The 144,179-nt window shown below is 37.6% G+C and overlaps 4 protein-coding genes across 6 annotated transcripts; 1 reads left to right on the top strand and 3 right to left on the bottom strand.

The window, feature by feature from the left end:
• Window positions 1-41,982: 41,982 nt before the first annotated feature.
• On the bottom strand, window positions 41,983-42,796 carry LOC141390759 (uncharacterized). The gene is made up of 2 exons (XM_073963719.1): window positions 42,519-42,796; window positions 41,983-42,392 (listed from the first exon to the last, which is right to left on the bottom strand). The coding sequence occupies exons 1-2, from the start codon at window positions 42,747-42,749 to the stop codon at window positions 42,069-42,071; spliced, it is 555 nt and encodes a 184-aa protein (XP_073819820.1). The 5' UTR covers window positions 42,750-42,796; the 3' UTR covers window positions 41,983-42,068.
• Window positions 42,797-46,929: 4,133 nt separating this feature from the next.
• LOC141404733 (protein TAPT1 homolog) lies at window positions 46,930-52,407 on the bottom strand. 3 transcript variants are annotated; one of them, XM_073988409.1, is made up of 4 exons: window positions 52,312-52,407; window positions 51,946-52,243; window positions 51,239-51,834; window positions 46,930-48,913 (listed from the first exon to the last, which is right to left on the bottom strand). In XM_073988409.1, the coding sequence occupies exons 2-4, from the start codon at window positions 52,154-52,156 to the stop codon at window positions 47,501-47,503; spliced, it is 2,220 nt and encodes a 739-aa protein (XP_073844510.1). In that variant the 5' UTR covers window positions 52,157-52,243; window positions 52,312-52,407; the 3' UTR covers window positions 46,930-47,500. The 3 variants fall into 3 exon arrangements, with proteins under 3 accessions (XP_073844510.1, XP_073844521.1, XP_073844499.1); XM_073988420.1 differs by having other exon boundaries at window positions 52,308-52,343; XM_073988398.1 differs by having other exon boundaries at window positions 52,304-52,338.
• A 6,398-nt stretch (window positions 52,408-58,805) lies between these two features.
• On the top strand, window positions 58,806-116,402 carry LOC141404718 (peroxisomal N(1)-acetyl-spermine/spermidine oxidase). Its single transcript, XM_073988373.1, has 6 exons — window positions 58,806-58,873; window positions 59,034-59,970; window positions 103,579-103,984; window positions 104,048-104,873; window positions 106,396-106,516; window positions 114,946-116,402. Exons 2-6 carry the CDS (start codon window positions 59,722-59,724, stop codon window positions 115,126-115,128), a joined length of 1,785 nt encoding a protein of 594 aa, XP_073844474.1. The 5' UTR covers window positions 58,806-58,873; window positions 59,034-59,721; the 3' UTR covers window positions 115,129-116,402.
• Window positions 116,403-129,483: 13,081 nt separating this feature from the next.
• On the bottom strand, window positions 129,484-143,933 carry Jhbp3 (Juvenile hormone binding protein 3). The gene is made up of 5 exons (XM_073988386.1): window positions 143,426-143,933; window positions 134,187-134,298; window positions 133,748-133,985; window positions 130,149-130,282; window positions 129,484-130,077 (listed from the first exon to the last, which is right to left on the bottom strand). The coding sequence occupies exons 2-5, from the start codon at window positions 134,266-134,268 to the stop codon at window positions 129,776-129,778; spliced, it is 756 nt and encodes a 251-aa protein (XP_073844487.1). The 5' UTR covers window positions 134,269-134,298; window positions 143,426-143,933; the 3' UTR covers window positions 129,484-129,775.
• Between the last annotated feature and the right edge of the window lie 246 nt (window positions 143,934-144,179).

Raw genomic sequence — 144,179 nt, 5'->3', positions numbered from 1 at the left:
TGTGTGTGCCAATTTAAAGTCAATTAAAAAGCAACTATATTCAACACCCACGCACAAGTGTATACGATGAGATAGAGCCAATTTTTCAGACAACTGCAAAAAAACTGTGACAAACTTTTGAAACTATGTGTTTCAATAGAAGTTTCAAGGGATAGGGTGTTAATTTACTACATACAGTAAATTTGCGGCGAAAATGAACAATCTGTCTGGCTCCCCAAAGTATGCAACACGTTAAATACTGAATGGGTGTGTTGTATGAAGGTGGCTATCAGGGATGGAAACTTGAGTAAAATAGTACGCATCTCTTCCGACACTACTTCAATCAGAAATGTACAACGCAAAATGTTAAAATACAGTCGGATCTCGATTATCCGTTATAGGTCCCGACTATAACGGATAATCGAGGTCCGACTGTATTTTAACATTTTGCGTTGTACTTTTCTGATTGAAGTAGTGTCGGATAATCGATTTTCCCGGATAATGGAGTCAATGTTTTTATGTAGTAAAATTATTCCTTTGGTGCCAATTGTCTCATATTATGCATTTCGTCTTTTTAGTTACTCTATTTTTGTTTTGTTTGATTAATCAAATTAATGGGAAGGTACGTTTTTACGCCCTATATTTAGAGCCAAATACATATATGATATTACGGAAAGTCAACAGAAGATGGCTAAAACATTCGAAATGCATTACATCGATTTTTTTTCCTGGAAGCTTTTTATCCCCTGAAGTAGACTACCCGCTATTATACTTATACTAGCCTAGCCTTTTACTAGAGGTACCTAAGGGAAATGGCCAATATGGTTAATTTTGGAACTGGATCTAATTTTGAGAGTCATTGCCCTCGAAATTTTCGTTTATCGACATCAATTAAACTTTCAAAACAATCCTGGAACTGCACTTAAACGAAAATATTAAACTTTTTGTGCGAGAGGTGTAGGAGGGAGTTGTCCGAAAAGTACATCTACGAACTTTATATCACTTTGAGGCAAATATTACGATGTCCTAAGGTTGGAAAAATGTCAGTCACAACTATCGATAGTTATCGTGCCCATCAACCATTATGTCCTAGCATGGACTTGATCAGGAAAAACATTATATCAATGTAAACAAAACTACAAATTTAAAAATGATCCTCATACAGTCCTTAAATTGCACTTAAGTGATAATTTTGAACTTTTGTGAAGGAAATACCTGAAGACGTTGTACGATATAGACCTTCGTTGAACTTGATATACGCTGGAAAGAAATTTTACTATGTGTAAAGTTTATGTCAAATCGGATAACCCATTTGTAAATTGCCGTGCTCATTTTTCATTATAGTAGCTTCCGCCAGCTTTTTCAGAGTTCTTGGTCCATTTAAACAATCTTAAACTGTACTTTTGCGAACAGTTTTGAGTTAAAGGTAGGCGAAGGATTGGCCATATTTTTTGTGAGGGAAATACAGAAAGACCTTGTCCGATATATGGAGACCTTCATAGAACTTGAAGAAGAAATAAATTTTACTATGTGCAAAGTTTAGGTCAAATCGGATAACCCATTTGTAAATTATCGTGCTCATTTTTCATTATTCCGCCAGCAGGTTTAGAGCTTTTGATCCATTTAAAGGATCTGAAACTGTACTTTTGCGAACAATTTTGAGTTAAAGGTAGGCGAAGGATTGGCCATATATAGCCCATATTCCAAACTTATATATATCCGAAATAGATATTAGGATGTGCAAATTTGGAACCAAATCGATTACTACCTCCGAGTGTTATCGTACGCACCATGTTGGCAAAAATTTTTGAACTTTTGTGGGAGAAGTACGAGAAGGAGTGGACCTGCTTGGTCCATCTTCAAACTCGATCTAAGTTTGATAAACAAAAATTAAGAAGTGAAGTTGAAGAGTTGTCATGCGCACCAGCCAGGCCGAGGAACATTTTTGATCATATCAAATTGCATATGCATAGCCTCGGTTTTCTAAAGCCTGAGAGTATAAAAATGATCTTCCAAATTCATGGCATCGGCAGATACCTTTTTATAAGGGCTACAATGAAACTTAGACCTATGTATGCCTACAAATTTTAGTAAGCACACCTTGGCACAATAGCTAGCAAGCGCTTTCCTCGCTGAATATGTGAGATCGATTCCCAGGCTAGACAACGCCAAACATTTACAGTTGCGGTCAACGTTCACATTTTTAGGGTTTTTTTTAGGCTTTCACGATTTTGCTTGGAAACGGCAAGTCCTATCGAAATTGTACTAAAGAAGATAATGTAGAGGATTTTCACATCTACAACATTTTCTTTAGTTCCATTTCGATAAGGCTTGCCGTTTCCAAGCAAAATCTTGAAGACCTAAAAAAAACCTGAAAGCGTAAACTTTGACTGCGATTTATTTGAAAACCCCTCCGGCGATATTTTCTTGTTTTTGGATTTTTCTCATCTTTTGAACATTGCTGGACATTGCTGTTTCAGAATTCGCAAAAAAATCCCAGGTGTAAGCAGTTTTCATTAAAAGTTAGTTAAGGCGCACCGTGCATGACATTGTTTTATAAAGAGGCACAAAAATGGTAAAACCTAGTGTAGTAGTTTGTGCAAGGATGTATATATATGTATGTTACTTGTTATTCCTATTGTTATTTCTATTCGATTGCTACCCAATCTTATATACACTACTTTGGATATTATTATATATGCGTTAGCCTACTATAATTTATTTCAATGTATACATTCTAAAATATGTCAAATGAAAACAAATAAATATTCAGTTTTGTAATATTGGTTAAAAGGAACAGACGTGTTCACATTATTACGGCTACAACATTTTCTTCAGTCCCATTACGATAGAACTTGCGGATCCAAGCAAAATCGTGAAAATCTAGAAAAACCCTAAAAGTGTGAACGACGATGCTCATCACGATCATTTGCTAATCCCGTTGTCACTGCCGGGAAGTTTGGTCTCACTTCGGGTATTCGACCTGGAGGTATATGTCGAGTGTTAGGAACGTCCGTTCTGCTACCCGAATATCAAAAGGGTTAGGCAGATCTCTGAAGCGGTGATTATTAAACTCTCTGAAACTCGGCTAAATAGCTTTCGCATGAGTTTAGGGGGTCTTCTGATGGAAACAATTATGGGGAGATGTTATGATCCAGGTGACGTGGTTTATCAGACCAGGTGACATGATGGTTATATCTGGCGAACTGTGACACTCTCCGCTAATTCTGGTAAAGGCGTCCTCATTGACCGTGCAAAACGTAGACCTATCTATCTGCTCAGCCAGCGCTAAACCCCTTTGGTCGTTTCCTAATACAACAAATCCACTATTTAATCGATCTTACCTCGGAGTCCATTGCAATTAAATTGCAAAAATAATGCATTGTCAGGGATTGATACAGCAACGGCTTGTGTTAAGTGCTGCGTGTGCGGCTGCTGCTGCTGCTGCGGGAACTGCGGGGGCAGTCTCTTATTTTGACGACGACGACTCACTGGGGGCTGTGTTCATGCAGCATGGAGCAACTCCTGGATTTTCCTCCGACCCGCACGAACCAAAAGAATCCGAAGCAGACATTCCGGGATTTGCTGCTCCCAACCAAGGATTCGGAGTCGGAGTCGAGCAATTTTGCTGGAGTCGGAGTCGAAAAAATAACTCGAATGTGGAACAAGAACAGTTTTTTAAATCATTATTTATTTTATAAGAAAAGAAAAGAAACGGAAAGAAAAGAAAAGAAAAGAAAAGAAGAGAAAAGAAAAGATAAGAAGAGAAAAGAAGAGAAAAGAAAAGAAAAGAAAAAAGAAAAGAAAAGAAAAGAAAAGAAAAGAAAAGAAAAGAAAAGAAAAGAAAAGAAAAGAAAAGAAAAGAAAAGAAAAGAAAAGAAAAGAAAAGAAAAGAAAAGAAAAGAAAAGAAAAGAAAAGAAAAGAAAAGAAAAGAAAAGAAAAGAAAAGAAAAGAAAAGAAAAGAAAAGAAAAGAAAAGAAAACATATATGCAAACGGTTTATAATACTAAGTTAAAGGACGATTCACAGGATATTTACTATCCTCTGAAGTGTAGTCTATCCATCCCTATTTTGTTGATCCAATTGATTTTTTACATTTTTGCAAACAAAAGTAAAGTTCTATGACCATCGAATTAAGATTCGACCTTTATATTGGTATTCTCATCTTGTTTTTCTGAGATGTCATCCTTGTCTTCTATTAAAGACATTGTGGTCTCTATGGGAATTCTTACTGAATACCCTGTGACACAAAATGGAAGTCAAGATCTGGGGGGTGGAAAAATTCCTTTTCGGAATGAAAGCCCCAATTGAGAACCCCAAATGATCCCATAGCAGAAATTTCTGAGTTATGACATAATGCACTTTTTTTGGAATTGACCTCCATCATTCATTGAGAAAATAGCTTTATATCTCTGTTTGGAGATATTGTTTCATTATTTTTAGATGACATATTTTCAGTTAAATAGAATGATGAACCTTTCTGTCGAATATGCTTTCCTTCTAGTTCAGTTCCTTCCATGTCCTTTTTGTTATTGAACTCAAAAAGTAAAACAAAATGAAATTTTCTAAAAAAATGTTCCACCGAAAATTATATGTGAAACCTTATCCAAGAAATCGATATTGTCACGTTTTCATTGTCCTTACCAGTTTTGCACGTTACTTTCTCAAAAAAAAAAACATATGATCATGTATTTCGATCAATTTCGCATAATCTATTAACTATATATGAAATTCGAATTGTTACGCTTCAGAATTAGGGTATCATAAATTTGTTGTTGGTCAACGACAGATTCATCCCGCCATAACTCAGAAGTTTGACAAACGGCGAATCTTTCTTCTATGATTCATTATATTATAGATGTAGACATTCAAATAACCGGATCTGTCCACCAGAGTTTTCATGAGAAAGGAACAGGTAAAAGTGATAGAGGGAAATGAAAACATGACAATATCGATTTCTTGTCCTAGTGGACCGACCCTACATAAAATTTAGCTAGCAACATTTTGTAGAATACTTTCATGCACGAAATCTCATCGTGTGTTAATTTTTCAGTTCCAGAAAACATCCATCTGCCTACGTGCTGGGTGGTGTACACAACATATCTCAAATATTTCAATAAAATTACACTGTGTCTCATTTTTTCAGTCATGATTTATTAATCATACTCTGACACCGCATCGTGATAGAAGACAAAAAATAAGAAGACACGTGTCCCGGCGATTTTTCCTATCACTTTAACGTTCGCGGTTATGGGCCCACAATGGCCTGAGGCATTGATGTCAAAAGGGATCATATTGTGGGGTGCATATCTTCTAAATCGCTGAGAACTTGGGTTTATTCGTGGAAGAAGAGTTGTAGCTCTCGTCTCAGAGAATAATAATTGTCTTCAAGGTCAAAATCGTCAAGGACAAATTACCCATATAATTTTTTCTCGGATTTTGGGCTACAGATATCAAACCGATTAGAATTAAAGCAAACAACCACCTACAAAAATGTACCTTAGGTCTCAATAAACAACTTTCTAGAACATACGAACTCTGTGTATTTTTGCTACATTAATGTGGTTAATTCGTTTCTTGAATTTTCAAAGGTTTAGTATCTATGGAACAGAAACTAATAAAAGAGGATAAAAATCGCAATGTTATTGCTGATTTGGCCATTAAGAACCGTTTCTACAGAGTTCGTATGTTCTAGAAAGTTGTTTATTGAGACCTAAGGTATATTTTTATAGGCGGTTCTTTGCTTCAAGTCTGATCGGTTTGATATCTGTAGCCTAAAATCCGAGAAGATGATGTTGACCTTGAAGATGATGTTGAATAGATTTTATTTGTTCAAAATTATTATTCTCCAAGACGAGAGCTACAACTTTTCTACCACGGGTAATCCCAAATTCTCAGCGAATTAGAAGACATGAGCCCCACAATATGATCCCATTTGGCATCAATGCCTCAGGCCTTTGTGGGCCCATAACCGCGAAAGTGGAGGTGATAGGGAAAATCGACGGGACACGTGTCTTCTTATTTTTGGTCTTCTAATACGGTGACGTAGGGGATGGAAGATACCAAGCAACGGTCCTGACCGGTTTTAACATGGCAAAGCCCAGGATTTATCTTGGTCCCTCTTTCATCTCAAGTAGACACCGACCTCCCCGTGGTGTCACCTGGGGAACTGCCTTTAACACCCGTTAAAGGTAGTGAGCTAACATGTGCCACACATACATAAGAACGTTAAAAACTTGGGTTTGGACGTCGGGTTAGTAACCCTCCCCTAGAAAAAACAGCCTACTATGAAAAAACGAAAGAAAAGAAAAACAAACCCCTCTAAAGTTGACGAACCCCGCAAACGTTTTAAGGACCATGATCTGCGAAATTGCACCTGGAATGTTTGCACTCTTTATAGAGAAGGTGCAGTCTTCGCATTGGCAGACGTACTTGAAAAGTACAAGGCCGATATTACTGCCATACAGGAAATACGATGGATTGGGAAAGGCGTCACAACAACACGTAAAGGTAACGCACTGTATTATAGCTGCCATGACGTAAAGCATGAGTTTGGTTGTGGATTCGTAGTTAGTCGGAGACTAAAACATCTGGTATCCAGCTTCACCCCAGTGAATGAAAGACTTGCTGCAATTCGAATAAAAGCTAAATTCTTCAACATCAGCTTTATTTGCGCTCATGCTCCCACTGAAGAAAAGGACGAACAGACCAAAGATATATTTTACGAGCGCTTAGAAGAAACATATGAGCGTTGCCCTGCCCATGACATTAAAATCATTCTAGGCGATTTTAATGCCAAAATTGGAAAGGAGAATATCTTTGGCCCAACAGTCGGGAAATTCAGTCTCCACAGTGAAACATCTGACAATGATATGAGCTGATAGACATTGCAGCTGCAAAAAACATGGTAGTTAGCAGTACCAGATTTAATCATCTCGATATTCATAAGGGCACCTGACTGTCTCCAGATCAGAAAACAAGAAACCAAATTGATCATGTTGTGATAGACGGAAGACATTTATCGAGCGTGTTGGATGTACGATCGTTCCGAGGCGCAAACATTGATTCGGACCACTACCTTGTTGCAGCAAAGGTACGCACCCGCTTAAACGTAGCATACAAAGTACGAACAGACACAACACGAAAGTTAGACATCGGTAAGCTGCAATCACAACAGATAGCCACAGCATATTCCACTCAACTAGCCCAATTGCTTAATCAACGCACTCCTCATCCCGATAACATATCAGCGCAATGGCAAAGCATTGCCCACTCCATGCAAACAGCCGCAAAATCCATACTTGGATACCAGAGACCTCCACCAATTAATTCATGGTATGATGAGGAGTGTCGTGCTGCCACCGAAGAGAAAAATGCGGCATATAAGGCTACTTTACAATCCGTAGCAACGCGTATCGCACGAGATAGATACAGGGAGAAAAGGAGAGAGGAGAAACGTCTTTTCCGCAGGAAAAAGAGAGAGATGGAAAAGCGGGAGTGTAAAAAAATCGAGATGTACAGGAGCCAGAATGAAGTCCGAAAATTCTACCAAAGAGTCAAGCATCAAACTGATGGCTTTGGTACAGGCACATCCTCCTGTAGAGACCAGCAAGGTAATTTGGTAACTGATATAGATAGTGTACTCAGGATATGGAAAGAACATTTTTCAAATCTGTTGGTATCCAATAGCAGCGAAGACGACGAATATACCACAGTCCCAATCCCAGAAGATGGTATTGAATGTATACCGCCCAGCCAAGATGAGGTAAAGACAGCAATAAATCTGCTGAAGAATAATAAGGCAGCAGGGGCCGATGGCTTACCAGCCGAGCTGTTCAAAACCGGAGGCGACACGCTGATAAGGTGTATTCATCAGCTAGTTAGCACCATCTGGCAGGAAGAACGAGTACCCGACCATTGGAACCTGAGTATCCTGTGCCCCGTCCACAAGAAGGGAGATAAGACTGTATGCTCTAACTGTAGGGGCATAAGTCTATTCCCTATTGCCTACAAGATCGTGTCAGGGATATTGTGCGAACGACTAAAGCCTATGGTCAACGAGATAATTGGACCATACCAATGCGGCTTTAGACCTGGCAAGTCCACCATTGACCAGATATTTACCCTGCGGCAAATCCTGGAGAAGACCCAAGAGATGCAGATCGACACCTACCACCTTTTTGTCGATTATAAAGCAGCCTTCGACAGCCCGCTGCGTTCAAAGGTATTCCAAGCCATGTCTGAATTTGGTATTCCCGCAAAGCTCATCCGGCTTTGTAAAATGACTTTAACTGACACGAGGTCCTCAGTTAAAATAGGAAAGAACCTCACCGAAGAGTTTGGTACCAAAAGAGGTTTCAGACATCGTGTGACCTCTTCAACATCCTGCTAGAAAAGGTTATACGAGAGGCAAACGTCAAAAGAAGTGGCACAATCTACACCAATAGTCACATGTTACTTGCTTATGCTGATGATATAGACATCATGGGCCGATCAGTAAAAGAAGTAACTGATACCTTTATAAAGGTCGAAGGAGAATCTGCTAAAGTGGGTCTGGCGGTAAACGGTGAGAAGACCAAGTTGATGGTGTCGACGCGCAATGCGTCCATTGAGCTCGGACTGACTGTGGAAGTTGGTTCCTATAATATTGAGGTAGTAAAAGACTTCGTCTACCTCGGCACCTCCGTAAACACAACAAACGACATCAGTTGTGAAATAAAAAGAAGAATTGTATTGGCCAACAGATGCTACTTTGGTTTAAGTAAGCAGTTTAAAAACAAAGCCACATCTCGTCAAACAAAAATAACGCTCTACAAAACACTGATACTACCCGTGCTGATGTATGGCTCCGAAGCCTGGGTACTTGCGCAAGCAGACATGGCAGTGCTTGGTGTGTTTGAGAGAAAAATTCTTCGAAAGATCTACGGACCAATCTGCGTTGACGGTGAATATCGACGTCGCATGAACCACGAGCTGTATCTGCTATACAACGGCATCAATATAGTTAAACGTGTCGAGATGCAGCGATTGCGTTGGCTAGGCCATATCATAAGAATGAGCGATGATGAACCCGCTAGAAAGGCGTATGAATACATGCCACATGGTGGTGCACGCAGAATTGGCAGGACAAGGAATAGATGGCGCAAACAAGTGGATGGTGAGATGAAAAGGCGCGGTATTCCAGAGTGCAAAGCAACAAATAGAGAGAAATGGAGATCTCTTCTTAGTTCGGCCTATAGAACAAATGTTCTGTAATGGGCCAGCTAAGTAAGTAAGTAAGTAATACGCTGCGGTGTCAGAATAGGGTTAATAATTTTCGTGTTGCATAGTGTTATCCACTCCACACTAAAAATCAAAATGTGAGCGCTGAATTTTAGTTTAAGGGGTGATCCCTACTTATAAATTTCAAAAAAAAATAAAAAGCATAGAATATGTGGCCAAATAAGTCGATCGGAACAATATTGCCTTAGTATGAGCGTAGGATGGGAACATTTTATTTTATTTTGTATTCAGTGTGTTTTTTCTCGAAATCGGCCTCAAAACTTCGTAATATTTTTCTCTTTCAGATTGAAAATGCAGATGTATTTATTTCTGGAGGGAAGAAAATGCTGGATTTACTGCTGTTTTGGATAGAAAAATATTTCGTGGATTTCGAAATATTTTCCTCTCGGTTGCAGTTATGGCAGGAATAGGAAGAAAATAAATAAAAGAAGGGCGTAAAAGTAATTTGGAAAGAACAGTAGTGGTTCTTTATTAAGTTATTCAAATTTGGAGATTTGAATAACAGCGCTTACCGATTGAACAACACTTATGGTCAAAATATAGGAAAAGTTAAAAACTTGTGCACATTTTTTTAATTTTTAGTGTTATAGGAATTCACTCTCGGAGTTGGAGTTGTGAAAAAAAAAACTCGTACCGAGTCGAAGTCGAGCCAAAAATACCTCGACACCGAAACCCAACACAGAAAAACGATACAAATACAAACATGTGTACATTGAGGTGGCATCCGCTGGCCGGAACAAGTGTGTTGTTTGGTTCCAGGTCAATCCGGTATCGAAGATCCTGCCGGCGTAGGATTGAAAAATGTTATGTTTTTATACCCTCAGTCTTTAGGCTAGAAAGGGTATATACACTTTGATACGACCATTATGGTTGACGAAATGGTTGGACGAAATTTTAGTTTCAGACAATTTGGAGTCGATTTCGCCATGTCCCTCCGTCTGTCTGTCTAGCTGCCTGGTGCGCACGATAACTCTTGAACAGATCAACCAATTCGAACCAAATTTTGGGTATCGTAATATTTTGTCCAAACTTAGTCCCGGTCCACTTCTTCGGGTACATCCCCCACAGAAGTTCAAAATTTTTCTGCAAAATGGTGTAAACGATAACTCTCGAAAGGAGCAATCGATTTGGTACAAACCTTTCACATTGTATTATTCTTTCTAGATATAGATCGGGTTCGAATATGGACTATATCGGTCCACTCCTTCAGGTACCTCCCACACAAAATTCGGATAAAGTGAAGTTTAAGAGCTCCTCTCGGATCGTTTTGAAATTTTTTTCAGTAAGCTATCCTTGCGGCTCCCTTTACGACGCACACTGGTCCGAAATCCAATTTTTGTGGCCAAAACTATTTGTACGCTCCTTTTTATTAATATTTAGTTTTATTTATAATTACTGTCACAAAATATTAATTCAGAATTATTTTCATCCTGAATTTCCAAAAAACCATTGAGGTCTAAACTAAAACTTTGACCTATGTTTATCATTTTTGGTGCGAAGGGTTCATATCTTTTAAGAAATCAAAATGCAAAATTACAGCTAAATCGGCTTAAAAATATGGCTAAAATTATCAAATTACCTTAAATTGGGGGTTCCCTTATATGGGGGCTATACCCCAACGTGGACCTATGTCGACAATTTTTGGTTGAAATATTCTCTGGGCTCTCAAAATAAAAATACTAAATTTTCAGGCAAATCGGTTCAAAATTGTGTTTCTTAGAATTAATTTTGTACCAGCCGAATATGAAATATTTCGGAATTTGATGTAGCCTAAAAAAATTGTAAATCATTTATCGCAACGAATCGTATCTTGAAATAATTTTTTTATTAAAGTATACACATCAAAATATTTTTGATTTTATTCTAACATCGACCACTAGCGATCAAAATTATTTCGGTCCATAACAATTTTACCATTGAAACAAAATGTAAGAATTTAAGAGTGTTCCAGAAATATGTTGATAGCTTTGTTCTTAGACCGAATTTTTCTTCTGTTCTTTTTGGAAAATGATTCTATTTACATTCTTCTCCATATTTGAGTTTTACCTTTACACTTTTACTTATTGCGATTTTATAATCCACAAATTATCACAAAATACTGCGCACTCAACTCGATTAATAACACAGTAAACAAATCTCTACTTTGACTCCTTCTCGTCTAACGGTAAATGCAAATTTGGAATAAACAATCATTGTGTTTGTTGTTTTGGAGTGTTTACTTCAATATTGCGAAGAAAAAAACTCAAAAGAAGAATGTCAAAAAATTGACTTTTGGCCAAAGAATTCACGTTTGCGACCAATGTGCAAATTTGTACAATTTTTTTCATGCGCAAGTCCATACTTCCTGAGATATTGGCCTAAAAGCTCCAAGAAACCCTGACGGCAACAACCAAAATGACAAATCCGCAAAATAATTCTCGCAGGGAGTTTCATATTGTGCAGACTTTGCACATCGTATTATTTCATCCAATCATGTATCAGGTCCGAATATGGATTGTACCGGTCCACTCCTTCGGGTGTGGTTTGACAGCTCCTCTCGGATCGTTTTGATTTTTTTCAGTAAGTTTTCCTTGCGGCTCCCTTTACGACGGTACAATTTTTTCTTGCGCAAGTCTATACTTCGTGAGATGTTGGCCTAAAAGCTCTAAGAAAACTTGGCGGCACCAACCAAAATGTCAAATCCGCAAGATAATTCTCGCAGGGAGTTTCTGATTAGTGCAGACTTTGCACATCGTATTATTTCAACCCGTCACGTATCAGGTTGGAATATAGTCCATATCGGTCCACGCCTTCGGGTACCTCCCTAGGTATATCTCCATCAGCACCGCTGACTGATACTTTCGTACTGGTTTTACCTATTGTTTCATCCCGAACTCAGACATTCAGAGTGTGAGCCTTACAAACCGATCATATGGCAAAAAATAATTTTTCTTCTTCCATGTTTTCATTACTCATTCCATCGATGCGCTTCCACCATCGCTAACTAGAATACATAACAGGCAGTGCCACAGATCTTGATTTGTTCAAAAAATGTATTTCACTAAAAACCCTATACCCAAGAAAAATCCACTCTATTTTCATACAAGTCCACAAAATTCCAAAGAAGTTATCCAAAATCAGAGAAAATAAGTGGTATTTAATAGGATGAGTAGAAAAATGTACATGCCATCACACACCCAAATGCCAGGTCATGTATGGGTATGCGGATAAATACTGCTGCAGCCCAAAAACCATTCATCAGCCTCATAGATACAAACCTGCAGACAACAAATACACACGGTCGTCGGTCGTCGGTGAGACACAAGAACAGGGAGATCCAACATCATACGAGGCATATTTTATTTACAATGACCTTGAAATGAAGCCGAACCATGATGCAGATGTTGTTGATAGTGGTAATGGTTGGATGGTAGAATGGATACGAACGCTTGAATGATACAACCAACCCCAGTAAATTCACGTTGGGTAAGGAACAACAATTCCATTCATAAAAATCTCTAAGGAATTTTGTCAGGGGCATGCGCAGTACACATTTTCGCATTGTTTCGAAATTCGAATTTACCCCTAATTGCGTAAATTACGGATATTCTCTGGATCTCACATACAATGAGAAAAACTCACAGAGAGCGGATGCAATTTACAACAAGGCCAAATTTGAAATTTCATTCATAAAAATCGGGGTATACGCCGATTGATGTCCTTTTCAGTTGCATGTCAAGAGCAGGGGTTATGGACCCATAAACGAAAGGCAACCCAACAAAATACGAGTATATGTATGTGTGTACCTGAAACTCAAATACCCATTCCCTTTGCAAATTCCTTCCATTCAACCAGTAAAAATGTTACCGAACAAATTTTCATTCATGAAAATAAGTGGAGTGGAGAACAGCAAAGTTCATTTTTTATTACATTCTATACGGTGAATGAGATAAAATCTTCGCTAGACTTGGCTCATACCCACACGTTTGCCTTTCATAGACAAAGTGGTATGCATTTAGGGTAGTCTACTTAACCAGTTATGGGGGTACGGAAATGAGCTAGACATATACTTTGGGAGGTGGCAGTTTCCTTCTTTTTGAGTTGGACTTTTCGACCACGAATAATATTTTTTGGTCGGTTAATACAATTTGTTTTCTATCAACTTTTGGAAGAAGATTCAAAGATTGAAAAATCAACGCTTATGACTTATTGATGGATGATGGTTGGAAATTTTTTTTTGAAAAATCCACACTTATGACTAATGTATGGATGTTGGTTGGAAAAATTATTCTTTGAAAAATCCACACTTATGACTTATGGATGGATGTTTGTTGGAAAACTACTCTTTGAAAAATCTACGCTTATGACTTATGGATGTATGTTGGTTGGAAAAATATTCTTTGAAAAATCTACGCTTATGGATATTGGTTGAAAAAATATTCTTTGAAAAATCAACGCTTATGGATGTTGGTGGGAAAAATATTCTTTGAAAAATCCACGCTTATGGCTTATGGTTGGAAAAAATATTCTTTGAAAAATCTACGCTTATTACTTATGGATGTATGTTGGTTGGAAAAATATTCTTTGAAAAATCTACGCTTATGGATATTGGTTGAAAAAATATTCTTTGAAAAATCAACGCTTATGGATGTTGGTGGGAAAAATATTCTTTGAAAAATCCACGCTTATGGCTTATGGTTGGAAAAAATATTCTTTGAAAAATCTACGCTTATTACTTATGGATGTATGTTGGTTGGAAAAATATTCTTTGAAAAATCTACGCTTATGGATATTGGTTGAAAAAATATTCTTTGAAAAATCAACGCTATGGATGTTGGTGGGAAAAATATTCTTTGAAAAATCCACGGTTATGACTTATGGATGTTGTTTAAAAATATTCTTTCAAAAATCCACACTTATAAGCAACACCCAGCTTAAAAATATTCTTCTTAAAAATGTTTTCTTTGGAATTGCTACCAAAATCAATAATGAAGTGGCAACACTGTTTTTTGGTTTGTTTTTTATTTCCAGTACAATTATGGCTGTTGCTCTTTTTTAAAGTAATTTCCGCTTCCCTTTTATTGTGCTGTACTTTTATTATGTGTCTACCTATCTCCGAACATTTACTGCTTGTGTAACTTTTACATTTATTATGGCTGGCGCCAAATAGTTTCTTTTTCTGAATGATTCACCCACACTCAAGTACAGCCAAAGCATAGAACTTGTCTTCATGGGAAATTCCGCAGATTTTCATATTCACCTTTTGCCTTCATCTTGGACTGTGCAAAATGTCAAGGTCGTCAAGTATCTACGATTATTGCAAACCATGTGGCTGGGTTTTTTTATGAATGAATTTTTTTCTGATTTGACATTTGAGTGTATGTGCTCTTCTTCGTCTACTCTCCATTCCTTCTGCCACATTCATGCACAAGCAGAGCAAAAGAATAAACAAACGAAAAAACCATCCAGTCAAGTGTAGAATATTTTTCAATTAGTATCATTTAAATTTCTAGGAATTTTACAGACATCACCAACCAACACACATAGACGACATGCTTTAGGAGTATTCCCTGCCAACATTTGCTATCTGTTTATTGTCCAATGAGTCACTTCAATTAGATTGCACAAACGAATGCGATAGTCGCATTCTTATCCAAAAAGATCATGCTCTCGGGAAGAACTGTTCCGCTCATTAGATACTTTTTTGAGTGTCTAATTGGACACTTCAGAAAGTTATTAAAACGATAATATCGGTGGAGCAATGGTAAGCATGCTCGCTTTGCAATCTGAATGCCCGGGTTCGATTCCCAGGCCAGTCGACATTTTTTTAATGACAAATCTGTTTTTTAACTATAAAACATTAATATAGCTAAAAACTTGATAAAAATAATAATAAATAAAAAAGAACAAAATTTTATGTTGATTTTCTTTTTAACTTAATTTAATTCCTTTTTATTTTATGTTTTGTTTTATTGTTGTTGTTGTGTCGTTAATCCTTTGTTTGGGTTATTTTTGACTTTTTGGTTTTTTATTATTTAATTTAATTCATTATATTTTTATAATTGTTTCAGGAATTGTCGCTTATATTAATTTTGTCATTTGAAAAATGTGATGTCGCCTGACCTGGTAATCGAACCCCGGACATTCAGATTGCAAAGCGAGCATGCTTACCATTGCACCACCTGCGTATATTACCATCTGTGTACAAATGTCTTATTTGTTCAACTTACAACAATTCTAAAAATAAATGTAAGCTGTCTAATTTGTATCCAAATAAAGGATGGAAAATAGATATGTCTATCTAATTTCCATCCTTCATTGGGATATAAATGAGATAGCTTACATTTATTTTTAGATACACCCAGCAAAAATACTCATTACAAATTGGCCTACTTTCTCATTATTTTAACACGGGCATGTCATAGGGAGTAAGTACTTATTTTTTGGCCACTAAAAAGTAGATAAATAAGTAGTTACTCCCTGGTTACTTCAAGTCGTAACTACTTATTTAAGTACTTTTTCATTTACTTTTATGTGCCAAAAAAGAAGTACTTACTCCCTATGACATGCCCGTGTTAAAATAATGAGAAAGTAGGTCAATTTGTAATGAGTATTTTTGCTGGGCATATGTTATTGTTGTTATTTGTCTATCGTATTCTTTTCTAAATGGTGACTGGATACGATACAAATGGGATAACAATGCCATTGTTATTGTATATTAGACAAATGTCGCATTTTTACAGAAAATTAGACACCAAAAAGATCCTCATTTATAAAATTAGATAAAACTAACTTCCAATTGCTGGCAGGGTTCTGAGAAAGGATAAACAATTGCGAATGAGTTGAAGAATTTTAAGAACTGAAGGCAAAAAAACTGAGAGCTTTTTTACCTTTGACAGGAATTTTTTTGTTAATCATCAAATGTCGTGTCATGTTACAAAGGCAAAGGTTTGCACCAGCTGAGAGTTAGGAGATTAATTATGTAATTGCATGGCGATACAAACACATACGCATGCAAACAAAAGAAATGTATTGAAAAGTTTTGAATAAAGAAGGAATAATTTCAACGGTTATCAATATACAGATCCAAGGTATTTTTAAGGATAATATTTTTAACCAGCCCCAAGACATAAGCGTGGATTTTTCGACGAATATTTTTCCCAACAACATCCACTCATAAGTCATAAGCGAGGATTTTTCAAAGAATATTTTCCAACCAACATCCAACCATAAGTCATAACCGTGGATTTTTCAAAGAATATTTTTCCAACCAACATCCATCCATAAGTCATAAGCTTGGATTTTTCAAAGAACGTTTTTCCCTCAAACATCCATAAGTTATAAGCGTGGATTTTTCAAAGAATGTTTTTCCCTCAAACATCCATAAGTTATAAGCGTGGATTTTTACAAGAATATTTTTCCAACCAAAATCCACCCATAAGTCATGAGCGTGGATTTTTCAAAGAATATTTTTCCAACCAACGTACATCCACAAGTCATAAGCGTAGATTTTTCAAAGAATATTTTTCCAACCAACGTACATCCACAAGTCATAAGCGTAGATTTTTCAAAGAATATTTTTTCCCACCTACAACCATAAGCCAAAAGCTTGGATTTTTCAAAGAATATTTTACCAACCAACATCCATCCATAAGCCATAAGAGTGGATTTTTCAAAGAATATTTTACCAACCAACATCCAAACATAAGTCATAACCGTGGATTTTTCAAAGAATATTTTACCAACCAACATCCATCCATAAGTCATAAGCGTGGATTTTTCAAAGAATATTTTTCCCAACAACAGCCATCCATAAGTCATAAGCGTGGATTTTGCATAGAATTTTTTTCCAACCAACATTCATAAGTCATAAGCGTGGATTTTTCAAAGAATATTTTTCCCACCAACTTCCATCCATAAGTTATAAGCGTGGATTTTTATAAGAATATTTTTCCCACCAATTTCCATCCATAAGTTATGAGCGTGGATTTTTATAAGAATATTTTTCCCACCAACTTCCATCCATAAGTTATAAGCGTGGATTTTTATAAGAATATTTTTCCCACCAACTTCCATCCATAAGTTATAAGCGTGGATTTTTATAAGTATATTTTTCCCACCAACTTCCATCCATAAGTTATAAGCGTGGATTTTGCATAGAATTTTTTCCAACCAACATCCATCCATAAGTCATAAGCGTGGATTTTTCAAATAATATTTTTCCAACCAACATCCACACATATGTCATAAGTGTGGATTTTTAAAGAATATTTTTCCAACCAACATCCATACATAAGTCATAAGCGTGGATTTTGCATAGAATATTTTTCCAACCAACTTCCATCCATAAGTTATAAGCGTGGATTTTTACAAGAATATTTTTCCAACCAAAATCCACCCATAAGTCATGAGCGTGGATTTTTCAAAGAATATTTTTCCAACCAACGTACATCCACAAGTCATAAGCGTAGATTTTTCAAAGAATATTTTTCCAACCAACGTACATCCACAAGTCATAAGCGTAGATTTTTCAAAGAATATTTTTTCCCACCTACAACCATAAGCCAAAAGCTTGGATTTTTCAAAGAATATTTTACCAACCAACATCCATCCATAAGCCATAAGAGTGGATTTTTCAAAGAATATTTTACCAACCAACATCCAAACATAAGTCATAACCGTGGATTTTTCAAAGAATATTTTACCAACCAACATCCATCCATAAGTCATAAGCGTGGATTTTTCAAAGAATATTTTTCCCAACAACAGCCATCCATAAGTCATAAGCGTGGATTTTGCATAGAATTTTTTTCCAACCAACATTCATAAGTCATAAGCGTGGATTTTTCAAAGAATATTTTTCCCACCAACTTCCATCCATAAGTTATAAGCGTGGATTTTTATAAGAATATTTTTCCCACCAATTTCCATCCATAAGTTATGAGCGTGGATTTTTATAAGAATATTTTTCCCACCAACTTCCATCCATAAGTTATAAGCGTGGATTTTTATAAGAATATTTTTCCCACCAACTTCCATCCATAAGTTATAAGCGTGGATTTTTATAAGTATATTTTTCCCACCAACTTCCATCCATAAGTTATAAGCGTGGATTTTGCATAGAATTTTTTCCAACCAACATCCATCCATAAGTCATAAGCGTGGATTTTTCAAATAATATTTTTCCAACCAACATCCACACATATGTCATAAGTGTGGATTTTTAAAGAATATTTTTCCAACCAACATCCATACATAAGTCATAAGCGTGGATTTTGCATAGAATATTTTTCCAACCAACTTCCATCCATAAGTTATAAGCGTGGATTTTTATAAGAATATTTTTCCCACCAACTTCCATCCATAAGTTATAAGCGTGGATTTTTATAAGAATATTTTTCCCACCAACTTCCATCCATAAGTTATAAGCGTGGATTTTTATAAGAATATTTTTCCCACCAACTTCCATCCATAAGTTATAAGCGTGGATTTTTATAAGAATATTTTTCCAACCAACTTCCATCCATAAGTTATAAGAGTGGATTTTTATAAGAATATTTTTCCCACCAACTTCCATCCATAAGTTATAAGCGTAGATTTTTATAAGAATATTTTTCCCACCAACTTCCATCCATAAGTTATAAGCGTGGATTTTTATAAGAATATTTTTCCCACCAACTTCCATCCATAAGTTATAAGCGTGGATTTTTATAAGAATATTTTTCCCACCAACTTCCATCCATAAGTTATAAGTGTGGATTTTTATAAGAATATTTTTCCCACCAACTTCCATCCATAAGTTATAAGCGTGGATTTTTATAAGAATATTTTTCCCACCAACTTCCATCCATAAGTTATAAGCGTGGATTTTTATAAGAATATTTTTCCCACCAACTTCCATCCATAAGTTATAAGCGTGGATTTTTATAAGAATATTTTTCCCACCAACTTCCATCCATAAGTTATAAGCGTGGATTTTTATAAGAATATTTTTCCCACCAACTTCCATCCATAAGTTATAAGCGTGGATTTTTATAAGAATATTTTTCCCACCAACTTCCATCCATAAGTTATAAGCGTGGATTTTTATAAGAATATTTTTCCCACCAACTTCCATCCATAAGTTATAAGCGTGGATTTTTATAAGAATATTTTTCCCACCAACTTCCATCCATAAGTTATAAGCGTGGATTTTTATAAGAATATTTTTCCCACCAACTTCCATCCATAAGTTATAAGCGTGGATTTTTATAAGAATATTTTTCCCACCAACTTCCATCCATAAGTTATAAGCGTGGATTTTTATAAGAATATTTTTCCCACCAACTTCCATCCATAAGTTATAAGCGTGGATTTTTATAAGAATATTTTTCCCACCAACTTCCATCCATAAGTTATAAGCGTGGATTTTTATAAGAATATTTTTCCCACCAACTTCCATCCATAAGTTATAAGCGTGGATTTTTATAAGAATATTTTTCCCACCAACTTCCATCCATAAGTTATAAGCGTGGATTTTTATAAGAATATTTTTCCCACCAACTTCCATCCATAAGTTATAAGCGTGGATTTTTATAAGAATATTTTTCCCACCAACTTCCATCCATAAGTTATAAGCGTGGATTTTTATAAGAATATTTTTCCCACCAACTTCCATCCATAAGTTATAAGCGTGGATTTTTATAAGAATATTTTTCCCACCAACTTCCATCCATAAGTTATAAGCGTGGATTTTTATAAGAATATTTTTCCCACCAACTTCCATCCATAAGTTATAAGCGTGGATTTTTATAAGAATATTTTTCCCACCAACTTCCATCCATAAGTTATAAGCGTGGATTTTTATAAGAATATTTTTCCCACCAACTTCCATCCATAAGTTATAAGCGTGGATTTTTATAAGAATATTTTTCCCACCAACTTCCATCCATAAGTTATAAGCGTGGATTTTTATAAGAATATTTTTCCACCAACTTCCATCCATAAGTTATAAGCGTGGATTTTTATAAGAATATTTTTCCCACCAACTTCCATCCATAAGTTATAAGCGTGGATTTTTATAAGAATATTTTTCCCACCAACTTCCATCCATAAGTTATAAGCGTGGATTTTTATAAGAATATTTTTCCCACCAACTTCCATCCATAAGTTATAAGCGTGGATTTTTATAAGAATATTTTTCCCACCAACTTCCATCCATAAGTTATAAGCGTGGATTTTTATTAGAATATTTTTCCCACCAACTTCCATCCATAAGTTATAAGCGTGGATTTTTATAAGAATATTTTTCCCACCAACTTCCATCCATAAGTTATAAGCGTGGATTTTTATAAGAATATTTTTCCCACCAACTTCCATCCATAAGTTATAAGCGTGGATTTTTATAAGAATATTTTTCCCACCAACTTCCATCCATAAGTTATAAGCGTGGATTTTTATTAGAATATTTTTCCCACCAACTTCCATCCATAAGTTATAAGCGTGGATTTTTATAAGAATATTTTTCCCACCAACTTCCATCCATAAGTTATAAGCGTGGATTTTTATAAGAATATTTTTCCCACCAACTTCCATCCATAAGTTATAAGCGTGGATTTTTATAAGAATATTTTTCCCACCAACTTCCATCCATAAGTTATAAGCGTGGATTTTTATAAGAATATTTTTCCCACCAACTTCCATCCATAAGTTATAAGCGTGGATTTTTATAAGAATATTTTTCCCACCAACTTCCATCCATAAGTTATAAGCGTGGATTTTTATAAGAATATTTTTCCCACCAACTTCCATCCATAAGTTATAAGCGTGGATTTTTATTAGAATATTTTTCCCACCAACTTCCATCCATAAGTTATAAGCGTGGATTTTTATAAGAATATTTTTCCCACCAACTTCCATCCATAAGTTATAAGCGTGGATTTTTATAAGAATATTTTTCCCACCAACTTCCATCCATAAGTTATAAGCGTGGATTTTTATTAGAATATTTTTCCCACCAACTTCCATCCATAAGTTATAAGCGTGGATTTTTATAAGAATATTTTTCCCACCAACTTCCATCCATAAGTTATAAGCGTGGATTTTTATAAGAATATTTTTCCCACCAACTTCCATCCATAAGTTATAAGCGTGGATTTTTATAAGAATATTTTTCCCACCAACTTCCATCCATAAGTTATAAGCGGGGATTTTTATAAGAATATTTTTCCCACCAACATTCATAAGTCATAAGCGTGGATTTTTCATAAAACATAAGCGTGAATTTTTCAAAGAATATTTGTCCCACCAACATCCATCCATTTCAATATGATGCAGAATTTTACCCATTGAATAATTTGATTCAACACTAAATTCTTTTAAATTTGCAATTTTCACTAATCCCCCTGTTGTAAATTGCCCGTATATGTATGTATGTGTATCAATTGCATGAAATAAATTTACTAGTTAAATGGTCTTTTAGTTGTTATTGTTTGTTTTGTTTTGTCTTCCTCATTTGTATGCGTGCGATAGTTTTTAAACACTACAATACCCACACAAGCGCGGGAATAAAATTCATTCATAAAATCTGAAAACATAGATGGAAATATCAAAACCACACACACACATACAACCAACTTCCTACGTGGCGATGTACTTTCTGCGTAGTCGTATAATGCATTTGCATGGGATTGTGTGCACGTGTGTGTGAGCGTTGCACCATTTTCACTACTTTTGCCAATTTTTGTGCAATAAATTACGATAAATGTCACACAGGGCTGGCTACGTGAAAGTTAAAAAAAACACCCAATAGCAAGCAGCAGCAAGTGGCATCAGGCAGGGTTTCAGTTCGGTGATATCACAACTTTAAGGGCACTACGAAGCCATATCACTCAGAGAACATGGTGAAAAGTACAATCAATGGCGAATGTCATTGGTGGCGAATGGGTGATGACATGGATCATACGTTAGTGGACTCAATGGCAAATATCATTGGTGGCGTATGAGCGATGTCATAGATCATACGTTAGTGGACTCAATGCATATTCAGTCTATAGGTCCGATTGTCGAGCTTAGGCCTTTTCTAGACGCTACCAGATTTAGGGAATTAAATCTTTATAATAAAGGAGTCTATATACACGACCAGAATGAAGACTTAATAGACGAAGAGCTGAGTTCTTTATAGAAGAGCTACATCGTGACTTTATGGACGAGACTACTCGTGGGTCTTTGTATGGATGACATACCTAAACGAACTGAGGGTAATCTTTATTGAGGATCTTATTGCATTTTTTACAACGAACTAAAGATACTCTTTATGAAGAATCTTAGTGGAATTTTTATATAAGAACCGCAAGAAGTTTTTATAAAAGAATAAGCAAAATGTACATACCAATGGACACACCTAAAATGCCAACCTACTGGCGTAATCGTCCTGCATAACAATAAAGGTTACCAACAATTAGCAACATTGAAAAGTCGTTGCAGCATAAAATAATTTTAATTGTGGAACATAAATATTGTTCTATTTCTAAGAATGATACCATGAATCGGAAATCTCCACTACCATTTATCTCCATCCATTCATGTTGGTTGGCAGTGTAAGTGAACTGATGCTTTTTAAAATGTGTGTGGGATTACATTAAATAAGTACGGAAACTACTATTGAAGTCTTTGTATTAAGGCCTTTCCGCCTAAGGTATAGATAGGGAAACAAGTAAAAAACTATAGTCGGAAGGGGGTGACCATGCGATACTCCCCACAAATATTTTGGAACCTAGCTTGAGGCGAATAAAAATTTATTTTTTTTAAGTATCAGTCGGCTTTGCCGACAGGTATATACCCTCAGCATGTGTGAATTGAAACTTTCATATACGGACAGGTCGAATACCGGATACACGACCAAAATCCTTTTCCCTAAAAACTATTTTGTGGTCCTATTTGAACGTATGAACTTGCAGACATAAATATTTGCTCTGTTCCTTTACGTACCTGAGGTTACCATTTCTTACCATTTTTAACCTGTAAAGTGTTCCCTTACTTTTAATAGCATACAATTTATATGATAGCATTTTACCACTTTTACCATTTTCTGCCACTGTTACCATTTTTAAAAGTAAAGGAACAGACCAATTGATTTGGATTAAAACTCAAAAGCATTGCGGCGGAGGTACCTGAAGGAATGGACCTAAATAGTCCTTTTTGGAAGTAGATCTTATTTTGGGAGTTGTTCGTTTCCTTCGATAGGTATCGCTTCCACCAGTCATTTCTGTTGGTCACCGTATAATTTAGAGCTTTTGGACCCTTTTGTCAGGAAGCATGGACTTCCCAGCGAAAAACATAATATCGCTTTAAACAGGACCACAAGGTGTAGTTTCGGTAATAATTTCCAAGGATCCTTAACAGACCCTAAACACAATGTTGAAATTTTGTGGGGGTGGTATTCTAAACAGTTGATCAATATGCCCCAATTCCGAACTTAAATTAATTTCGAATTTAAAGAGTACATTTTAGCCACAATTTTTGAACTCTTGTGGCGAAGGAGGTTTGAAAGTTGTTATTCGCACCAGCCGGTACACATTGTGACCGAAAATCGGAGGATATCGTTATATGGGGACTATATAAAGACGAGGGCCAGTACCGACAAATTTATGCTGGAAAGTTGTATGCCCCCAACGAAGACTAAATACCTAATTTCAACCATTTCGGTGGGATATTGCAGCCAACATTTTCAAAATACCGATAATTTGGAGGTGCAATTCTACGGGGGTTATATGAAGACGTGGAGCAATGCCGAAGAATTTCATTTAGAATTGTATACCCTCAATTGTATACCCCCAACGAAAACTAAATACCAAATCAACCATCTCGATGGTATATTGAGGCCACAATCTTCTAAATACATACCAAAAAATCGGGAGGTACCGTTCTATGGGGCTATATGACGATGAGGACCTATACCGACAAATTTCAGGTGTAAAGTTGTATACCCCCAACGAAGACTAAATACCAATCATAAGAAAGCTGATTGACCAGGTTTCAGAGAGTTAGCCAATCACCGCTTCAGAAAACTGCCCAATCCTTCTGATGTTCGGGTAGCGGAAATGACGTTCCGAGACATAATCACTGCTGCATTCGCTCGCTATATACCTGCCGCTCGAATACCCGCAGTAAGGCCCGAAGTAAAACTTCCCAGCAGAGGCGACGGAATTAGCAAATGAGCGTGATGAGCTTCGTCGGGCCAACCCCAGTGACTCTGGGAGCTGATACTGGATGTTAACAGGCTGGTCGGCAAGCATAAGCGGAACAAGTGGTTAAATCATCTGAAGGGTTGCAACATTGGAGCCGGTTTAAGTGAATTGTGGGCAACGGTTAAGTCACTCTCGAACCCCAGAAAGAAGAAATATAGGAACTTAGTCACGTTGGGCCACGTTACGCTTTCTGATCTGAAGACATGCGTAAGTTATTTTAATCGACAGTTTGTTGAACACCCCAGGAGTGACTGGGCGAAAAGAAGAGAAGTACGACGCATTAGACCTCTTCCTGCCATGGATGAACCACCACAATTTACACTGGATGATGTTGCGAATGCCATCAGGAACGCTAAATCATCCAAAGCGTTAGGCCCTGATGGAATCTCCATGCTAATGCTGAAACAGCTGGATGAGCCGGGAGTGAAGTATTTCACTAAAGTTCTCAACCTGTCGCTAGCCACCCTCATTGTTCCCGAAGTCTGGAAAATGGGCAGGGTGGTCCCGCTACTGAAGCCAGGCATGGATGCCAGCAAAAGTGAATCTACAGGCCGAATTCGCTTTTGTCGCCTGTAGCAAAGACTCTTGAGGCCTTAGTCCTCCCCAGCGTTAGAAATAGTTATCTAGTTGCCGATCATCAGCATGGATTCCGTAAGCAACACAGCACGACAACAGCGCTGCACGCCATCTCCACATATATTTGTCGAGGACTCAACCAGAAAAGGCCGTATGATAGAGCGGTGATGGTGGCGCTTGATTTATCAAAAGCCTTTGATACTGTCAGGCACTCCACGCTGTTTGAGGACATTGAGCAGACAACCCTCCGGCCAAGTCTGAAACGTTGGATAATCAATTATATGTGTGGACGCCAGTCGTACGTGGAATTTAGAAACAATAAGTCCAAACCCCGTAGAGTGAAACAGGGAGTTAGTTCCCCAAGGTGGGGTGATATCTCCGGAACAGTTTAACCTCTATCTTTCCTGTATTCCGCCCCCTCCAGACGGCATTGAGATCGTAACGTATGCGGATAATTGTACGATCCTGGCGTTAGGAATCTACCTTGATGACATATGTGATCTTACCACCTTTTTCCACGCGAGGAATATGCAGATATCCGCCACAAAATCTACGGTCACTCTGTTCACCACATGGACGGCACAGTATAGAAGAGAGTTGAATGTCGTGGTCGATGGTAGCAGTATTCCCCAAAATTCTAGGGGTCACATTCGACACCACGTTCACGTCATCCGCGCATGCGGCAGCTATCTGCGAAAAACTGAAATGCAGAAACAAGGTCCTCAAGTCCCTCGCCGACAGCACTTAGGGCGCAGATAAAGAAACCTGTGGTAAGCTATGCGGCGCCGGTCTGGGCACAAATTTAGTTGATTCGCATTGGAAAGAGATACAAATTTGTCAGAATGCCGCCCTGAGAACATCAAAAGGGCGCCTCCTCAAGTCTTCAGTGGACCATCTACATGAGGAGTCAGAGATTCTTCCAGTACAGCAGCACAATGAGATGCTTTCGTTGCAGTACTTGCTTGTGTGTTACCGTGAGAGCCATCCCAATCACCATCTGCTGGCTAGGCCCGACACACCCAGGAATATCAGACAATAAAGGAGATAACCCCTAGATCAACAGGCATATCTGACAGGTTTGAATAGCATTCACACGGACGAAGTCGCTAAGGCCATAAACATATGCAGTGAGATTAAAGTTCTCGTAGTACATCCTCCATTTATCGCAGCTGAGGAGCATCAGCTGCAACGACAAACCACAGTAGTTTTGGCTCAACTACGCCCAGGATATTGCAGTCGCTTAAATTCCTATTGGGCAAGTATCGATAACACCATGCACCATGCACCCGCACGCCACACTGCACCTATTCAAGTGCCCTGCCAAACCTACTCATCTAACTCCAGTGGATCTGTGGTTACATCCCATCGAAGCAGCCACTTTCCTGGAACTGGAGATATATCCAGATCAGGTATTTTCAAATGTTTATGATGGGCAAAACGATGGTAAATCTCTGCGGTCTTTTCCAGGATTTGCCACAAACAGAAATTCGGTGAACGGTGGATTTGCCAGGTCTAAAGCCGTATTAATATGGCCCATTTATTTCAGTTTCCGAACACACAAGGAGCAGACACTGGTCTTAAGACACACAGTCGTATCACCCTTCTTATAGACGAGACATAGGATGCTCACATTCTAAACATTGGGTATGAGTTCCTCCTACCAGATGATGCGCGTGTCGCCACCAATCTTGGATAACTCGGTTGGTACACATCGGCTCAGCCGGTTTATTGCGGTATTTACCTCATTTTGGTCGGGCGGATTAAATCCGTGGTAAATTCGTCATCTTCTATAGTATTGTATACCAACAGTTTGAAAAATTGGTTGGTTTGGCAGAAGGTTGTCAGAGATTGGATGGTGTGTTCACACATGATTCGCAGTCTCCGTCCAGGCCGTGAGCATAGGACAGCGACATAATAAATGCTTGATTGTTTAAAGCACTATACCTTTTATATAACTCATGGGTGGCGTTGATCACACATCTGGAACATATTTTAAGGATTGCGGCGGTGCAGAAAACTAAGGTCAAGAACAATTGCAGCTAACAACGTTGTAATGGTTACAACGTACTGAGGTATGATCGCACCAGAAGTAGAGGTGGGGATTAGCTTATGTAGCAGGTATATCCCTCTGGTCGTTTCCAAGTACCGAATGCCACAACTCATGATGAACATTTAAGTCCCCTAAGACCGACGGTTATGACCTTCCAAAAGCGGGCTGTATACGTTCGGAAACGACCAGATGGATACAGTGCTAGCTGGGCAGATTGATAGGTCTATGTTTTGCACGGTCAATTAGGACGCCCCTACCAGAATAAGCGGAGAGTGCCACAGTGCGCCAGACATATACATCGTGTAACCTGGTCTGACAAATAATGTCAACTGGCAGGCAACCCGTCGTTTCTCTTGAATCAGAACATCTCCCCATAATTGTCTCCATCAGCAGACCACCCTATTTCATCATCTTTGAAACCGACACTTTCATCAATCATAGGAAGACTAAATGGCCTAGTTTCAGAGAGTTCAAGGCGATGGAAAAATATTCTACATGAGGAGACAAAAAATTATTTCTGTGCAACAACACTCGGATTATAATCACCATAAGGTGGATAGGACACCCCTACCAGACATGTCAGGAGGGATCTGCATTATCTAGAAAAGAGGTCCGTCCACCCGACACACTTTACAACAGACTAACAAATCGTTTATTTTTGTAAGAAATATAATTTGTTTTTAAATACTAAATTGGGCCCTTTTCAATTGGCCTGAGCATTTCCAACACCCAACTATTTGCACATGTTCTTGGTGTAGGTGTATGCAAATTAACAATGAATGTCATATTAATTGCACATTATTGTTGTTGTATTGCTGCTGCTGACCACTGATATTGTCGCTGTTTGTCGCTAATCCATGCGGAAACAACACATTTTAATTGATTTATAATTTGTAGCGGGTGTTTACTTAAAGTGATTATAATTTGGGAGTTACGGGATATTTTTTGTCTGTTTACATTTTCATGTGGGTATCTGGAAGTCACGTTCGCTAAGGGCAATTTAAATATAATTTAATAAATTGTTATAGCACTATTTAAATTAAATTTATAAATTATGGTTAATTAATTCCGCCATGTGAATTGGGGGGAGGCCAATAAATAAGTAGGACAAATTTTAATTGGCTATATCGCTTTGAAAGAACATTACATATTTAGGATTATGCCAGCAAAACAAGAAAATGGTAACGAACAGATTCTGGGATCTGTCAAAAGGATGATTAGAATCATGGCAAAGAATTTGACCCCCTGTATAAATTAACATGAGGTTAATTAGAACGATAATATAAGAGTAAGTCACATGCAATAAAAAATTATATGAAGACTTGGTTTGGTTTAAGGACGCGCAGCTGCCTTGACTGGCAACCGCTCCACCTGGAGACCTTGAGGTCCATTGTGATCATCCTGAATATTGTGTATGGTGGTTAATTGTTATTGCTGGGATGGTGATGATGTGCATATAGGTTGGATAATAGAGTGATGGAGAAATGGTTTGGTTATTGCATTGTGGTTATTGTAGTGGCAGTTGATGACAGTGAATAACGGGTGTGCAGCTGCTGGGATTGTGATGATGGCTGCAGTTGTGGTGGCGGTTGTATATGACTATTGCTTAGAGTATATGATGTGGTTTGATGTGGTTAGAAAGCGGGTATGTGATGAGAAAGTTCCGTTTATCCTCGTGTGGGGTGCAGCAGATAGATTTGATTAGATGTGTTTGCCAAGATTAGATTTTTGGCAAATTAGTATATGTAGTATGGGATCTATGTCAGAGAAGAAATTCAGAGTATTTATCTCATATCTACCAAAGAAACGATATCTCCTCGTGAAAAGCGAGGGGCACCTACACAGTAGATGTTCGACCGTTTCTATTTCCTCTGGATCTTCACATAGTCTACAGTAGTCGACGCTACTGTTGTCCTATCTTGAAGTTAGGGATGGCGTGATCAAATTTCGTTAGGTGTTTTGTCATGTAGGTATGTATAGTTTGTCAAGAAAGAATTCATTTCGCTATAACTCAGAAGTCCTTCCGGGTTCATCACATTACATTCATCGACATTCATCGCCAAAAAGAATTGTTCGCCACCCAGCCTTTGATCTACATATTTGCGCATACTGATATTTTTCCTTAAAACGGTTTAATAAAACGGTTTTTTTGTTCTAGAACTGCAACTAGCAAATTTTTCATAAGCCAATTAATTTAATTTGATTGACAACTCTTTAAGCTTTTTAATGGTATAAATATAAGTTTAATCGGTTACTTAAAACTGGTTCAAATATCGGTTTTAATGTCGGAATATCCGGTTCAAAAACTGAGATAACCGGATCTATCCTCCAAGAAAATTTGTTATTAACGTTTTCATCATTACAAGAGCTATTTGTGGTAAATATTTCAGAAGCACTCCAGATGTCTACATGAGCAATAACCAATTGTTATGTCTACATACCTATACATAACCAATAACGAATATACAGAAAAACAAAACATAGTTTAATTCTGAACCAAGTCCGAATAAATATCAAAAATGACAATGAAAATGGGACAAAATCGATTAGTTGTCAAAGAGAAGCGTACCTAAAATCTTCTGAGCAACATCTGTAGAATCTTTGGATGCTGAAAAGTCTCATCTTGTGGTACTTCCACTACGGTTTAAGAAATAAAGGACGAAAAGGACATGAAAGGCATTGAGTTAGAAGAATGAAATGTTCTACAAAAAGATTCGCCAATAGATTTGACTGAAGATATGTCACCTCAAAACGAAGCTACAACAACGCCAAACAGAGATATGGAGCTATTTTCCCAAGTATTATAAAGAAAAAATCAAAAATTTCATCGCGCGATATCTCAGAAACTTGACCTATGGCGAAAATTTCCTTTTGGGTTCTTAGTATACTCATCAAGGGCTTTCGTCTCCGAAAGGAATTTTCCACCCCCAGACTTTGAGTTCCATTTTGTGTCACAGTGTAATACGTCCCACAGTGGTTTTTATACCTAACTTATTTAGTGAAAAAAGGAAGTTGGTTCCATGTTGAGATTTACTAGGCCAGATTGCATTGGATATCCAGCAACCAGGTTCCATTTGCCATATATGGCCTGCTTTCTCAAGAAAGACACAATGAAGTTTCCGAATGTAGTAGCACATTGGTGGTCTGATAGATGACTCTATTGGTAAGTCAGTCAACTGAGAGCCACCCAGTGCTAGTTCATCCGCCACTTCGTTTCCCGTTATATCACTATGTCCTAGAACCCAACAAAGAGCAACGATATCGCGTACATCAAGTAGAGCGTTTTGCAGTCGAGGATCTCTTTTGAATTTATGGTCCATGACTTGAGGGCTGCTTGACTATCGACATATATAGTCACGGGTCCTTCAAGACTGCACTCAAGTCCTTTGACCAACTCCACTGCTTTCCTGATGGCAAGAATCTTCGCCTGAAAGACGCTGCAATTATCATTGAATTTGAAGGATTTTTTAATTGGTGAATTCTCGCAGTAGACCCCGGCTCCTGTAAAATCCTCCATCTCGGAACCGTCTGTATAGATACCCAGACAGTCAAGAGGAGGTTTGCCACGTTGCCAAGTTGAGTAAGGTGGGTATGTAATCGCTGATGTGATTAAGTCCACTAAACTCAAGTAGTTCATTAAATGGCAACTCCGTCTAGGTTTGGTAGCTGAAATTCGGGAAGTTTGCGCTTCTTGGTGTAAAGTACGAGTTCCGTCTTAGCTGGATGCACCCCAAGTCCATTGGCGCCCACCCAACTAGACAGATGCACTAAAGCAAGTTGCATCTGGTCTGATAGGGTAGGCAAGAACTTGACAACATCGTCACATAAGCTACCAAATGGTTGAAGTTCACAAGTATTTCATTTATTAGCAGGAGCCAAAGAAGGGGTGAGAGGACTTCTCCCTGTGGCGTACACCTGCAAACGGTTTCCCCCACGGAACTCTCTCCTAGATGGGAGTTGATGATTCTGCTTTCAGCATCTCAGCAACCCGCCTAACAAGGATAAAGGAAATTCCTGCGTTATTGAGCGAATTATGGATGGATTCAAGCCTCACATTGTTGAAAGCCCCCTCTATGTCGAGGAAGGCTGCAAGTGCTAAGCTCGAGCCCTCCATATTTCTCTCAATATATCCAACCACCTCGTGTAAGGCAGCATCTACTGACTTGCCTTTGATATAGGCATGTTGCGATTTGCTTATTATCGTGGGGTCTAATTGAGACCTAATTTCGTGGTCAAGTAATCTTTCTAGAGTTTTAAGGAGAAAGGAAGACAGTCTAAAGGCTTGGGTACATAAGTTGCCTCGTTGCCTGGCTTCCTTGCCTTACCTTATTTCTGGAATAATAAAAATAAATGAATAAAGAAAAAAAGGGCAACTTAGTTCGAAATTGGCTAGGCCTTCTTTATTCTTTTATTTTGATTATTTTTTTTTCGTTCGTTCCCACGCCTCTAAATTAAAAATAGTTTCTGCTCATTAGCTGTGTTCTACTGTTACGCAGAGGGAGTTGTAGATATACAGTGGCGCCATATAATTAAGAACGACATCATATTAAAAAGTATTTGACTTGCTACGTTCCAAATATTTGAATATTTATATGGAACAAGATTGGAAAATAAAGTACAGGGTAAGCACTTTCAAATAAAGCCAAAACATGTTTTAATTCTCCCTCGTTTATAAGAAGATACCACGATTTATTAAAATAGTCATATATCGACCTGGCCACATAATTAAGAACGATATAAGTAAAAGTTACTTTAGGGTAATTTTCATACACAATATGTGAATATATCGTTATGTATTTTAGAAATCGGTTATTTTGATTTATTTTTAGTATCAAATATCATTCAATGGTACATATTATTGAGTCTAAGTTTGATAATTAGGGCATACCTAAGGTTTTCCGACATTTGCTCATAATTTGACGAATTTATTTTATTTTTGGGATCTAAAGCCACACTTTTAGCTTCCTCTCATTCCCTCGATGACGCTCTAAACGATACCCTGTGATTGTCGTTCCATAGTCGGAGCTTATTTACCCTTAAATTGGTTTTGAACCCACTTCTTTGAGTCCTTTACGAGGGAATTGTCTGGGAAATAGTTTCGTATGAGCCATTTTCACCTAATAAATCGGTAGGATTGTTGTCTGCAGGTAGTAGACAGGAAATAAAAAAATAATTTCGTTTTGTACAAAAAATTGGCATAACGGTACACCAAACAAAAAAGAAAGGTATAATATTTTGAAAGCCTTCATTGCACAATGTCTTTGTGAGTGTGGTAGGTATAGTTATGTAAGACTTTTTAATCAATGAAGCTCATATTAATATCAAAACTAGTAAAATCAATAATTTTTATGGATGAAAATACAATGTTTATATAAACTAATGTCTGATGTACATACACAACATTATTGTGGAATTTGAGCTTTCAAAACATTATGTTAATAAATGTTATATTCAGTGTGGAATTCTTCCAATTTTGGTGTAGACGTTATATTATTGTTTCATTTCCTGTCTACAACCTGAGGACAAAAATCCTACCGCTTTATAAGGTGGAAATGACTCTTATGAAACTATTTCCCAGACAAATCCCTCGTAAAGGACTCAAACAAGTGGGACAAAAGCCAATTTAAGGGTAAATAAGCTTCGACTATGGAACGACAATCACAGGGTATCGTTTAGAGCGTCGTCGAGGGAATGAGAGAAAGCCAAAACTGTGGCTTTAGATCCAAAAAATAAAATCAATTCGTAAAATTATGGGCAAATTTTGGAAAACCTTAGGTATGCCCTAATTATCAAACATAGACTCAATAATGTGTACCATTGAAGGACATTTGCTACTAAAAATGAATCAAAGTAATCGATTTCTAAAATACATAACGATATATTCACATATTGTGTATGAAAAATACCCTAAAGTAACCTTTAGTTATATCGTTCTTAATTATGTGGCCAGGTCGATTTATAACTATTTTACTAAATCGTGGTATCTTTCGTATAAACGAGGGAGAATTAAAACATGTTTTGGCTTTATTTAAAAGTGCTTACCGCGTACTTTATTTACAAATTTTGTTCCATATAAATATTGAAATATTTGGAACGTAGCAAATCAAATACTTTTTAATACGATGTCGTTCTTAATTATATCGCCGCCACTGTACATATGCTGAGCTGAAGGGTTCTTAACAGGCACAAGTAGTTTACAAAACAATAGATTATAAACTAAGTTACTAAAAATTTTGAATACTACATTAAAGAGGATTGGCAACCTGCTTGTTTATACATTATGAATGCAATATTAATTTTTTTAAAGTATGTAATGGTTCAGTTAAAGGTATCGTATTATAGATGTTATTGTATATATCACACAATGAACGTAATGGGTTATTATCTTCATAATTAGTTTTCACAGTAGGCAAATTAATTGGCAAGAAATTACGGGTTATACGTGAAGGAACATTAAATCTTATTTCTCCTATCAAGTACGGACAGTCAATTAAGCCGCGTAACAGTTTAATAAAAAATAGCGCTCTTAGTGTAAATCTTCTTTTTTCAATAGTAGGAAGAACAATTAACATTAAACGGCTTTCATAAGGTGGGAGTAGCGCGGTCGTGTCCCAGTGCAGACCACGCAGGGCAAACAGTATAAATTGGGTTTGAACCGACTCAATCTTATCAGAGTATGATTTGTAATAAGGGCTCCATAGAATGCAACCATATTCCAGAACTGGACGGACAAGGCTGACAAACAAACGTTTCGTAACGTATGGGTCATCAAATTCTTTAGACCAACGTTTTATAAAACCCAATAACGATTTAGCTTTATTAATACAAGAATCAATGTTCAAATTGAAGGGCAATTTATGATCTAGTAAAACACCTAGATCTAGGAAAGAGTCAACATTTTCCAATTGATGTGCACCAATATAATAATTGGAGAAAAACGGAAGTGATCTAAATAAGGACAATTTTTTACACTTTTTGAGATTCAAAGTCATCCCATTTGCGTAACACCAATTTGTAAGAGAGTGCAGATCATATTGTAGATATATTGAATTACTTAATTAATTCAGTTGAAAGAATAGCTTTACGTCATCAGCATACATTAAAATTTTGCAGTAACGTATAGCTGAAGGAAGATCGTTAATATATAGTACAAATAAGAGTGGGCCCAGGTGGCTACTTTCGGCACACCGGAAGAAACGAACAAGTCCTTGGAAAATGACTCGTTAAATAAAATTTTTGGGTGCGTCCACTTAAATAAGAGGAAATCCAATTCAATAAAGATTGTGGAAATCCCATGATATCAAGTTTATAAAGCAAATGTTTATGCACTACGATATCAAAGGCTTTACTAAAATCGGTATAAATAACGTCTGTCTGTTGTTTATAAGAAACCCCTTTATAGACATGAGTTACAAACTCCATGAGATTAGTAATTGTAGATCTGCCTTTCATAAATCCATTATGAAAAGGTGAAATTATAGATTTAACAAAGTGAGATAGTCTCGAGAAACTAAAAATTCAAAAAGTTTTGGGATAGCACTAAGTTTTGCTATACACCTATAATTTTCAACAAAGCATCTATTACCAGATTTGTGAAGTGGAATAATGAAGCGCAATCTCCAGAAAGTTGGAAAGTAACCTTTATTTAAAGAATAGTTAAAGATTTTTGTAAGAGGTTGATAATTTTCATTGGCGCAAGATTTAAGAATATAAGTAGGAACACCATCTGGACCGGGTATGTTCAAGAACGAAGCGACTTTAAGCCTACAAGGACTTCTTCTTCAGACAATACAATATGAGGTAGATGATTCAGCTTGCCAATACTATAGTTATATTGTTCATTTAGAATTTTAGAAGAGTAGGAAGACTGAAAGATGTCAGCAAACATATTAGAGATTTCGGATTCATCCGAAGATTCTCTGCTACCAAATTTCATACAGCTTGGGAAATTATTAGCCTTTCTTTTAGAATTAACAAATTTAAAGAAGCTTTTCGGGTTATTTTTGAAATTCCTACTCATTTTATCAAGATAATGCCGATAAAAATAAGAATTGGCAGAATTATATTTATTTCGGGCTACAATATAGCTAGAGTAATTCACTGTGGAGTTAATTTTTTTTTTTGAATTTTTGAAGCATCTACTTTTTATGTTACGCAACCTCCTTAACGTCGATGTGAACCAAGGAGGGCCATGATCAGAAACTTTTGTTATAGATGGAGTTGTTTTAGAGAAGGCAGAGTTAAGGTAATTATAGAAATTAGAAACGCTTAAATCTATCGTATCATTAATAACAAATCTTGTACTTAATAAAATTGATTTTAGCCGATTAATATCTGTTTTTCCAAAATTAAATTTAGGATTAAAATTTTTATTAGACCTAGGGGTCGGTCTAGAAATTTGTAGTTGAAGGTTAACTGAAAGTGTAGGATGGTAAACATCTTCTGGCATTACAATAGGTAGGCATCTATTCAATGCAACATTGAGTGTAGATGAAAAGACTAGATCTAAAGCCCGATCCTTTAACATTGTTAACTTGGTAAAGACATTGACTAAAAATTAAATCCCAAAAATCGTCGATTCCAGTGCTTGTTGCAGGAATAAAAATTTAAATGTTTATGTCAGAAATAAAGCAGGAAAGCAAGGCAAGCAGGCGAGGCTGCTTATGTACCCAGGCCTTAATAGGCCTGTAGTCTTTGGGTAGTGTGTGACTTGGCTTCCCGGCATTGAGGATATAAGTCACCGTTACCTCCTTCCATGAATTAGATATGTAGGTATGACAGATGCAAACAAGCCCTATAAATCTCCTTTAGGGTTACCAATACCGTTTCTGCCACGTTTTGCAGCATATCCGGCATAATGCCAACCGGTCCAGGAGATTTATAAGACTGAAAGCTGTCTATCGCCCATTTAAGTCTTGGGATGCTGGTTAATCTATCTATCAGTTGCTCGTCCTCTACAGTACAATACAGTTTGCTGCAAATCACCGTCTAAGTCAGTACACTTCTGACAACACAATTAGAGTCTCTAAACCAGAGTTAGTCCACGTGCCGTTTTCCCGCTTGATGCTACCCATGGGTTTGGGGTCGTTGGATAGAATCTTACGAAACTACTACTATGAAGACTTACTACACTCAATAATTTCTTTCTAATTTCTTATTCCTTGTTTATTTCTCTTTTCCCACAGATTTGTGCTGTAGTCGCCTTGTCGGCAGTAATATACAAACAAACCTCAAACACTTACTACAAGGATATTCTAACATTCAATCAATGGTGGTGGTTTACTTTTAACCCTTTCAAAATTGCGTGTGGTCCTCGTTGTAGACCACCCAACAGCATATTGATTATATTTATGTATGTCAAATGACACGCGGCATTGCTTCCTGAATCGATAAGCATTTAAATTTTTAATAGAATTGGCGTCAAAATCGTTTTGAACAAACTTAAAAAAGACATTCCATGGCTAGACATTGATATTTGCCTTTAGTTTATACTGATTGATTGGGCGCCATTTATATCTGCTTAAATGTCTAATATTACCGGGCTAATTAGAATGGCGCCATACATTTTACACCTTTATAATAAGTCTCTGGTATATCCAATTCATAACCTTAATTTTGTATTTAAAAACATCTTCAGGCCTTAATTTATTATTCACCACATGGTTGTCATTTCCACAAGAAAACAATGCTGGAAGCTTTATTGTATTCCTTCTAATGAGTCACATGATTAAGGACGAAACTATACTTAAAGAAGTAAGAACGGCGTTAGGTTCGGCCGGGACGAACGAGGTTGTCGGAGTCGAGCAAATTTGCTGGAGTCGGGACACCAACATTTTTTCAAAAATCATTATTTATTTTAAAAGAAAGCTAGAAGAAAACGTATAAGCAAACGGAATATTATACTAATTTAGAGGACACTTCACAGGATATTTACTGTCGTCCTTTGAAGTCTAGTCTTTTCATAGTCTCCATCTCTAGTAGTGTTTTCATCTCTATTTTGATTAAAAAATGCATGTCAAGATTATTTTTTTGGTCCAAATGACGATTGACGCGTCGTCGTTTAAGGGAATTTTTAATATATTTGTCCCATTTTACTACCGAATTAGTTGTAATTTGGTATTTTGTGTCTCCAGAGGCCAAAAAACATTCCTACCAAAGTTGGTTTATATAGGTCCACGTTTTGGTATAGCCCCCATATAAAGTACGCGTCATTTTAATATATTTTGAATGTATCAGTCCCATTTGACAACAGAATCGGTTGTAACTTTGTATTTTGTGTTTCCAGAGGTTAAGAAACATTTCTACATTAAAATGTTTATATAGGTCCACGTTTTGATATAGGACGATATCTCCCGATTTTCGGTATTTTGAAGGTTTTGGCCTCATTATCACACCGAGATGGCTGAAATTTGGTATTTAGTCTTCGTTGAGGGTATAAAAATTTCCCCCAGAAATTTGTAGGTATAGGTCCACGCCATCATATAGCCCCCATAGAACGGTACCTTCCGATTTTCGGTATTGTTAAGGTTGTGGCCACATTAATCCACCGAAATGACTGAAATTTGTGGTGGAGGGTATAAAAAGTTTGGCCCGACCGAACTTAACGCTTTTCCTACTTGTATACTTTTATAATAATCGTGGTTTTTTAAAAAATATTTTTATAATAATCGTGTTTATTTTAAAAACATTTGTTCAATAAACGTGGATTTTTTAAAAAATATTTTTTTATCATAATTTTTCTTAAAATTATATTTTCAATAATACTATGCAGCACTGAAAATGCAAACAACTTCTAGTATGCATTTTTTGAAAGTACATATTGAGATTACAAAAACCCTAGTAGAGGCTTGTCCTGTCAGATCCAGTTCGGCTTTTATGACCTCATCTAAACCGGGCTAAAACGACAGCTTTTTGCATTTATCGGGCCTATATCTCAAAATCGATTAGGAATTTTGCCTTGCTATCATTGGCAATATTGTAGCCCTAAACTAGTAGAACTTAACTTTTGAACAGACCACATAAGAAAATCTCGATCTAGGACATCAAAATCGATCAAATATAGAACATTTTACATAATTGCTGAAATTCTGGTCAGCGTCAGCTAAACGATTGGGAGTTGAACCAAGTAACCTTTTGCAAAAATCTTCAAAATAAAGTTCTCAGCAATTCTTTAGAACATTCTGAAACTCTAAAATGCTTAGTCCCAATTTACATTAGGCGAGTTTACTTGCGGTAGGTCCCAGTTTGTAGAAGAGACACGTAAGGGGAATGAATGGAAATGGAAAAAATTGCTCGTGCCGGCAATTCATTTTAAATTTTTCGTATTTGACATTATTTTCATTGTTTTGAAAACAAAACTTGTCGGAACAGAATTGCTTTGTATAAACACAAGAGGCAAGTTTGGGACTTACTTTATGTTGGTTTAGCGGTATTTTGCATCATATCTTTTACAACACGTATTTCAAACACAGTTCACACCAACAGTTTATTCTCGCATTTCGGATTTCACCAAATTATTGACATATTTATTAAATCGTCGTTGAAAAATATACTGAAAGCAACGTGATAGAGGCATTTTACAACAATGGCATTTTCTGAAGAGTTGTGTATTACATTCCAGCGAATACTCCCACAAAAGAAAACATTAAGAAAAAATTAACGGTTTTGGAGATATGCGCAAAATGTATACAAATTATGGAAATTTTCGATATTTTAAAAAATTTGAGGCAATAAATGTAAATTTTCCAGTTGATTATTTCTCCAAATATTTTATTCTTGCCCTTATCTACAAATTTGCTTCAGAGGTCAGATGAAGATTCACATAGGTTTCAGAGATATAGCCTAGAATTGCTTTAAAAAGTCAATATTTAACCATGTTTAGAAGGGGCCATAAAATCCCTGCTGGATCTGACACAACAAAACCCAACTAGGGTTATTGTCGTTTGGGTTTGTACTTTCAAAAAATCCTAAGCTCATATTGTTTGCACAAGATTACATTAAAAATGTTCCACAGTGTAATCGTAGATTTTTTTTAATAATATTTTCAATTAAATTAAATTTTTTTCAATAATCGTGGATTTTTAATTTTTTTTTTAAATATTCATGAATTTTTTAAATTTATTTTTTTAATAATCGTGGATTTTTAAATTCATTTTTTAATAATCGTGGGTTTTTAAATTTATTTTTTCAATAATCATGGATTTTTTTTAATTTATTTTTTCAATAATCGTGGATGTTTAAAAATATTTTTTCAATAATCATGGATTCTTCAAAAAAATATTTTTTTTTCAATAGGTACATACAACTAACGAACTCTCAGCTGACGTCTATTAGAAATATAGAAACTGCTGAAGAGCTTAATAGAACTGTGGACAACCTGTCTGTAATAAGGATGCCTTTCCACTTACTGAACCTGGTAAGAAATCTCAACAAGGATTTTGGCCAACTAAGTAAAATCACTACAAGATTATAGTAGAGCGCATGCGACTAAATTCGACATTAATGGGGACTCATACAAGGCGAGCTTCAATGAATATAAGAGCGAGATCAAACCCGCCAAGAAGATGTCTTTGATATATTGCTGAGACTCTAAGCCTCCTAGCAGACACCCACCACCTCAGGATGGGGTGCTCTCACTGTTGCTGTGGTTACTCGTGATCAACAACATACTGTCGCCTACGCGGATGACATAGTACTACTGATTTCTGGCAAATTCCTGTTTAAAATTTCAGAACTTAAGGAGCCTTATCAACTCTGTCTTGTGTACCAAGCAAACGACAAAGAGCCTATCCTATCCTATGGAACTCTTGTCTGGTTGCACTCTCTACGCCAGAAATCGACATCTTGCAAAATAGACAAGGTGCAAAGAGCAGTCTCAATTTCAATAACGGGACCGTTAGACGCAGGTCTGAATGCAATGCTGAACCTCCTCTCATGGGACTTAACATGAAATGCCAGACAGCATGTAATTGTTGTTGTAACTGTGTTTTTATTATATGTTTGTAAGTTCATTCTTCTGCTTCATCTGGCTCTGGGTCTATATCCAGTTCTAGGAATGTGGATGCTTCAACGGGATGTAACCACAGATCTACTGGAGTTAGTTGAGTAGGTTTGGCAGGGCAGTTGAAAAGGCTGCTGTACTGGAAGAATCTTTGAAGACATGAAGAGGGACCCTGTTGCAGTTCTCAGGGCTCAGAATGCCCCCCCTGTTAGAATATTTTTCCATCGCGTTGCACGTTTGTTCGGAAACCATTCTGGTGCGGCATAGCTTGCCACAGATTTATACGTGGTCAACAAGATTTCTTTATCTGCACTCAAAGTGCTGCAGGTTAGGCACTTAAGGACCAACATATCAGCTTGTCGCAGATAGCTGTGGCATGCGTGGACGACGTGAACATGATGTCGAATGTTACCCCTAGAATTTTGGGATAGTTCGCTGCTATCGTCGACCATGACAGTCGACTCTGTTCTTACCTCTGCCGTCCAGGTGGTGAACAGAGTAGCCGTAACTTTAGTGGCGGATAGTTGCATGTTCCTCGCGTGGAAAAAGGTGGTAAGATCAGTCAAATAGAAGTTCAGCCTTCTTGTTCCTGAATTTCAGGCACGACTGACGTCCAAACATATAATTGATTATCCAACGTTTTAAACTTGACCGGAGGTTTGTCTGATCGATGTCCTCAAACAGCGTGGACTCCAAGGGTTTTGATAAGTCAAGCGCCACCATCACTCTTATATCACACGGCTTGCCCTGGTTGAGTCCTCGACTAATATGTGTAGAGATGGCGTTCAGCGCAGTGTCGCGCTGTGCTGCTTACGGGAGGACTAAGGCCTCAAGGGTCTTTGCTACGCGCAACTAGAGTGAAATCGGTATGTACGATTCACCTTTGCTGGCATCATTGCCTGGCTTCAATAGCGGGACCACCCAGCCCATTTTCTAGGCTTCGGGAGCGATTACGGTTTAGCGACAAGTTGAGAACTTTAGTGAGATACTCCCGGCACATCCAGCTGTTTCAGCATTACCATGGAGATTCCATCAGGCCCAACGGTTTGGATTATTTAGCGTGTCAGATGACATTGGCAACATTCCACTGTAAATTGTGGTGGTTCATCCTCTGCAGAAAGAGATCTAACGCGACGTAGTACTCATATATTCGCCCTTACACTCCTGGGGTGCTCGACAAACTGTCGATTAAAAACTTGCGCACCTTTTCCCGGAATGCCTGCTCCGAATTCTTTTGGTTTGTGCAGCGACGGAAATGCGAGGCACTACGACAGGGACTATATTGCTACATGCGGTGTGAACACAGCCTCCAGTGAGTCGTCGTTGTCAGATTTCACGACTCCCCGCAGTCCGCTAAAAGCAGCCGCACACGCAGGACTTAACAACAGCCGTTGTTGTTCCAACCCTGAAATGCATCCTTTTTGCAATTTAATTGCAATGGACTCCGAGGTAAGATCGAGGAAATAGTGGACTTCATGAGTCGGAAGAATATCATGGTCGCGGCGGTGCAGGAAACCAAGCTCAACAACAACTTCAGTTTTCAGAGTTGTGATGGTTACAATGTACTAAAGATCGATGGCACCAGAATTGGAGTTGGGCAGGTACGTACGCAGGGGGACCGGCCCCCAGTTCGCCAGAGATAATCATCGTATCACTGGTCTGACAAATGACAGCACGTAGTGCTCTAAGGCTGCATGAACAAGGCGCAAAAAGTACCTATGGGCATGGAAGTACTCTCAAGGAGTTAGGGCAAGATTTTCCTTTTTCGAAAAGTTCAAATATTCTTTGATGAAAGAGCCACAGAATTATGACATAATGAAACCTAGGTGCAACGTGTCAGGAGCAAATTGGCCAACTCGGACAAACCTATAATTAAATACACTCAAAATTTGCTGGTGTGGCTTCGTTAGACTTTTATTTTAAAAGTAAAAAACATTAAATTGTTTAAAATTATTTAATTTTTTTTTCCATTTACTATTCCTCTTCTGTGTGAGATTCAATACGATATTTCAATACTTCTTCCTCGTTGTGTAATACCGTTCCCACAACATGATAGAAACCAGGACGTAGATAATTTTGAAATTTAGACGAATCCAAAGGATATCCATTAATTTCATATTTGTCTTTGGTAACGGGACATGTATCCGGATCAGGGGCATTACAATAATCCTTTAAACTGTCATAGAAATATTTCTTATAATGACTTTGCATTACTTCGCAAACACCCTTTTCCGGGGTAACTAATACGGTTTTATATTCACCATCCTGTTCGGCGGAGTGGGATATTTCGAAGGTGACCTAAAAAAGAATATAATAGAAACGTTTATTGACAGATTTAAACAAAAAAAACATGAAGTCCCAATCCTTGGGTTGATTCTTACTTTTTTTAATAGTAGAGCTCTCACCCCACTTTATTTTACTAACCTTATAATTGTCATCGAAATCCACAAGCTGTTCGACAACACCATTAACTTTGACTTCATCCTCTCCTTCGGCTTTTTCGAATTTCAATTCCGTCTTTAGTAAATGTTCGGCATCGATGACCTTTTCCAATTTGTCCAGAACAATTTTTAATTTCTTTTTTTCATCATCTGCCTGACTGGACGCCACTAAGGCCTGTAGTAACCAGATGCCCAACAAAAATTTCAAAACCATTACGTTACAACAATGACTTTCAATTCTTATTCGAGAGTAGTTTTTGGATTTTGCATTCATAAGCTTTTATAGTTTAGATGGGGTAGGAGGTACATGTTGTTTTCATTACAAAATTTATCTGATTGAATTTTGAACACAAACGGAAATGTTTTAGCAGTAGTAGCATGGTTTTCGTTTTTTAAATAACTATTAATTTGTTGTTAATTTTGTTGTTAATACTTTAGAAAGGGGTCGAGTGTAATCAGATTTTTCATAGATTAGTATTTTGACAGTGTGGTGAAATTGGGAAGCTATTATTACGTATTAAACTAACCCATTGGGTGACGCACGGTTAAGGATTCCTTTCGTTCTCCCAAAAGAACCCACCCTGGTAAAAATTACACAATTACCAAGGAAAAGAAGTAAAAAAGTATCAATCGGCTGTTTGAGACGTTCAGTTCAAACAGTGCTAGAGAGGAGTATAGCCTCAAGAGTCTTTGCTACGTTCGATAAAAGCGAAATTGGTCTGCACGGAATGATGGTATCCTTGTCTGGCTTTAGTAGCGGCACCACCCTACCCATTTTCCAGACTTCGGCAACGATGTGGGTGGCTAGCGGCAGGTTGAGAATGGAGATTCCGTCAGGGTCCAACGTTTTGGATGATTTAGCGTTCCTGATGGCAGGTATATAGCGAGCGTCTGCAGCAGAAGGTTTGGGCCAATTAGGTTTCCCATGATTGATGAAAGTGCGGCGTTTAGAGGTGATGAAATCTTGCGGTCTGCTGGTGATAGCAATTATCGGTCTAACCCAAGAGAAACGACAAGTTTGCCAGGTGACGTCATTTGTCAGACCAGATGACACGATGGTTATGTCTGGCGAACTGTGACGCTCCCCGCTAATTTTGGTAGAGACGTCCTCATTGACCGTGCAAAACGAAGGGCTATCAATCTGCTCAGCGCTGTACCCCTCTGGTCGTATCCGAGAACCGAATGCCACAACTCATGATGTGCCTTAAAGTCCCCCAAGACCAGACGGTTATGACTAGACAGCGGAATTTTGTGCAACCCCAATTTTTGGTCCGATTCATGTCAAATTTTGGGACTGGGCATATTTTTGGCTTCTGATTACATTGCAATCGAAACATATGACATATGCAAAATTATGCAAAATGCATTAATTTTTGCATATGCAAAATTTATCCATTTTACATATTTTCTTATGCAACAAATATTTCAATAATAGGCACAAAAATGTTTGTATGTAAAATTTTTCTGTTTAAAATCCTTTTCAGACAAGTCAATAAAATAGAGAAATGTATAACCACAGCCTCAAACTTCAAAATACCGAAAATCGGGAGGTATTTCTATGGGGGCTATTTAAAGGCCTGAACCTAAACCGACAAATTTTAGGTGGAAAGACTTAATACCAAATTTCACCCATTTTTGCAGGATATTGAGGCCACAACCTTCACAATACCGTGAACCTATACCGGCAAATTTCAGGTAGAAAGTTTTATAACCCCAAGGAAGATTTAATGCCAAATTTCACCCATTTCTGAGGGATATTGGGGCCACAACCTTCAAAATACCGGAAATCGGGAGGTACCGTACTATGGGGGCTATATAAAGACGTGAACCTATACCGACAAATTTCAGGTGGAAAGTTTTATACCTCCAAGGAAGACTTAATACCAAATTTCAGTTATTTAAGTGTGATATTGAGGCCACAACCTTCAAAATATCGGAAATCGGGAGGTATTGTTCTATGGGGGCTATATGAAGACGTGGACCCATGGGGACAAATTTCAGGTGTAAAGTTGCATACCCCTAACCATGGTATAGCAATGAAAGGTAACAGCAATACACAGCTGACTGAACTGGGTTGAAGCGTTAGTGTCAAATTCCATACGACATTTTATATATTTGTTTCTATTTCGATGTACATTAGGGATATATATTTTTTGAGGAAAAAATATATCATTACGAAAAAACAATGATTTCCCAGAAAGACTTCTTCATATCAATGATATGTAACCTCCTCCAAGTCCGAACGACGAGCCGCACAATAAAGCACCGCTTGTAGAGGCGGTACAACGTTTGTTAATATGTGAGGTATTTTGTTAAATTTGCAAAAAAAAGTAAAACCCTAATAAACACGTGCTTCTTTGATTTCAAAAACAAAAGATTGAAACAGCTTCTCCTTTTTCAATGAATTTCCAGCGACCCCAAACATTTTTGCAAGAACTCTACTTTCTGCAAGAAATTATGCATTTAGTGGAATGATGTGGAAACATTCAAATTGAAAATCTAACGAGTTTTCATTCATGTTTTTTTTTTTTAAATATTCAATCAAATGTGAAAAATATTAGTTTTTTTAAATTCCAATAATTTATAGACATTTCCTTATTTTGTTTACATATATTTTTGGCACTACAAACAAAAACAAATTCCCAGCAAAATTTGACGGAAGGGATTCTTTGCGATGACGTGATTTCATGTCATCTTTTGCATTGGTTCAAAGGAAGTCGTGAAAGATCCGATCTTTTCATTAGGATTTGAACCAATGCAAAGGAAGTCGTGAAAGATCCGATCTTTTCATCAGCATTTGTACCCATTCCATCGATCCAATAGAGATGATGTTTGTGTTTTTATTTACACACCTGTTTATTTTCATTTTGGTATGTTCCAGTACTGCAAAAATCTACTAATTTTTTCTATTTTTTCCGATAACATAAAGGAAAATTGTTATCGTAGTAAAAATAAGTAGATTCTTGCAGTTTCTGGAACAGACCAAAGTTGTTAGAACTGTCGTCGTGATGTTGTCTTACATTTCCTGCATATCAAACAACTAAAACTTCTAAACAATTGGTATTATATGAAGTCCCAACCATCGAGCTAAAAATAGAATCGGACTGCACACATTGCTATTTTAAAAGTTCCCTTGTCTGTTCTAAATCTGACATAGAATGAAATCAATCAAATCTCGCTTCTTGAAATTTGAAAAAAAAAGTCCGAAACGAAAAGGAACAAGAATCTGAAAATAAAGAAGAAACTACTTTTGGAAAGAAACAATTAAAAATAAATTAATTAAGCATAAATGGTATTTTCCATAAAAAGTCTCTCCTCCCCGTTCGTTACATTTTGTTCTTAGAGATCCCTAAAGCAAGCCGGGTTGTAGATCCCTACATATTTCCGTCACTAAACAAAAGAGTATAAATTACCAAAATGTTGTTATAAAATAAAAGTAATTTACGAAATAAAAATACTTAAAGGAGTGCATTTGGAGTCCATGTTGAAATCTGAACTGGTGATGGGAAGATACTTGAAAAAACCTTTTGTAAGATAATATCAGTTGCGGAGAACGGAGGAAGTAATCTTTTGCGTTGCAGCGGTGGTGATTACATTGCAATTTTGGATGTAAACTTTTGAAAAACTAAACTGATAAATTAATTGTAGCTATTTCATGAATTCGTTTGAATTAATAAAGAGTTTTGTTTTTCATGAAAACCCTATTTCAATACAGCATTTCCATTTTCCAAACAAGACATGAAAATTTCATGCCAAGGGGTTGGTGAAAATGACATGCCAAAGCATTGGTTAAAATGACATGTCAAAGCATGGGTGAAAATGACGTGTCAAAGCATTGGTGAAAATGACATGTCAAATCATTGGTGGAAATGACATGCCAAAGCATTGGTGGAAATGACCTGTCAACGCATTGGTTAAAATGACATGCTTAGGATCCAGAAAAGAACGTCATCTTTTGGGGTCCACGCTCATATAAAATTCATCGATGAAGATGCTAAAAAGATGACATGCTAGATCACTTGCACCCATGATTGAATGTCATCTTTGGCATCGAACATTTTGCTGGGTTCCTATGTGGTTGTTGTTGAGTTGTATTTGTTGTAGTACTTACTTTACCTGGTTTGTTCTACCATGGTGTTCTTCAAGCATATACACCGTTTGTACTTAAACTGATTTAATAAACCCACTGGATTTCAAATGTCAATTCCATATCGCAAACGTCAAATAAATCATCATAAAGAAATTTAAACCGGCAAAAAGCTCTAGTGAAAACACTGTTTAAAATAATTACGAGGGTATTGACAGGTATATATACATTGACAGAAAAGCCAAGACACCGATGAAATAACCAATTGACCAAATACATCGAAAATCATGGTAGTAACACAAAATACTTTTACCTTTATTAATTATTTATTTCCAAAGTTTTTTTGAAATCAAGGTATTCGTTTTAAGGCAATGCGATTGGTATGAAATTGGTGCTAAAATAGACCTTTACTTAAATTACAAAACTTAAATATAAAAATAAATATGTTTTGAAGCTGACATCGTTTTGGAATTTATGATTCCTCAAAGACTCTACTGGCCGTGATACGCAACATTTTGCCCTACTTAGCGCACCATCATTTTCATAGAACTGTAAAACACTTGTTCGGAAGCTGACTAAAAAATTAAAATTTCCTTTTAGTGCATAAAATAAAAAGCCAATTTTTAGTTAATTTAAAAAATCTGAAATTTCAACAAAAATAACTTATATTTTATAAACAAAAAACGATAAGAAACATTGTATTAAATACAAAATACATAATTTTAAAATATAATTTTACACTAAGTCCCCAAGTGGACATCAAGTCCCCATGTCTTTTTCTCTTTTCATAAATTCAAAAATATGCATGCAATACTACTTGTATTTTTCCACACCCACATGCAATCCCATTATCATCCGCATCATCAGCAGCATTCGAACTACGTCTGATGTGTCGATGATGATTCACTAGAATCCGATGACCCTACTATGCTCTGCATACTTGGCTCAGACTCTGAACGTTTATGGGTACGTCTTCTGATTTGTTGGGTATTTGTGACCTTGGCGGCGGCATGATTACTTGAAGTTGGTGTGGTATTAACACTTGACGACTGTTGCAAATCTGGTTCACTGCGTGCCAAGGCTTCTTCTACAAAACCAGTTGTATTGGAAGTATTTGTGTCGAGAACATGTTCGTTTAGACAAACATCATCTAAATCAACATCACTGTTGGAAAATAAAGCTGTGGCCCCCAGCTCCAAGGAGCTTTTTACATCCAATTCTATGCCATTATGGGTTATGTTGATTATTGCACCTTTCGCGGAGGTGGGTGATGTTGTGATGGCACTGGCTTTATTTAAGACACTCGGTGCACTGCTACAGGACGAACTGTTATTGGAATTATTTTTACTGCTATTCTGTTTCGGTGTGGAAGTTGTTGAGGACATGGTGGAGGATAAGTCAGTCGTAATGGATCTTTGTAAGGGGAAATTATAACTACTTCCAGAACTATTGCCACCAGTAACTGGTGCTGTTACTGCTGTGTTGCCACCTGTTGCACCACTGCTACTTGAGGAAGGATGTGTAGGCGAAGTGGCCATATCAGTACGATGCCGTTGTAGAATTGGTGAAGATGATGCCAGTAGTGATGTCCCCACCAGACTTGCAGAACCCGCCTTGGTGGCAGTACCCACCGGTGGCACATTTGTCATGGAACTTGGTGTTGATGTATTACATTTCTCATCTTGATGTTCTTTCATCAATTTACATGCCTTACCCAGGGCACATATGGTCAATGCGATACGCAGGCCCAAGCAAAATAGGTAAGCCAAGCTAAATAATATCCATGCTGCCAAATTATTAAATGATACCGCTGAATAGATTGCCTTAATTAGAACCACTGCCAAGGGGAATGGTATGAAACCCATACGTCGTGCCACTAAATCCGAATGATCTGAAAATGCATGTTTCTGTCGTGTTTGTGTCATGTCGTAGGCCAAACTTGTCGTATACTCCCGATAAATGCATTCTGGCAATTCATTAAATCTCGTAATAAAGGCATGTTTTATCCAATCGATTAGAATCTCTGTTATTAGCACGGAAAAACAATCTGGTAACATAACACAGAATTGTGTTATACTCCAATCGAATTCTTTCATCGTTTGTATCATTACAATGAACAACAGCACGGAGAGGTGGAAACGTTCACGAACATCACTGCATGTCAGCTGGAAGAGATTGTTCTTATCGAATTTTTTAAATACAGATCCCTTGAGCTCTACGAAATTGTTCGAAATCATAATTGTGAGTAGACCCTTATTGTTGGAATTGACAGCAACATTGAGCGTGGTGGCCTAAAAATAAACAGGGGAAGTTTCGAATTAGGAGGAGTAGTTACAAAATATGTATAGATAAATAAACTTGATACACTTCCGAATATCTACAAAGCCAATTATTAGGTAAACTTTTTATATACTGAGCCGTTTGACTAACGAGGGTATGCAGACTTTGATACAATCAAAGTTGATTTAGCCCAGTTCGTCTGTCAAACTGATTGGTGCGCACGATAACTCTCAAACGGATCAACCGATTTAGTGCAAACTTTGTGCCTCGTTATATTTTGTCCAAACTTAGATATCGGTCCACTCATTTGAGGTACTCCGCCGTAAAAGTTCAACATTTTTCATGCGCACCATCATGATAACTATCGAAGGGACTAACCAATTTGACCTAATCTTTTTAAATCGTAATATTTTTTCCAGACATATATCAGGTCCCGATATATAAGCTATATCGGTCCACTTCCTCCGATCGGTCCACTTCCTTCGCACATTCCCACTGCGGCGGGTTCTTCGATACCGGATGACCCGGATCCCACCTCAGTGTTCACATATTTGTATTCGTATCGTTTTCCTGAATTGGGAGCAGCATATCCCGGAATACCTGCCGGACGGATGAAAAGTCAGGGCCAATATGGATGTGCTTGGTTTGTCACATCCGCATCTTCACCCATATCCAGCCTTCGGTGAGATGCAATAGATGTCAGGAGTGGGTGCATATAAGGGGTTGCTCTGGACTTGTCCACGTGAGGGACTATGTTGCTACATGCTGCGAGAACATAGTCCCCAAATAGTCATCAGATTACGAAACTCCCTCGTCGTCAGATTACAACAGCCGTTGTAGTCCCAATCCCAGAAAATGCATACTTTTTGCAAATTAATTGCAATGGACTCCGAGGTAAGATCGAGAAAATAGTGGACTTCATGAGTCGGAAGAAAATCAAGTTCGCTGCGGTGCAAGAAACCAAGCTCAACAACAACTGCCGCTTACAGCGATGTGATGGTTACAACGTGATGAAGGTGGGGGGATTAGCTTTCCTATTGCACCAGTCTGTTCAATACAGACCTATCTCACTTTAACCTGTCTCTAATGACCCGTACATGGAATGTATGGGGGTAGCAGTCAAGTGTGGAACTGCTGAGATAGTGTTACTGAACGAGAAATAGCTGTATCTCAGATTACGAGCCTGACATTAGCCCGCTTTTGGAAGGTCATAATTGTCTGGTCCTGGGGGACTTTAAAGCGCATCGTGTGATGTGGCATTCGACCCTCGGAAACGACCAGAGGGCTACAGTTCTGGCTGAGAAAGTGAAATGAAAACGCCCCTACCTGAATTATAGGAGAGTGCCACAGTTCGCCAGACATAACGATCGTGTCACCTGGTCTGACAAATGACGTTACCTGGCAACCCATCATTTCTCTTGGATCAGACCATCTCCCCATAATTTTCACCGTTACAGACCGAACGATTTCATCACGTCTGAACGCCGCACATTCGTCAATCATGGGAAAGTTGATTGGCCGAGTTTCAGTGAATCACCGCTTCAGAGAACTGTCCAATCCTTCTGATGTTCGGGTAGCGGAAAGGACGTTCCGGCTGGTCGGCGAGCATAAGCGGTTAAATCGTCTGAAGAGTTGCAAAATTGGAGCCGGTATAAGTGAGTTGTGGGCAACGGTTATGTCACTTCCGAAACCTGGAAGGAGGGAAGATAGGACCTCAGTCACGTTCGGCGACATTACGATGACTGACCCGAAGAGGTGCGCAAGTTATTTCAATTGATAGTTTGTCGAGCACCCTGAGAGTGACAGCGCGAAGAGAAGAGTATTACGTCGCATCAGATCTCTTCCTGTCGAGGATGAACCACCACAATTTACAATGGATGATGTTGCAAATGCCATAAGGAACGCTAAATCATCCAAAGCGTTGGACCCTGATGGAATCTCCATGGTAATGCTGAAGCAGCTGGATGAGCCGGGAGTGGAGTATCTGACTAAAGTTCTCAATTTGTCGCTAGCCGCCCTCATTGTTCCCGAGGTCTGGAAAATGGGCAGGGTGGTCCCGCTACAGAAGCCAGGCAAGGATGCCAGCAGAGGGGATTGTACAGGCCGATTTTGCTTTTGTCGCCCGTAGCAAAGTCCCTTTAAGTGTTAGTCCTCCCCAGTATCAGAAAAGCTTTCCAGTTGCCGATCGTTAGCGTGGATTCCGTAAGCAGCACAGCACGTCATTGACATTGTACCTATTAATCCAGGTTTTTCCCAAACATAATTTAGGATTTCCTCTTTATTTCCTAAAAATTATAAAATAATTTAGAATAATCTTTGCACTACTTTGCACTTACCTGAAACATAATCAAAAAACTATGCAGCACAACATATATAAGGGCAAACAAGATATGCGTGATGAGACCAAAATGTTCACGTTTAGAATTTTTCGGTTCTGTTGCAGTCCAAAACAGCGCATCTATTGTATCCTGACCAAAGGCAGACAATAGACGATCTCCAACTTCCAACATATTGTAAAATAAATACAATTTAATTATCGATTGACTTTTAATGATGTGATAAACTCGATTGGTGTCGACAGATAACATGAGCAATGTCACCACAATCCATATTGAACCTTTTAGCAGATCACATATTTCAGCCGGTGTCAATAGACGTTGTTTTCTCCTCCTCAAACCCAAACAACTGGCAATGGGTCGTGTTATCATACCCCATACGGCTAATGTAAATCGTACCGGCAGGAAAGTGTGAATATATAAAAATGAATCGGCACATTGCATTATGCCATATACCATGAAACGTTCCAAATCACGGGGTATACGCATAAAGGAATATATCTTTTTACGTCTGGCCGTGTATCGCTCCTCATCATGTTCCAGCAAATAGCCTCGAGTCATTTCCAATTTGAAAAAATCCATAAATGAAGGACAATCTAGGAGTGGTTAAAAAAGAAAGATTACGGTTGTGAAAAATCTGCCCTAAATACACAGACAGCAGCCAAGAAAGAAAAACTCTAACAGGTTTCTTTTCGTTGTGTACATACCCTCTTCTTCCGCCTCTGCCTTTTTCTCTTTGGTTGATTTTATATCACTGTCTTTGCTACTGACCCCAGCAGCAATACTCCCACCAGAACGTTTATGAACATCTACCACCTCTGCCGCCGCATCCATATCCTGCTGTTCAAGCAGTTCATCATCACCGATGTCATCTATGCGATTTGCATCAGAACGAAATCTTAACTTTTTTGATGCCATTTTACAATGTTTTTATCTTCAGACAGCGTAACATTTGCCGAGGTTTAAAATTTGAGCAAATTTCGAATGGCTAATTTTGGAAAATTTCTAAAATAAAATTTAGTTGACGCACATTATTTTGGGTGCGAATAAGAGGGAGAAACAGACCTACATACGTTGTGTTACGAATAAGGAGAATGACACAATCACCGCTGAATGAAGGTGCAAAGCCAAACAGCTGTTACAAGGTAAATTTATAGAAGGTATGTGCATGAATTACAACTAACAAATTACAAAAACAACATTTGGTCTGTTCCTTTACTTTTGAAAGTGGTAAACCGGCAAAAGTAGCAAAAGTTGTAAACTGCCCCCATATGAATTGTATTGTTTCTGAAGTAAAGGAACGCTTCTCGAGTAAAAAGTGGTAAAAATTGAAGATTCTTGCACGTAAAGGAACAGAGCAATTGTTGGTATCATGGTACAATATTTGTATTTATTTTTTATATTTTTTTATAAAGGGATTTGACTTTTCATATTCGATCAGCTGGTGTGATACCACTACCAGGTAGTTCTGCCATGGTATTGAAAGTAAATTGTCAAAGAAAATATTGAATAATAGGGTCGTTCCAAACATTTTCTCAGGAAAAACATAAATACATTTTGAAAATCCTCCATAATAGAACAAATTTGAATGACAATGCAAATATAAAGCATTCAGAACTGTCGTAGTTCATTTTTATTACACGTTTAGGAAGAAAAACAGTATTTTATGGTAGCAAAGTTCGATGTTTCAAATTTCATGAGTAGACCCTATTACACTTTGAAAACTAAATTTACAAAAAAAGTAAGAATACAGCTGATTGTCACTTCTACCTTGTATAAATATGCCTTTAAAGATACAAAAACAAAATACATGTATTAAGCCTTTACCTAATTAACTGCGTGTTGCGTGTGCGTTCAAAAATACAAAAACAAATACATGTATTTTGTTTTTGTATTTTTGAACGCACACGCAATATGCAGCTACCCAGCAAACCAATCGTACCGATATCATAACGAAATCGGAACAAATTTCGGACGTTACGTCCGATATCTGATCCGAAATCGTAACGATATCTTAACGAAAGTTGTATGAAGTGGTTGACATAATTTCGGAACGAAATGTCGGAGCGAAATCGGATCGATTTCGGTCAGAATTCGCAACGAAATCGGAAGAAAATCCTTGGGAAATTCGGAATTCGAATTTCTTCCTCCGAATTTTCGTACAGATTTCTGAACGATTTCGGAATAATGTCGTATGAAAATCTAAGGTAGCTTCCGAACTTTCGTAAAGGTTTCTGAACAATTTTGGAATAATTTCGTATGATTACCGAAGGAAAAAAAATTTTTTTGATGCCTCTTTTTTATTGATAATTTTTTAATGGGAAGATTATAATTTCAAAGATATCTAATGATTTTCACTGTTGTTATCATTTTGTAGTTATAGTAGAACAATGTAAACTTTGTGTACGAATATGTTGAGTCTATCAGAACTAGCTTGAATTATTATATGTTGCATTTATATTTAAAATATTTAAAAAATGTATATGCGAATTTTATAACCAACCATTTTGTTTTTCGACAACAAACTAAAATGTTACTTGTTTGATATATACAAAAGGTGGTTGTTGTGCGAAGGGAAAATTGTTTCCGACATATCGATCCGAATTCGTAACGAAGTCGGAAGAAAAACATTAGCAAATTCGAAGGGAAATTTACTTCCGACATTTTCTCCGAAATCGGAACGAAATCTGAACAAATTGCCCTACGAAAAATCGTATAGAAATCGATACGAAATCTGAACGATTTTGCTTCCGAAATTGTTTCGATATGTCGGACATCCGACATTTGGTTTGCTGGGTAATTAGGTAAAGGCTTTTCAATTTGAAATATGAACATGTATTTTGTTTTTGTATTTTTGAACGCACACGCAGAGCTATAGGTTTGGCCCTGGAACAGACGAAAATGATTTCGACTTTTCGCGTTTCTACTTACGAATCCCTAGTAGAATATATAATAAAGATGTCAATATTAGGTGTGTACGATAACTCAATAATTTGTACAAATTCGTACAAATTTTTGCTGAATGCTGTTCGATAACAAAATTATCCAGCAAAAGAGAGCGAGTTTGGAGAGATTTTTGGAGAGTTTTGTGACTGAGAACTTGCAAATTTTTGCTGGGAAAATTTGTCCCGCAAAAATTTGCAAGTCTGATCAGCTGACTTTTAATCACCTGTTCAATGTAAACAACTCGAAATGTTAACATTTTTGCCCAAGAAAATTTCACAATTGCACATTTTTTTAGATTCTAAAGCGTTGTGGATAGTATTAAAGCATTAAATAAGTAAACTGCAATTTTAAGATTTATGTTTTTGTTCCATTTGGTTTAAAATATCAAACGAAACCAAAACAAATTTCAAACATTTTCGGAAACAGCTGACTTTCTTGCAAGTTTTTGCAAAATGCTGTTCGATAACTTTCTGCAATTTTTTTTGCTTGAGAGAGTAAAATTCACTGAGAGAGGTTGCTGGAACTGACTGAGTAATTATTGCTGGGAAAGTTATCGTACACACCTATTATAAGATAGGAAAAGTCATTTGTGAAAAATTAACTGTAGAGGGAGTTAACCTCTGTTGCTACGATATCATAGCAACATTCTGTTAAACGAAAACTGTTACTCATTGGAATTATTTATTTAATTTATTTAATATTATATTAACTTGTAGTAAATACAATGTTAATAAGACATAGCATTGGCTGCAACGGCCATCAGCTAATACTTATAATACAATAGATTTACAGATTATAATTAATTTGTCTTATATAATTAAATGAGAATTTGTTATAAAATTGTACATAGCATTTATATTTGTGGTAGTTGGTGACCTAAGGACTTCTAATCCATTGTTGTTGAGATATAGTTGACGTAAATTGGAGAAATCATTACAAGACTGTAGAAAATGATCAATAGTACCGATATTTCCACACTTGGGACATTTGTAGTCCATGTCATTGTTTAGAAGATGTTGATGTGTGACGATGGTGTGACCCATACGTAGGCGGGAGAACATACGTATTTTCTTTTTATCTACGTCGGTGGGATATTTGGGTTTAATACAAGAAGGATTTACGTAGTTGTAATGGAAGTGACAGAAATTCATGTTGTTTTGCATGGCATGAGAAACCAGTTCATTTCTAATGTGCGTTTTCAAATCCAATTTTTCAACCAGCATATCACATTCTAACGGTGCTGTACATGCAAATTTTGCAGCGTTGTCGGCATATACGTTTCCTGTAATTCCTACATGTCCTGGTATCCAGAAAAGTTGTATATTGGCCTGATCTGTTAAGAGATCGCGGATTTTATTAATGGATGTCCAAGTAGTGTTTGAGACGTTAGAAACAGCTTTGAGGACAGATAAACTGTCGGAGAAAATTATGGTTCTTTTTTTGGATGCTTTTGCAATATTTATGGCTTCAATAATTCCTGCAGCTTCAATAATTCAGCTGCTCATTGGAATATTGACAAGAAAAACATTAAAACTCAAGTTTGACGGCATTCGCTTTTGATTTTTTCATTGAATGAACAATAAAAAAGAAAAGAAATAAATTTAAGCCACAAAACACGACGTTAATGTTTTCTGCCGCGAGAAATGGGAATCAAAAACGATTGGCATTGCTGTTATCAATTCCAGTGAGTTGTGTAGCCATCCAAAGACATAAATACAACAAGATAAGACATTTCTTTTGCTATCATTCTTCAGTGAATGGCTTTTGAATTTAACATAATGTTATGTTACGATATGGTGATATAACATTTTTTTCTTTTATACATTTTTACGTATTTAACCGAATTTACCGATCCAATTGACATGGAATTATTCTTGAATAGATCCTTGAATTCATAAATTTCGTTTCTGATACCATTACATGAAATGTGCCTCCTTGGCTGCGATTTTGAATTAACTGCAACCTGTTAAGGGTAATGTTTCTATACAAAGTTTCGTAAACATTTTTTTGTTGCATGCATTTTGTCAGGTCTTTATTACTTTATGTCTTTGAGCCATCTGAAACCAAAATGTGGAACTATTAGCATTGTTCGAGTCTTTATTACTTTACGTCTTTGCAATATTATAAGCAAAGACGTACAGCAATAACGACCCGAACAAATCCATTTTCCAAAAACATATGCTAATAGTTCCACATTTTGGATTCAGATGGCTACACAACTCACTGGAATTGATAACAGCAATGCCAATCGTTTTTGATTCCCATTTCTCGCGGCAGAAAACATTAACGTTGTGTTTTGTGGCTAAAATTTATTTCTTTTCTTTTTTTTATTGTTTCTTTAATAAAAAAATCAAAAGTGAATGCCGTCAAACTTGAGTTTTAATGTTTTTCCTGTCAATATTCCAATGAATAACAGTTTTCGTTTAACAGAATGTTGCTATGATATCGTAGCAACAGAGGTTAACTCCCTCTACAGTTAATTTTTCACAATTGACTTTTCCTATCTTATAATATTGACATCTTTGTAATATACAAAGACGTATAGCAATAAAGACTCGAACAAATGCATTTTCCAAAAACATATGCTAATAGTTCCACATTTTGGTTTCAGATGGCTACACAACTCACTGGAATTGATAACAGCAATGCCAATCGTTTTTGATTCCCATTTCTCGCGGCAGAAAACATTAACATCGTGTTTTGTGGCTGAAATGTATTTCTTCACTATTTTTTACTTTTTATTTAATAAAAAAACAAAAGTCAACGCCGTAAAATTTGAGTTTTAATGTTTTTCTTGTCAATATTCCAATGAGTAACAGTTTTCGTTTAACAGAATGTTGCTATGATATCGTAGCAACAGAGGTTAACTCCTTCTACAGTTAATTTTTCACAATTGACTTTTCCTATCTAACTCTTGTGTCAGACACTGAAAATAACACATGAAAATATTTTAGCTTTTAGGAGAGAGCGGAGGTGAAGGAGCTCCCTTTCTCCCTTCTTACCCATAAGCTCAAAACATTTCCATGAAAATTTTCATAGTCTGGCACAAGACTTATAATATTGACATCTTTAGCTCTGTTCCTTTACGTGCAAGAATCTTCAAGTTTTACCACTTTTTACTCGAAAAGCGTTCCTTTACTTCAGACACCATACATTTCATATGGGAGCAGTTTACAACTTTTGCTACTTTTGCCGGTTTTACCATTTTCAAAAGTAAAGGAACAGACCATTTGTAATATACTCTACTAGGGATTCGTAAGTAGAAACGCGAAAAGTCGAAATCATGTTGGTCTGTTCCAGTACTGCAAGAATCTATTTTGTTCGATAACATAAAGGAAAAAATCATGGTACAATAATTGTACCATGGAAAAAATGTTATCGTAGTAAAAAGTTGTAGCTTCTTGCAGGCAAATTTATATAAGGTAACCGCATGGCCCAATTACACGTGTTCGAGCAAGCAAATTCAAAGAAAAACAAAGATTTTAACTGTCAAAATTCATAGAGTCGAACATGGCACAATTACTAGGAATTCGCCATGAAAAATCAAAACAAAAAAAACGTATAAGATAGCATGTGTTCACTTTATAGACAAACACAAGCGACAAAAAGAGACAACAAGACACCATTTGGCGACAATTTTGACAGTTTACATTACAAAAAACGTTGCTTTGTTGTAGCAATTCGCCGATGCATCTACATTGGTAATTGTACCATGGAGTCGAACAAACTCTTGTGCCAGACACTGAAAATAACACATGAGGTGGAGGAGCTCCCTTTCTCCATTCTTACCCGATTTTCCGAGAAAAAGTTGTACCCACACAGCAAAAAAATTGGATGTTGTGCAATTGTAGTTATGATTTCACAACATCTTTCGATGTAGTCCAATAGAGTTATGAAAAATGCACTCCGTTCGATACATTTTATAAGCAGTTGCTTTAGAGATCCCTACAAAACAAAAACAGTTGGTTGATCCCTACCCGTCGCTGCCGACATAATTTCTTCAAAAGAGAAACAAGAGTGAATATATTTCGAAGAACTTGTTATAAAATAAAAAATATAAACTGAAGTTCAATCACAATTAAGTGTACTTCCTCCGTTCTCCATTTAATCCAAGCGCAACTGATTTTGCTTCGTCATCCTAAAGGTTTTTTATGTTGCCTTCCCATCACTAGTTCAGCTTTCGACTCCAACTCCACTAAAAATTTGCGTCTCGTAAATTACCACAAAAATGTTTGCAACTTTAGTTTGTATTTTTTATTTTATAACAAATTCTTCGAAATATATTCACAATTGTTTCTCTTTTGAAGAAGTTATGATGGCAGCGACGGGTAGGGATCAACCAACTGTTTTTGTTTTGTAGGGATCTCTAAAGCAACTGCTTATAAAATGTATCGAACGGAGTGCATTTTTCATAACTCTGTTGGACTACATCGAAAGATGTTGTGAAATCATAACTCCAATTGCACATCTTCCAATTTTTTTTTTGCTGGGTACTGTTTGAAAACTTTGCATCTAAATTTAATCGTACGTTACGTACGTTGCGTTACTTACTAATTACATTACGAAAACACATTTTCGTATTGGCAATGCTTTTGTCTAATAAGGCAATGCCCCAGAACTTGACGTTTAAAATTATCTTGAATTGTTTTTGTTATTCTCTTATTTTGCATCATAATTAATTGTCGAAAGGTGTGTTTGTCGGGGTCACATCGGATGAATATTATTAATTTTTTGCTTATAACGAACAATTCGTATTATATAAACAATAAACTATCGAAAAATGAAGAGTAAAACATAAAAGAAAACAATTAATTCATTGCAATTTGTTTTGTGTTGTGTAAATTAGAAGGAGAATTATATTAGCCGGTTGTGATTGCGGACGTTAATTTTCGGGGTCTTCTTTCTTGTGTCGGATCAGGGAATGGAGTTACGTGATTTGTATTCCACGATTGACGATTGAGCAAGCAAAACAAACCAGAATAGCACACACTTATCAGCGATTGCGCAGTACATGCAAGTTCCAATGTTGTTCAGAGGCACCAGCAGAAACACGCCACAGAGAAAACAAACGAAGGCAACCAAAATATTTTGACATTAATTGTGGATCTGCTTTTCGTTTTTCCACACAGAGTAGAGAAGAAATATCAGACAGGCTGGCAGTGGCTGGCAGTAGTGAAGTGAATACCTCAAGAGTACTCGAAAAGAAAAAAATTAAAAGAAAAAACCAGCCAAACAAAAGTGAAAATTGGTCAAGAAAGAAATAAGCCTACCAGAAAAATTACAAAAATTCAAAATTGTGCAAAAATCATAGATGTGTTGAAAACGAAAGAAGAAAAATCTGTGTGTTCTGTGGAATATACTTCTTCTTTTCTGGAGAAGTATAGTATTGATTATTTAATAACGTTTTGTGTGTGCGTGTTTTTACGGTCTGTCTCGGTTGTCATTTCAAGCAAAAAAAAAAAAAGAAAATTGTAACGTTTTACAAGCGCAATTATCCTTAGGAGGAGCAGCTCTCCTTGCACCTTTATCAACCCAGCATGGGTGAGACAACTCCTCATACACCAGCTCCTTCTCCAACTGAGGAGCATGCCGCTGCCATGGAAGCAGCTGCAGCTGCCAGCTCCTCCCAGCCTACCAACTTTAAAGTCATCATAATCGGAGCTGGCATGGCAGGTCTATCGGCTGCCAATCATTTATTGCAAAATGGCTGTGACAGTTTTTGCATATTAGAAGCTCGGGGTCGTATAGGTGGTCGCATTATTTCCATACCCTTGGCCCATCAAAAGGTAAGTAGACGACATCATCATCAATGCCAGTCAGCCAGTCATAACATATTTTGAACTTATGTAAGACACAAAAGAATGTGTTTTTCATTCCCCTTCTGCTTCTTCGTGGTCTGTCTTTGGGGGTTTCGTTTCTCCAAAACAAGCAAGGATGTTGTTGCATACAGGAGAGTGTAGTGGGAGAAAAAAACACGACAAGTTAAATATTGAAGGAAAGTTGAAATCATTTAATAATTTTCTTATATTTGTTTTATAAGCGAACATGGAGTGCGGAGTGCAATACACCACCGACTATTATCACGTACAACAAACCTAAATATACAATTGTTTTTTTATGGTGTTGAGATAACGTTGCAATTATCTTTATTACCATTTATTTAAAGATTGAACAGACTTTTCTTTCGTTTTTTGTACGGCTAATATGTTGAATCACTGTTGAGCATCTAAGGAATGCAGAAGAGATTATTATCTAAATTTTCAATGAATGTTCAGGTATTTTGACACATTTTTTCGTAATCTCAGTAAATTTCCTATTTTAAACTGAATATTGTTGCATGTTTTTTATTCTTATCCAGAAAAATTCCAATGCAGTTATTGCAAACCAAAGGCCATGACATCATTATCATTATTCTGCAGGAAATGCATAAGACCTTGTTTGTAATTATTCTGCATTTATTATCGACAACATGCCCCCACACACTTTAAGCAAATATATGTAGACAGCTTTAAGTTGAAGTGATAAGCAAAAATACTCCCACTGAAAACAAAGTTGAATACTAAAAGGCAAAAAAATTAATCCTTATAAACTAAAAAATAATCTTCCGCGAGCATTCCAAATGTAAGGTAAAATTTTCTCATATCAGAAATAGAAGCTGATTTTATTTCCAACTGAAGCGAGTTTCAAAAATAGTAAGATAGATACCGCTTGTAAAGAAAATTTGTATTGCAGAAGAACTGACGGATTCTATCAACGCTGACATTGTGATCTTGTCGTGCGGCAGAATCGAAACTACTACCGACTGTGTGCATAGCAACATTTCACCACGAGAAAAAGTGTTTGATACAATTTTCGGTAAAGTTATAGAATGCGCAGCTGTTGTTGATTGCTGACAACAACTTCCCTCGAGACCAGCGGTCCATTGTGCTCATCCATACCATATCATGGAAACCAAACAGTCTGTGCCTTTTAACTGACTATCTATTACACCGGCATAGAATGGGCTCGATTGTTTCAGTCTCTTTCACATCCTCACATAGCATGCAATACCCAACGTTGTAGTACTGAGTTTGCCGGCCAGATTGACTACGATACCTTGCAGCCAGGTATGTCTTGCTGAGTTCGTTGAGGAAGAAACAAAGCGGTTGCTTCAAACAGTCACCCATCCGAAGGTTGGAGGACTGGGAGCATCGTATTGCAAGTTCTTAAACTATCTCCTTTCCTTCAATATTGCAGTGTCCTGATATCCAACAGAACTTAAAGGCTATCCCAGCAAAAAGTCTTTACTAAGTAATGACTTTATTCAGTAAAATTTGGCAGTAGTAACTACTTACAAATATACCGTAAAATTCATTATTTTTACATGGGGATGTCATAGGAAGGAAGTACTTCCTTTAATAATTTTTTTAAGTACATACTTAATCACATACCGGCAGTCGCAAAGAAGCTAAAAACCATAGTTCTGTTTTTAGAAAAAAAATGAGGTGAAATTATATTCAACACTACACATTTTTTTTTGTTTTTTTTTTCTTTTTCAATCGATACCTGCTAGTTTTGAACATACGAAATTCTGATTTGTAGCCAAGCACACTACACACTAGGCCACTCGCACGAAAAACAAGGGTTGGTTTAACTCATCCATGTACATTAACATGTTTTTGTAATTTTGTAAACAAAAAAAAAACGCCCATGCCGACGCTGAGCTTTGAACACACAACTCTAGAATTTGTAGTCGGACACACTAGCTCTGTGCCACCATACTCATTACTTAGTAAGTAAGTAGTAATTAAGCAAGTAACTAGTTATGTGTAAACTGTTATATATATACTGCCTGATAATGCGGAGTGTAATGAGCACTCATTACCCGGTAATGCAAGAAGTAATGACATGTGCCTACCAAATTTTTGCTGGGATACTACAAGTTTTTAAGATAGACCTACAACTTTGAAAATTCTTACATTTAATAGTGAAGCATCCTAACGCCTTTACATCTGCCTGGCTATCCTCTTATACCGCGACCATCCTACCTGCAAGGTCTGTCATTCTTACTAGTAGTTCGAAGGCTTTCAGCATGACAAAGACTTCTGCTTGAAAAACTCGGCAGATGTTCAGTTCAAAATGTAATCAGTGTCACCCAATCTGTCTACATACCTGCTGTAGAACGCTTACATATCCAAGCCGTGAACAGCGTCACAGATTGAACTCAATCGGGATGATTGATATCCTGGGGTCGGATATTCAATAAAAAATTCAGTGCTGCCAGCCAGATAGACAGCCAGGGTATTACATGCGGTCTGAAATCCCAGCTTTTGCCTATGGAGTTCATAAAGTAAATAAAGGAATAAAGGACCTATTGGTGCGCTCCTCAGTGTTCCTCTTCCCACTTAGCCGATGGTCAAGGATTACCCCCAGGTATTCTGCTTCAAAGAGTGATTCATTTGTTACCTGAGTCCATTCTATATTAACAGTAGTTCTGCTAGGAATATCTATAAATATCACAGGAGGTCTAAATCAGCAACGGCCACTCGAATGGAGCATTGTAACAGCACTTGATCTGTCTAAGACTTTCGATGTGAGTTCCGACATAATAAAATCTACTCTTCAAAAAGATGCCTAACAATGGATTGGGACTTTCCATTGTAACATTCATGGGACGTATTCTCTACCTCTATCTTTTTACACCCTTAGCCTTTAGGCTAAAGAGGGTATATACACTTTGATACGACCAAAATTGTACCTCATCGAAATAATGGTAATATTACTTGTGTAGGAGGTGCGTATACCGAAGGAGTATACCGATTTTGTCCATATTCAAATCTATGCCTGGATCAGGTTTGAGTAAGGACTGAATAGGTGTACTCTTTCGTGTACCTACTACACAAAATTTGGAAAAAGTACAATCTAACATCTCGTCTCGGATTTTTTGAAATTTTTTGCAACAAGTTCTTCTTACGGGCCTTGTTATCACTGCATAATTTTTTTTCGAGGGTAAGTTCATACTTCCTCTGATAATGACCCAAAAGTTCCAAAAAAAACCTGCTGGCACCAACTGAAATGGGTAGTACGTAAGATAACCCTCGAAGGGTGAAACCGATTTGGTCCAAACGTTGTACATCAAATTATTAATTACAAACTCGGATTACGTCCGAGTATTGATTACACGGGCTACTCTTTCGGGTACCTCCCACACAAAGTTTGGAAAGAGTGCAGTTTAAGGACTCATCTGAGATCTGTTTTTACATTTTTGGCCAAATACTGCAAAAGCCCCTATAGACTTCAGAAGTATTGTGTTTACTTCTTTTCTTTAGGTCAGAAGTTTATCGAAATGACACTAAAGGAAATGCTGTAGCAGTATACATCCTCTAAAATATTTTCTATAGTCCCATTTCAATAGGACTTGCCGTTTTCAAGCAAAATCGTGAAAGCATAAAAAACCCTAAAAAATGTAAACTTTGACCGAGACTTTTTTTAAAAATCTCTCCAGCTATTTTTTCTTGTTTTTGCAGTTTTCTCATCTATGAACATTGCTGTTTCAGAATCCGCAAAAACTTACTTAACGACGATAGGACCCGACGCCAATGTCGTACAATTATCCGCATACATTACCTTCTCCACTATGACTTCTGGAGGGTGTGTAATTTCAGAAAGGTAGAGGTTAAACAGTCCTCGAGATATCACCTCACCTTGGGCAACTCCCTGTTTCACTCTAAGGGTCTTGGACTCCTTATTTCTGACTTGTTCGTCCACACATATAATTGATTATCCAACGAAGTCTTCTCTATATCCTCGAATAGCATGACATGGTTGACGGTGTCGAAGGCCTTCGATAGGTGAAGGGTCACCATAACTGTTCCGTCGCACGATCGACTGTTCTGGTTCAGTCATCGACTGATATGTGTGTATGACGTGTGATTTTCTGGAATCCATGCTGACGTTGGTCAACTAGAAGTCTGCTTCATAGGGAGGAGTAGTGATTCTATAATCTTTGCTACTGCCGACAAGAGGAGGAACGGCCTGTACGACTCAACTCAGCTGGCATCCTTGCCTGGCTTCAGTAGCGCGACCACCCTGCCACCTTTCCAGATTTTTGGTACAATATGGGTGACTAACGATAGATTAAGATTACTTCTTAAATACTCATTGAGATTCGGCGGGGGCTCAACGCTTTGGACGAATTTGCGTTACGGATGACGTCTGCAACATCGCTCGTCGTAAATGTTGGTTGTACCTCATCGACTGGGAGGGCTCTTCTTATACGGCGTAGCACATCCCTGTTAGCCCCCTTTTACTCCCGAAGTGCACCTCTTCTGATGTGTCACTGTCTCGCCGTTCTAAGTAACAGCCGTTCTATCATCCTTATTTCCCAGATTCGAGAGTGATTTAACCGTCGCACACTGGTCGAAACCATTGATCTAGCGGCGCGAAAGTAAAAAAATCAAAGTATAAAATTGCGAAATGTTTTCCATTGTATCGATTACAGACACTCTGCTGACTAAAATTGTGTTTTCAATTTTGTTGTTGTTGTAAATATTCACTATGTTATTCACTGTCAAGTGCAAGAAATTTTTATGCATCCGATTTTAACAAAATTTTTGCTAAAAACCTGGTTTCATATTTGTTTAATTGTTTAATAAATTCTTAATAAAACTAAACAAAGTTTATTTTTTATTGATAGGGGAGGGTGTAAGTTAGATTAAAAAAAAAAATGGGGCCTAAAGCTACTTAGTTATGTAGCAATAAATTTTCAAAAATTATAATTATTTTATGTTTTTAGTGAAATATACTTTTGTTGAATGGAGCGTAACTACCAAGGTCCACTGAGGTTCAGTCCAATTTTTTTTACTAATTAAATTGGACTACCTAGATTCCGAATAACCACAATATAGCTGCAAATAGCTGAAAATCTTGCTGATAAATGGTCTTGAAAAATAGCTTAAATACTCAAAATACCCAAAATCTGTCGGTACAGTTATATGGGGGCTATATATCTGAAAATGTAGACAAAATCCTAACAATACCGAATATTGGGAGGTACAGTTATATGAGGACAATATTAAAATGTAGACCTGTGTCCACAATTTTTTGTGGAGGATGTTTGTGTCCACTGGGAACCCCAAATATCAAATTTCACCTAATTTCGAAGGGAAATGTAGCCTTAAACCCCCGAAATACTGACAATCGGGAGATACCTTAAAAGGGGCTTATACCCAAACGTGCACCTATGTCCACAATTATTGGTGATCTCTAGAAACCCCAAGTACCAAATTACAACTAATTTGGAAGGAAAGGATGGCTTAAATCCTCAAAATACCGAATATCAGGAGGTACCGTTATATGGGGGATATACTAAAATATTAGCCGATTTGGTTAATATTTAGCCCATTATTAGGTGCATTACGATAACTTTTAAATTTAAGTCCCAAGACACAAACCACGCAGTTGGCAGAGCGTTAGCAGCGCATAACATTAAAGCTATTGCAAAATTGATTTTGCTACAAAATCGAATTTATTTACTCAATTCAGCATAAAAAGGATCAAAAAGGACACTTTTTACTAATTTCTATTGTTTACCAAGTAATCCCGGCTCTATGGTTATTTACAACCTGTATGTAATAATAGAAGTATAGCGATAGGTAATTTGCGTACTACGTCCACAAGGACAATCCTGCAAGGACAAAATAGATACCAATGGAAAGCTATTGATGAGTAGCATCCACTGAAATAATAAAACAGTCGAAAAGTTCAGCTAGTTTTCAAGATATTTGACCATTTTGGGAGGTTACCCTTAGTCAGGACGATTATTCTAACTCCTGCGTCCGCAAGGACAATTCTGCATGGTCAAAGAGGGTACCAATGAAAAGCTATTGATGAGTAGCATCTACTGAAATAATAAAACAGTCGAAAAATTCAGCTAGTTTCGGAGTTATTTGACCATTTTAGGTGGTTACCCTTAGTCAGGACGATTATTCTAACTCCTGCGTCCGCAAGGACAATTCTGCATGGTCAAAGAGGGTAGCAATGGAAAGCTATTGATGAGTAGCATCTACTGAAATAATAAAACAGTCGAAAAGTTCAGCTAGTTTCGGAGTTATTTGACCATTTTGGCGGTAACCCTTAGTCAGGACGATTATTCTAACTCCTGCGTCCGCAAGGACAATTCTGCATGGTCAAAGAGGGTACTAATGGAAAGCTATTGATGAGTAGCATCCACTGAAATAATAAAACAGTCGAAAAGTTCAGCTAGTTTTCAAGATATTTGACTATTTTGGGAGGTTACCCTTAGTCAGGACGATTATTCTAACTCCTGCGTCCGCAAAGACAATTCTGCATGGTCAACACGGGTGTTTGTAGTTTTTTTCTTTCGTTCTCATTTGCTTATCGATATAGAGCAGACATGTTGTAAGTAATTATAGGAAAAGTTTCTCCTGGGCGAACAATATTGAGGATTCTATACATTTTTAAAGATATGTAATAATATCATTGCTTTTATATATTTACCTACAAAGATAACGTGCAGTGTTGGTCACATAATTAGTATACCATATGTGGCCAAAATCTTCTTTAATTAAACCTATGCCAATATCATACCAAGTGCTAAACACCTAAGAAATCTTTTTCGTTTAATAAAACTGATAGTGTGGATACTTTTCACTGTGAGGTAGAAATCGAGGTTCTTTAACAATTTTTATTTTTTTTAATCTAAATTTACCGGAATTTTGCTTCTATAAACAATCGCAGTTTTAATGAAAGAAGCTGAAGTCGATACTTTTGACTGTTATTCACTGTGTACTTGGGGATTTTCATAAAAATGTTTTCTTTCCCTAAAACATGAGATTTATAGAGTGTGGCTGACTTCCGTATTGTCAGTTGCTTTGTATTCGTGCATGAAACTAGGGGTTCTTAAATCGAGTTCCATACTACAGTAATTTTATGAAATTGCAGTAGTGGGGAAATCAATTTAAGAACCCCTAGTTTCATGCACGAATACAAAGCAATGTAGACTTTTGGTCTGTTCCTTTACTTTTGAAAATAGTAAAACTGGTAAAAGTAGCAAAAGTTGTAATCTACTTCCATATGAATTGTATGGTGTCTGAAGTAAAGGAACGCTTTTCGAGTAAAAAGTTCTAAAACTTGAAGATTCTTGCACGTAAAGGAACAGAGCTTTTATTTGTTGAATGTAAGTACTTACCGCATACTTAAATAATTCGTATATTCTGTTCTTGTGTTCATAACTTTCACCGACTTTTTCCGAACATATTATTAATTTTAATTGATTAGATTTTTCAAAAAAGTCTTCATAAAATTGCAGAATTGCCCTTGCGGACGCAGGAGTTAGAATAATCGTCCTGACTAAGGATAACCTCCCAAAATGGTCAAATATCTTGAAAACTAGCTGAACTTTTCGACTGTTTTATTATTTCAGTGGATGCTACTCATCAATAGCTTTCCATTAGTACCCTCTTTGACCATGCAGAATTGTCCTTGCGGACGCAGGAGTTAGAATAATCGTCCTGACTAGGGTTACCGCCAAAATGGTCAAATAACTCGGAAACTAGCTGAACTTTTCGACTGTTTTATTATTTCAGTAGATGCTACTCATCAATAGCATTCCATTGGTACCCTTTTTGACCATGCAGAATTGTCCTTGCGGACGCAGGAGTTAGAATAATCGTCCTGACTAAGGGTAACCTCCCAAAATGGTCAAATATCTTGAAAACTAGCTGAACTTTGCGACTGTTTTATTATTTCAGTGGATGCTACTCATCAATAGCTTTCCATTAGTACCCTCTTTGACCATGCAGAATTGTCTTTGCGGACGCAGGAGTTAGAATAATCGTCCTGACTAGGGTTACCGCCAAAATGGTCAAATAACTCCGAAACTAGCTGAACTTTTCGACTGTTTTATTATTTCAGTAGATGCTACTCATCAATAGCATTCCATTGGTACCCTTTTTGACCATGCAGAATTGTCCTTGCGGACGCAGGAGTTTGAATAATCGTCCTGACTAGGGTTACCGCCAAAATGGTCAAATAACTCCGAAACTAGCTGAACTTTTCGACTGGTTTATTATTTCAGTAGATGCTACTCATCAATAGCATTCCATTGGTACCCTTTTTGACCATGCAGAATTGTCCTTGCGGACGCAGGAGTTAGAATAATCGTCCTGACTAAGGGTAACCTGCCAAAATGGTCAAATATCTTGAAAACTAGCTGAACTTTTCGACTGTTTTATTATTTCAGTAGATGCTACTCATCAATAGCATTCCATTGGTACCCTTTTTGACCATGCAGAATTGTCCTTGCGGACGCAGGAGTTAGAATAATCGTCCTGACTAAGGGTAACCTCCCAAAATGGTCAAATATCTTGAAAACTAGCTGAACTTTTCGACTGTTTTATTATTTCAGTGGATGCTACTCATCAATAGCTTTCCATTAGTACCCTCTTTGACCATGCAGAATTGTCCTTGCGGACGCAGGAGTTAGAATAATCGTCCTGACTAGGGTTACCGCCAAAATGGTCAAATAACTCCGAAACTAGCTGAACTTTTCGACTGTTTTATTATTTCAGTAGATGCTAATCATCAATAGCATTCCATTGGTACCCTTTTTGACCATACAGAATTGTCCTTGCGGACGCAGGAGTTAGAATAATCGTCCTGACTAAGGGTAACCTGCCAAAATGGTCAAATATCTTGAAAACTAGCTGAACTTTTCGACTGTTTTATTATTTCAGTAGATGCTACTCTTCAAGAGCTTTCCATTGGTATCTATTTTGTCCTTGCAGGATTGTCCTTGTGGACGTAGTACGCAAATTACCTATCGCTATACTTCTATTATTACATACAGGTTGTAAATAACCATAGAGCCGGGATTACTTGGTAAACAATAGAAATTAGTAAAAAGTGTCCTTTTTGATCCTTTTTATGCTGAATTGAGTAAATAAATTCGATTTTGTAGCAAAATCAATTTTGCAATAGCTTTAATGTTATGCGCTGCTAACGCTCTGTCAACTGCGTGGTTTGTGTCTTGGGACTTAAATTTAAAAGTTATCGTAATGCACCTCCCATTATTACCCACGGACACAGACTGAGCTTGTGCAAAATTTCAGAAAGATATCTCCATTCGTTTCCAAGTTATTAATTTCGCGCCGCTAGATCAGTGATTTCGACCACAGTGCGTCGTCCACAATTTAATTAGTCCTTTACCACTGTTGCATTGCTTCGGTCACTTACGAAAATGCTGGTATTGCTTTTTTAGTGTCAGAGACTTATAGTACATTTACGAAATCGAGTGGATTTCAACTGTCAATTCCTTTGCATATACGTCAAATGAAATCTCATCTGAAATCCATTGGATTTCATTTGACGTTTAAGCAATGGAATTGACAGTTGAAATCGAGTGGTTTTCGTAAATGTAAACCTAGCATTAGTGTATTCAGCTATCGGCCAGGTCGATTTTAGAACAATTTATCTTATACTAAAACAAATTTCTCTACGCCTTTTATGGACTTAGTTTCTAGTTCTTCTAGATTGAATATGGTTCCCAATTTGATGTGGCTTTTGATTTCCACTTCATGAAGGGTGAAGTATATCAGTAATGTTACTTATTTGTATATCTAAAGTATCACAACCACCAAATCATTTTCATATTCACACTCATGCACTCGTGTTTTGTTTAATTTCGATTATTGTTATTATCTCTACCTCTTCTCTTCACGTTCTGATATGAACGCGAATTTCTTTCTGCCAACATTTCTGTTTATCAGCGCGCAAAAAAAAAATGCCCGTTAAATGTTTCATAATTGCAATAATTATAGATGCTTGTTATGAGAGATATTGAATTTCGACGATGTGAGTGAGCATTACAATAAAAAAGGGGGAAAAGTGAAACTTGATTTATCATGTTTTACATAGTTGGTAATTTAATGTGATTAATCGACCGCTTGTTTGCAACACCTTTTAATAAAAGTGTTTTACTTAGTTTTTCGATTTGGATACTGAAATGGAAAATATTTATTAAGTTTTTTTAATCTACAGAAAAAGGCGGGTTTAACACAAATGGAAATAATGTTTCAAATTGAGCTTGGAGTGATGAAAAGTTATGCCGTTTTGCTGACGATTTTTCTCTTAGGGTCAAGGAGAATATATGTGTCTGTTTCCAAAAGAATTTTTTAACAATGACATTAGTGAGGCAATAGAGGGAGTTAACACAGCGACAAGATTTCGCAAGGTAAACTCAAAGGATCGTAAATTTTTTAGGTATATTAAGAACAGTGATGGCACGTAGACAAACTCTGCTCTTGATTCTCTAAACCCATTGGTGAAACCCATTTTGCGGATTGCAAGGATGTCCATTCTGAACTGCATGACTAAGGGGGTTTGTTGATAGGATAATAAGCATTTCAGAATTTTATGGTCGAGCAATCATTCAAAACCTATAAATCTCATTCTGGCGTTGCTACAAAACGCACATCCTGTATTGACCACTATCCTAAAGGAAATTTTTAGCGCTTTTCTGTTATTATCACACATCCATGCACTATGAATAGAAGTGGCAGTGCCTTATATTATCAAGATTGGGAGGCCAAAATGAAACTTAAATACAAATTGTAGATTGAGAATATTGGACAAAAACATTCTCAGTTCGATCATTGGGAAGAGCTCTCTCTGTAAGCAATTCACTCACCACCCCACAAAGAGGAGTTCTTTCGCCTTTAATATGGCTTCTGGTGGTGAATGGGATACTCAGGGAGTTCGTGCCGCAATTGTTGATATTGAGTTAAATCATCCTACCGAAGCAGCAGCTTATGATATTTTTATATATTAATTTTCTGCTTTATCTGGCTCTGTGTCTATCTCCAGTTCTAGGAACGTGACTGCTACGATGGGTTGTAACCACAAATCTACTGGAGTTAGGTGTGTAGGTTTGGCAGGGCAGTTGAAAAGGTGTTGTGCGTCGTGCAGGCCTGTGCAGTTGGGCAGTTTTGCACGGTGTTATCGATCCTTGCCCTACAGGAATCTGTGAGTACTGTGAGTACTGTACTGCAACGAAAGCATGTCATTGTATTGCCGTACGGGGACAATCTTCGTCTTCTCCTGTAGATGGACTACTGATGACCTGAGGAGGCACTCTATTGCAGTTCTCAGGGCGGTGTTCTGAAAGTTTTAAATGTTTTTTCATCGCGTTGCACTTCTATTCGCTGTACTGGAAGTATCGTCACCACGTGCAGATGGTCTGAAAGGTTTAAATAATATTCATCGCGTTGCACTTATATTCGCGGACCATACTGTTATAACATTCAACAGACCAATCTATCGCGTTATATGCGATCAACAATGTTTCATTATCTGCACACCAAGTGCTGCCGGCTAGGGACTTAAGGACCTTGTTCCTAAATATCAGCTTGTTGAAGATAGCTACGGCATGCGAACGTGCTGTCGAATGTGACCCCTAGAATGTGGTGAACAGAATGGCCGTAGATTTAGTGGTCAAATAAGAGTTCAACCATTCACAAGTGACATCAGGGAAGGTTCCTGACACCAATACCACAAATGTTACGATCTCAATGCCGCCTGGAGGGGATGGAATAGAGGAGAGGCAGAGGATAAACTGTCCCGCAGATATCACCCCACCTTGGGGAACTCTACGTTTCACTCTACGGGGCTTGGGCTGCTTGTTCCTGATTATCCAGCATTTCATACTTTGGCGGTGGGTAGTCTGCTCAATGTCCTCAAACAGCGTGGAGTGCTTGACAGCATCAAAGGCTTTTGATAAGTCGAGCGCCAACAACACTGCCCAACACTGTCCTATCGAACGGCTTGATCTGGTAGAGTTCTCGATTAATATGTGTGGAGATGGCGTGCAACGCTGTTGTCGTGCTGTCTTCAATAAAGGGACCCCAGGGCCCAGACTTCGGGAACAATTAGGATGGCTTGCGACAGGTTGAGAACTTTAGTGAGATAATCCACTTCCTGTGCATCCAGCTGTTTCAGCATTACCATGGAGATTTCATCCGGGCCCAACGCTTTGGATGATTTGGCGTTCCTGATGGCATTCGCAACATCATCCATTGTAAACTGTGGAGGTTGATCCTCGACAGGAAGAGATCTGATGCGTCGTAGTACTCTTTTCTTCACTCTCGGCGAGCTCGACAAATTGTCGATTGAAATAACTTGCGCACCTATTCGGTTCAGTCACCGTAACGTCGCCAAACGTGATTGAGGTCCTATCTTCCTTCTTTCGTCGTCTCTGCTGGGAAGTTAGGTCTCACTTCGGGTATTCGACCAGCAGGTATATTGCGAGCGTCTGCAGCAGTGATGATGTTTCGGAACGTCCTTTTTGCTACCCGAACGTCGGATGGGTTGGGTAGATCTCTGAAGCGGTGATTAGTGAACTGTCTGAAACTCGGCCAATCAGCTTTCCCATGATTGACGAATGTGCGGCGTTTAGAGGTGAAGAAATCGGGCGGTCTGCTAGTGCAGACAATTATGGGGAGATGGTCTCATCCAAGAGAAATGACAGAAATTGCCAGGTAACGTCATTTGTCAGACCAGGTGACACGATGGTTATGTCTGGCGAAATGTGACATTCTCCTCTAATTCTGTTAGGGGCTTTCTCATTGAACGTGCAAACGGTAGAGCTAGCTTTCCGCTCAGTCGTTTCCGAAGACCGAACGCCACAACTCATGGTGCGCATTAAAGTCTCCCAAGACCAGACCATGCAAAAGCGGTCTAATGTTGGACCTATAACCCGGAATACAGCTATTTATCGATGAGATGTATACGTTCAGCAACTCTACCTCGGTAGTTCCACACCCGACTGCCATACATTCCATGTACGAGTCAGGCTGAAGCGAGATAGGTCTGAATTGAACAAACTTCCACTTCTGGTACGATCCTGCAAGTGTTGTTTATCTTGGTTTCTTGCAATGCCGCGACCATGATACTCTTCCGACTCATGAAATCCACTATTTTCTCGAACAACAATGCTGCGTGTGCGGTTGCTGTTGTGGGGACTGCGGGGTAGTTTTGTAGTCTGACGACGACTCGCTGGTGGCTGCGTTCACGCAGCATGCGGCAACAAAGTCCCTGTCGTAGTCCCTCAAATGGAGGAGTCCAAAACAAATCCTGACACTGAAGGTTGGATATGGGTGAAGATGCGGATGTGACAAACCGAGCACAAATATACCCAGCAAAATGTCGGATGCCAAAGATGCTATTCAAACATGCGTGAAAGTGATCTGGCATTTCATCTTTTTAGCATCTTCATCGATGAATTTTATATGAGCGTGAACCCCAAAAGATGCTATTAATTTTTGTCATTTACACCAATGCTGCTTTGACATGTTATTTTCACCAATACTTTGGAATGTAATTTCCACCAATGCTTTGGCATGTCATTTTCACCAACCCTTTGCAATGATATTATCAATACGACGAGAGTTTTAACAACGTTGGTTGTGATCTCGAGTCTCCGACAACACCAAGCCTGTTGTAAATAATTAATCTTATATATTTAGAAAAATGTGTATAAATAAAAACACAAAATTCATCGCTATTGGATCGATGGAATGGGTTCAAATGCTGATGAAAAGATCGGATCTTTCACGACTTCCTTTGCATTGTTTCAAATGCTAATGAAAAGATCGGATCTTTCACGACTTCTTTTGAACCAATGCGAAAGATGCCATGAAATCACGTCATCGCTTGGAACCCCTTCCTTCAAATTCTGCTGGGATATTGGTCATGGGTTTTCATCCGTCCCGCCAAGGTGCAAAAGAATCCGGAGCAGGCATTCTGGGATATGCTGCTCCCAATGCAGTAAAACGATACAAATACAAACATATATACACTGAGGTGGCAGCCGATGACCGGATCACGGATGTTGTGTGGTTGCGGGTCAATCGATGTGAAGAAACTGTCAACAACGATGGCAGCTCCACATCCCATAGCCGAAACTGCGGTGGTTAGTTTTAGTAGTTAATCATTCTATGCTTTTTAAGCATCTTATGGTTCTCTGCACTTTTCCAGGCATGAGAGTCTATGCTATTTAACTATTGTCATAAATGTTGTATGATTAATCATGATTTTTTATGTTCCACATTTTCTATTGATAAAACAAATTTTGCAACGAGTACCCATAGACCGACTGACTATAAACATTCGATATTTCCTCTTATGATAGCCTATTTCTGTGCATTGCCTTCGTTTTGTAGCATTCCCTGAAAATTGCATTGCGTGTTGCTTGGCATTAGCTATCCCGTATGGCTATTTTTATGAACATATTGCTGTTGCACACACAAACATCCATCACATCACTTTCACCAAACCAGACCAGACCAAAATTGGGGACAACAGTTCCCTAACAAACCACAAAAATTCATAATCATGTAAAAGGCATGGCAGTGTTAATCATGTTTTGCACAACAACTGACCACTGTCCCCAACCAGAAACAAAAACAAAAGACAAAAGAAACGACAAAAGAAAAACTGCATCAACAGGCAGGCTCTATGTCGAGAATCATGTGTTGTATGTAGTCATTCAGCCAACTGTGTGACGTGTTTCGCCGCCAGCATAAGCGTTTACCTTGTAATCTTTAGCTTCCGTATGGTGAATTATACGGCGTTTTAATTTTTTGTCGATGTTTTCATTTCTTTTTATTATGGTTCATTCTAGATCAATGGAGTAGAGAGGTTTTTTCATCTATGGCCACCGTACAAATATTTCAGACACCTTGGCATACCTATTGTGATTTAAACCTAGATTTTAGAAGTACAAATCCTGATGCTAAAGCAAATTTACAGAACAATCTCAGCCTCATACAGCTACGCCCATGTTCTTGATCACGTTATTTTCTTATTTTCGTGTGTGTTTACGTTGTGCCATGTTATTGGGGGCTTGATTTCCTTTTGAACATCTGACCATCATATTTTTGGTTGGTTGGCAGTCGTCGTCGCCGAATGCGTATATCGTGTGTTGTGCAGCTATTTTGTTGCCAATGTCTACAAAGTCTTTATAATGCGTTATATTGATGAGAAGGGGAATGTAGCAGCTTCGCATGTGTTTTAAATTTTGTAAACGTCCTTGTCGTAGGTTATTTTACATTGTTGCCTACCTCACTACCATACATCTCCTGAGTGAAATAATATGTGCAAATTTGTTGCCTATATGGTATAATATCAGATGACGTTAACACCCTACTTTGGAGACGGATTAGACAGGTTTTTGTCGCGTATCATTGTTATTGAGTTAGACAGACAGGCTGGTGGGTTGTTTAGTTCATCAACCTACCTTGAAGTGAAAATTTAATAAGCTAAAATATTTTTATTGTCTTCTTTTTTAATTGCTTTAAACATTTCTAAGCATTTTATTAAATTACACGGGTCTACAGGGATTTTTGGAGACCGAAATAATTACATGAGGTATATAGGAATAAAGCCGGCTGAACACTACTGATAGTAACAAGGATAAACCAATCAGTAGTGGGATTCTATAACTCATTTTTGCTGTTACCGACAAAAATCGGTAAAATTAAATCGCAAAATTATGGCTAAAAACATAAAGAAAAGTTGGCATCACTGTTTGTGTCGGTAGAGGCTAGCGACTACTTTTTATTCATCGTCAACTTACCGAAAAATTTCGTTAATTATCGAAATTATAAGCATTTTAATTTTACCGACAATTATCGATAACAGCAAAAATGAGTTACAGAATCCCACTACAGGCTTGCCTTGGCATTGTCGCTGGTATTGGAATACATCTTTCACACTATGTCGTTGTTATTGTGGGGGGTTCTTTCCTGAAGATGTGTGAATGTACCGGTAAGATATTCCCCTATACGGATGGTAGTGAAATCCGAAAATGTATTTTCGGCTAGTCTGAATATTTTTCCCGTATCTTCCGTTATCTTGGAATGAAGGCATCCTGATAAAAATACCAAAAAAGGGGGACTCAAAAAATTGCAACAATTACAGGGGTATTACCTTACTACCAATCCCAAGCAAAATATTAAGTATCATAGTTCTAACCCAAATATCTGACTCGGTCATTTATGCACTCCGAGAGATTCAATTTGGATTCAGAGAGAATCACTGTACTAACACTGTAATAATATTGGAGCAGTGCTATGAGTTTTGCACACCAGTATACTTGGCATTCATAGAATTCATGAAAGCTTTTGATAACATTAACCGACTCTCTCTATGGAATATCCTAGTACGACATAACACATCGCCAAAAATTCTCAATTTAATCAAGGCCATTTATTCAGACTTCAGATGCCGAGTTCTTCACAAGGGTAAATTATCAGATCCTTTTGAGGTAAAAACAGGGGTAAGACATCACCGACGATGTAATGTGCTGAGCTTTGAATGGCAGCCGTGGAATCCAGTAGTCACCGTTTAAACACCTGGAGGACTTGGAATATGCTGATGACGTATGTATGTCTACTGAGCCAAGTAACTAGTCACCTGCAGGAAAATATCAACTCCAATAAAAATGAGTCGCGTTCAGTCGGGCTCGAAATAAACATCTCAAAAACTATGCCGGGAAGCTATGGAGCGAACACTGATTCACACATCCGCATTGACGATGTTGACATCGAATGGGTGCACAAATTCTTTTACTTTGGTCAACAAAAGAACGATAAAGCGTGGAACTGAAGAAGACATAAACGTTCGATTAAATAAAGCAAAGGCTACTTTCGGCATGCTTCAGCCTATTTGGAGATCACGACAAATTTTAACACACACGAAGCTTCTTATATATATATTTCGAATGTTAAATCGGTCCTCTTTACGGGTGCGAAACCTGGAAACGCACGACTTCAATAGACGCGCCAGTCTTCAAACCTTCACAAATTTTAAACATTTGGTGGGCGAACTACATACGGAATGCTGAATTATTGAACATCACAAATCAAATTGTAGCTCCTATTGAAGGTTGTCAACGGAAATGGCGTTGGATAGACCACACGCTACGGAGACCTGCCAAAAACATTGCTCGTCAAGCGCTTCGTTGGAATTCCCAGGGTAGAGGCCGGCGTGTTGGTGCACCAGCTAAAACGTGGAGAAGGTCGATCGACGCAGAAATACAAGCAGCAAACTATTCCTGGACTGACGTCAGTCAGGCATCGCAAAACAGAGTTCGATGGTTCAGGCCCTATGCTCCACAGGCAGTGAAGGATAACAGAAGATGCAGCGCTTATATAGGCATAACATAGTCCTCAAACAGATTGCATGGCTACCCGAAACACTAATAGACTGGACTGCTCTCTGCCGCATGCTAGATCTAGCAAACTGTCGATAGTCCGAATATCGTTTTGATTGCTGTAATTTGGTAATTTGGATTATCTGTCGCGAATTATTTAAAACATAATTGCTTCTGAGTCAGATATATGTAGACAAATCAGGGATCAAAACAATAGTCCGACTATCGATAGTTTGCCAGCTCTACCGCATGCTGGACAGATGTTTTTCACGGTGTTATCAATCCTTACCCTATAGGCATTTAGACGGCTGCACCATCCCAACCATTGTTGAGCCACAACTACTCTGGTTTGTCGTTGAAGCTATCGCTCTTCAGTTGCGATAAATGGGGGATATGCTCTGCGACTCAGTGTAATATTGGCTTATAGTTCCTGAGTATTTCAGCCATGAAAACTTTTGATGAGAAGTAGGTTGCATATCATGGGGCCAATATGAATAGGAGTGCATTCATTTATATAGGAGAAGTCGCCCTTGTCCCTACGGGAATGTTGTGCACATATGTACATATGAATATATACATCTGTTGATCTGGGTGTTCTCTCGTGTAACGTTGGACATCTCTAGATCACGAAGATTCATACCTGAGTAGGGGAGTCCTATCCACCACATGGTGATTAGGATGGCTCTTACTATAGACATAAGGAGGCACACTGTTGCTGTTCTCAGGGCGGCTTTTTATTTAAATATTTTTCCACAGCGTTGTACTTATATTCTCAGGCCACACAGTCGCCGCATAGATTACCACAGATCGACGTATCGACGGAACGCTTGACTATATCATAGGCTTTTGATAAGTCCTATCGGACGGCTTTTTCTGGCGTACATCGCTCTGTTGTCATGCTGGGCTGCTTACGGAAACGACAAAAACGAAATCGGTCTATACGACTCACCTTTGCCTACATTCTTGCTTGGTTTTAGTGACGGGACCAACCTGCCTTTTTTCCAGACTTCGGGTACGATTGGGATGGCTAGCGACAGGTTGAGAATTTTGGTGAAATACTCAACTCCCGGCACATCCAGCTGTTTCAGCATTACCGTGGAGATTCCATCAGGGCCCAAAGCTTTGGATGATTGTGCATTGTGGTGGTTCCTCATCGGCAGGAAGAGCTCTAATGCGATTTAGTACTCTTCTCTTCGTCTTGTCAGTCCCGCGATACTCGGCAAACTGTCTATTAAAATAACTTCTACTGATCAGTCAGTGTAACTCGGTAAACGTGACTGAGGTCCTGTCTTCTTTCATTCCAGGGTTCGAGAGTGACTTAACCGTTGCCCACAATTCACTTATTCCTGCTCAAATGTTGCAACTCTTCAGATGATTTAACCACTCGTTCCGCATATGCTCGCCGACCGACCTGTTAACTTCCAGTGTCTGCTCCCTGACTCTGGGTCACTAGGGTTGGCACGACCCGTCGTCACTGCCTGCTGCGAATATCAGAAAGGTTGGGCAGATATCTGAAGCGGTGATTAGTAAACTCTCTGAAACTCGGTTATTTAACTTTCCCATGATTGACGAAAGTGTGGCGTTCAGAGGGGATGAAATTAGTGGGTCTGCTGATGGAGACAATTATTATCCAAGAGAAATAACCTGTTGCCAGTTGACGTCGTTTATCAGACCCGGTGACACGATGGTTATATCTGGCGAACTGTGACACTCTCCACTAATTCTGCTGGGGGCGTCTTTATTAAACGTGCAAAACGTAGAGTTATCAATGTAGTCTGGTCATTCCCGAGGACCAAATGCCACAATTCATGATGAGCAATAAAGTCTCCCAGCCAGACGCTTAGGGCGTTCGAGAAAGAAAAGGTCTTTAACCTGGAGTACAGCTATTTATCGGTGGAATGTATACCTTCAGTATCTCTACCTCGGCAGTTCCACACCTGACTGCTACCTTCATACATTCCATATACGTATAATTAAAGCCAGGCTCAGAGATAGGTCTGTATTGAATAGACTGGTGTAATAGGAAAGCTAAGCCCCCACCTCCTCTTCTGGTGTTATTCGTTATAACCATCACAACACTGTAAGCTGCAGTTGTCATTGAGATTGGTTTCCTGCACCGCAGCGACCATGATATTCTTGAGTGTGGTGGATGCGGATGTGACAAATTAACCACAAATAAATGGGTCTTGGGTTTTGCTCCGTCCCGGCACGGACCAAGAGAAGTCGAAGCATTCATTCCGGGATATGTTGTTCCCAACACAGAAAAACGATACAAATACAAACATGTGTACACTGAATGAGGTGGCAGACTCTGGCCAGAACAAGGGTGTTGTGTGGTTCAGGGTCAATCCGGTGTCGGAAGAACCAGCCGCCGTAGGTATTTTGAGGATTAAGCTGCATTTTTTAACCGAACTAGCTGTAATATGACAATTAAGGTTCTCAGTGGTAACAAAACTTTTCCACCAAAAATTGTCAACATAGGTGCATATTTTAGTATAGTCCGAACTATGTAGCTGTAATTTGACATTTGAGGTTCCCAGTGGTCACAAAACTTCTCTTCTCCAACAAAAATTGTAAACATTGGACCATGTTTTTATATAGCCCCCATATAGCGGAACCTCCCGATATTACGTGTGTTGACATTTTTTGTTACATTTTTTTACCAAACCAACTGTAATTTGACATTTGAGGTTCCCAGGGGTCACAAATATTCTCCATCAACAATTGTAAACATTGGATCATGTTCTAATATAGCCCCTATATAGCAGTACCTCCCGATGTTACGTATGTTGAACAATTTTGCTACATTTTTTACCAAACTACCTGTAATTTGACACCTGAGATTCCCCGTGGCCCAAAACTTCTCCACCAAAAATTATCAATATAGGTCCACGTTTTGGTATAGCCACACGTATAATGCTACTTCCGGATTTTAGTTACTTTGAGGATTTTTCCGAACTAGCTGTAATTTGACACCTGAGGTTCCCAGTGGCCACAAAACTTCTCCACCAAAAATTTTAAATATAGGTCCACGTTGTGGTATAGTCCCCATACAACGGTGCCTCCGGATTTTAGCTATTTTGAAGATTTCAGCTTTATTTTTTTGTCCGAACTAGCTGTAATTTGTAATCCGACCCAATTGGTTATAATTTGGCATTGAGGGTTCCTAGTGGTCAAAAATCTTCCCTACCAAAAATTGTGGACATAGCCGTTGTGGTATAGCCCCGATTTCAGGTATTTTAAAGAGTTTGTGGGCATTGGTACTTTTGTAACAGAAAGAAAATTAATTATTCCATATTCAGAATATTTCATGGCATAAAAATGTCGACCCGGCCGAACTTGTTTTTTCTTTTTACAGCTATAGGCGGAGAATGGATAGAGTTATGTTCTGAATAAGCTTTTAAAATGGATTTTCCACCTCTCTCTCGGTTTGCTAGTTATTCCTCTTCATTCTCTCTCTATCTCTCTGTTTATTAAGTACAAATTAACTAAAAACATATATTATTATTTGCTTAAAATTTTCTTAAACTTCAATTATTATTTATTTTCTTTCTACTGTGTCTGCTTTTGTTTCCATCCATCACAGAAAATAATAGTAAATTTTTATGTATTACTCACCCAATGTTAATTTGTGTTGACGGGTTCTTTTTGTTTGTCTGCTAGAACTAAGAGTGTAGCCAAAGCCAAAACAAATATTACAAAAAACAAAAGTTAATAGGCTTTTATGGCCTTGAAATAAGCGTATGAAAAAAATGAAACTTCATTGCCAATCCTCAACACTTTTATTACAACTTGACCTTTGTTTAGAAATGGCAGATTTGTCTGACTACTAAAAATATTATGTTTGGTTTTTTTTTTTCGTGGAAGAGAATACATATTAAACTTTGAAAATGAAAAGATTTCAGGGAATATGTAGGGAAAACAAGTAAAAATGTATCAGTCGGCTTTGACGACAGAGATATACCCTCAGCCAATGTGAATTGAAACTGTCATCTACAGACAGATCGAATGTATTTAGGGTCTTTTTAGAATTTTGTTTCCCTTTTTGTACGTTTGAACTTTCGACCAAAATGTGGAGGAGGTACTTAAAGGAATGGACCGACATAGTTCATTATGGATCTTATTTTGGGAGTCATATCTTTTCGATAGATATCGCGCCCATTAGTAATTTCAGTGGGTCATCGTATAACTTTTGGGCCAGTATGCCAGGAGCATGGACTTGTCCACGGAAAACATAATATGGCTATAAACATAATATGGCCTAAAATTTTAGGGGTCACATTCGACACTATATTCACGTCGTGCGCACACGCCACAGCTATCTGCGACAAGCTGAAAAGTAGGAACAAGGTCCTCAAGTCCCTAGCCGGCAGCACTTGGGGTGCAGATAAAGAAACCTTGTTGACCACATATAACGCGATAGGTCGGTCTGTGGTAAGCTATGCGGCTCCAGTCTGGTCTCCCAGATTATGTGATACGAATTGGAAAAAGATTCAAACTTGCCAGAATGCCGCCCTGAGAACAGCAACAGGGTGCCTCCTAAAAATCTTCAGTGGACCATCTACATGAGGAGGCACAGATTCTTCCAGTAAAGCAACACAATGAGATGCTTTCGTTGCAGTACCTGCTTGGATGTTACCGTGTGAGCCATCCCAATCAGCATCTTGTGGGTAGGCCCGACACATTCAGGTAGATCAGGAAGTATATCCATGCTCTAGAGGGTGAGGTCCAACGATACAGGAGAGAACCCCTATATCAACAAGCATATCAAGCAGGTTTGAATATCATTCACACGGACGCAGTTGCCAAGGACTTAAGTAATTATAGTGTCAATAAAGTACTCGGAGTACATCCCTTATCTATCGCAGATGAGGAGCCTCAGCTGCCACGACAAACCAGAGTAGTTTTGGCTCAACTACGCTCGGGGTATTGCAGTCGCCTAAACTCTTATTGGGCGGAAATCGATCGCGCCGTGCAAGACATCTGCCAAGTATGCGGCATGGGCCCGCACGACACAGAACACCTTTTCAACTGTCCCGCCAAACCTACCCATCTAACTCCAGTGAAGCTGTGGCTACATCCCATCGAAGCAGCCATTTTTCTGGAACTGGAGATAGACCCAGAACCAGATTGAACAGAGGAACGAACATACAAACATAATAAAAAAACAACAACATAAACAGGACCACAACGAACAGCATCGGTATACATTTCCAAAAGATTTTCGACACAAATGTTGAACTTTTATGGGGGAGAGGACCGATGTGGGACATTTCAGATATTAAACTAAAATTGTACAAAATATTAGAAGATCCAAAGTTTGGACCAAATTGATTGTCCCGTTCAAGAGATATAGGGCGTACAATCTTAGTGACATTTTTTTATATATTGGAGGAAGTACTGAAAGTTGTGTACCAGTAGTATTGCGCATCTTCGAACTGAAACTAAGTTTGGACAAAATATGACGAAGGCTAAACTTTTGATCAAATCGGTTGTTTAGTTCAAGAGTTATCGTGCTCTCCAGCCACTACATATGGTGCCATGGGGCTTTTTTACACCTTTCGGGCTGTTTTCTCAAGAAGAACGGACTTGCCACTGAAAAAACTTTAACCCTCGTAATGGAGGCAGCGAATGCAAGTTGCTTCAACAAAAATCAAAGTGATTCGAGAGCAGGTCTTAAAATTAACGTATGCGAAATTTGGTGTGGGAAGTAGCCGAAGGATTGGACAAATATAGTCCATATTCGAACCTGTAGAGCGATTCTCCAACTCATTTTTTTTAGCTACCGACAAAAATCGGTAAAATTGAAATGCAAAATTATAAATGAAAAGGTCGAATAAAAGTTGACAAACTCTTGCTATCGGTAGAACTTTACGACAGCTTTTTATTCGTCGCTAACTTACCGAAAAACATCGTTAATTACCGAAATTATAAGCATTTTAATTTTACCGACATTTATCGGTAACTCAAAAAATTAGTTAGAAAATCGCACTACTGATCTATATCTGGTAGGATGTGTAAACTATCGGTCACTACCTTCTAGAGTTGTCAAGCCCACAATTTTTCCGAACTTTTGTGGGTGAGGTACTTGAAGGAGTGGACCGATATGGCTTATCTTCGAACTTAAACTAAGTTTGAACAAAATATTACAAAGGCCAAATTTTGGACCGAATCGGCAGATCCGTTCGAGAGTTATCTTGCGTTCCAACCACTACACACGGTGTAAACGGGGGTTTTTCACCTTTCAGGCTATTTTCTCAGGAAGTATGGACCTGCCCCTGAAAAAACTTTTACCGTCGTAATGGTGGCAGTGAATGCAAATTGCTTCAACAAAAATCAAAGGGATTCGAGAGCTGGTCCTAAACTGAACTTTTCTGAAGTTTGGGTGGCAGGTACCCAAAGGAGTGGGCCGATTGAGTCCATATCGGAACCTAATCTAAGTCTGGTAGAAATTTCACGATGTGCAAAGTATGGACCAAATCGGCTACTCCCTTCAAGAGTTATCGTGCGCACAAATTTTTCGAACATTTTCGAACTTTTGTGGGGGAGGTACCGAAAGGAGTTGACCAATATAACCCATCTTCGACCTTCAACTAAGTTTGGATAAAATATTACGAAAGCCAAATTTGGATCGAATCGGCTGATCCCTTCGAGAAAGACAGACAGACGGACGGACATGGCTAAATCAACTCCAAATTGTCTGAAACGGATTTCGTTCAAACATACTTGAGGTCTAAAACCATTATTTCCAATGAACGTAAACAAAGAAAACGATTCCTGTACCAATCACACAGGCCACAAACTTTTCAGCTTCTCCGAATCGTTTCATTCTCACAACCAAAACAAAACCATAACCTTTTCAATGTAAAAAGATGAAAACGGTACGATTGCTGAAATGTACTTCGGCTATGCTTTGCCGAGTTGTTTCATTCACCACCGAAACAAAAAGAATTTTTGGCAAACGTTTGCAATGCGTGACACACTCAGGCACACACACACACATGAGAGTGCTTAACAACCCTATAAACTAACATCAACATACCACAGTGAATATTTTATCAACCACTAAATTTTTTGATTTATTCACATGTGTTTAGTACTATTTAGTTTTCTGTCTGCTCTTGTGGAGTTGAGTACTTTTCGCTTTTCGTTTTGTTCGCACTCACGAATGTAAACAAAACGAAACTAAACAGCGAACTCCGCCAGCGTGGGTTTGTTTGTAACAATTTGTACCAATTGTTGCTGGAAGTCGTCTGCTAACACAAAAATCAAAAGAGAGCGATTCGAGAGAGATATTTTGACAGTCCTTTTACTGAGAGTTTGCAAATTCTTGCTGGACAAATTTCTTCTTGCAACCACTTGCAACTCTTCTTCTTCTTGAAACAGTCAATCACCGTTTTAAATTATTCGGTGACTTATGTTTGTGCAAATTGAAAACAGTTTTATTGTGGAAATAGCAAGCCTAATTGTTTTTTTAATTTTTTTTAATTTTTTTTTAATAAAATATAACATTTTTGCTTTTTGCTTCCTTTAATGAAATTGCTGTGTTTTCGCAAATCAGCTGATTGCTTGCAAGTTTTTGCTGGGAAGGTGTCTGTTTACTTTTTACATTTTTCTTGCAAAAGAGAATAAAAACTCCTTACTCTCTGAGAAAGTTTTTCTGGACAATTCTTGCTGGGAAAGTAACCAGACAGACATATTTTTAATGAATAGAGTGCTTAGTTGTTCGGAAATTCTACATATAAAGGGAAACCACTGATCATTGTTTTACAGCTATAGAATCTGCTGATACTGAAGTAAATAATATTTCTCTGACAAAAATAGGGTCTCAATATGTATAGGAATAATATAATAAAAATAAAATGTTACGATGGAAGACAATGTTACAGCTATAGAATCTGCTGATACTGAAGTAAATAATATTTCTCTGACAAAAATAGGGTCTCAATATGTATAGGAATAATATAATAAAAATAAAATGTTACGATGGAAGACAATGTTAACGTCGATCGCGACACTTTAACTATGAATTAACCCTTTTTGGAGTCTCGTTATCCCGTAAGAATTTTAGTTGCAGATTTTTAATGAATATTTCTTGTAATAAATCAAATGAAAAAAATAAAAGAAAACTAGAAACTTTGAAGGACAGGTTACATTTATTAGCTGGCTATGCTTGTCTCCACTTTCAATCTTAAGTAGTTGTTGCCTCTTTTAGTTTTTAAACGCTAGTTCACCTAACATGTTATCAAAAACTATTGCATACCATGACTTGTTTTTTAATTAATTTGTATTATTTTTTCATAACCTAAATTAAATATTTTCTCAAATTACTTGAAAACTGTTTGACACCCAGGCCATAAAAACCTGTCTTTCTATTGTTTATTATCTTTCATATTTCTTACACGACGATACATCATTTACTTGCAGCTCCCAACAATTGTCTTCAAATAAAATTCAAGTAAAATCCAAATGATTTCGAAATGAAAACTTTTGAATTGACTTTTGTTTGTCTAGTCGTTATCAACGGAAAACCACACACACTCGGTTTGTTGGTTCATTCATTCACTCCACATTAACCACAAATTAAAATGCACTTAGCCTCAGACCAAAAAACAATACCACCACACAACATAAATTAAATACGTCGGCCGGCCTATGGCAGGTTTCTCCTCCACCTCTAAATATGACACAACATTTTTTTCACTTATATTTTTGTGACTTGTTGTTGTTGCTACATTTCTTTAAAAAGCCATATTTTAAAATAGAAAAAAAGCGTTAATGAGAAAAGCAAATGTTTTAACGTGGTGTTTACAATGACATTACAACTTAAATGTCTCTGAAGGTGTTGTATTAAATGTTTACAGTATTTATGAAATCTGGTCAACTAAAAAGAAAAAGCATAACACAAAGCAAAGAAACAAAAATCGAATTCAAGTCAAAAACTAATCGATCATAAACGTCATACAAAAATCCATCGATAATGGCACATGGTTGTAAAATGCTTTCCAAGCATAAATAAGACAATTTTATGCAACATCTGTAATTTCAAAGAAGTAAAAAAAAGAATCAGTCGCCGACAGATAAATACTCTCGGCCTATGACTGTACACGCAGAGAAGAGATATTGTAAGAGCAATCATATTCGAAGAACAAAATAGTGTATTTTAAAAATCACGGATATAATAATGATTAGGAAGACATTCCCACTGACATCATTAAGAAATATTTAATAGTCATTAGTCTGAAAGTCAGAAAAATCGATCCCGAAAAACTACCACCATTCCAAAGACCAGATAATGACATGTTAATCTTATTTGTGTAAATTGCCGATGTAATATAACAACACAAAACTCTTAAATACATCGGGCCAACATCCTGATATCAACCCTCATAAAATCTTTGGGTTCAATTTAACAAAAAAAAACTCCAAAAACATCCTCCAACGAAGGATCAAGATTTACTAAAAATTGGGAAACCAGTATCCTTAGAGTGGAACATACCGAGCCTTAATTTTTGGTTTAACTAAGCTTATTAATGCTCCAATGAAAGTTCAAAGTGGATAGACAACTCATTAAGGAACACATCTTTGGTAATTCTCGAAGAAACCATCGATTTGGTAATTTTTGCAATATTTTTATTGTCACCCCCAAATAGTAGTTAATTCTTATTTGTGACCGTATTTGTTATAAATTGCAAACGACCTTTGCATATTTTGACCGAATATTGTTGTAAGGACCTATAGCAAGAGATTTGCACAAAAACCCGTATAGTTTTTACATAATTTGTTGCTATAAACGAACAATTAATATGAAATTTTCTACAATTTTGGTTTTTACAATACATTTCTTGCCTAACTGTATATTTTCAGATTTTTAAAATACACTATTTTGTTCTTAAAATATGATTGCTTCTACAATATCTCTTTTCTGCGTGTAAACAAAAATAATTTGAGCGGTGGACCTAAATAGCATTTTTGTAGGTGGGCCAAAGACGTTTTGGAAGTTTTTAGTGTTAATTGTTCGGGGTTTGGGAAGTAGATAACGGCAAGCCCTATTATTCTACTAATAGGTCCAATTAAAACAACAAAATTATAGTTTTGTAAGTAACAAAAACCAAAAGGTTACAACAAACATTAGTGCGAGAGGTATTACATATTAGAACACTAGCAAACCCGGGTCCGATTTGCTAGATCGTCGTTTCGCTGTTTAATAGCAACTGTTTATGTCTTTTTTACTTTACAATTCATAATGTGGTATATTTATAAATGTTTAAAAACAAACAGGCAATGTTGTCGTTCTAAGCCACTGCCAATCTATCAAAGTTCTGAACTGGAAGGCATTACAATTCATGAAGAAAAAAGTCTTCGATTGTATATTTGTGTGTATTGAAGAAGGATTCTAGGGAGACCAGTTTTTCATTGCTGATGGATGGACAGTTCTACGTTTTTAGTACCGTTGAACCTCATCATTAAAGCAATTTGTAAATATATAGTTTTTCTTAATAGGGAAGGTATGATAAATTAATGCCAACGTGTACCACGGAACATTCCAGAAAATTTTATGAAAATCGGTTCGTTAGTTATCAAGATGTAAGATATTTAAAAAGGGGCCGTGGTCGCGATTTTGGGTCCAACTAAGAACATTTGTTAATTTGCAAGCCGATGCGTTTATAAGTTTAGTAAATATAGCGATTTTAAAAAATAGGGCCTTACGAAATTCATCAACAAAATAATATAGCCTATTTTCACCATGGGACATTTCTGAACATTTTCTGAACATTTCATGAAATTAGTAGTTTTGGAAGTATAATGTATTGGAAACAGTGGGAGTGTTCAGGTATTTCGGCTTCAAATAAGTACCTAGGTTTAGAAAACAACCCTATTGTCGCCCAAAATTATTGCTCAAACCGATATGATGGAAGATATTTGCGGATGATATCCAACCTCCTCCGAAATTCATAAAAATATGTATTACCACGTCAAACCATGAAAATTTTCTGCAAATTTTGTGAAAAACGGTACAGTAGTTTTGGAGAAATAACATATTAAAACCAGTAAGGAAAGGATCAAAGTCGGTCGGGGCCGACTATATGATACCCTACACCACCGTGAATATGTAAAATATAAATCGGAGCTATATCCAGATCTTAACCGATTTTGATATAATTTGGCACATTTATTTCCAGACCGAATTCAGTCACACATTTCAAATATCATTGAAATCGGACTTATATATCGTGTTTGGATCAGGAAATACGCGAAATCGGCCGAAAATATATATGGGTGCTATATCCAAATCTGAACCGATTTCGATATAGTTTGGCACATTTATTTCTAGACTGAATTCAGTCACACATTCCAAATTTCATCAAAATCGGACGTATATAGCGTGTTTGGTGCAGCAAATACGTGAATTCGGGCGAACATATATATGGGAGCTATGTCCAAATCTGAACCGATTTCGATATAATTTGGCACATTTATTTCTAGACCGAATTTAGTCACACATTCCAAATTTCATCGAAATATGAAATATATAGCGTGTTTGGTACAGAAAATACGTGAAATCGGAGGAAAATATATATAGGAGCTATATCCAAATCTGAACCGATTTCTATGTAATTTAGCAGACTTATTTCTAGACCGAATTCAGTCAAACATTCCAAATTTCATCAAAATCCGACGTATATAGCGTGTTTGGTGCAGCAAATACGTGAAATCGGGCGAACATATATATGGGAGCTATATCCAAATCTGAACCGATTTCGATATAATTTTGCACATTTATTTCTAGACCAAATTCAGTCACACATTTCAAATTTCATCGAAATCGGACATATATAGCGTGTGTGGTACAGAAAATACGTGAAATCGGCCGAAAATATATATGGGAGCTATATCAAAATCCGAACCGAATTCGATATAATTTGGCGCACTTATTTGCAGACCGAATTCAGTGACACATTCAAAATTTCATTAAAATTGGACGTATATAGCGTATTTGGTGCAGCAAATACGTGAAATCGGGCGAAAATATATATGGGAGCTATATCCAAATCTGAACCGATTTTCACCAAAAGCAATAGCGTTCTTCCTATGGCTAAAAAAGTTGTAGTCCCCAAAAGGAACTATGGGTCTATTTCGTTTCCTTTTGTATGTTACATACAAATGCACAAAGACATAATACCCCTTACCACTGTGTGGTGTAGGGTATAAAAAGTAGTCGTGGTCGGATCTTAAGGACCCAAATAAGTACATAAAGTCGGAGACATAAACGTCATTGTCTTGCAAATTAATTTTCAAGCCGATACGTCCATAATTTTTCCAGATACATATAGTGTTTAAAATATAGGACACAGGATGGTACCCCACCTCCAACAAAATTCATCAAAACATTTTTTCTATTTTCACCATGGGACAACTTTAATTCAAATTTCATGAAAATCCCTTCAGTAGTTTTGTAGATATAACTTATTTAAAAAATGGGCGTGGTCGGGCCTTTAGGCCCAAATAAGTACGTAAGTTCGTAGTACTCTCCTATTCGCCCTGTCACTCCCAGGGTGCTCGACAAACGGTTAAAATAACTTGATCACCTCTTCAGATCAGTCAGCGTAACGTCACCAAACGTGACTAAGGTCCTATCCTCCTTCTTTCCAGAGTTTGAGAGCGACTTAACCCTCGCCCAAAATTCCCTTATTCCGGCTCCAATGTTGCAACTCTTCAAATGTCAAGGCACTTGTTCCGTTTGTACTTACCCATCGACCGGTTGAATTCCAGTATAATCTCCCTGACTCTGGCGTCACTTGAGTTGGCTCGACAAAGCCCATCACGCTCCTTTGCTAGTCCCGTTGGCTCTACGGGGAAATTTGATCTCACTTCCAGTATTCGACGAGCAGGTATATAGCGAGCGGCTGCAGCAATGCTGATGTCTCGGAACGTGCTTTCTGCTACCCGAACATCAGAAGGGCGGGCTGGGTAGATCTCTGAAGGGGTGATTAGTGAAGTCTCTGAAACTATGCCAATTGGCATTCCCATGATTGAAGAAAGTTCGACGTTCAGAGATGATGAAATCAGGCGGTCCGCTGATGGAGACATGGGGAGCTGGACTGACCCAATAGAAACTACAGATGACGTCATTTGTCAGACCAGGTGACACGATGGTTATGTCTGGGGAACACTGACACTCTCCGCTAATTCTGGTATGGGCGTCCTCATTGACCGTGCAAAATGGGTATCAATCTACTCCTGTGGTCGTTTCCGAGGACCGATTGCCACACGATGAGCATTAAGTCCGCCCAAGACCAGATGGTTATGACCTTACATAAACTGGCTAATGTTAAGCCTATAACCTGAGTACAGCTATTTATCGGCGGGAGGTATACGTTCAGTAACTCTTTCTCAGCAGTTCATAACGTGACAATATGATCACGTACATGACACAACAACACATAATACCGGCTACCATCTAATACACTGCAGTCATACTGAACAGACATTCAATACATTACATCCACTAACCCGTAGCAAAGTAAGATGTAACGCAACGGAGGATTTTAATTCAGTGTAACTTTACAGTAATCGTTGTCGACACATATGGCAAACAATTCTCATTTACTTTATACTCCAGGCCATTAAATTATTTCAGAAATGGTTGAGAATGGCGAACTGGCTTCTGCAGGGAGTTAGCTACACGGGTTGAAACTAAAGGCTGTTCTAAATCCGCCAACGTATACCACGGTGTTGCAGAACTGTAAATACTTTTTGAGAGCTACCCATTAAGTTGTGATGGCTAATACAATCGGCACTGGACCTTCAGGTTTACAGTTCTACAGGGCCTTCGGGTCAGCTCATCAACTCGGCACTGGACCTTCGGGTTTGCAGTTCTACATCATCCTCCCGATCATTTAGAGACTAACACCGAATACACCGTCTTCCCGATCATTTGCAACCAACACCAATCAATCCTAAACTATACCCAATGAATATATTTTTATCGCATTTAAACACAAGTAGATTGTAAACTAGTATTTAATTAATAAAGAACCCGATTTAGCCGCAAGGAAAGGGAGAATACTAGCCTTCTAATTTCGTAAGGTTTAGTGGGTCCTTATGGAGACAGTGGACGTGAATGAATTTACCCCAGCAGACGACAAAACCCCGCTACAAGTTTCACACTTGGCTGCTACCCCTATACATTACATGTACGGGCCATTAGAGCCAGACTCACGCGAGATAGGTCTGTATTGAAGAGACTGGTGCAATAGAAAAACTAATCCCCAAAATCTATTGCTTTACGCCGAAGTTTGAGTGTGATGGATGCGGGTGAGACAAACTGAGCACATTATTATTTAATATTTATTTCAAAGAAAGACAATTTGATTGGTCCTGGGTTTCCCTCCATTCCGGCATGGACCAAAAGAATCCGGAGCCTGGGTATGCTGCTCCCAACACAGAGAAGCGATAAAAATAAACATGTGTAAGCTAAGGTGGCAGCCGCTGGCCGGAACAAGGGTGTTGTGTGGTTACGGGTCAATCCGGGTCATACGTGTTTAAGTACGTTATCGCGTCTGCCGAATCACAACAACATACCCATAAATCATAGCATAATTTTCTTACGATATTTTAAAACTCAACGTGTCGTGATAAACCAAATAAAAAATCAAAAATAATTACAAATTTTCAATAGCTTATAAAAAATTAGGTCAATGTCGGGGCTAACGGCAATGATCATATAAAATGGTGTCTGTTACAATTAATTGTTACACGAATTGATGTTGATTTTTTTCTGGAATTTCGGGGACTACATTTAACACACATACGATATTTCAAATTCTACTTGCATGTTGTTTAAACACGTAACATTTTTGGCCTGTGTAATTAATTCAGCTACAGCACAAGATGACTGAATGCGTTTCCCTCCCACAGAAGACAACAACAGGTGGTCTGATATCTTACCGTTCAGTTCACAAATATTCTTCATATCATAGACACGACCTGCATTTACAAATAAAGGGTTACGTGTTTTACCCCGTGTAATTACTTCTTCTTCAACTTGATTTATGTCTTGTTATCTTCAAGATAACAGGTGATCTCCATTGTAATCTCTCTCTCTCTACTTCAAGCAAACAAATGTTTTACATCATTTCTCTTTGGAATTTTTTTCACAAAACATTGAAATAATTACGAGAAATGATGCTGGGCCAACCTGGTTACACATTCATCATCTTTGTCTGTCTTTATATTCTCAGTCAAATGTCTTGGAATAATAGACGAGAGGTTGTAGTAAACAAATGAAAAAAAAAAAAACAGAAAACATTTCTTTGACATAGAAATGAAATGAATTAAAAAATGAGCAGAACAACAACCACAACAACAGCGAATACATTCTAATGACTTTAATTATTTGTTAATGTTCTAAATCAGTTGGAGGTGGCAGAGGCAGGCGAAGTCAGAGGTAGCAGTGGTATTTGTTTTTTGCTGGAACAGTAACCGAATAAATGGGTGAAATCGGTTTAAAAATTGCAACAACAACAATAGCGCTCATTATTGCTGTTATGTACATATTTCAAAAATTAAAGATAAATAATCACCATTTTCCTCATCCACTTGTTGCGATTGTAGTCTAATTTACTGCCTTACAAATGAAAATATTTGAAATGAGTTCCATTTAAGTAAGCGAGTAAGTAAAACGGATTCACGTTTTATGGGTTCCGAGTTGGAAGTGGGTGTATCTCAGGGGTTGTTCTGGGCTCGTCCTCCGCAGTTCTCCAACAGCAACCACGCACGCAGCACTTAACAGCACCCGTGTTGTTCCAATCACCGAAAATGCATCCTTTTTGCAATTTAATTACAATGGTCTCCGAGGTAAGTTCTAGGAAATGGTGGATTTCAAAGTCGGAAGAATATAATGGTCTCAGGGGTGCAGGAAACTGCACAACAACAACAACTGCTGCTAGCAACGTTGTGATGGTTACAATCTACTGAGGAAGGATCGCACCAGAGTGCGCAAGTTATTTTAGTCGACAGTTTGTCGAGCATCCTGTAGCGACAGGGCGATGAGAAGAGTACTACTTCGAATTAGATCTCTTCCTGCAGAGGAGAAACACCCACAATTCACAATGGATGGCCAAAGCGTTAGGCCCTGACAATATCTCCCTGATAATACTGAAACAGCTGGATGAGCCGGGAGTAGAGTATCTCGCTAAAGTTCTCAACCTGTCTGGGGAATGGTCGGGTTGGTCGCGCTACCGAAGCCAGGCAAGGATGCCCGCAAAGGTGAATCGTACAGGTCGATTTAATTTTTATCTCCGTAGTAAAGACTCTTGAGGCTTTACATCTCACCTACTTACCTTATCCAGTTGCCGATCATCAGCATGAGTTATTTAAACAGCACAGTACTACAAAACCGCCGCATACATATTATTTGTCAGAACAAGCCGTGTGATAGGACAGTGTTAGTGCTGCTCGACTTACTGTTGGCAATCGGACAGATTACCCACCCTTCACGTTTGAAACGGTGGATAATCAACTATATGTGTGGACGCTAATCGTACGTGGAATTCAGGAAGAAGTCGAAATCCGGTAAAGTGAAACAAGGAGTTCCTCAAGGTGATATCTCCGAAACTGTTAAACCTCTCCACGCATATTAGTCGAGGACTTAACCAGATCACGCCGTGTGAGTGGACAGTGGTAGTGCAGCTCGACTTAGCCTTTGATACTGTTGACAAGTGTTTGATATCGGGCAGACTACCCTCCCATCAAGTTTCATACTTACGCTGGATAATCAATTATATGTGTGGACGCTAATTGTACGTGGAATTCAGGAAAAAGAAGTCGACCCCGGTAAAATGAAACTAGCAGTACCCCAATTTGATATATCCGAAACATTTCCTGTATTCCACCCCCTTCAGACGACATCGTTTCGTATGAGGATGATCAACGTCGTGTACCTTTCTCAATGTCATTTGTGAAAGCTCGAACTCCCGATCCTAACTAACTAACCGATCCATTTCGACCGAAGGAATATGGGAATATCAACCACTAAATCTACGGCCACTGTTTACCACGTGGACAGCGGAGATGAGTGCATAACTGAATGTCCTTGTCGATGGTAACAGAATTCCGAACACTAACTTTTTGGGGGTCACATTCGACAGTATGTTCACGTCGTCCGTGAATGCCACAGCTATCTGTGGCCGCTATGTAGCGGCAGTGTGGTCCGCGAATAAAAGTTCAACGCGATGGAAACATATTCAAACCTGTCAGAATGCTGCCCTGAGAACTGCAACAAGGTCCGTCTTCCAGTGGACCAACTGCATGAGGGTACAGAGATTCTTCCACTACTCCAACACAATGACATGCTTTCATTGCAGTACTTGGTCGGGTGTTACCGAGAGAGCCATCCCAACGGCCATGTGGTGGATACTACTCCCCCACTAGGGATAGGTAAGTCGATTTTCGATTAGTCGACTTTATAGTCAAAAGTCTAAAAATCGAAGTCGAGTTTTGACTGCAGGGAAAATCGCATAATCGATTATGTTGTGATCGATTTTCGATTTTGTCCACAGATTTTAGTTAACTTTGGTGTCGAGTTTTTGGACAATTGAAGAAATAATCGCCAGAACGAAAAATTGATTTCTTAGTTTTAGACCAATCTCGAAAAATCGATTGTTGCTTTTCATTACCTATCCCCCACCCAGTTATGTTAGAAGGGATTTTCATGATTTAGAAAGGGAGGTCCAAAGTTACATGAGAGAACTCCTAGATCAACAAGGCTATCAAACAGGTTTAAATAGCATTCACACAGATGTAGTCGCAGATGCCATAAACAACTATCGTGCGAATGAGGTCCTCGGAGAACATTCCCCATCAATCGCATTTGACGAGCGTCCAATGCCACGACCAACCAGAGTAGTTCTAGCTCAACTACGCTCGGGATGTTCAGCCGTCTAAATTCTTATACGGCACAAATTAATGACGCCGTGCAAAACAACTGCCCAGCATGCGGCACAGGCACACAATAGCTTCAGTTACCATTCTGGTTACAGCACATCGCAACAGCACATTCCAAGAATTGGAGATAGACCCAGAGTCAGATTAAGCAGAAAATTTAACTTACAGATACTCGTACAACATAGAAGACATCAACATCAGGTCAATCGATTAAAGAAACTTTTATGATGCCGACCTCTTTGAAGTCCGAGGCTAACGGGAAAACGAAGAAGAACCCTGAAGAATGAACTCCTATAAATCCTTATTCTCTTTGCTTCGAGTCATTCGTTCAATGACTTTATGACTACTTTGAGCTGATGTCGTGCGTTAGCGAGGTTGGCTAGAAACCCTTATGAGCACAATCTTATGTCAGCATAACCAATATGAAAAGGCCAAGCAAGATCCAACGACAAAGCGAAATTTAGAGAAAGAAATATAAAGATTGTCGCCGTTCTTTGCTCGGTCTATAGAACAGACGCTCTCTCTCTCTGCAGATGACCAGCTAAAGTTGTGTTTCTTTACTTGCCTGAGGTTACCATTTCTACCATTTTTAGCCTGCAAAGCGTTCCTTAACCCCAAAAAGTGGTAAAACTGGTATCAATTTTTAAGAGAGAGAGAGAACATTAATGGCTTTCTCTTTCACCACAAACTATCAGACAAATTTCTTCGGGAAAAAGTGTAGAACCGATTTTTCGACATTTGTTTGAAGATTATTTGGCAATGATGAAAAAAATTAACAAAAACAAAAGAAAAAACTAACGGCGACAAAACAAATGGTCTGTTCCAGTACTGCAATAATCTACTAATGTTTACTATTTATTTCGATAACATAAAGGAAAAAATGTTATCGTAGTAAAAAACAAGTAAGAACAGACTATAGTCGGACGGGGCCGACCATGTGATACCCTATACCACTATCCCTGTGCACTAGCTTTCCGGGCTAGCTGTTATAAGATGTGCATTAGAAATTTTACCAATTTTCACACAAAAGTTTTGATCAATTTAACCCGCTAAATATTATCCGATCATACCGTTGACTTGCACGCTACTTCTTCATCTCAAACCAAAACTACGTTTAAAATTTCGCGCCGATCGGACTATTATTGCGACCTACAGAGCGGCTACAAAATCGAGCAAAAATTTTGTTTTTGGTCCATTTCATCCCTTTAACATTTCACGATCATCGCCAAAAACTAATCAGTTCTATTCTGGTCCAAACCCGACCTCCATACTAAATTTCGTGACAATCGGTCCATAATTGCGGCCTCTAGCTTGATTACAATTTTTAATGGACGGACAGACGGACGGACGGACGGACGGACACACATCGCTAAATCGCTTTATCTCGTCGAGATATGAAGTTTGGTATACCACATGAGGGGTCTACGACGAATATTTCGCGGCGTTACATGAATTTTTGGGAAAACAAACTTATTATACCCTTTTCCACATTGTGGTATAGGGTATAAATAGTAGCTTCTTGCAGGTTCTGGAACAGATCAAAAATTAAAAACTGTTTAATAAAAAAAGAAAATTGATTTTTTTGTTTCTTTTTGACATTGTTACCAGATCTACCAGTTTTCCGTTCCTTACTTTTGTGTTCATCAATTTATTTATTACTTAATACGTAAACGATTTGCTACCTAAAAAATTCTCAAGCTAAACAACCTGCATAGCATAGAACTGAGGGCATTCGCAAACTTGTGATAACTTTGTATGATTATTTTGCAATTAATTATGCAGTCGCGGCATGAATTAAAAAAAGTAAAAAAAAACAATAACCGAATGCAAATTAATTGTTTCGACTAACTAAGCGAAATAAAATTAAACACAAAATCACGCAATTTTCAAATCAGCAAAAGATAAACAAGAAACGAACTACAATAATGCTGGCACCAAATATAGATCGCACAATTTCTGTAATTGTTGTTTTTATTTTTTTTTTTTTGCTATTTTATAGAACAGCAAATAAGCATTTTTTTGTTTATCGATCGTTCGTTCTATATGGAAGCTTGACAAACAGATTATTATTCATAAAAAAGAAATGAATATAGAAAAAACAGCAACCTACATTTCATGCAAAAATATAAACAAACAAAAAAAGTGATAAAATTGCACTTGCGGCTCGGCACCGGTTATCGAAAACACGATCCATATATCATGTATGTATTCCACTGATGACTTGATGTAATAATGCTGGGCACAGCAAGTTACAAACTCAAAAACATGACTCGTTCAAAATCACTGGAGCGTTTCCAAATTCAATGTAATGTGCATTGGTAGTATGGTGTCACAATTAAATGAGAAGAAGGTGACTTCATTATGCCACTCTATGATGCGCTCTAATGCATGCGGGAGGTAATGGTAGCACTGATGTTGATGTTGATGATGACGGTGACGATCACTGATGTTAAACAACGACATCTAAAATTTCATTTACTTGTAATTGTTCGGAAATGTGATCATGACAGTGATTATTTATCCAAGTTGAACAATGTCAACCAGAATTCCTTAATGCAAGAGCATGTAGCGAACTTCAAGTTAAGGAGAAATATTGATACAAGTATTTTTGCGATTTAAAAATTAACAGTAATTTAGTTAAACAATGTGAGGCAGACCATGAATAAAAAAACATGTAAAAAAATGACTATCTCTTTTGCACAAAAGAAAAATAATAATACTGTAGCCATGATCAACGAATATCTGCTTTTAAAATACGATCCGAGAATTGGCCTTAAAAAGAACTAAATCACAAAAAGTAGTTCCTGAAGGAATGGACATCATACGACATAGTCCATCTTGCAACTGGACCTAGTTTTGGGAATAATTCCTTTCGATAGTTTTGTCGCCATTTTACTTGGGTCGACCACGAAAAAGATTAGATTGCATTATTACATACCGGAGAGTTGTTTTGCATCAATTGTCGACAGAACATGTTTGACACAGATGTAACAATGGCCTTATTAGGGGTCGACAAGGTTTCCTTATTTCGAGGGCTGCACGATAAACACTGCGTTCTGCCATGCGCCTTTTGGCACTTTTTTTGGAAAGTTTGACAGTTTGTAGCTTAAACGTACTGAGGACAGTTTGACATACGACCAAGTCTTGTGTTGTTTACAGTGACATGAAAAAATCACTTTACCAAAGAAATGGAATGGAATGCAATTTCTGTCCGATCATTTCTCATATCTTTCGACGTGGATAATCACGGCAAGATTGCATCGATCAAATTAAATCTTTGTATGTCGATAAAGGATCATCATATGTATAGCATTATGAAAAACTAGTTTAATGAATTCAATCGTGGCCGATACTCGTTAAAAACGAAGGCCGTGCGTGAACGGATTATAAAAAATCGCCACGTTATATACTTGGGCATTTCTTCCACCAACTAACATCTGATATTGCCTGAACACCTGGTCCAAAAATGAGTTTTTCTCGTTAGATCCAGCACAATTTGACAATCACTCAAAAAAGACACTTGTCGATTGGTGCAAACAAATTATGAAGAAATACGATCGCACAACTTCAAACGACGTAAGTATGATCGTCACAGGTGACGAATCTAGAATCTATGCCTTCTTCGCGTCTTCGAAGGCGAGCCAAATCCAACGAAAGTTCTTCATGGAATAAGCACTTCGAAGCAAATGGTCGCCTGTTTCTTCAGCAAAAGTGACCATGTGGCGACTATACGGCTTGAGCAAGGTATGACGTTAATTCTGAGTGGTAAACTATAATTTGTTTGCCTGAAGTCTCCTAAAAAAATCGAAAACGAACCAGAGAAGACGAATTCATTGTGCACCATGACAATGAGAGTTCTCACACATCAATTCAAAACAACGCATTTTTGTCCGAACAAAACGTAAAAATGATGGGTCATCCGCTGTACAGCCCTGAGTTGGTACCCAATGACTTCATTTGATTTCAGTACATCAAGAAAAAAGGTGTGGTCGCCAGAATATGCTGTAAAAGCGTTTAAAAACCATATTTTGGAGGTGTCTCAATCGGAGTGGAAAAAGTGCCTCAACAATTGGTTTGAGCGCATGAAAAAGTGTATAAATCATGCTGGAGTCTACTTAAGAAAACAATAAAACAATTGTTGACTGTTAGGCCAGAAAGTTTTCGTGCAGCCCTCGTAAAGCCCTAATTTTTTCCTAGTGCGGGACTTAGGGCCCACAAGTAACTTTTGTCCGCAAATCATTGGCATTCTCATCTTAGTGGTGCATGTTAGTTCTTGTTGTAACATGTTTGTAAGGTCGCTTTTTCTACTTAATCTGGCTCTGTGTCTATCTACAGTTCTAGGAATATGACTGCTTCGATGGGTTGTAACCACAAAGCTACTGGAATTAGTTCAATTCCGACGGTTGCACCATTTGACCTAAAACTACTCTAGTTTGCCGTGCAGCTGACGCTTTTCAACTGCGATAGATTGGGGATGTTCTTTGAGGATGGCATTTACACGATAGTTTTTTATGGCATCTGCGACTGCATCTGTGCGAATGTTATTCAAACCCGCTTGATAGGATTCCTGATCTAGGGGTTCTCCCTTGTAACGTTGGACCTCTCTTTCTAGATCATGAAGTTCCCTCCTTACATGCTTGGGTAGGGGTTTTATCCATCATATGGTGATTAGGATGACTCTTGTGGTAACACCCGAGCTTGAACTACAACGAGAGCGTGACATTGTTTTACTGTACTAGTTCTCAGAGTTTGAATATTTTTCCATCGTGTTGCACGCAGCGTAAGTAAAAATACTTTATGAAACATTTCCAATGGTTTAGATTCATATTTTCCATAGGAACAATACAAAACGAAACATAACCCACGTTGACGAACTCGCTGTTTAGTTTTGTTTTGTTTACATTCGTGTGTGCGAACAAAACGAATAGCGAAAAGTTCTCATTCCACAACAATAGATAGAAAACGAAAAAGTTTGGTGGTTGAAAACATCAACCGTAGTATCCCAGCAAACCAATCGTACCGACATCTTAACGAAATCGGAACAAAATTCGGACGATAAGTCCGATGTCTGATCCGAAATCGTAACGATATCTTGTATGAAGTGGCTGACATAATTTCGGAACGAAATGTCGGAGCGACATCGTATCGATTTCGATCCGATTTCGTAACGAAATCTGAAGAAAATCCTTGGGAAATTCGGAAAGGAAATTTCTTTCTGACATTCGTTTCGAAATCGGAACGAAATCGGTACAAAATCTTAACTAATCCGCTCCGAAAAAATCGTTTAGAAATCGGAACGAAATCTGAACGACATTGCTTCCGAAATTGTTCAGACGTGTCGGACATCCGACATTTGGTTTGCTGGGATGCTCCAAGTATGTTGATGTTGATAAGGTTGTTAAGCAATCAAATGTGTGTGTCTGAGTGTGGCAATGATCATTTCGCACATCAAATGTTTGCCAAAAATTGTTTTTGTTTCGGTGGTGAATGAAACAACTCGGCAAAGCATAGCCGAAGCACATTTCAGTCCCGGAGTTCAGTCTTTCACAAATGACATTAGGGAAGGCACCCAACGCCAAGATAGTTTACGTAATGATCTCATTGCCGTCTGGAGAAGTGTGGAACACAGGAAATCTTGGGGAACTCACCGTTTCATACTACGGGTCATGGACTTTTTATTCCTGAATTCCATCTACGGCTGGCGTCCACACATACATAATTAATTATCCAGTGTTTCAAACTTGACCAGAGGGTAGTCTGCTCAATGTCTCCAAACAGCGTGGAGTACTTGACAGTATCAAAGACATTTGATAAGTCGAGCGCCACCAATACCATCCTATAACACGGCTTGCTCTGGGTTCTCGATTATTATGTGTGCGAATGGGGTGCAGCGCTGTTGTGCTGTACTGCTTACGGAACCCATGTTGATGTTCGGCAACTGGATTGGGACCGAATGTCCCAACTTATGATGAGCTTTAAAGTCCCCCAAGACCAGTCGGTTATGACATTCCAAAAGCGGGCTAATGATGGGCCTTTAAGGGGCTATGGCCACTTATTGAGCGCGAAAAATGAAAATTTTCATGATTTTTTTTCCAAGGAATCTACCAATTTTTTTTAGAAGATTGTGTTTTCATCTGATTGATCACACCTTGAGCTACTATTGGAATTTTTTTTTTGTTGAAAAATATTGCACATTGTTCTGACAAATGGCCACCTACGAAACACTGTTTTTCTAAAGCAGTTTGCGGTGCCCACTGTAGCTCTAAAACGAATAAACCGATCAGCATATGTTTTCCTCTTTCTAACGCTCATATCTCAGCTAATTTTTGTCCGATCGACTCGATATATTTTGCAACATATTCTATTCCATCTGTACTTTAAAATGAGCTAATAAAAAATTTCGATTTTGTAAAATTTGTAAGTGGCCATAACCCCTTAACCTAGAGTACATCTATTTATCGGCGGGATCTATGTTACTTAAATTACCTCGGCAGTTTCACACCTGATGTTACCCCCATACATTTCATATACAGGTAATTAGAGCCAGGCTCAAGCGAAATAGGTCTGTATTGAACAAAATGGTGTAATAGGAAAGCTAATCCACCACCTCCACTTCTGGTGCGATCCTTCCTCAGTTCGTTGTAGCCATCACAACGCTGTAAGCTGCAGGTTCTGGTTCCTCTGTATCCAGACTAAAAAATTCTGCAACCTGGACCGGCTGTGTCCATAAAGAATCATGAGACAGGTGAGTGGGGTTAGCTGGGCAACTAAGCAAATGCAGGTTGCCAACATGCAGGGCATGTGTTGTGCATCGTGACATCAATTCGGGCCCAATAACTGGGCTATAACCACTGGTGTTCGTCTTAGCTGGCGTTCTTCAGCTGCAATGGATGGGGGTTATTTCCAAGTACGGCATTCACACTGTATCTCCATACAGCCTGCGTGACTACATACCACGTGGCGCGGCAACGCTTACCACAGATCGGCCTATTGCTTTGTAAGAGGTCAACAAGGTTTACTTGACAGCAAACCAAGTGCTGCCGGGCAGCCACTACTTGACGACCTTGTTCCTACTTCTATCTTATGGCAAATATCTATGGCGTGCTCGGACGACTTAAAATGCAATAATTTGGGACAGTCGATTTCATTTCAGGTGCAGTTGTTGTTACGCTTGGTTTCCTGCACCGCTGCAACCATGATATTCTTCCGACTCCTAAAATCCGCTATTTGCTCGATTTTATCTCGGATTCCATTCCAAAAAAGGATGCAGGGATTGGAACAGCAACGGATAGGGTTATGTGCTGCGTGTGCGGCTGTTGTTGGGCGAACTGCGATGGTCTCGTATTCTGATGAAAACGGCGACGACTCACTGGGGTCTGTGTTCTCGCAGCATGCAACAACATAGTCCCTCACATGGACGAGACCAGAGTAAGCCCTGAGATGCGCCCACTCCCTAAGTTCGCGTTAGGTGGATGCGGATGTGGTCCTGGGGTTTCCTGCGTCCCGGCACCGACCATAGGAATCCGGAGCAAGCATTCCGGGATATGCTGCTTCCAACACAGAAAAACAAATACATATCTATCGAAGAACCCACGGCCGATGGGTGTGTCTGATGTACTGTGGAATTTTTACTAATTCTATTGCGGGCTGTCTTAACGTAAAACATTGAGCTATCAATTTAATTTGCCAGCCTCTGATTATTAGTTAGGACGGAATGCCACATCTCACTCACTCAATAGACCTATATCCTATAATAGAGCTATTTGTCGGGGGGATATTCAGGTTGGGCACATCTTTGACGGCAGGTCCATATTCAAGAGAACATCACAATATTGTAAGCTGTAGTTGATCTTGAGTTTGGTTCCATTATGGATGTATCGTTGGTAAATATTAATGTCTAATTACCTTGACCTTGATAATTATTCATCATTAAAAGAAATATCACCCTTTAGCCTCAATCAAAAAAACATGTTAGCTATTGTAAACAAAGCAATATAAATTTCTTAGATGCACTTGTCGCTAAACATTCTTAGCTATCTGCCCGATTGCCGCTGTTGATAATACAAACACATTGTTTACGGATATGATTGCAATTAAAAATACATTGTGCGTAGGCCTTGTCAATGTCAAATCCAAACAAAATGCATTTTCTCTCATTGTTATTTATGTTATTCGCATCGCAATTTCTATGTCAAATTTATGTTCACCTCTATTTTCTCTTATTTGTTTCTTACAGGTTGAATTGGGAGCAAATTGGATACACGGTGTCTTGGGTAATCCCATATTCGAAATAGCGGTACAACATGGTCTAGTCAGTGTCGTAAATATACCCAAATCGCATAAAGTGGTGGCCACCACTGAAGATGGTCAGCAGGTTCCTTTTAATATACTACAGGAAATCTACGAGGCGTATGTATGTTTTTTACGCCGCTGTGATGAGTATTTCCTTTGTCAGTATAGTCCACCGCCGGACATAAACAGCGTGGGAGAACACATCAATTTCGAGATACAAATCTATTTGAGTTCTGTCGAAGATCCCAAAGAGAAACGCTTAAAACAATTGATCTTCAATTGTTTGCTAAAGCGTGAAACTTGTATAACCGGCTGCACAGATATGAACGAAGTAGATCTCTTAGAATTAGGTAAGTTTGCTGAAGTAGTTATTACGGACTAAAACTAATGCTCTCCTTATTTTATTTTTACAGGTAGTTATACAGAATTACAGGGTGGCAATATTGTACTGCCTGCCGGCTATAGTTCGATTTTAAGACCCCTTACCGCACAAATACCCAAAGAGGCTATCATTACCAAATGTCCCGTCAAGAAAATCCACTGGAAACGAAAAAAGACCCTAACCGGCCTCGATACTGTGGATGAGAATGATGAAAACGATTCGGATGATTCCGAAAAAACAGTTACAGAATTTCCCACAGCTTGTGGTGCTGGTGCATCAGCAACATCTGCCGCCAGTCGAGATAGTACTCCCTCAACTAGTAATAACTCACGTTGTGGTTCTGTTGAATCAGACACCCCATTGAGCAGTGACTTTCCCGTACGTGTAACGTGCGAAGATGGTCGAGTTTTTAATGCTGAACATGTGATATGTACCATACCTTTGGGCGTTCTTAAGTCATGCCATAAATCTCTTTTTGATCCGGAATTGCCACATTACAAACAGGAATCCATTGAACATTTGATGTTCGGTACAGTGGATAAAATCTATTTGGAATATGATCGTCCTTTTTTAAGTGCAGATATATCGGAAATTATGTTATTGTGGGATGATGACAAATACGAAGAACATGCCTCCGATGAAGAACGTGCAACACCCGAATATTTAAGTAAACATTGGTATAAGAAAATCTATTCATTTGCAAAAATATCCGATACCCTTCTGTTGGCATGGGTATCGGGTTTAGAGGCTGAATTTATGGAGACCCTATCATCGGAAATTGTAGCGGAAAAATGTACAGAAATATTAAGAAATTTCCTACAAGATCCGTATGTACCGAAACCTAAAAGATGTGTGTGGTAAGTGGAATTATGTACATATTTGTAAATGTAAGCATAAGGAATCGGGATGTATTGGGGGTAATTCGGAATGAAAACTCTCAGTGAATTTTGTCTCTCTGCCGTTTTAACTTAATGGAGAGAGTGAGAAAACTGACGGGGAATTTTCATTTAGAAGTAACCCAATGAAATTGCTGGCGATTTCTCAAATTGTTTTTTGAAAGTAACATCGAACCTATAAATGTTGAGTTTTGAAGAATATCGTTGTAGGAATGTTTCCGAATGCCTGTCGAAGATATAGTTTAATTTTTGTGTACATTTGAAACTGTAATAGTGATATATGAGAGACTATATAGTAATAATGTTTGAAGGGCCAACAGAGTTTTTTATTATTATTTTCTTGGTATTTTTAATGACAATCAGAGCCCATGACCAAATTGAAAATTGATGACTCTCGTTAAGAGCCATAGTTGGTGGCCGTTGGGTTTTAATCTTTAAGGTAAGTCAGTCAGTCAGTACGGACTTACCGCAATAACAAATATATTCTTGTAATATGAGCCACGGGGACTACCTGCTGAACAAAATTCAAAACGATTCGATGCATTTTCGAAAAATTTTGAAATGTTGTGCAGATGTTAAAAACTTTGTTTTTATACGGATTGCGGCAATTCTCTAATCAACCGGAGTGAAACTGGATACTAGATTTTTAAGCCTCCGCTTTACCATAAATTCAACACCTAGATTATGCTTCGTTTCATGGCAGCTATAATGCATTGCGTAATCGGTTAGTGATCTTTACGTCTGCCCGATTCCATCACACTTCTTGTAAGGCGATAATATCAGCTTTTTACTTATGAAGTACATCCGTCAGTGCGCAAACTGCACCTACTCTGAAGAGAGTCCTGACATACCAGATGCAGATTCGCAGATTATGGTCCTTAAAACGTTTGCGGAGGTCGTCAACTTTAGAGGGGTTTGTTTTTCTTCTTTTTTTATCATAGTAGACTGTTTTGACGGGGTGAGTTACTAGCCCAATCCAAGTTTGTATCGTTGTTATGGCAGCTCCCCAGGTGACACCACGGGGAGGTCAGTGTCCACTTGGGATGACAGAGGGACCAAGATAAGCCCTGGGCTTTGCCATGTTAAAGCCGGTCAAGACTGTTGCTTGGCATCATTCATCCCCTATGTCATCCACTTCCTCCTCCTCAATACTTTTTCGGCATGTTCAATGACCAAAAAATACTTTGGTTGTGTAGCCGGTAGTCGATCTGTCCATAGATGAAAGATTCCATTCACATAGGCTGAGGGTATATCTCAGTCGGTAAAGACGGCTGATAGTTTTTTTACTTGTTGGTATTGATTTTAATATTTTTTTAGGAACTACCATTATCTTGTATTTTTTGTAAAATATTTTCCGTGGGACTCGCGTAAAAAGTCGAAATTTTGCAGAATTTATTTTTTAGGATGATCGATGTTTTCAATTTCCTATGATACTAGACTCCTTGTTAATATTGTACTAATATCTTACTCATTTTTATTACAGCACAAGTTGGAAATCTCAAACATATACTATGGGATCATATACCTCAATACCAGTGGGTGCTTTACAAGAAGATATAGAGAATTTGGCCACACCACTCTATGCTTCTCCTCATGCCTTTAAGGTAAGATAATCATGGCAATAATTTCAAAATAATAAGATTTCAACATTTTGTCATTAGGCTACTTTTTAGATGGTTTCCAGTATACGTTCATTTTATTGTTTTTATATTTTTGGCTTATTTAATTTGATAAAAAATAATAAAAACACAATGAAAATATTTAGATTTACTATTTCCTTTAGAACATTTACAAATAATTTTCAATTTAGTTTAAGGCCCGATATATCTCAATATACACCGTTTTAAACACAATTCCGATTCTATTTAATATTAACAAAATCATAACAACTTCCCAAACACACAATTGTTTTATGAAGATCCCAAAGGACATAATTATGAGATTTTACATCAAGTGATACAAAAGACAAATAGCCTCACATTCTGGCATAGTGTTATAGTTTATAATAGCGTGAGATGTGTGAGGGTGATTGAACTGTCCGTTTTAAAAACATACAAACGAATGTTTGTTCCCACTTCGTTATCAATTTTTTATTGTGTTCCTGTCTTCCAAAATTATGTTATGCCGCCGTTGTGTAATTGTCGTTAACAGCAGTTTGTGTTTATTAATAGTTCAATTTAAATATTACAGACAACCATCTAAAACATCTGTTGAAGGAAATATATGTGTGTATGAAATCACCAATGTCGGATACTAAACACATTGATCAATATAGAATCCTATATGTTGTGCTATCTACGGCGAAATTGAAACGTTGGACAAACGTTCAATGAGCGTTTTATCTAAGTACTGTAATCGGTTAAGTCTAAAATGTCCGGCTTGAAAATTATTATATTATGTCTTTCTCAAGTAACTACATAGAACAGGTACACGAAACCTAACATTTTCGATATCTGTAGGCAGAATGAAATCCAATCTTTTTGCATTTTTCTCTATGACATCCCAGCTTCGTACCATGCGTTTTTTGTTTGTCTTTTTTTCAGTGATTCGTGATTCCCTCTGAATCAGAGATAAGAAAAATCCCCCTGAAAGTTTAGCTATAAGAAATTCCCCCAGATTTCTTATCATTAACCACAAAAAACTGTTTTGCATTCAAATTCGCTATAAATATGAAGCGGCAGACACAGCAAAGCATCAGTTTTCATTTTAAAACCTTGTGAGCAAAGATGAATTTCAAAGCAGTTTCTAATTTGTTGGCAGTTATCCTTTTGTTCTTTGGAGCAAGCAAAGTAAATGCCAGTAGGATTGGTGGCCGCACTAAAATACCACAAGGCAGCACTGGACCCTACAATCCAAATCCTCCACCAAGATTTCCTTTCTAAGACTTGAAATGTAAAGAATCATTTAATAAAACAATAACGAAATAAACAAATATAAAAAATAATTAAATACAGATTTAGCTTTATTATTCCCTTTAGAAAATCTACAATTAATTTTCTATTTAGTCTACTAATCAAGGAGTGAAATATCTCCATCTATATTCACTTTTTTAAACAAATCCGATTCTACTTAACGTGAACATAATCATAACAAATTCTCCCAAGGGACATAAATACGGCACTTTACATCAAGAGACGCAAATGACAAATAGCCCAACCGTCTAGCATGCTATGATAGCTTTTAACAATTAGGTGTGTGAGGGTGAAGGAACTGTCTGTCTCATTTATAAACATCCAAACAAATGTTTATTCTTACTTCGTCTTATCAATTTGGTATGACGTTCCCTCCTTCCCAACTTTTGTTCCGCCGTCGTTGTGTATTATTTTTAACATCTCCATATTGTGTTTATTAATAGTTCACCATATTTTATAGCTTATTTATTGGTTTGGAGATTGATTTCGCTTTTCAATGTCATAGGCCTTAACGAAAAACTAAAGAAGGGAAGGAAGAATGTATAAAATTAGGAAATAAAACGATCTTCACATTATTAGGGAAGGCCATCTTGCTAATGCATGTATTACACAGAACTATCCTAAACCATCAGTTTAGGATAGTCAATCCCACGGCGGCCGGTTCTATGCACCGGATTGACTCAGAGGAATCTTCGACCAGGGGCCAACAACAATTATGTGTTTGTGTTCGTGTATTTTTTCACCATGGGAGCGGCATGCCTGCTCCGAGCTCTTCTGGTCCGTGTCTGGATAGAGATGAACCTCGGACCAGTAAGGATCTGTTCCGTTTGCCAGATCCGCATCCACCACCTGTCAGTATCGGTGAGATGTAATGGATGTATGGAATGGGTGCATTTTCGTGGGTGCTCTGTTCTTAGTCCACCCGGGATTACATTCCTGCAATTCAATTGCAACGGTCTCCGCAATAAGGTCAGCGAAATTGTGCATTTCCGCGATCCAAGAAACAAAGCTCACCGCCACCTGCTTGCGTTGTGATGGTTACAACGTTTTGCGGAAGGATCGCACAAGAAGCGGAGGAGGAGGACTTGCCTTCCTGATACTCTGTCCAGCACAGACCTATCTCGCTTGAGCTTGTCTCTAGTGACCCATACATGGAATGTATGGGGGGTAGCAGTAAAGTGTGGTATTGCCGAGGTAGAGCTGCTTAATGTGTACATACCGCTGATGAATAGCTGTGTACTGCGTTATATTCCCGATATTAGTTTTAGAGGGCAATAACCGTCTGGTGCTAGGGGACTTCAATGCTCATCACGAGCTTTGGCAAGCAAATTGATAGCTCCACGTTTTGATCGGTGAATGAAGACGAGGATTATAGGAGACTGCCACAGCTCGCCAAATATCACCAATGTGGCACCAGTAGGCCTATTCTGTAACTTTTATCGATTGAAATGTTGTTAAAATTTCTTTTGTTTTTGTAGCAACTACAAAACAAACAAATGAAATTGTTGTAAAATAAACAATGAGTAAAGTTGTTAAAAAGTTACTGAATAGGGGGGCTGGTCTGATAAATTACGTATCCTGGCAATCCGTTATTTCCCTTAGCTCAGACCACCTCCTTATCATCTTCTCCGCAAAGAGACCACCCGATTTCATAACCTCTGAACGCCGTACTTTCCTGAATCATGGTAAAGCGGATTGGCAAGGGTTCAGAAAAACAAGAAGTCCAAACCCGTAGAGTGAAACAGGGAGTTCCCCAAGGAGGGGTGATATCTCCGGAACTGTTTAACCTCTACCTTTCTGAAATTCCACACCATCCAGACAGTATAGAGATCGTGATGTATGCGAATGATTGTACGATCTTGTCGTCGGGTCCTATCGTCGATGACATATGTGATAGGTTAAATGTATACATAGCTGACCTAGTGCAGTTCTTCCATCTGAGGAATATGAAAATATCCGCCGCTAAATCCACTGCCACACTGGTCCATGGTGCACTGATTCCGACCACTAACTATCCCAAAATACTAGGTGTAACGTTCGATAGCATGTTTAAGTCATCCGCGCATGCCACAACTTTGTTGACCACTTACAATGCAATAGGCCGGTCTGTGGTAAGCTATGCGGCGCCAACGTGGTCTGCAAAGGTTAGCACTACGCAGTGGTGCTGAGGACTGCAACAGGGTGCCTCCTCATGACACCAGTGGACCCTCTTCATGAGGAGACGAAGATTTTACCGGTGCGTCAACAAAATAAAATGTTGTCGATGAAGTACCTGATTGGGTGTTATCGCAGTGAGCATCCCTGTCACGATTTAATGGACAGGCTTCCTCCACCCAGGCACGTCAGGAGAGATCTTCATGATCTACGGTATAAAAGAGAACCTCTAGACCAACGAGCCTATTAGGCAGCAGAGGTCCGCAAAATGCCACTCGCTTTTAATGCATATTCGCGATTTCGTGCTTTTTTCATTGCTTGCTATTGCCATCTCTGTTTAATGCTATTGCTTGCATTGCCTTTACTTTCATGAGTGTGTGCCAATTGCACACACACAACACACTACAAGAACTCGTTGCCTTTTTTTGCACGCTGCCTTCGAAAAAGCACGTTGCATTACAAAAAGAAGTAGATATTTCTGGTCAAATTTACATGTTAATAAACATAAAAAATTAATGTTGAGACAATAAAAACAATTACTAGTTTAGTTTATCCTATTATTAAAGAAACTCAAAGAAAAAGCGAAATTTGGCAAATGTATTCATTTATTCAAACAGAAGATGGTACGATACTGTGTGGTGGTATGCAGTATTGTGCATACTGCATTTACGAATCGTGTGAATACAAATGTAAAAGCAAGCAAGCATGCACTAAAGCAGTGAATCATTTTTTGGGGTGAATCTGCTTTTTGCACATTCATATTTTTTATATGCAAGGCACTGCACTATTCGCTTTTGGGAAAAGGCAATAGAGTGTGCCTTTTATATGCATTTTGCGGACCTCTGTTAGGCAGGCTTGGATAGCATTTACACTGATTTGGTTGCGCAGGCAGTAGAGATATAAAGTGTGAATGCCGTACTTGGAGACCACCCCCCCATCCATCGCAGCAGAAGGACCCCAGCTGCCAAGGTAAACACGAGTGTCTTTAGCCCAGTTAAGATCCGGACGATGCAGCCGCCTCAATTCATATTGGGCCCGAATTGACGCCACGATACCCAACACATGCCCAGCATGTGGATTGGGACCCCACGATACACTGCATTTGTTTAGCTGCCCAGCTAACCCCACTCACCTGTCTCCTGATTCCTTATGGACGCAACCAGTCCAGGTTGCAGAATTCTTGAGTCTGGATACAGAGGAACCAGTACCTTATAACTTAAATAATACACGATCGAACATATTTGCGTTGCTACAACAACAACAATCTGTTGGGAGAGATAGTTATACAAAGGTTAGTGAGTCACTTTTAATATGTTAGAAAAAATGCGTATACATATATACATATGTCCAATAGGAAGCAAATTGGGCGGCCCAAAAACAGAAAAAACGTTGCCTACCCCCTAAACTTTTTCCATTTATATATGACATTTTATGGCGATTGATTAACGTTAGGCCGTGCCACCTGAGCGATCTCTGTTTCCAGAGTAAATTGTACATTTTTTGTCCAATCGATGACAACATTTTACCAGTTCGTTGTTGTGGCTAAAAAAGGAAACCTACAAAGATTTATGAAAATCGGGTTGATATTGGCTATATTATAGGGTCAATTGTTCGGGACGTAACTAAAAATTTCCTGATATAATGGTCCAAAATCTCAAAAAAAAAAATACAGAAAATTCAGGATGATAGGGCGAAGAAGAGTGTTCTACGCCGTATGACAAGTTTCCAAGTTTTATTGTTAGCTTCCCATATTGCACCAGAAGGCTGGAAAGTTGTTAGGGTGATCCGGATCCTGAAATCAGCACTACTGCCCATGCTGCGAAACTGTTTCCCAACATCGGCATGGATACCGGAAAGTACACAACAGCATTACACGCCACATCTACACATATTAATCGAGGATTGAATCAGAACTGTCATAGCGGCTCTTGACATATCGAAGACTTCGCCGTGAATACCGTACTTGGAAGTCACCCAAGGCAAACCCGAGTGGTTTTAGCCCAATGAAGATCCGGACGATGCAACCGCCTCAATTCATATTGGGGCCGAATTGATGACACACATGCCCTGCATGTGGATTGGGTGGGTGGGGCTACGCGAAACGCTGCATCATCAGGTTGAAATTTTTTTAATAACGACACAGAAGAACCGTAGCCAGACTGAAAAAGATATACGAACGAACATATTTGCTTTGCTGCAACAACAACAATCAGTGTATAACTTGTCGAGGTCCCCAACATTTGCCAATGGGGTTAGTTCTTGGAAGATTAGAGTGCAATAAGTCCATTCTTTGATATTTCTTTTCCATGACAGGATTGTACTGAGGTTTTTTGCTTCAAGAGAATGTTCTAGTAAAACTTGATCCAATACTGATGGCTTCCCGGTGAATTGAGATAATGACCCAAAAGTTCATCAAACACTGTCGGCATCAACTAAAATAATAGGAATTGAGTATTCGATTTGGCTGAAACGTGGCACATCGTAAAACTGCTTTCAAACGAATATCAAGTTCCAAAAAGGTCGAAGAAAAACTATTTTGGACAACTCCATACCTTCCAGTACCTTCCTCACAAAAATTGAAAATTGTCGCTTAACAGCTGTTCGAGGATTGTTTTGAAATTTTCATTGAAAAAATATTTTTAAAAAATTCACGATTATTGGAAAATAAAAAAATCCAAGATTTTTGGAAATATATTAAAAAATCGATTATTGAAAAATATTTAAAAATAACAAGACTTTGAAAAAAATAAAAAAATACGATTATTGAAAAATAATTAAAAAAATCCAAGATTTTTGGAAAAATATTTAAATTATTATGAAAAATTGTTTAAACAAATTCACGATTAATGAAAAATAGTTTTAAAAAACTTGAGATTATTAAAAAAACTTTTTTTTTAATTCACGATTATTGAAAAAAATATTTTAGGAAAATGCCCAATTATTGAAAAAATATTTTCGAAAAATCCCCAATTATAGAAAAAATATTTTTTTAAAAAATCCACAGTTATTGAAAAAAATGTTTTTTTAATCTACAATTATTTTTTAAAAAAATCCCCGATTATTGATTTTTTTTTAAATCCCCGATTACACTATGCAACACTGAAAATGCAAACAACTTCTAGTGTGCATTTTTTGATAGTTTTTGTCCTGTCAGATCCAGTTCGTATTTTATGGCCGCATCTAAACCGGGCTAAAATTACACTTTTTTGCATTTATCGGGCCTTTATCTCAAAAACGATTAGGAATTTGGCCTTGCCGTCTTAGGCAATATTGTAGCCCTGAACTAGTAGAACTTATCCTTTGAACAGACCATTTAGGAAAAACTCCACCTAGGGCATAAAAATCTATAAAATATAGACAATTTTACATAATTGCTGATATTCTGGTCAGTATCGGTTAAACTATTGGGAGTTGAACCAAGTAACCTTTCGCAAAAATCTTACAAATAATGTTCTCAACAATTCTTTAGAACATTCTGAAACTCTAAAATGCTTACTTCATGTTGTTTCAGCCGTATTTTGTATCATATCTTTTACAACACGTATTTCAAACACAGTTCACACCAACAGTTTATTCTCGCATTTCGGATTTCACTACATTATTGACATTTTTATTAAATGATCGTTGAAAAATGTACTGAAAACAGCGGCATAGAGGAATTTTACAACAATGACATGTTTTGAAGAGTTGTGTATGACATTCCAGGGAATATTTTTGCAAAAGAAAATATTCAGAACAAATTAACGGTTTTGGAGATACGGTGTGAAATGTACAAAAATTGAGGAATTTTTGCATATATTTTGAAATTTGAGGCAATAAATGTAGTTTTTCGAGTTCATTATTTCTCCAAATATTTTATTCTTGTTCTTATCTACAAATTTGCTTCAGAGGTCAGAAGAAGATTCGCATTGGTTTCAGAGATATAGCCCTGAATTTCTTTCAAAACTCAATATTTAACCAGGTTTAGATGGGGCCATAAAATCCGAGCTGGATCTGACACAACAAAACCCAACTAGGGTTTCTTGTCGTTTCGGTCTGTACTTTCAAAAAATCCTCAGTTCGAATTGTTTGCACAAGACCACCTTAAAAATGTTGCACAGTGTTATTGAATTTTTTTTAAATCCCCGATTATTGAAAAATTAATCTTTTAAAAAATCCCCGATTATTAAAAAAATATTTTTTAAAAATCGACGATTATTGAAAAAATATTTTTTAAAAATCGACGATTATTAAATAAATATTTTTTAAAAAATCCACGATTATTGAAAAATTATTTATTAAAAACTCCACGATTATTGAAAAATTATTTATTAAAAAAATCCACGATTATTGAAAAAAGTCCATGCTTCCAGACACAATGACTGAAAGGCTCCAAAAATTCTACAATGGAAGACGAAAATGGCTGTTTGGCCAGATAACTATCGACAGCTATGACTTCCAAAATTAAATCCAGTTCCATGATAGACTTTGTCAGTCCATTCCTTCAGGTACCTCTTTCTCAAACGTTTAACGCTTAAATGCATCCTAAGGCGACTTCTGGGATCGTGTTGAAAATTTAATACCGGGCAGTCGTTGAGATGACTACAACACTTTTTTTTTGGTGGGGTAGTCAATATCTCCTGTCCTATAAGCCCCGAAATGTCCCAATATTTAAGGCCACTCCTTTACACACCTCTCGTGCTAAAGTTTTTATTTGTTTTTGAGATTTTTTCAATAACGCTCCAATTTTATTCCTGTTATTTAACCTGTTCAAATTACGTTTAATTTTGAAAAACATTACTTTCTGTAACAGGAAGTAATGATGAAGTTTAAGCCATTGGGTAATACTCCAGACTTAAAAACAATCATTTTGAAATTAATTTAGCTAATTTTAAAATTTTTATTTTTATATTTAATTATTTGTTCGTTTTATTTTTATAGTTTAATAGATTCTAATAGCAAATTGTTTTTTTTTTTTTTCATTATAGCCTGTTGTACTATTTGCCGGCGAACACACCCATTCCAATTTCTATTCAACTGTACATGGTGCCTATTTGAGCGGTCGTACTGCAGCTCAATATTTGGTGGGCAATGATGAACCCGATGAGATTACACTCGAATCTGATGGTAGTGATTTAAGCGCTTGGATTCAAGGCATAGCTTTAGATTAAGTGCTGATGTAAAAAGAAAAATACACAACCAACCAACAAACAAACACACACACGCGTACTCACAAAATATACAGCGAATGTGGCGAACAAAAACCAAAAAACTGAACTCTCTAACAACGTAAATGTAGCACAAAATACAAACACAATTGGATATGCTGTGTGAATCCACTTGAGCAGCAGCAGCCCTTTTTCAAGCTACCACGCCCAAATACATGAGATAGACCATGCTCCGCCTTCTCCCCTTAGAAACAAAATATTAACCGTTTTCCTTTTTTAGAACTTAAGTAGTGGCTATTTTATATTTTTATTAAAAATTTGTTAATATTTTCCAAAAACGAAAAAACAAGGGGGAGCAACTTAAATTTAAAGAAAATTACACGAATTTTGAGTTTTTTTTTTTGTTTGTTTTATAACAAACGAAGTCTATGATGCATCGTATTGTTTTTCTTGTCTATAAGGAAATCTATTTTTCATTATCATGACATGTATAATAGTTATGTGTATTATTAAATAAAACAAATAGAGAAAATCGTAAAGATCTATACAAAATGTACGTATGTATTTTTGAGATATAACTTAAAGAAATTATTGTTAAAATATTTCCCTTTGAAAAGATAAAAGAAACTTAAATCTCCAACTTTTTTAAACTTGCGAAAGAAAAAGTCACTAATTTTTAGATGAAATGAGAAATAAAAAAAACTAAATTTGTTTTATATAAACTAAACAAAATCTAGTTATGTAGCCGTTATTAATTATATTAATTTTCTTTTAAGTTGTCGTCAACATTTTTTAAACATATATTTTTTGTTTTGTAGCAAGTTTTCGTAAAGATTTTTTTTGTATATTTATTAGTGCTTTTATAAAGTGCATTTTTTTCTTCTTGTGAAATACAATTTTATTTTCTTTTCGTATTTTGTCAGTTTACCATTTTGTATTCTCTCTCTACCAATTCTTACCATTTTGTATTTTTCTGCAATATTATTTTTGTTTTTAGTTTTATTTATACCAATGTGTTAACATAAGAGTTAACGTAAAAAGAATGCAACAACACTCAATTCAGTATGATTTATTTAATTTAAATACACACTCATACCATTATGTCTCTTAGGGATATCGATCCGATCGTCCTCACATAGTCACTATTTTCTATTTAAATATTTATCCAATTTATTTTGCAATTTTTTGTATTTTCTCAAAAAAAGTTCTAATCATACATCTGATGTAAAATCTGTTAAGAAAATTTTTAATAATAAAAACAAATGCATTACAATTTATATATCGAATTTGATTTATTTACAACAAAAATTTAGCATTCAAAGAAACATCTGAAACATATAGGAATTGATTATCCTTGTATGTATGTGCCTATCGTAGTAATGGTTTTGAACCCCAAGTATGTTTCGACGATTTATCCATGTCCATCCGGCTGGCTAGATGTCTTTTTGAATTGGCCCAAACTTAGGTCAAGTTCGAAGATGGTCCAATTTTGATGAAATTTAAATTTGTGACGAAATATTGAAGTCGGTTCAAATGTGAAAATAGCTCTAAAACCCTTAAAATATCTAAAATCCGAGGGTTTCTTTATATGGATGTATTTTATCCTCTTAGAACCCAAACAAATTACAACATAATAGGTTAAAAATGTGGCTAAAAGCGTTAAATATTAAAAATCGGGCGGTACATTAACATATGCATATGGAGTCTATACCCAAATCTTGATGATACGATGGCTGCACGACAACTATCTGGTCTAACAATGAAAACACGAATATTTACCATCAAAACTAGTTTTATTATTTTCTTAAATAGTCTCCAGCATGATTTATATACTTTTTCATGCGCTCAAACCAATTGTTGAATTACTTTTTCCATTCCGATTGAGACACCTCCAAAACATCTTCTGTCGACGAAAATCGTTGACCACGCCCTTTTTTCTTGATATGCTGCAATCAAATGAAGTTATTGGATCCCCAGTCAGAGCTGTGCGGCGGATGTCACATAAATTCCACGTTTTGTGCGGCGAAACAGGCACTGGTTTGAATCGATGTGTGAGAGCTCGCATGTCATGATGCAGAATGATTCGTCTTATCTTGTTCGTTTTTCGAATTTCTCAGGGGCCTTCGAAGTACTCCTCACATAAACAACTTTCGTTGGATTTGGCTCGCTTTCGAAGACCTAAACGGTCGATTCATGTTTTGTTTCGGGCTCCTAAGCATAGATCCAAGATTCGTCGTCTGTGACGATCTTATAAACGTCATTTGAAGAATCGCGATCGTTTTTATTCACAATTTCTTTGCACCAATCCACAAAAGCCTTTTTGGGCGATTGTCCATTTATGCTGGAACTAACGAGAAAAATCCATTTTTGCGACCAGGTGTTCATGCAATATATCAAATGTTAGTTTGTGGAAGAAATGCCCAAGGATGCCTCTATCTCAAGATATATAAATGGGTCTATCTTGTATTGCCACTAAACTTGAGTTGCGTTGTCAGTTGTCTGCGCGACTGAGACGAAATGTTGTACCATTAATGTCAACTCAACTCGGTGGTCGATAAACATGTTATCGATCAGTGTTTTTTTCAAACTTGTGACCTCTATTCGCCAAAAAAAAAAAAAAAAAACATTTTAAAAATAATTGCGCTTTGGATAACTCTTTTGTGTATTCTTGACAATATTTTAATATTTTGGAATATAACCTGCCCGTTGAATCTTCGGATCGTCAAGTTTTATTTGCTGTCCCAAAAAATGATAAGTTCGGTGGAATTATTTTTTGATGATGAAGAAATTGTACAGGACATTGCATCTATTAGAAGGGACAAGTCGAATCCATTGGAATTGCCATCTGCACTGTAAGCTGATGATCATGTGGAAAGATCTGTATAGTCAGTAAACTATTTCAGGTTTAAGGCGTATTTTGGATTGCCAAAGGATGCCGTAGTTTACGTTGTGGAAACGTTAGAGGATGACTTCAAAGTAAGTTACAGATCAACAGCAATACCCCCACTTTTAAAAGTGTGCGCAGCGTTGCGATTCTTTGAGGACGGAAGTTTCCAAAAGCCCCATGGCAATGATTTCAACAATTGCATGGCTCAATCTACATTGTCGAGAGTATTGAAGGAAGTTGTCCCCTTGATAAAGGACAAATTGTGTGTTTCGAAGTTGAGAGAGCAGGAAAAAAGGCAAAATAAAAACCATTTTTATTCAAAAACGAAATTCCCTGGTGTAGGAGGATGTTCGTCATTTGTACTTAAACTGAACTTACTGTATTTGTCACCAAATTCATTTGCAAAAGATTTGCTGCTGTCCGCTCCAAAGGCGATAAATTCACTTATTGTGATGGACCACCACCAGTGTCGTTGAAGTTTATTTTATTTTGAGGCATTTTTTTTTTCAACTTTGCTTTAAAGTGAATCCAGACTCTGTTCGTGTTGGAGGTTCATGGCTGTTTAAACTGTCCGAAATGGACATCCACGCTTCATCCGCTGTGGCTTTGGTTTCACCAAAACTCCCGAACTCCCCGGGCTAAGTTTGGATTTTAACTCAGTTTATCAATTAATATTTCGAACTGTTGATTTGTCGTTATTTTCACCGTATTGATACAAAAAATTAATTAATGATGCAAAGAATCAATAATTGTTAACAAAATGTTTATTTTTTCCTTCTATTTTACTTCTTGTTTCTTGGAAAATGTTCACTGCAACTGAAAATTTGTGGTTGCTGAAAAACAGCCGCTTCGTCAACTGAGATTCGCAACTTCAGTTGAGAGTTGCCATACGTGGATCAATTTTGACAACTGGCAACGCCACTCAACGATAATTGTTATCGATGATCGACCCCAAAATGACGATCTTGCAGTATCCGTTCAAGCACGGCTTAATTTTTTTTTCTGGCACAATAGCCGATTTTGGGCGAGCCTCACGACCTTCGTTGTTTGGCGAGATTGAGTTATTGAATTAATTAAAGCAGTTTTCCATAGTGCTTTAGGATGACCCTTTATCGCCATACAAAGATTTAGGGGTCGATTATGCATTGTCACTAAACTTGAGTTGCGTTGTCAATTGCCAGCGCGACTGAGACGAAATGTTGTATTATTGATGTCAACCCAACTGGGTGGTCGATAAACGTGTTATCGATCAGTGTTTTTTTAAACTTGTGAACTCTATATTCAATGCAAAACGCACAATTCCCCAAAAAAAACTATTCTAAAATTATAAGTTCAGTGGAATTATTTTTTGATGATGAAGAAAATGTACAGGACATTGCATCTATTAAAATAAATTCGAGGCACAAGTCGTATCCGGTAGAATTGCCATCTGCACTGCAAATTGATGCATGTTGGAAATATCTGTATAATCAGTAATTATTTTAGGTTTAATGCGTATTTTCGATTGCCAAGGGATGCCGTAGTTTACGTTGTGGAAACGTTAAAGGATGACTTCAAAGTAAGTTAGAGATCAACAGCAATACCCCCACTTTTAAAAGTGTGCGCTGCGTTGATTTTTTTTGCGGAGGAAAGGTTCCAAAAGTCGCATGGCATGATTACAACAATTGCATGGCTCAAAATCAATTAATGATGCAAAGAATCAACAATTGTTAAGAAAATGTTGGTTTTTCTTTCTATTTTACTTTCCGTTTCTTCGAAAATGTTCACTGCAACTGAAAATAGGTGGTTGCCGAAAAATAGCCGCTTCGTCAACTGAGATTCGCAACTTCAGTTGAAGGTTGCCATACGTAAAGTAATTTTGGCAACTGACAACGCCACTCAACGATAATTGCTATGGATAATCGACCCCTTTATTTGATCACTGCACTCTTGCCTTGATTATCCACGTCGAAAGTTGTGAAAAATTATCGGACGAAAATGTTCACAAGCAAATTCCATTTTTTTGCAAAGTGATTTTTTCAAGTCACTGTAAACAACAGAAAAACTGTCAGAAGTACATACGTTCAGGCTAAAAAATTTCGAACTTAAAAAAAATCAAATGGCGCCTCACAACCCGCGTTTTTGCACGGCCAGAAAGTTTTCGTATTGATTAACTTTTGCATGAAGGTGTTATATCTATTTATAACTCAACACAAAAAACTACAGCAAAATCGGTTGGAAAATGTAAAATCTGTCAAAGTACCTACAATGAACGTAAACCTGTGATCTACATTTTTCTTTTCCTGAATCGTGTTTCCTCATGCTGAAGATTTTATGTCGATACTTTCATAAGACATGTTTTGTCATATCTTCCCATACAATGTGGACCACTGTGCAGCGGCCCACTGTGTTCATACTAAAAAGAAGAGGATAATAGGGAATGAAGGAACAGGAATGCACTGAAAAGTAAGAAAACAGACATAGAGGACTGTTATAAAAAAGAGATAGAAATTAATTTGATGCCACCGTGCATGTCGAATGCCCAGGTTCGATTCCCACGCCAGGCAACATCAAAGTTTTGCGACATTTCCTGTGTATTTCAGCCATGTAAATCTTCTCTAAAAGTAGAGCCGTTTGGGCTCGGTGATAAACAGTAGGTCCCATATTATTGAGCTCCCTCAAAAGAGAGGACAGACATATCAGAGTCAATTAATAACCTTTTGAGGTTCTTGGAGAATTTATCAAGGGAACAGGATTTATGGAACATTTGCCTTGGTCCCCCTAGGGATGTTCGTGGAAAAACATATGTATAGTTGTGTTTCAAAACTCAGAGGTTTTTACAATTATTATCAACTTTACTCATTTGCGTTCAGTTACACCAAAATACAGCATAAATCATATGGAAGTCGTTCACCATTTTTACTACTTTTGCAACTTTTTACATTTAATAAAGTACGGAAACAGATATGGTCTGCAGATGACTACTTCATCTGCATAAACAAATACCCTATGTAGTACTCAGCATCAAATTGGAAGAAGTAAATACATATTTCTTTTTTCACAATTTGATAAGCGTGTTTGAGCGCGAATTTGCATCAGTAACGTAGACTAGACTGTACCAGTGCCAGATTATGAAAGCGAGGGTTTCTTTCTTCAAATCCCGGTAACAGTTTTTTATAGCCTCCACAATAATTAAATTTTGTCATTCAGTTTATAACACATCGAAATATTCATCGAATACACTCTAAAGTACATACATATATTATGTATATGACTAAACGTCGGCATGGCGGAAAATTTGAGTACTTACATACACGAAAGGAAACTAATTATTACATTTTATTTCAATACAATTTTTTCAATACTTCGGCCCGACCGAACTTATCACCATTCTTACTTGGTGAAATTGTTTTTTTAATCATTGAGAAACCCATTGTAAAATTAATTAATTAACAAGTAAAAAAGTATCAGTCAGCTTTGGCGACAGAGATATATGTACCTTAGCCTGTGTGATTTAGAATGGACATAGTACATATGTATATGGACTGTTCAAATACCGACTATACAACAAATATCCGTTTCCCAATAATTATGTCTTTAAGGGGGTTTCAGAATTTGGTGGCTCTTTTTGGACCTATGAACTTTCCAAAAAATATGGATTTGGATAAAAGCTTAAAAGTATTGCGGAGGAGGTACCTGCAGGAATAGACCAACATAGTCCATTTTGAAGGTGGATATAATTTTGGGAGCCATTCCTTCCGATAGATATTACGTCAACCAGTCATTTCAATTGGTCACGGTATAACTTAGAGCTTTTAGACCACTATATTAGGAAGCATGAATTTTCCCCAGAAAAACAAAATTTCACTGTAAACAGGACTACAAAGGAGTAGCTTCGGTAAAATTTGCCAAAGGATCCTCGAACGGAATTTAAACAAAAATGTTGAACTTTTCTGAGGGAGGTACCCTATCCCTGGACCAAAATGGCCACTTTTCGAACTTAAACTTAGTTTGGACAAAATATTACGAAATCCACAGTTTCGAAATCGGTTTCTCTGTTCATTTTAGAAAAAAAAACAAGTAAGAACGGCTTTAAGTTAGGCCGGGCCGAACTTGTTATACCCTCCACCACGAGTTGTATTGAAGTGAAATGGAACAATTAGTTTCCATTCTTTTATGAAAAAGACTAAATATCAAATTTCAGCACTTTCAATATACCGAAATTCGGGAGGTGCCGTTTTATGGGGGCTATATCAAAAGTTCGATCTGTACCGACAAATTTCTGGCGGAAAGTTTTTAGACTCAAAGAAGACTAAATACCAAACTTCCGATATTTCGGTAAGATACTAACCCCATGGAAGGCTAAAAAAAAATTTCAGTCATTTCGGTGGGATATGATGAAAATCGGAAGGTATCGTTCTATGGGGGCTATATCGAAACGTGGACATATACCTACGAATTTCAGTCGGAAATGTTGTTACCTCCAACGTAGACTAAATACCAAATTTCAGCCATTTCGGTGGCTGATTTTCGGTATTTTGAAGGTTGTGGCCAAAAACTTTCAAAATACCGAAAATCGGGATCTACCGTTCTGTGGGGGCTGTATGAAGGCGTGGAACTAGACAAAATTCTGGCAGAAAGTTTTATACCCCTAACGAAGACTAAGTACCAAATTTCAGCCATTTCGCAAGGAATATTGAGGCCACAACCTTCAAAATACCGAAATTCGGGAGGTATTGTTCTATGGGGGCTATATGAAGGCGTGGATCTATACCAACAAATTTCACTTGGAAAGTTTTATACTCCAAATGAAGACTAAGTACCAAATTTAAGCCATTTCGGTGGAATATTGAGGCCACAACCTTCAAAATGCCGAAAATCGGGTGGTACCGTTCTATGGGGGCTCTATCAAAACATGGACCGATATTGCCCACTTGCAATTCCAAACATCCTAGGAGTAATAGAAACTTCTATACCAAATTACGAAGATATATCTTAAAAATTGCGAGCTGTACCTTGATTTCAACAGACGGACGGACAGACCGACATTCTTATATCGACTTAGAGTTTTACACTGTAGTGGAATTCTGTAACTCATTGTTTGAGTTACCGACCAAAATCGGTAACATTAAAACGCAAAATTATGAATGAAAAGTATCATTTAATGTTGACTATTGCTATCGGTAGGTATTTGGTTGTTAACTTACCGAAAATTTTCGTTAATTACCGAAATTATAAGCATTTTAATTTTACCGACATTTGTCGGTAACCCGAAAAATGAGTTACAAAATTCCACTACTGAGCAAGAATATATACATATGTATACTTTATAGGGTCTCCGATGAATATTTCGATGTGTTACAAAAGGAATGACAAATTTTAATATACCCTCCATATTATCGTGGAGGGTATACAAATTTGAAGTATCGAAGTAGGTTTGGGGAAAATATAAGGATGTACAAAATTTGAACCGGTTCGAAAGTTGTCGGGTGCACTAGCCACGGTCGCCTTAGGGGGTTTTACAGCTTTTGGGTCATTTTCTCAGAAAGTATGCTTCTGAAAAAGACTTGTATCAAAGGAGCCTTGAGAACAACCTGTTGCAAAACAAGTAAAAAAGTATCAGTCGGCTTTGCCGACAGAGATATACCCTCAGCCTGTGTATATTGAAACAATTTTTTTTTTCCAAAAAACGCATGTATTTAGGGAGTTTTAAGAATTTTGGGCGTTTGAACTGACAAAAATGTTGATTAGGATTTAATATCAAAAGTTTTGCGGAGGAGATACTAAAAAGAATGGATCTCCAGCCACTACATATGGTACCATGGGGGTTTTTTAGAACTTCAGGGATGTTTGCTCAAGAAGTATGAACTTGCCCCTGAAACAACTTTTACCATCGCAATTGAGGCAGCAATGCAAGTTGCTTCAACAAAAAAAAAAAAAAAAAAAAAAAAAATCAAAGTGATTCGAAAGCAGGTCTTAAAGTGAACATGTATCCGAAATTTTGAGTGGGAGGTACCGGATGGAGTGGACAAATATAGTCCATGTTTGAACCTGATCTATATCTGGTAGATATATTAGGATGTGTAAAGTATGGACCAATTCGGCCACTCTCTTCAAGAGTTATCGTACGCACAATTTTTCCGAACATTTTTGAACTTTTGTGGGCTTATCTTCGAACTTAAACTATGTTTGGACAAAATATTACTAAGGCCAAACTTTGGACCGAATCGGCAGACCTGTTCCAGAGTTATTTTGCCCTCCAACCTCCTCACACGGTGTCATAGGAGTTTTTTGCAACTTTCAGGCTATTTTCTCAGGAAGTATGGACTTGCCCCTGATGAAACTTATACCGTCGTATGGAGGGCAGTGAATACAAGTTGCTAAAGCAAAAATCAAAGCGATTCGAGAGATGTTCCTAAACTGAACTTTTCCGAAATTTTGGGTGGGAGCTACCCGAAGGAGTGGGCCGATTAAGTCCATATTGGAACCTCATCTAAGTCTGGTAGAAATTTCACGATGTGTAAAGTATGGACCAAATCAGTTACTCCCTCCAAGAGTTATTATGCCCACAAATTTTCCGAACATTTTGGAACTTTTGTAGGGGAGGTACCGGAAGGAGTGGACTGATATAGCCCATCTTCGAACTTAAACTAAGTTTGGGCAAAATATTACGAAAGCCAAATTTGGAACCGAATCGGTTCATCCCTTCGAGAGTTATCGTGCGCTCCAGCCAGCCAGACAGGCAGACAGACAGACAGACAGACGGACGGACATTGCTCAATCGACACCAAATTGTCTGAAACACATTTCGTCCAAACATACTTGGGGACTAAAACCTTTATTTCGATGAGGCACATTTTGCCCGTATGAAAGTGTATATACCCTTCATAGCCTAAAGGCTGAGGGTATAAAAACAATCATAACGATTCGAGAGAGCAAAGTATGCAACAAATCGGTCACTCCCTTCGAAAGTCCATGTGCTCACAATTTTTGCTAAAATTTTTGAACTCTCGTGGGGGAGGTTCCCTAAAACATGGAGCAATAACAACATTATTTTGAGCGGATATTTCTTAACCATATATAAATAATTCGAGTAGCTGATTTACAAAACATTCAACATATGCATGTGAAATCAAATTAATTTACAGCTAATTCGGTTGGAAAACATGGCTAAAACTGAATGCGTGGAACTGGCGGATTACAGTACCATCCGCGAACAAGTCTCAACCTGTACTTAAGCTAAAATGTTTGAACTTTTATGGGTGAGCTATCGGAACGAGTGGACCGATATACTCCATCTCCAAATGTGATGTAAATTTGGAAGAACTATTACGATGTGCAGAGTTTGGGATGAATCGGGTACTCGCTTTGAGTGTTTTGTTACGGACTAGGCATTTTAGTTGGTAGGCCTAGTTTTATTATTTTTCTCAGGTAGTATGGACTTGGCCCTGAAAAACATGTTATCGTCATAATTAGGATACGAGGACTACCTGCAGTAAAAAAATGTCAAAACGATGCTGGATCTAACGATAAATTGCACATTTGAGAAAAAATATTGTCATAACCGAACTAATGTGCTTTTTCAATGAAAGTATTTTTACCAAATTGTTTACTCGCTCTGAGAGCATACAATATTACGAGGGGCAAAGTTTGGATCAAATTGGTTGATATGTTCGGGACTGCCAAACACACAGACAGTGTTAAATCGACTCCAGGGGTCCAAAACCAGGCACATATTTGATCGTATCAAATGATATAAAAATACCCAAAAATATAAATTTTCTCAAAAAATATGTACTTTGTTAATTTCATTATCGTTCAGTTCATCCCACATGGGATAGTCAGATAGTTTAGGAATGAGAACAATATTTTATTTTTCTGCAATTTTTACACCATGTTTCCCCTATGTGCGATATACATAAATTTAATATTTCCCAACAATTCATTAGTTCTGTTATTACGTGATTATATTTATTTACAGGATATCAATATTCGTGTTATGACAAAGTAAATTAACAGTTTTATGTAGAAAATAGCATTTTATAATGCAAATATAATATTATTATCTTTATGTATGTATGTAAAAATATTAATCAACTATTTATTTTAATCAACAAAATTGTTTTAACTAGCATTTAGCGTAACATTTACCAAAGAATAATTATGCAGCTACTCCAATTGATAAGAACAAAAAAGGAATAAAACTAACCAAAACAAAATACAAATACAAGAACAAAATTGAAATAAAATCAAATATTTTTATTCGTTGAACAAAAAATGATGATTTGCTATTTAATTTCGTATTAGCGCCTAAAAGTATGCAATAATTTGGTAAGTTAATTTTGGGAAAATGTTGCCACATCTAATTTAATCATAATCTGGGGTTGCTCCTACCAGTTGGCTTTGGACCAAAATTAATAACATGATCTTATGTGGGAGTGACTAAAATTTGCATCCAATTTTAGGAGTCATTCCTTTCAGCAGGATTTTTTACAGCTTCTGGGTCATTATTTAGGAAACATGGGCTTATTTGCGAAAAAATGTATATCATTATAATCAGACTCACAAGGAAAATGAAAATTTAATAAATCATTGGATAACACTTAAATTACACTTAAGAGAAAATGTTGAACTTTCGTGAGGGAGCTACCGGAAGGCGTTGTCCTATATAGTTCATATTGGAATTTGATTTAAGTACGAGAAAAAATATTACAACGAGGGCTACTATATATTTCTGGTCATAAGGGCGGACGACTGAACATGCTATCGAACGTTACACCCAATCTACTGAGGTAGTTACTGTACGGAATCAGGACGCCATCGACCAATAAGTTCAGTGGAACCTCATTTCAGCCGTCCAGGTAGTGAATAGTGTTGCCGTGGATTTAGCGACGGATATTTTTAAAATTCCTCAGGTGGAAGAAATGCACTAAGTCAGATATGTAGATATTAAACCTATCATCGACGATAGGATTCGACGCCAAGACTGTACAATCGTCCGTATACATTATGATACCTTTGCCGTCTGATCGGGTGTAGAATTTCAGAAAGGTAGAGGTTAAACATTTCCGGAGATATCATGCCTTTAGAATCTTCGCTACGGATTTAACCATTGCCCACAATTTATTTAATCCTGTGCCAATGTTGCATTTCTTCAGGTCTGCTAGCCTGTTGATTTCAAGAGTAAGTTTCCTAACTCTTGAGCCCTCAGCTCATTACGCTACCCCAGGATCAGAGAGTTCTCTGAAGCTGTGTTTGATAAATTCTTTCAGCTTTTCCCTGTTTCCATGGAGGATATGAAGTCGGGTGAAATTACGCGTTGTCAGGATACGTCACTTATCAGACCGGGTGCCACAATGGCAATGTCTGGCTGGTTATGGCAATCTCCTCTTATCCTAGTAGGAGCATCTTCGTTCACCGTGCAAAATCTGGCTTTATAAATTTGCTCGGCTAGCGCTGTAACATCTGGTCATTGCAAAGGTCTAAATGTTAAAGCTCATGATAAGCATTGAAGCCCTCTAACACCAGACGGTTATTACCATCAAAAAGCTGACTAATATCAGGCATATAACGCAGGCACAACTATTTATCAACGGTACACATTTAGCAACTGTACCTCGACAATCCTACACTTTACTGCTACCCCCAAAGATTCCATGTGTGGTTAACTAGAGTCAAGCTCAAGTGGGATAGGTCTGTACTGGACTGTGTGGTGTACAAGGACTGTACAGGAAAGAAGAAAGTCCTCCGCTTCTGTGCGATGCTTCCGCAAAGCGTTATAACCATGGCAACGTTGCAAGATACAGGTGACGATAAGCTTTGTTTTCTGGATCGCGGCGACCATGATGTTTCTCCTACACAATGATACATTTCTGGGCGCTGAACAACAATCTGTGGTGTTAGATGCTGCGATTGTCGCTGTTGGGAGACTGCGGGAGAGTCTCGTATTCTGACGGGCATGATTCTGACAACGATGTTGGATACATGCTTTCAGATGATCTGGCACAGCAACCAGCAACATAACTCCCATCGCAGTTGTCCTGTAAGCGACTAAGACCAGAGCGTAGATTTTTTGTGAGGACTAAAGAGGCCACAAGGCGTGGATTCTTTATACATTTTTTTGTGAGGACCAAAGAGGCCATAAAGCATGGATTCTTTATAGATTTTTTGTGAGGACCAAAGAGGCCATAAGGCGTGGATTCTTTATAGATTTTTTGTGAGGACCAAGGAGGCCATAAGGGATGGATTCTTTATAGATTTTTTGTGAGGACCAAAGAGGCCATAAGGCGTGGATTCTTTATAGATTTTTTGTGAGGACCAAAGAGGCCATAAAGCATGGATTCTTTATATATTTTTTGTGAGGACTAAAGAGGCCATAAGGCGTGGATTCTTTATAGATTTTTTGTGAGGACCAAAGAGGCCATAAGGCATGGATTCTTTATAGATTTTTTGTGAGGACCACAGTGGCCATAAGGCGTGGATTCTTTATAGATTTTTTGTGAGGACCAAAGAGGTCATTAGGCGTGCATTCTTTATAGATTTTTTGTGAGGACCAAAGAGGCGGAAAGGCGTGGATTCTTTATAAATTTTTTGTGAGGACCAAAGAGGCCGAAAGGCGTGGAGTCTTTATAAATTTTTTGTGAGGACCAAAGAGGTCGAAAGGCGTGGTTTCTTTATAAATTTTTTGTGAGGACCAAAGAGGCCGAAAGGCGTGGATTCTTTATAAATTTTTTGTGAGGACCAAAGAGGCCGAAAAGCGTGGATTCTTTATAAATCTTTTGTGAGGACCAAAGAGGCCGAAAGGCGTGGATTCTTTATACATTTTTTGTGAGGACCAAAGAGGCCGAAAGGCGTGGATTCTTTATAAATTTTTTGTAAGGACCAAAGAGGCCGAAAGGCGTGGATTCTTTATAAATTTTTTGTAAGGACCAAAGAGGCCGAAAGGCGTGGATTCTTTATAAGTTTTTTGTGAGGACCAAAGAGGCCGAAAGGCGTGGATTCTTTATAAATTTTTTGTGAGGAGTAAAGAGGCCATAAGTAGTGGCCAAAGAAGCCATTAGGCGTGGATTCTTTATAGATTTTTTGTGAAGACCAAAGAAGCCATAAGGCATGGATTTTTAAAAATTTTTTGTGAGGACCAACGAGGTCATAAGACATGGATTTTCTATAGATTTTTTGTGAGGACCAAAGAGGCCATAAAGGGTGGATTCTTTATAGATTTTATGTGAGGACCAAAGAGGCCATAAGGCATGGATTCTTTATAGATTTTTTGTGAGGACCAAAGACGCCATAAGGCGTTCATTCTTTATAGATTTTTTGTGAGGACCAAAGAGCCCATAAACCGTGGATTATTTATAGATTTTTTGTGAGGACCAAAGAGGTCACAAGGCGTGGATTCTTTATAAATTTTTTGTGAAGACCAAAGAGACCATAAGGCGTGGATTCTTTAGTCAACATGACATTTTCTTAACCTTAAATAATAAACAAATATATTTTGCATATATTCATCGGTTTTTATTTATTTACATTTTTATATAAAAAATATTAATTATTTTTTAATTGTTTACTAACTTAAAGCATTACACAGAGGAGCATATAATGTAAGGAAAATTTAAGAAAATTCAAAAAAAGAAATGTTATAAAATACATATGGAATATAATAAAGCTATAATTACAATGACCAATTATGACCAATTACTGCCAAAACAAATTTACAAAAACGTTTACCAAAACAATGCTTGGAAATTAAATATTAACAAATTTTGTTTACTTTTCTCTCCCTCTTTACACAGGGAACAATTCATTGTAAGTGAAATTTTCTATAATTTTCCGTGATATGGCCAAGAATTTCTTCTCCAAGGCCCTTTCGATGGGTCCAATCAGCTCATTGGTAAATACTTCGAAATTTTGATTGATGGTATCGTTGACCACATCTCCGAGCGCCTTGTCACCATTGAATAGATTCTCGAGGCGTATACGCCCCTTACCGGTGCGAATTTTCACTTCTAAATTATTGATTTGAAGATATTCCTCGCCATTGACTTGCTTCGTATCAAAAAGAATTTTCACAAACGCATAAAAGTTGGCTAATTTTGGAAAGAAAATAAAAATGTTATTTTTTGGAATGTGTTAAATAACTAATATTTGATTTACTCACTGAAATTGCCGGTAAAAGGTCCATTTCCGCGCAGTGGTAATGTTAAGATTTGGCCATTGATGTCATAATTTCCTTCGCCCTGTAGACGTGGTAAATTTATTTCGAAATCGTAACGCATACCATTATTTGAGTTTCTGGAAAAAATATGTATAGAAGTAATAGAATTTATTAATATGCAAGGATATGATCGAGTTTAGGAGGGTTTGACTATATATATTTGTCCATTAGATCAGTTTCAAGTATATACAATATACATATATCGGTCCACTTTTCCCACACAAAATGTAAATTTGTTCAAAAGTGTAGTTTAAGGACATATCCATGATCCTTTTGCAACAGATTACAACGGTTTAGCTGAACAGATAAACAAAAACAGAGTGTCGTACGGTTCCATGCAGGGCATGTGTTGGGTATCGTGCCATAAATTCAGGCACAGTATGAATTGAGGTGACTGCATCGTCTACATCTTAATTGGGCTAAAAGCACTCGTGTTTGCCATGGCAACTGGCGTTTTCTGCTGCGAAGGATGAGGTCGGTTTTCGAGTACGGCCTACCTGCGCAACTTTATCAGTGTGAATGCTATTCAAACCTGCCTGATAGGCTCACGGACCTAGAGGTTCTCGTTTATACCTTTTTCACATCTCTCTCCAGATTATGAAGATCTCTCCCGACGTACATGGGTGGGGAAAGCCTATCACTAGATCGTTGCAGGTACTGCCTATTGCCAGCTAAGAGGTCAACAAGGTTTCTTTGTCAGCACCCCAACTGCTGCCGGCCAGCGACTATTATGTGTTTGAGTTTGTAAGAAAGATCAGGTTTCTGGCTCTATCTCCAACAGGTCTTGCAATGGCTGCACAAACCTACTGGAGTTAATGAGTACGTTAGACAGGACAGTTGAAAAAGTGGACAGATGTTTTGCAAGGTGTCATCGATCCTTGTCCTATACGAAATCAGACGTCTGCACCTTCCCGAGCGTAGTTGAGCCAAAACTACTCTTGTATGTCGGGGCAGCTGACACTTCTCAGCTGCGATAAATGGGGGACGTTCTCCGAGGACCGCATTTACACGATAGTTGGTTTACCATCTGCGATTGCAAACGTGTGGATGTTATTTAAACCTGCATAATATGCTTTTTGATCTAGGGGTTCTCTCTTGTAAACTGATGAAAACAGTCAAAACTCTTTCAGTGAAGTCCACGATGCAGTACGCCATCGGATAAAAATGGTCAGCAACCGCATGAAAGCGAGGTACGATCGAGCGGCAAATACTGATGGGTTCCAAGAAGGGCAACTGGTACTATTGTTCAACCCAGAACCGAAAAAAAGGACTATGCCCCAAACTCCAAACGCACTGGGAAGGCCCCTACAAGGTAGTCACGAAAATAAATGACGTCGCATACAGAAGAGCGTTGGACCTATTTCTCTAGATCATGGAGATCCCTCCTAACATACTTGGGTAGAGGTCTTATCCACCATACGGCGATTGGGATGGCTCTCACGGTAACACCCGAGTAAGTACTGCAACGAAAGCATGCCAATGTGTTGCAGTACTGGAAGACTCTTTGTCTCCTCGTGCAGATGGTTTACTGATTATATGCGAAGGCACCCTGTTGCAGTTCTCAGGGGGGGGGGCATTCTAACAGGTTTGAAAATTCTTCCATTGCGTTGCACTTATATTCCCGGACCACACTGGGATGTGGTCAACAACGTTTTTATGTCTACACCCCAAGTACTGCCGGCTATGGACTTGAGGACTTAGTTCCTACATCTCGGCTTGTCGCAAATAGCTGCTATGTAGGAACTAAGTCCTCATGCGGGGTCGACGTGAATACACTGTCGAATATGACCTCTAGAATCTTGGAGTAGTTCCTGTTCGGAATCGACCAAGACATTCAGGTCTGTGCTCATCTCCCTAGTCCATGAACTGAATAGGGTGGCCGGCCATAGATTTAACGGCGAATGTTTGCATATCACTCGAATGGAAAAAGTTGGTAAAATCGATCAAAAAGGATTTAAGCTTTTCACAAATGATGTAAAGGTGGTAGCCGACACCAAGATTGCACAGCCATCCGCATACATAATGATCTCAATGCCGTCTGGAAGGCATGGAATACAGAAGAGGTAGAGGTTAATCAGTTCCGAGGATATCACTCCACCTTTAGGAACTCCCTGTCTCACTCAACGAGGCTTTGACTTTTAAACAGTTCCGGGCATATCGCTTCACCTTTCGAATCTCCTTGTTTCACTCTACGAGGCTTGGACTTCTTGTTCCTGAATTCCACGTACGACTAGTATACGCATATAGTTGGTTATCCAACGTTTCAAACTTGGCCGGAGGATAGTCTGCTCAATATCCTCAAACATCGTGAAGTACTTGACGGTATCAAAGGCTTTTTATAAGTCGAGCTCCAATAAAACTGTCCTCGACCAATATGTGTGGAGATGGGATACAGCGCTGCTGTAGTGCTGTGCTGCTTATGGAACCATGGAAATACTATCAGGTCCTGAAGCATAAGCCAGCCCCAAGACCAGCCCCAAGACCAGTCGGTCCAAGACCTTTCAAAATGGGCTATATCCCGACTTTCGGTATTTTGAAGTTGTGGCCTCAATATCCCACATAAATGACTGAAATTTTACATTTAGTCTTCATATAGGTCCACGTCTTTGTATAGCCCCCATAGAACGTACCTCCCGATTTTTGGTATTTTGAAGGTTTCAGTGTCAATACCAAACCGCAATGACTGAAATTGTGTATTAAGTCTTCGATTGGGTATAAAACATTCCAGATGAGAATTGTTGGTATAGGTCTACGTTTTCATGTAGCCCACATAGAACAGTACCTCCCGATTTTCGGCATTTTCAAGGTTGTGACATTAATATAGCACCGAAATCGCTGAAATTTTGAATTTAGTCTTCGTTGGCTGTATACAAGAAATTTGTCGGTATAGGTCCTCATTTTCATATAGCTCTCATAGAAGGGTACCTCACGATTTTTGGCATTATTGAACTGAAATGGATGAAATTTGATATTTAGTCCTCGATGGGGGCATACAATATTCCTGAAGAAAATTTTTGTCAGTTTGAAGGTTGAAGGAAAAGACTGACATTTTGCAGATTTGAAGAAGCGACTATTTTTTTCTGTGTTCCCAGAAGATGGAAAACTTACCAGGTTTTAGTCTAGCCCCATGACCCGATATCGCCTAATTTGATGTACATATTACTGTAAAATTGCACTGCGTATTGTCAGAGGACACAAAAGCTCAATTTGGAACATTGTAAATATAGGTTCATGTTTTGGAAAGAACAACGATGACGCCACATATGATCTCTGAAGTGAATCTAACTTGGTATTTTGGACTCTCAATGGGTAGGAAACCGCCAAAATTATCAATATAAATTGACTATCCTCAGTTAGAATATTCTGCTCCTTCAAAGGATAAGCCTTGACGTAGAGGAAGAGCTTAGTACTTTCATAAACGAAAGAAACCTATTGTTCCTATTTGGTGGAGGATGTAAAAAGTTCGTACACTCACAAGATGAGGATAATTACTTGTAGCCAAAGCCGACTTTAATGCTCCATTAAAAAAAATTCCCACTTACTTGAGTTTTTTAATTTCAAAATTCGATGCTCCATAAATATTCAAATCTTTCGCCTTTACATTAATGCCCGAACTGCCACCTTCCAATATATTGAGATCGCCGATGAACAAGGGTTCCATAGCAGGCACATTCAATTCTTTGATGCCATCCTTGAGGTAGGGTCGCATGTTGTGAACGGTATTCTTAATACATTCGTTTATCTTTGGATCATTGCGAGAACAGACTTTTATGTAGTCGGCTGGAGAAGAAAATAAAAATAAAGAAATAATAAAATATTTTAATAAATAATAATTTAAATAACAAAATAATTCAAATATGAAATGTGGTTCGCCGTAGAAACAACATGATATTGCTCTTAGAATTTTGCCCATATATTAGAGTTCTATTCGTGACATTAGGTTTCACTGTAACTAGTTTCTTTATTTTAATTACTACTTACGCATTGTTACAGCACATATTGTTGTTGTCATTTGTGCAATAATCAGAAACAATCCAATTGCTGTTAGGGTTGACTTCATCATCTTGACTTGGGGTGGTGGCGTTTCGTGTGACTGCAATTAAAAAAATAGTTTATTAATTTTAATTATTACAATTTAACAATTTCATTCGAATAGATTTTCAACACCTCAGCTGCCATAACATCTTTTTTATAGTGTTAATTTTTAATGGGCATAAAATCTAATCAAATCAAAGTCAGATAACAACCTATCATCATTTCATCCCATAATAATTATAATAATGGGAAATGAATATTATTCAAATAAAATTTAATTACTTTTACATTTTCATTCTTATTCAGTTGTTGTAAAGCAAATAAGATTTGTTGTTAGATTGTTTAATGCTTCCCAGTACAACGTGAAACGTGAGATGCATGTGAATTTCTCAGTATTTTTGTGTTGTTGTTTCAATGAAATGATTTGATTTTGTGCCAATTTTTCATTCATTTCCTTTCTAAAATGTGAATTAATTAATAATTTGTAAAAATGAAAGCACAATTTATTCGAGGAATGAAAGACTTAAGAAACAAACTCTATTTGAGCAACGCTGATGAGGGATCGGAGGTTATCCAACGAAAACAACGACTGCGGTCTCTTCGATGGAGATGGTAATAACAATTTATTTAAAATTTCTGTTAGTATTGACGTTGAAGGTACTTCCAATAATGTCCGCATTGTTCAGAAAATTTGACCAAATAGCCTCGAACTACATAATATTGACCAAAACCCAGATATACATAGATAGTTTTTTTGCGAGGAAGTTCTCTACCTTCTGGGAACACAAAATTCCAATTAATAACCAATTCGGTAGAAAAATGTGACTAACATCTTCAAAACATCTTAAATCGAGAATCGCGATCTACAGTTCTATGGAGGCTATATGAAGATATGGACCAATTCCGACAAATTTCAGGTTATTCTACCCTAACGAAGATTAGATGCCGAATTTCCGTCATTTCGGTTGGATATTGAGGCCACAATCTTCAAAACAGCGAAAATCGGGAGCTACAGTTCTATGGGGGCTTAATAAAGACGTGGACCTATACCGACAAATTTCAGATGGAAAGTTTTATACCGACAACGAAGATTAAATGCCAAATTTCAGACATTTCGTTGTGATATTAAGGTCACAACCTTCAAAATACCTAAAATCGGGAGACACCGTTCTATGGGGCCTATATGAAGACGTAGACCTATACTGACAAATTTCAGGTGGAAAGTTTTATAGCTTCAGCGAAGACTAAATGACAAATTTCAGCCATTTTGGTTGGATATTGATGCCACAACCTTCAAAATAGCGAAAATCGGGATCTACAGTTCTATGGTGGCTTTATAAAGACGTGGATCTATACCGACAAATTTTAGGTTAAAAGTCTTTTACGCCGAACCTTCAAAATACCGTAACTCAGGAGCTAAAGTTCAATGGAGGCTATATGAAGATGTGGACCACTAGCGACAAATTTCAGGTGACAGGTTTTATACCCCCAACGAAGATTAAATGCCAAATTTCAGGCATTTCGGTCGGTTATCGAGTTCACAACCTTCAAAACACCGAAAATCGGGAGCTACAGTTCCATGGAGACTATACGAAGATGTGGACCTATACCGACAAATTTCAGGTGGAAAGTTTTATATCCCCAACGAAGATTAAATGCCAAATTCAGCCAATTCGGTTGGATATTGTGGCCACAACCTTCAAAATAGCGAAAATTGGGATCTACAGTTCCATGGAGGCTATATGAAGATGTGGACCTATACCGACAAATTTCAGGTGGAAAGTTTTTACCCCCAACGAAGACAAAATACCAAATTGCACCCATTATTTCGTTGTGACAATGAGGCTAAAACCTTCATAATATCGGAAATCGGGAGGTCTTATATGGGGGCTATATCAGTCTCAGACCATCATACAATACAAAATGTCAATACAAAATATCCTAGGAGTAATGGTGCCTTCTGTACCAAATTGTAAAGCTCTATCTTAAAAATTGCGAGCTGTATCTTGATTTCAACAGACGGACGGGCGGATTGACAGACTAGAAAAGGCTAAAAAACTAATCCTACAAAAAATTGTAAAGATCGGATCGGATTTTGATATAGCTACGATAGGCCAATTTTGGGTATTTTGGGCCCTATATAGCCACAACATTGAACGGGTAAAACATGTTCATCAATTGGACCATAAATGCGGCTTTTAGGGAATTTTCGTGAAAATGCACCTTTGGCCCCATACAAATTACTACCCAGCAAAAATTCGGATCCGTTAGTCATTATATAACCCATTATAAAGTAATGTAAACAAAAAAAAAAAAAAAACTACTTATATTACTCCTTACTATGTTATGAGTACGGTGGCTCAGAGTGTGTGTGTCCGACTACAAATTCTAGGGTTGTGTGCTCAACAAAATAAAGAACAGATGGTGGTGCACATGTTAGCGTTTAAACAACCCTTAATGTTCGTACACTTGGCCGAGTGTGTAGCGTTTCGGCTGCTATTCACATAAAAGTTCGCATGATCAAATCCGCAAATTCAGTGCGACAGTCTAATGTACATACATATACATTTTATAGGGCCTCCGACGAATATTTCGCTGTGTTACGATATAACGGTGGAGGTTATAAATCCAAATAAACTATGTCGAAGGACCTGGAAGAAGAGGCCAAAACGAACACACATCCGATAACACTGTGGAAGAAATTCTGACAGTGGTGGGTGAAAGTAGAGGGTAAATTAGAAGATATTTCATCTGAAAGGGCACATCTTATACAATATTTGGAATTTTTGTTGTTGAAAAATATTGCGTAGTCTAGTGGTAAATGGCTACCTGCGAAACCCTTTTTCTGTAAAAGCGTTTTGCGGTGTCAACGATAGCTCGAAAACGGATCTGCTGATCTTGGTATATTTTTGTGGGCGTTTTAAGAACCTAATAATCTATCTAGTCTTTGAGTGAAACAAAATTTTAAAAAATCGATTTTAAAAAATTGTGAGCTGTCAAAATCAAAATTTCGATTTTAACTAAATTTTTTTGTCCAAAGATCGGGCAAAAATTAAAAAAATCTGTTTCTCTTAAAGAAAAGATTTTTATGTATATAATAAGCTCACCAAACCATATGCAGATCGGTCAATTCGTTTTCGAGCTATCGTTGGCACCGACTTCAAAAATGCCATTTTGAGAAACTCGCGTTTAAAGATTCCATGCTACATACAAATCACAATAAATTGTTTCTTTTCAATGCTCATATCTCAGGCAATTTTGCTCCGATCGAGTTGATTTTTTTGCGTCATACTCTATACTACCTGTAATTAAAAATAACTCCTTTACTATCTTTCAAACTAGCCATTAATTTTGTAAATCGATTAACAAGTGGCTAAGTTATATTTATGATTACGTTTGAACAGCCATGCGTATAAGTAATAATAACCATACCATAGAACCACTTATTATTTATACGCATGGCTGTTCGAACGTTAAAAAATACAAAATATACACACGCAAAAACCAACCACTTAAAACACAAAAAATTGCATAACTCATATTTTTATAATCATTTTTATAACCGATTTGAAAAATAATGGTTCGTTTAACTAGGCGATTACACACAGACAGTATTGGCCATACTATATAAAAATTTATAAATGTATTGGTGAAAAAGGTTTGCATTTTTGCTATTGTCTGGCCAATAATGTCATTTCTAAATGCCGGGTAATGGTAATATTCGACTAGGAGGGTTGGCGTTTTTTGTTTGGGATGACGACTTCTATTTTGTTTTTCAAAATAGTCAGGCTTAATCCCATAGTCGTTGCTTTAATATTTTATTAAAACAACTTTAATTTATTAGTGGGAAAAAATTGGCGATGTTTACCAAGGGGTAAGGCAGGGAATACTATAGTTTCAGATCTCGCCACAGATCTTCATCAGTTCCCTTATTTCTTGTTTTTCAACAAGAAACTTTTTATACCCAAGTGTCAATTGCTAGCTCAAATAGATACGTGCGCAAAGAAACACTCTGATCGAGAATTTCTTTGGCACTACCTAAACTCTAGCAACTTCACTTGCAAGTTGTTTTAATAAAATATTAAAACAACGACTATGGGATTAAGCCTGACTATTAATTGTGAGACCGGGCACCGTCAAAATGTTGTTTATTGCTGTAGTATGCAAATTAGTTATGTGCTTTTTCGTCGAGAATCGACGAACGCATAGCAGTGAGAAAAATTTGGTTTTGTTTGCAAGTGAAGTTGCTAGAGTTTAGGTAGTGCCAAAGAAATTGATATAGGACGCGACAATTTTACAGGTAGGTCAATTTCGTAGATGAATAGCAGCTACATTATCTGGTCGACTTAAATATACCTACTCGTAATTTGGCATTTAGCGTTCCCAGTGATCAAAAAACTTCTCTACAGTTAAGTAAAAAAGTATCAGTGGGCTTTGTCGACATAGATATGAAGAGATCGAATACCGGCTACACAAAAACATAGGGATAGGCTATTTGAACTGGGCCCTTCGCGTTTCTGATTCCTGGGATTGTACTGAGCCAAAAAATACCACTAGACCATATGTCTGCGGTGAAAACTGAGTCTCCCCATTTTGAAGTTTTTTTTATCCACTTTTTTTGGATATTTTGGCATATAACAGCCAAACCATTGAGATTTTCGATCCAACTCTAAGACAAATATTATAGCCAACACAATAATTAAAGCATTGGAAAGCTGATTCAGGCAGTTTTGGCCTTGTAGATAAAAAACTTCATGTCTAAATCGGGAGGCTCGATATTCACTGTTAAAAAATGGTCTAGTGGACTTTTTTGCTCAGTACAATCCCAAGAATCAGAAACGTGGAGGGCCCGATAAGGTGTTTTTCCTTCCATACAAATTGTTCCGGCCTTAGTATCGCTGTAAGCAGGACCAAAAGGAGTACGTTCGGTAAAAATTTACAAACGATTCTCGAACAGACCCTAAATTGCACTTAAACAAACTTGAACGTTTGTAAGGGATGTGCCCTCAGGAGCAGACCGATAATATTATGAGATCCAAAGTTTCGTTAGTTCAAACTGTTGCTCTCGGCTGTTCAAGAGGCATCGAACGCACCATTTTAACGATCAGTTTTTAAGATTTATTGTGTAGGTACCGGAAGGAGTGGACCAATAAGAACCATCTTCGACAATTCTTAGAAATACTACTATATGCAAAGTTAGGACCAACGCAGAATCCGATTCTGTTCATGGTGGTCGTAGGGTGTTTTATAGCTGTCGGGTCATTTTCTCTCTGTACCGTCGAACCTGATATACGTATTTCTGGTGGATATATTACGATGTGCAAAGTATTGACCAAATCTGTTATTTCGTCGTGAGTTACCCAGCGCACAATTTTGGCGAAAATGTTGAACATGTGTGGGGTAGGTACCCTAGGAGTGGACCGATATGGCCCATCTTCGAACTTAAACTAAGTTTGGGCCAGGGTTTCGGAGTCGGAGTCTACGAGTCGGAGTCGAGCAATTTTGCTGGAGTCGGAGTCGGAGTCGAAAAAAATAACTCGACTCCGACTCCGGGCAAAATTTTTTCCACGTTATAGAAATATAACATAAAATTTTGAACAAGAACATTTTTTTAAAAACCATTATTTATTTTAAAATAAAGGTATAAGAAAACATATATGCAAACGGTATGTTATACTAAGTTAAGGGACAATTTACAGGATATTTACTATCCTCAAGTGTAGTCTAGTCATCCCTATTTTGTTGATCCAATTTCTTTACATTTTTGCAAACAAAAGTAAAGTTTTTTAAGTAAAGTTAATTAAAAGTAAAGTTCTATGACAATCGAATTAAGATTGGACCTCACAAAGGTCTATTGGTATTCTCATCTTGTTTTTATGAGAAGTCATCCTTGTCTTCTATTAAAGTCATTGTGGTCTCTATGGGAAATCCTACTAAATACCCTGTGACACAAAATTGAAGTCAAGATCTAGGGGTGGAAAAATTTCTGCTCGGAATGAAAGCGCCTATGGAGAACCCCCAAAGGATCCCATAGCTGAAATTCCTGAGTTATGACATAATGAATGACCCCCATCAATCATTGAGAAAATAGAAGAAGAAAAATAGAAGCGGAAGAATTCCGTCCAGAATATTCTCGTGCAAAAAAGGAAAACCGACACAAACGTTCTAACTTTGCTGTTTTTCAATGTAAGATTCGGCAGAAACAATATTGATATGTTCGAATGTATTCGAACGAATATCCTTTCTATATTCATTAGAGTAGTAAGGATAAACTAACACATTAGCCTATATAGGCCAAAATATACGAAAAAGTTCAAAATTTGTGCATATTTTATTCACTTTTAGAGGTATAAGAATTCACTATCGGACTCGGAGCCGGAGTCGTGAAAAAATTTCGTTTGGAGTCGGAGTCGAGGTATTTTTGGCTCGGTTTGGGTTTGGGCAAAATATTACGAAGGTTAAATTTTGAACGAAATCGGTTGATTCGTTCGAGAGTTATTACGCGCTCCAGAGAGTTATTACGCGACTTTAAGGTCAAGTTCGGCGCACTCCTTTTGGTTTCTCCGACTTTTTTTTTACTTTTTATTCTCCACCATAATATGGGAGTAGAATTAACTTTGTCATTCTGTTTGTAACACATTGAAATATTCGTCGGAGACCCTATAAAGTACATAAGAATATACATACATATATCAGCATAAAATTCTAAGTCGATATAACTATCTCCGTCTGTCCTACCGTTCGTTTGACTGTTGAAATCAAGATACAGCTCTAAATTTTTTAGATAGAGCTTTGTAATTTGGTAGTAGAAGCATATATTACTCCTAGGATATTTGGTATTGAAAATGGGCTATATCGGTCCACGTTTTGATATAGCCCCATTGAACTGTACCTCCCGATTTTCGGTATTTTGAAGGTTGTAGACTCATTATAACACCTGAATGGCTGAAATTTGGTAGTTAGCCTCCATAGAACAGTACCTCTCGATGGTTTTAGTATTTAGTGTTCGTTGGGGGTATAAAACTTCCCACCTGAAATTTGCCGGTATAGGGCCATGCCTTCATATAGCCATCAAATAACAGTATCTCCCGATTTTCGATATGTATTATGACGATTGTGGCCTCAATATCCCACCGAAATGGCTGAAATTTGGTATTTGGTCTTCGTTGGGGTTATAAAACTTCCCACCTGAAATTCGTCGGTATAGGTCCATGACTTCATATAGGAGGGTGTTAAACTTTCCACCTGAAATTTGTCGGTATGGGTCCCGTATTCATATAGTACCTCACGATTTTCGGTATATATTTTGAAGATTGTGGCCTTATCCCACCGAAATGTGTGAACTTTGCTAAATTTTTCGGTATTGCTCCACGTCTTCATATAGCCCCCGTAGAACTGCCCCTCCAAATGTTCGGTATTTTAAAGGTTTTGGCTCCAATATCCCACCGAAAATGGTTTAAATTTGGTATTTAGACTTTGTTGGGGAAATTTGTCGGTATAGACCCACGTCTTCATATAGCCCCCATAGAACGATACCCTTCGATTTTCGGTGTTTTGAAAGTTTTAGCCACATTATTTTAACGGAATAACTGAAATTTGGAATCTAGTCGTCGCTAAAGGTAAAAGACATTTACACAAGTACAAAAAATTTCCTTTGTAAAAAATCAGACAGTATAGGTTCAGGTTTTGGTATATCCCCCATAGAAGCGTACCCACCATTTATGGTTTTTTTAGTTACATTTTTCTACCGAATTGGTCGTTAATTGGATTTTTGTGTTCCCAGAAGATAGAAAACTTACTCGCAAACAAACTGTCCATATATATATCCAGTTTTAAGTCTAGTCGGTATTGCCCAATTTTATGTATTTCGAAGTTCTTTTTTTGTCAAATTTTCGAACCGAGATTGCTGTAATTTAATATTGTGTGTTGCCAGGAGTTCAAAAGCTCAATTAGGAAAATTGTAAATATTGATCCGTGTTATGGAATAAACTACAATGACGCACAATATGAGCTCTTTTGAAGGGAGTATTATCAGTTGGGATATACTACTACTGCAATAAGAGGAAGAGCTTAGTACTTTCATAAACGAAGGGAAACTAATACAGTTCGTGGTGGAGGGTATTAAAAGTTTGGCCCGGCTTAATGCTGTTCTTACTTATTTCTTTTTTTGTGAAGGAAGGATCTTTGACCTTAATCTATGCTGGCACTAAATATTACCAGATGCGATAAATCGATAAATCCGTTCGAGAGTTATAGTGCACATCAGCCAGACAGAAAAGGCTAATTCGACATCAAATTGTCTGAAACGGATTACTTCCAAATATAAGGTCGAAAGGTAGTATTTAATTCGCACCAATTGTATATACCATCGTTTGCCTAAAGGCTGCGGATATAAACATACGGCTAGCAACTAAAATGACTAGTGGATAAAAACTTTTTCAAGACTTTTGACTTCGTAATATTTAGTCCAAACATATATCAAGTTATTGGGAACGCCCACAAAAAAGTCTTGATAAAAGGCAACAAAATTATAAAAATAAATAATTTGTGGGCAAAAAAGGTTTCGTCGATCCTTCTTGCCCAAAAATGATTTATTTAAGGGTTTTCAGAATTTTGTTGCGTTTTTAGAACTTTTTGTCTCAACTGTTTCCTTAATATATCATCCATTCTATAATTTCGTTATTAAAAAATATTAGTGCAGCACAATTCTTCAATATTCAAAAAAGTTTTAAAAATTATAAAAACATCACTTCATAAATGTGGAATTTTCTTCAAAGCTACAATTAATTCTCAAGGACTTCGACAATTTAAGGAGCCCTCCAAAAGTACGTTTTTAATTTATTGTTTAATCCTATGAGCATAGAGGAAGTGCATGCAACTTGTATAAATAGCATTGTTGTAATTTATGTAGGTACACATAATGCCAAATTTTAATTCTGCAAAGACAGGATATAAAGATAAAAGGCATAAGGTAATCTTTATACCGCAAATTGTTCACTTGATCACATGAATTGCTTTATTTTAAACACGTTTTTCTGACTTTGAATTTAAATATGTTTGTACTTTTGATAAGTTTTTAGCATATTTTTATTAAATTCATATTTTGTTCTGTATTTAGTTTTATTCTCATTTGATCCAATTTTTTCAATTAGATTTTTTTTTGTATTCCACAACACTGAACTCACTTTATTATTAGTATTTAACTGAAATCGTTGCAATTGATTTGAATGTTATTCCGAAAAATTGTAATTTTGTTATCCTTGAGCCAAAAAGTTTTTTTTTGTTTTACAAATTGAAGTTGTTTATTGTCCGTAGAACAGATACGAAATCACATCGATAGCCGAAATTATTAAACGATAGAATAGAATACCGTAACAAACTGCAATGAAAAGCAGCATTTCAAATCAATTTATAGAATTTTTCATTCGTTTGTGGCTGTAGTTTGTTGTGCTCTCGGGCCATTGTAGTCGGTCGGTTGTGTGCAGTAGCAGCAGAACAGTAGCTAATGTGGTGGCAGCAAATTCGTAGAAGCAACAGCTTCCAACTAACATCGATCGTTGGCTGCTACTTGAACCCAATTGGAAATTATATTTTTTGCAAACTCCTTTTTACAAATCTTTAAATTTCCTATTGGGCTGCCACAAATTACTTTGTATTTATTTATGTTCTTAAAACACATACGAGTACATGCATATCAATTGAATATTGTCAACGACGTTTTTTATTCTTTTTGTATTCGACCATTAAGCTCTAAGAAAATTGAAAAGTCACCATTGATTAATTTTGTATAAACAAAATCTGGTTAATTGAGTATTTGCGGATTGAAGACAATATTTTTAAATCTGCTGTTTTTTTGTTCTTAAAATCGATTGTTAATTATTAATTAAGAGATATGTGGATGGGTTTAGAAATCTCTGTTGTGAATTTTGCTGTTACTTA

Source organism: Musca autumnalis, unplaced genomic scaffold, assembly GCF_047663935.1.
Source record: "Musca autumnalis isolate F117 unplaced genomic scaffold, ASM4766393v1 scaffold_1, whole genome shotgun sequence".
Lineage (NCBI taxonomy): Eukaryota > Metazoa > Arthropoda > Insecta > Diptera > Muscidae > Musca > Musca autumnalis.
The sequence above is the reverse complement of the archived record's forward strand: the minus strand, read 5'-3'. Positions and strand labels throughout refer to the sequence as shown.

Excerpts from the sequence above, each read along its gene's own strand:
- LOC141404718 (XM_073988373.1), top strand. The coding sequence starts at position 59,722 with ATGGGTGAGACAACTCCTCATACACCAGCTCCTTCTCCAACTGAGGAG. Across the intron at positions 59,971-103,578 it reads TACCCTTGGCCCATCAAAAG|GTTGAATTGGGAGCAAATTG; the intron begins GTAAGTAGACGA and ends TGTTTCTTACAG. Across the intron at positions 106,517-114,945 it reads CTTCTCCTCATGCCTTTAAG|CCTGTTGTACTATTTGCCGG; the intron begins GTAAGATAATCA and ends TTTTCATTATAG.
- LOC141390759 (XM_073963719.1), bottom strand. The coding sequence starts at position 42,749 with ATGGTTTTGAAATTTTTGTTGGGCATCTGGTTACTACAGGCCTTAGTG. Across the intron at positions 42,393-42,518 it reads ATTTCGATGACAATTATAAG|GTCACCTTCGAAATATCCCA; the intron begins GTTAGTAAAATA and ends ATTCTTTTTTAG.
- LOC141404733 (XM_073988409.1), bottom strand. The coding sequence starts at position 52,156 with ATGGCATCAAAAAAGTTAAGATTTCGTTCTGATGCAAATCGCATAGAT. Across the intron at positions 51,835-51,945 it reads GGCAGAGGCGGAAGAAGAGG|ATTGTCCTTCATTTATGGAT; the intron begins GTATGTACACAA and ends AACCACTCCTAG. Across the intron at positions 48,914-51,238 it reads GTTTTTTGATTATGTTTCAG|GCCACCACGCTCAATGTTGC; the intron begins GTAAGTGCAAAG and ends GTTTATTTTTAG.
- Jhbp3 (XM_073988386.1), bottom strand. The coding sequence starts at position 134,268 with ATGATGAAGTCAACCCTAACAGCAATTGGATTGTTTCTGATTATTGCA. Across the intron at positions 130,283-133,747 it reads TTTGAAATTAAAAAACTCAA|AAACTCAAATAATGGTATGC; the intron begins GTAAGTGGGAAT and ends TATTTTTTCCAG. Across the intron at positions 130,078-130,148 it reads ACCTTTTACCGGCAATTTCA|CCAACTTTTATGCGTTTGTG; the intron begins GTGAGTAAATCA and ends TTCCAAAATTAG.